The sequence below is a fragment of the Stenella coeruleoalba genome (assembly GCF_951394435.1).
Source record: "Stenella coeruleoalba genome assembly, chromosome: X".
In the NCBI taxonomy this organism is placed as follows: Eukaryota; Metazoa; Chordata; class Mammalia; order Artiodactyla; family Delphinidae; genus Stenella; species Stenella coeruleoalba.
The window spans coordinates 57859809-58003987 of NC_137152.1; the positions used below are offsets into that span (position 1 = coordinate 57859809).

At 37.3% G+C, this 144179-nt stretch overlaps 1 pseudogene across 1 annotated transcript; it reads left to right on the forward strand.

The window, feature by feature from the left end:
* Positions 1–19373: 19373 nt before the first annotated feature.
* On the forward strand, positions 19374–112345 carry LOC307180290 (dnaJ homolog subfamily B member 6-like; annotated as a pseudogene). The gene is made up of 4 exons (XR_013831749.1): positions 19374–19510; positions 51899–51955; positions 80997–84248; positions 103022–112345. The product of XR_013831749.1 is annotated as a dnaJ homolog subfamily B member 6-like (transcript).
* Positions 112346–144179: the final 31834 nt, after the last annotated feature.

Below are 144179 nucleotides of genomic sequence, written 5' to 3' on the forward strand. Positions count from 1 at the left end.
TCTTCTGATGACAGGAGGTGGTTCCATAGCAGGTCATCCTTGTTGGCTACCAGCAGCATGGGGATGTTGAGACTCATGTCAATCAAGGAACAGGAGGTACGTGAGGTGGTAGCTTTTATAGTCAGTGACAGAGTAGACACAAACAAAGCCACCAGCCTATGAGAAGGAACAATTGATTTGCTCCAGGAAGATGACACCGTTACTGTTCTCCTGCATAAATAGAAGGAGGTGAGAGTGAGAAGTAGAATGAAATATGGTTGAGCTCCAGATAATTTGGTTTGTACGGGGAAACCCGAGGGCAGCACAATACTGGCCTGGAGCTCTTATAGGCAAAAGTGTCCAAATACCTGAGTTGGAAAAATTCAGCTGAAGGTAGGGGCAACCTGGGTGGCAATAGTGAGGGGAATAAAATCTGTTGATAGGACAAAGCTGAGTTTACCCTTACCACATTGAAGAAGAAAAACATCTTACAGGTCCATATTCATGTTCCTGCTTACTCTCCACTTCCAAATTCCTTGGCTGAGGAAGATTAGAGGTTGCTGCTCTGAACAAACACTGAACAACTTCTCTGAAAAGTCCTTAAGGCTACATTTGCTAATGGAGTATTTTCCACCACTAATACTCTGATCAGCTGTGCATCGTTTGGAATTTCTTGGGGCCAATGTGAAATGTAAATCTCTATTCAAAAACTGCAAATATCCGTCTAACTCATTTTCTTTTGTTTGGTTCTTGGGAAAACAGGTGAATAGAGATTTATTTTTTTTAATTTTTATTTTATTTATTTTTTATACAGAAGGGAGATTCATTTTTGAGTGTGCCATCAAGCACAGAATTCTGAGATGCCAGCTCTTAAGCACACACACACACACGCACACACGAACACACATACTTCTGAGCTGCAGTAGCTCAAATCTGCAGTGCTTGGGACTAAAACCTTAGGGCTTCTCCTTCAACACTTATCTCTCCTTGCTCCCCACCTCCCTTCCTACTCCTTGACACTCACCTCAGCACTTGCTTCTATCATTCTACCCTGATACTTGGATCCTGCTCACTCTCCACACTTGCACCCACACTCACCTACCCCTTATGTTCACTCACTCCTCTTTTCTTTCCTATCTTTTTTCTCTCATCCCTTACTTTCCCCCACTGCATAATCCCAAATCTCTAGCCTTATGTGGGAGCTGAACTGAGTAGCAATTTTCTTCTTCATCAGAAAAAGATCAATCCAAGAAGAAGGATAAACACAATTCAAACTCAGTCTCCTTTCCTTTTATCTTCTCTCCTCTGCATTCCTTCTCCAGGTCTCATTTACAAGTGGCGTTATTTGTTAAAATCAAGGTTGTGGCATTAAAGACTAAGGAACAAGGAATTCCCTGGCGGTCCGGTGGTTAGAACTCCGTGCTTTCACTGCCAAGGGTGCAGGTTCGATCCCTGCTTGGGAAACTAAATCCCACAAGCCCACAAGCCGTAGGGTGCAGCCAAAAAAAAAGACTAAGGAACACTCAAAGGTCGTTTGATGAAAATTATGACCCATCCACTCAAGCCAAGTGAAGAAATAGCTGGAGAAATAGAAGTTAACGGTAGTAGAACAAACACTCAGACATGCATCTCAGCCTTTTTTTTTTTTTTGCGGTACGCGGGCCTCTCACCGTTGTGGCCTCTCCCGTTGCGGAGCACAGGCTCCGGATGCGCAGGCTCAGCAGCCATGGCTCACGGGCCCAGCCGCTCCGAGGCATGTGGGATCTTCCCGGACCGGGGCACGAACCCGCGTCCCCTGCATCGGCAGGCGGACTCTCAACCACTGCACCACCAGGGAAGCCCTTCAGACTTTTTTTTTTTTTTTTTTTTGGTTAATGAGTAATAAATAAATTTTTTAACGAGTAAATTAGTAAGTAAGCCTGGAGGGAAGTGTGATGTGAATTGCGATTCAGTAGGAATTGCAATCTCATCCTGTATCTATAGACAATATACTGAAACTTTCTGGGAGGTTATTTTGTCTTTCATAAAATGAGGTGTACCATTTTAAAAAATAGATTTCAGATATTTAATGACTAAAGGCTTTCAGAGCAGCCTCAGAACTAATTATAAAATGAACAAGCTATTATTCATTTTCCTAGATGTTTCTGAAATATCTTTGAATATTTAGCATTGTTTTGAGCAGGATGCTGTGTATTAGTTTTATACATTTGACAAGAAATTACATTTATTAATCAAATATATTTACATTCATTTTTTCCACTAAATCTTACCTACAGTGATTCAACTCTAGAAGAATTATCTAAAGGAATTTTCTCAAGATGACTGAGACATTATGAGTCTCTGAAATACGATGTCTTGAAAGTCTTAGTGTTAAATATAATACCATTCTCATAGCAAATGCCCGAGAAATAGATGCTTTAATTATTATATAACATTGGTGGGACAACTGGCCATGAGTTTAATTGGATGGTGTAAACAGAATTTGTTTTCATAGGCAGTTGGTTGATCAATGTGGAGATAAACACTAAAATACTTGAATGAAAAGAACCCATCTGATTTTCTTGGCATTACATGGATTCTATGTGGTTTTGGAGGTCTCTCAAAGTTTTCTGATTTTGTTTTATTTTTCCAAGTAATGGAGAAACTGACTTCTTGGAGTGAAAATACACACACAAATCTGAAGGCCTTATTCAGAAATGTGGGAGGTGTACCATTTTTACACTTTGTGAGATAGGCATAATGAATAAACAATGCCAAGGAAGTTTCAAACAGGAAATATCTCCTGTTCTCCATCTAGAATCTCTGGACTTCCTGCTCAGTACTCAGCCTTAATATTGAGGTATCTGGCCCTATATATGTGGCTTTCGACTCACTATCTCTCTTTTAGTAGTTTCAGAAACAATTGTTCTTTCAGGGACCAGTCCATTAAATACCTAGGGAATCAAACCATGGCAGAGTCCTCCTCCCAGGTTGCCACTGGGAAGCGCTTCTCTTTCATTGTATCGGGCACTTGGGACGTTGACAGGGAAATGACTCTATCTTCTCTCTTTCATTTAAAACATCAGATTGGACCCATTTCTGAAAGTTACTATGATAGCAGCACAAGTTTTAAATTTCTATTAAAGTTATTTTCTTTCTAGATATAAGCTTTTTAAGATCTAGGTTTCGTCTTTCCTGATGGATGGAAGTGGGGAGTCAAGAAATGACATGGCCTTAAGCAAGTATAGCCTCCTCAGGACAGCCTGTACAAATGTACTATAGAGACAGGCTTATTCTTCTGAGAGAAAAATTTGATCCTGCTGTGGTTTTTCTATCTAAAGTAGCTACCTAGACTGAGTATTTCATGAGCAGTGGGTATATTCTTCTCTAAGAGGCCTCAGGGTCCTTTAGAAAGTCATTTCTGGGACTTCCCTGTGGTCCAGTGGTAAAGAATCTGCCTTCCAATGCAGGGGACATGGGTTCCATCCCTGGTGGGGGAACTAAGATCCCACATGCCGCGGGGCAACTAAGCACACATGCCACAATTACTGAGCTTGTGTGCCTCAACAAGAGAGCCCGCGTGCCGCAAACTACAGAGTCCATGCACTCTGGAGCCTGCGCACCACAACTAGAGAAGAGAAAATCCACAAGCTACAGCTAGAGAGAAGCCTGTGCACTGCAATGAAGAGCCTGCGTGTCGCAGTGAAATATCCCACATGCCTCAGCATAGATCCCGCATGTCGCAACTAAGACCCAATGCAGCCAAAAAAAATAATAAAACAAAATAAAATAAAAAAGTCATTTCCCACCACTCTCACTCCCTCTCCTGACTCTGATCAGTAGATTAACCAAGTTTTAACTGAGTACTGAGCCAGGCTACGTTATGAGAAATACAGAGATTTAAAAATTTAGGCTCAATCCCCTTAGGATCTTATGGGGAGAAAAGACTAAAGCGAATATAAAAAAAGAGGTTCCATGAAAAGCAGTTGTATTCCAAGGGTGAAATGAGTGGTACTGATCATCAATGCTACAGTTCAGAGAAGGGAAAGACTGCTGTGGTCACAAACGTTTTCAAGATGCAAGTCTTGAAGGATGGGTAAAATTTAGAGTGGTGAAGAATGAGTGGGAGGCAAGGACAGCCCAGGCAAAAGTAAGATACATAGAATAGGTATGACAGGATACTGTGTAAACTGGTTTTGGTGAAGTGGAGAGAGAGTAAAAAGAGATGAGACTGGAACACACATAGGTACACAGAGGTGGTTTGACCTCTAGGCTAAAGAGCTTAGACTTTATGCCGGGAAGCAATGGCAGCTGTTTGGTATTTACAGCCTAGATTGCACTATTGCTTCTATTGATATATGTTCTGGCTCCTCTACTGAACTCTAAGCTACTTTAAAGTGAGAATGGTATCCTATCTAACTCCAGAGTGCTTAGCAGTGTAAATAAAAGTACGAGAAATATGAAGGAGGAGTTGGTAGTTGGTTTATGAGTTGAATTCCTGATTTTGCTTGTGCCATATGTTAAATTAGGTATGTGAAACAGAAATACATCCTACTATCTGCTCAAAAATTCAGGGTAAGTGAAAAACAACTGAAAAATTGAGTTGAACTTTGAGTGAGAGCAAGAGCAAGAGCAAGAGAGAGACAGAGAGAGAGATCCTTTGCCTTCGTATGAAATCAAAGCCTCTTCAGGGAATGACAAGTATCCTTAAGGAATTCAAACTTTGCTCTCAAGGCCCTAACTAAAGGTCTTATGACTTGTTATTCTTGGGCATTTGTGAACTGTTATGTGAAGCCATTGTAGGGCAAGGAGCCTTCCTGCAACCTCTGAAATCATATTTTGTACAGTCTCTAACTTACAAATGCTTGATTCACAAGTGACACTTTCATGAAGTCATCTACTGCCATCTCTGCCCTTCCTTTCTTTTATCTCTCTCCCTTTTCTCCAAGGCTCCTGATGCCACTGGCAGTTGAGCCATAAAGAAGAAAATAAAGTGAATTTACAGAAAATCTGTGGGAGGAGGGAACAAAGCTGTGATAAATAAGAACAACTTAGGGGACATGAAGAGGGTAGGAGTAAGTTCCCAAATAGGTCTTACCTGACTTCATGATGGCCCTCTGCCCCAAAATACCTTTCACCAAATGGCCTGAATTTTTCTCATAAATTTGTTATACTGCCTGAAAATAAACTATATGGGAATGTGTTTAGATTAATAAGCACCTTCTTTCTATGTATACAAATGTCTCTAGGAGGATTAGGACAGCCACTTGACCTTTACTTATTAGTATTGCTATGACAAATAAAGGCCCATTGCATACAAGCTAATAATCAGCTTACTTTTCCCCATGACATGTAAATATTAGGATCTAAGGGACTGGGACTTTGGCTTCTGGTAGAGAGGGTAGGTCACTCTGTGAGGCCTAGCTGACTTCAGTGGCATGATAGAGAGAATTCTAAGATGGCCTCCTAAGATTCCTGGTTTCCTGGTGTACACACACCTTCTGCCAGTTATTCAATCAAATACTAATCTAGGTACTGCTGTGAATGGATTTTGTAGATGAAATTAAGGTCCTAAATCACTTGACCATAAAATAGAGAGATTATCTAGTTGGGCCTGATTTAATCAATGGGTTCTTTAAAAGTAGAATATCTTTTCCACCTAGTGGCAGAACAAGAAGTCAGAGAACTGAAGTACTAGTGGGATTTGATGCATTGAGAAGTTTTCTGCTGTTGGTTTGCAAATGGAAGAGGATATGTGGAAAGGATTGTGAACAGTCTCTTGGAGCCGAGAGTGGCCCCTGCTTGATGGCTTGCAAGAAAACAGGGACCTCAGTCTTACATATGCAAGGCATTGAATTTTGTCAACAATCTGAGTAAGTTTGCAAGAAGACCCTGAGCTCCCCGTGAGAACTGCAGCCCTGGGCAATAACTTAATTTTTTTTTTTTTTTTTTTAGCGGTACGCGGGCCTCTCACTGTTGTGGCCTCTCCCGTTGCCGAGCACAGGCTCCGGACGCGCAGTCTCAGCGGCCATGGCTCACGGGTCCAGCCGCTCCGTGGCATGTGGGATCTTCCCAGACCAGGGCACAAACCCGTGTCCCCTGCATCGGCAGGCAGACTCTCAAAATAACTTCATTTTAACCTTGTGAGCCCTGAGTAGAGGATCCAGCTAAGCTATAACAGACTCCTGACCCACAGGAACTGTGAGCTAATAAATGGCTGTAATTAATATTTTAAGCCACTATGTTTGTGTTATTTTGTTGTGTGGTAAAAGTACATATGTGATCTCCTAGGATGAGCCTGAGGGTTTTGGCACTCAAGAATCTGGAGGGAGGGGCTCTATAAAGCAAGGGGCTACAAAAAGCAACCTATTTGAATATTTTGCCAATGGACTGGCTCTCTGCTCAAGAAAGGGAAGGTAACTCTCTTCCTTTCCTCCCCCTACACTCCATCCCATGAACAACAGGACCTTCTTCTTCTAATACCTAAGGCTCAGATTGGTTATATTATTTTTCAGTTTTCCAAAAGTTAAATAGATTTCTACAGTCTGGCCTGAGAACTTAACTATTATGTATAACGTTGTTTCTATGGGAAAATGCATTCTGAGTTCCCAAGAACTTAAAAGCAAGCCTTTGAAGCAAAACCCATTCATTCTGAAAACAGACTGTACTCCTTTTAATAGAATATAAAGCCTTAAGCTAAAAGAAGATATCTATATCTATATCTATCTGTAGAGTTCCAGGTACCTGAGAGCTGGTATTTGGGAGGGTGAGGGGACCAGTTTCTTAGCAAAGCCATATATATCATAGCATATCATGCATCTAGATCCTAGTTGCCTGTGTTTAAACCCTATCTCTGTCACTTGTTAGTCGTGTGACCTTGGGGCAAGTTGCTTAACCTCTGGTTTCCATCTATAAAATGTGATTATAGTACTAATCTCATAGGATTGCTGCACAAATAAAAGAGCAGATATATGTAAAGCTCTTAAACTAATACCTGGCGTACTACATAAGCGTTAGTTATTACTGTTATAAATCCTCAGAAACTTTTTTTATAGTCTCTTTTGCCCCTCAGCTTCCTTAGCCTTACCAGCTAATGTAATTCAGTTAATCTCTAAAACTTTAGCTATTTTAGCATCAGTCTTGGAATATAAGGGGCATCCTTATACCATACCAGCCAAAGTTTCTCTAGTCTAAGGCCAAATTCTATCTAACTCAATAGAAGCTCAACATCTTTTTGTGTGGTCACCGAGGAAGAACAATTCTTGTGTGTTTGTTTGTTTTAAGTAGAAGAGTGTGAAGTTGAGGAGAGTGAACCTGGAGGTGAGTTTTAAAATCTCAGTCTCGAGGGTATGCCTAGAATCTAAGTTCAAAATATGAAGGTGATCTGATTGGGAAGCCTGAGATCTGAGTGAGGTTATTATGACTAAACTTCGAATTTTGCTTTTCAATCTTTGGTCAAAGCTTTTGAAACTAAAATTCAAATTGCATAGCCTATTTGAGTCATACTGCAGCATTCTGGCGTATCAAAAACAAATAGCCATCCTTGGCACAGAAGGGTCCAGTTTTAAGAATAGCAAAAGATAACTTAGGCTTATTAAGAAGCCAAAAAAAGCCATTGGGGCAGCACATAGCTATTTATTTATTTATTTATTTATTTATTTATTTATTTATGGATGCATTGGGTCTTCATTGTTGCACGTGGCCTTTCTCTAGTTGCTGAGAGTTGGGGCCACTTTTCGTTGCAGTGCATGTGCTTCTCATTGCGGTGGCTTCTCTTGTTGTGGAGCATGGGCTCTAGGTGCATGGGCTTCAGTAGTTGTGGCATGTGGGCTCAGTAGTTGTGGCTCGAGGGCTCTAGAGCACAGGCTTAGTAGTTGTGGTGTATGGGCTTAGTTGCTCTGTGACATGTGGGATCTTCCCAAATCAGGGATTGAACCTGTGTCCTCTGCACTGGCAGGCGGATCCTTAACCACTACGCCACCAGGGAAGTCCAGCACATAGCTCTTTCTATAAACATTTTTATGAGGTAAATGCAAATAAACCAGAAACATGTTTTGGATTTCCTTGAAATTACATAGAGTGTAACAGGCAGAGAGATTCAGTTCACATTTGCATAGAGATGATCAATTATGCCATTTATTAGTCTACTTGGTAAAGAGCAAGAGGCTGGCACAAAATTCATGAAGGGGAGCTCTAGTATATCCAAGTACGATGTGTATGTATCTTTTGGCTAGGGACCTCTTCATTCCTGCCTCCCTCATCCTTTTCTAGTGTTGGGTAAGGCTTTGGGAATATCTGTGAGAGCAGATTTTGAGGGTGTGAAGGAAGATAGAAAATTAAACTCATTCAGTCACTCCTCTTATAGCTCCAGTACAATGACCTGAGGAGAGTAGACAGGCCTCTGTGTGCAAGAATTGCAGGATATAGTGAAAAGATCATGAAACCTGGATCCTAGTCTTGACTACCATTCAGCTTAACCTCATTTTTTTCATGTGTAAAATGAGAATACCAATCTCTGTTCTGAAAAACTCAGAGGGTTGTTGTGAAGATCAAGCAAGATCATGGGTGAGAAGGTGCTTTGTAAACTATAAAGCACTGTGCAAACCCTAATACTTTCCTTCCTCTGTGCACTATCTCATGCCTTTATCACAGTACTTGGCACTATACAAAATCAAGTCTTTACTGGTCTATCTCACCTACCAGACTGTGAAGTCATTGAAAGCATGGAACCTATCTGTTTTGTTCACTGCTGTACTCCTGTACCTACCCCAGAGCCTGACACAGAGTAGGTATTCAATAAATACTAGGTAAGTTAATCATAGGAAATTTATATTAAAAAGGCACAATTTGCTTCTGTTGCCCTCAATTTTTTTTTCTGGACTTCTCTCATCCCCAGTTCCCTCTTTGTTTCAGAGCCCTAATGTCTCACATTTTCCAATTAAAAAATGTTCTGTGGAAAAGAACCAATAACTTCACTTACAAGATGCGAATGGTGAACACTACTTACTGGCATATTCTCTGCTCCTCTTTCTCTTGGGAAATTAACATTCTAATAGGAATGAAAGCCTCAGGGTAAAGTAACAATTTCTAATGGTTGGAACTTCAGGGATCAGTAGCTTGTGGCAATGCATGATTTAATGCAAGAATGTCAGAGCCAGCAACATCATTAATCATTAGGGAAATGCAAATCAAAACTACAATGAGATATCATCTCACACCAGTCAGAATGGCCATCATCAAAAACTCTAGAAACAATAAATGCTGGAGGGGGTGTGGAGAAAAGGGAACACTCCTGCACTGCTGGTGGGAATGTGAATTGGTACAGCCAATTCACATTTTAAGGAGGTTCCTTAAAAAACTACAAATAGAACTACCATATGACCCAGCAATACCACTACTGGGCATATACCCTGAGAAAACCATAATTCAAAGAGTCGTGTACCAAAATGTTCATTGCAGCTCTATTTATAATAGCCTGGAGATGGAAACAACCTAAGTGCCCATCATCGGATGAATGGATAAAGAAGATGTGGCACATATATACAATGGAATATTACTCAGCCATAAAAAGAAACGAAATTGAGCTATTTGTAATGAGGTGGATAGAGCTAGAGTCTGTCGTACAGAGTGAAGTAAGTCAGAAAGAGAAAGACAAACACCATATGCTAACACATATATATGGAATTTAAGAAAAAAAAATGTCATGAAGAACCTAGGGGTAAGACAGGAATAAAGACACAGACCTACTGGAGAACAGATTTGAGGATATGGGGAGGGGGAAGGGTGAGCTGTGACAAAGCGAGAGAGTGGCATGGACATATATATACACTACCAAACGTAAGGTAGATAGCTAGTGGGAAGCAGCCGCATAGCACAGGGAGATCAGCTCAGTGCTTTGTGACTGCCTGGAGGGGTGGGATAGGGAGGGTGGGAGGGAGGGAGATGCAAGAGGGAAGACATATGGGAACATATGTATATGTATAACTGATTCACTTTGTTATAAAGCAGAAACTAACACACCATTGTAAAGCAATTATACCCCAATAAAGATGTTAAATAAAATAAAATAAAATAAAATGACCAAAAAAAAAAAAAAAGAATGTCAGAGCCAGGATTAGGATAAGGTATGGCACTTGCCTTGGATGCAAAATTTAAGAAAGCATCAAAAACTGAGTAATAAAGATAAATAATATTTTAATGTATTTGTTTACTTTTTTACAGCTTTTTAAATTTAAAATTTAAAGTGCACAATAAAATGGTTTTTAATATATTTACAGAGTTGTGCAACCACCACCATAATATATATTTACGACATTTTCATCACCCCAAAAAGAAACCTTGTACCCATTAGGAGTCAGTCCCCACTCCCCTCAACTTCAACCCCTTTCCTCCCAGTTTTAGGCAACCACAAAGTTATTTTCTGTCGCTATGGATTTGTCTATTCTAGACACCTCATGTGAGTAAAATTATACAATATGTGTATTTTTGTGATTGGCTTCTTTAGTATAATGTTTTCAAGGTTCATCCATTCTATTGATATACTACATTCCATTTATCCATTCATGAGTTGATGGACATTTGAGTTATTTCTACTTTTTGGCTGTTATGAATAATGCAGTTATGAACAAGTTTTTGTGTGGACATGTGTTTTGTCTTGGGCATATACTTAGGAGTGGAACTGTTGAGTTATATGGTAACCCTAGGTTTAACTTTTTGAGGAACTGCCAAACTATCCCTCACTGTACATTCCCACCAACAATATATGAGAGTTCCAATTTTTCTACAATCTTACAAATGCTTGTCTTTTTTATTACAGTCATCCTTAGTGGACATGAAGTTGTAAATGCAATATTTAAAAAAAATTAAAGTTAGTGCAGTAGATCCATGATGAACAGAATACTGAAATTTTAAGTAAAGACAGAAACTGGCAGTGCTGTGCTGAGCCATATTAGAGTCTGAAGCAAAAGAAAATATGTGTGATCACATATACATATTTCTATATATTTTTAATGCTAATGAAAGAAATCAACTTTGAAAGTATGTTTTATGAATGTAAAACTTTATCAACAGATATGAATATTCTTCCTGAATTTGAAAATAAATGTAAAAAAAGGAAATAAATTGTAAATGTTCATATCACCAGATGAGAGCATCAATTATTGTGGAGAAAATGCATATCAAATAGAAATTGAGGAAATTATAAATGCCCTAATTTCACATTTGAAGTGGAAATATGAAAAATTAAGTGAAGTACCCTCACAATTTTCATTTTTAAGAAGAGAAAAATTATTTTCTATGAATACTTCTGACTTACAAAAAGCATCCAATGACTTGGCTCATAACTATTCTGATGACTTAAATCCTGTAGAAATTTCATCTGAAATAGTTAAGTAGCATGAAAAAGGAGAAAAACTGTCAACAACTGACTCAATAAGAAATAAAAAATCTGAATAGACCTTTAAAAGTGAAGAGAGAGAATTAGTAATCAAAGAAAAGCCCATAAAGAGAAGCCCAGGCCCAGGTGGCTTCACTGGTCAACTGTATTAAATGTTTAAAGAATTAACAGTCCTTCACAAACTCTTCCAAAAAACAGGAGAGGAAAGAACAATTTTCAGCTCATTCTCTGAGACCAGAATTACCCTGATACCAAAACCAGGTAAAAACATGTGAAATGGAAACTACTGACCAATATCTCTTAAGAATATAGACACAAAAGTCTCCAACAAAATACTACCAAACTGAACCTGGAAATATAAAAAGAATTATACGTCATGATCAAGTGGGATTTATTGCAGGAATGCTAAGTTGGTTCAACATAGGAAAATCAATCACCCTATTAATAGAAAAAGCACAAAAAACACATGATCATCTCAATAAATGTAGAAAAAAACCTTTAACAAAATCCAAACTCTTTTATGAAAGAAAACACCTAACTAGGAATAGAAGGGAACTTACCCAAACTGAAAAAGGGCATCTTTGGTAGGCTGAATAATGGTCCTTGTCCTAATTCCCAGAACCTGTAAACATGCTATCTCACATGGTAAAAGAGACTTTGCAGATGTGATTAAGATCTTGAGATGGGGAGATTATGCTGGATTATTCAGATGAGCCCAGTGTAATCATAAGGTTCCTTATAAGAGGAAGGCAGGGGATCAGAGTCAAAGAGAGAAGGTGAGAGGCAGAAAGCAGAGGTGAGAGATTAGAGATGATGTTACACTGTTGGATTTGAAGATGGAGGAAGAGACCCATAAGCCAAGGGATGCATGCAGTCTCTAGAAGCAAGAAAATGTAAGGAAACTGATTGTCCCCTATAGCCTCCAGAAGGAACACAGGCCTGCTAACACCTTGATTTTAACTAAGTGAAACTGATTTCAGATTTCTGGCCTCCAGAAGTGTAAAGAGAATAAATCTGTGTTATTTTCAGTCACTAACTTTGCGATAATTTGTTATAGTGGCAATAGGAAGCTAATACAGCACCTATGAAATCCCTTTCTTCCTTAGATCAGGAACAAGCCAAGGATGTATATTCTCAGCCTTGTAGTGGAGGTTCAGGGCAATTAGGCAAGAAAAAGAAATAAAAACCATCCATATTAAGAAAGAAATAAAACTATATCTATTTTTAAATGACATAATCTTGTATATAGAAAATCCTAAGAAATCCATAAGAACTACTAGAACTAGAACTAATAAACCATTTTAACAAAGTCATAAAATACAATACCAATATACAACAATGAGTTGTAGCTTTATACACTTGCAATGAAAACTCTGAAAGTGAAATTAAGAAAGTTCCATTTAAAATAGCATAAAGCCAGGACTTCCCTGGTGGTCCCGTGCTAAGACTCTGCACTCCCAATGCAGGGGGCCCCAGTTTGACCCCTGGTCAGGGAACTAGATCCTACATACTGCAACTAAGAGTTCGAATGCCACAACTGAAAATCCCGCGTGGTGCAACTAAAGACCCCACATGCCACAATGAAGATCCTGCATGCCTCAACTAAGACCCAACGCGGCCAAACAAATATTTTAAAAACCAATATTTAAAAAAATAAATAAAATAGCATAAAACCACTTAGGAATAAATTTAACAAAAAAGTGCAAAGCTTGTACATAGAAAGGTTCAAAATGTCATTGAAAAAATTAAGAAGACCTATGGATCAATATACGGGGAGACATCCATTCCCTGTTCATTGGTTGGAAGACAATGCCAATATGTCCCCCAATTTTCTACACATCCAACACAATCCCTATCAAAATCCCAAAACTCCAACTTGATTATTTCAAAACTTACCAAGCTAATCCTAAAATTCATAAGGAACTGCAAGAGAGCAGAATAGCTAAAACATTTTGGGGAAAAAGAAATTTGTAGCACTCATACTTCTTAATTCTAAAACTTACTTCAAAGCTACAGCAATTAAGACTTATGGTACTGGGCTTCCCTGGTGGCGCAGTGGTTGAGAGTCCACCTGCCGATGCAGGGGACACGGGTTCATGCCCCAGTCCAGGAAGATCCCACATGCTGCGGAGCGGCTGGGCCCGTGAGCCATGGCCGCTGAGCCTGTGCGTCCGGAGCCTGTGCTCCGCAAAGGGAGAGGCCACAACAGTGAGAGGCCCGCGTACCGCAAAAAAAAAAAAAAAAAAAAAAAAGACTTATGGTACTGATGTAAGGTTAGACATGTATTTACATCAATGGAATAGAATTGAAAGTTCAGAAATAAGCTCTCACATTTATGTTCAACTAATTTTCAACAAAGAAAGACTAGTCTTGGGACTTCCCTGGTGGCACAGTGGTTAAGAATCCATCTGCCAATGCAGGGGACATGGGTTTGAGCCCTGGTCGGGAAGATCCCATATGCTGCAGAGCAACTAAGCCCATGTGCCACAACTACTGAGCCTGCGCTCTAGAGTCTGTGAGCCACAACTACTGAGCCTGTGCCCTATAAGGCCCGCGCTCTGCAACAAGAGAAACCGCCACAATGAGAAGCCTGTGCACTGCAACGAAGAGTAGCCCTCACTCGCCACAACTAGAGAAAGCCTGCACACAGCAACGAAGAACCAATGCAGCCCAAAAATAAATAAATAAATTTAAAAATTGCTTTAAAACAAAAGGAAAGAAGTTGGATCCTTATTTCCCACGATATACAAAAATTAACTCAAAATAGATCAAAGATCTAAGTGTAAGTGCTAAAACTGTAAAGCTCTTAGAAGAAAACTTAGGTGTAAATCTTCATGCCCTCAGGTTAGAAAATGGTTTCTTTTTGTGGGGGGGGGGGGGTACGCGGGCCTCTCACTGTTGTGGCCTCTCCCATTGCGGAGCACAGGTTCCGGACGCGCAGGCTCAGCGGCCGTGGCTCACGGGCCTAGTTGCTCCGCGGCATGTGGGATCTGCCTGGACCGGGGCACAAACCCACGTCCCCTGCATCAGCAGGGGGACTCTCAACCACTGCGCCACCAGGGAAGCCCCAACAATGGTTTCTTAAATATGTCATCAAAAGCCCAAGGATCAATAACACATACCAAAAAAACCAGATAAATTATACTTAATCAAAATTAAAATTTTTTGTCCTCTAGAGGACATATCAAGAAATTGAAAAACCCATGGAATCAGATTAAGTATTTGCAAACCATATATCTGATAATGGACATGTATCCAGAATATATATAAAACTCTTATGACTCAATGGTAAAAGATCAATAACCTGATCGAAAAACGGGCAATGTATTTGAATAGACATTTCTCAGAAAAAGATATACAAATGACCAATAAGCACATAAAAAGATGTTCTACATTATTAGCCATCAGGGAAATGCAAATCAAAACTACAATGAGATGCTACTTCACACCTACTAGGCTGGCTATAATTAAAATGAAAAATGTTAGCGAGGATATGGAAAAACTGGAACCCGGTTCCATTGCTGGTGGGAATGTAAAATGATGCAGTACCTTGGAAAACAGTTTGGCAATTCTTCAAAGGGTTCAACATAGTGTTTCCATATTACCCAGCAGTTCCACTCCTAGGTATATTCCCTAGAGAATTGAAAATATATATCCACACAAAAACTCATACGTGAATGTTCATAGCAGCATTATTCATAATAGCTAAGAAGTAGAAACAACTCAAATATACATATTACTATGCTAAGTAAAAGAAGTCAGGCACAAAATGTCACCTATTGTATGATTTAATTTATATGAAATATTTGGCAGGGGTAAATCCATAGAGACAGAAAAAAAATTAGTATTTGCCAGGGACTTGTTTTGGGAAAGAGGGAATAATTGATAATGGTTACGGAATTTCCTTTTGGGGTGATGAAAGTGTTTTGAAATTAGATAGTGGTAAGGATTACACAAGTCTGAGTATACTAACAACCGCTGAATCATACTCTTTGAAATGTGAATTTTATGGTGTCTGAATTATATCTCAATAAAAAAGGAGTTTCAAATCATTAATCATCAGGGAAATGCAAATCAAAATCACAGTGAGATATCCCCTCACACCTGTCAGATGGCTTTTGTCAAAAAGATAACAAATAACAAGTGCTGGCAAGGATGTGGAGAAAAGGGAACTCTAGTACACTGTTGGTGGGAATGTAAATTGGTACAACTGCCATGGAAAACAGTATGGAGATTACTCAAAAAATTAATAATAGAACTACCATACCATCCAGCAATTCCACTCCTGGTTATTTAGCCAAAGAAAATGAAAACACTAATTCAAAAAGATACATGCACCTCTAAGTTCATAGCAGCATTATTTACAATAGCCAAGATACGGAAGCAACCAAAGTGTCCATCAACAGATGAATGGATAAAGAAGATGTGGTATATATTTACAATGGACTATCACTCAGCCATAAAAAAGAAATGAAATCTTACCATTTGTGACAACATGGATGAACTTGGAGGATATTATGATTAGTGAAATAAGTCAGACAGGGAAAGATAAATACTGTGTGTTTTCACTTATATGTGGAATCTAAAAAATAAAACAAATGAACAAAAGTAGCAAAACAGAAACAGACTCACAGATACAGAGAACAGACTGGTGGTTGCCACAAGGGAGAGAGGTGGGGGGAGGGGCAAAATGGGTGAGAGGGATTAAGAGGTACAAACTACTAGATATAAAATAGATATGTTACAAGGATGTAAAGCATAGCACAGGGAATGTAGCCAATATTTTATAATAACTTTTATGGAGTACAATCTATAAAAATATCGATTACTATGTTGTACACCTGAAACTAATATAATATTGTAAGTCAACTATATTTCAATTAAAAAAAATTTTAAAGCGCTTCAGGATAGGTCGACTTTACACATAACGTAAATAGTGTGATTTTTAGATGTCTCATGATATATTTTCCTTCTAATATATTGCCCTCATTGGTTTGCAGTATAGTCATAGATTTCTTTTTGTTGTTGTTCTTCCCATTTGCTACATCACTTAGTACAGCCTTGCGAAATGTATGACTTTATAAATCATCTTAGGTGTTGAAATGTGTGTATTAAATACTTTTCATCTCCTTGAGTCCCCTAATAAAAATATTACCCAACCTTCAGGTTTTATTTTTCCCCACGAGTCTGTATATTCCCTGAGGCTAACACACTCAAGCCTCACTTTTATTCCCACCTTGTACCTAGTACGGTTCCTGATACAAAGATACTGCTTATAATTCTTTAGAACTCCTCTTAGTTTCCCCTCCCCAACTTGAATCTAATCTCCTTGAGGACCAATACTTGGTTTCATTCATATTTGTACTCTCTACTATCCTCTTGTGTAGCCCAATTCTTTACATGTAAGTTCTTAATGAATGAACTGTTATATCTGCTCTCCCATTTGCCACAACAAATTGTACTTTTTCCCAACTCATGTTTCAAATGAATGTATTCAAATCAAATGCAGAGTCTAACTTTGCATGCATCAATTATTTTGTCATTTATAGATCCATTATTCATTTATTTGCCTTAGATTATGAATGCAAAGGTAACAGAAACTATTGTCCCAGAGGTCTGTGCAATTATCTTTGTAAATTCTCCAGCTTAGAGCCCTTTATAAGTAAGTGCCTGCTAAATGTGGCTGGATGATGGTGAAACCCCAACCTTCTTTTGCCTATTTGGATTTTATATCCTTGCAGGAGACAGTTTTATTACTTTTGGAACAATTACTTATGAAAGAGGAAAATTGGCCTCTCATAGAGAATGGAACAGGTACTGACTGCACCAGTAGAGTCCAGGAAGCTAAGAGGACCAGCCTTGAGGAGCAAACGAATCTCTGTCTCTGGTGTTTTCTGGAGGAATTTTTCTTGGGTTGGAATCAAGGCAGGCAGACTAGGGGAAATGTGAGTGGGTGGAGGCAGGGGTATGAAGCTTCCACTTTGGCTGTAAATTAATAGGGCTTTTCTGCTCCTAGGTCTCTGGGTCCAGCACCTTTCAATTTGAAACACCACTAAACAAAACCAGTGCATCAGGGTTTTTTCCCTCTAAAATTGACTAGCAGTTTTACAAGCCTATTGTTCTACTAATGCTTCCTGCTGATTATTTATTTATACACATATTTCTTTAAATCCAGTCATTTTTCCAGACAGAAAACATCCTGAGAGTCATCAGAGCAAAACTGTAATAGGTTTCACTTATTTTTCTCCACCTTTCTACTTACCATTAAATCACTGCAGAGAGATGTTGTATATCTAGCTTAAAATAAATATATTTTGTAGTACAACCAAGAGATATGCCACTTGATAGGAAAAGATAGTTGAAGTCACAGATCTCCTGCAATACCCAGAATTGTCCCTCCATTTACCCTAGGTTGTCTGCCTGACTCCATCCTCTCTTAAAATGAATTCTTTCTCAAGAGTTCAGCAGTTCTTCTTGCAATTGATTTCTGGTGTCTGCCCTACCACCCAGTTTCCAAACTGTGCTCAAACATGTCTAAACCCCAGGAAATGACATACTTTAAGCTAAGCTAAGTCCTTTTCACCTCACTACACAGATTACTGACAACACAGGTCGGCTCTATGCAGTATTTTACATAAAAATGGCCACACATCAAGGCCCAGATGTTTATACAGTTCTCTACCATTACCTCCTATTTGAGGGTGACAATATCAACATAAAGAAAGAGAAAGTAATGATGTAAATGAATAGAATAAGAGATGTTCTATGCTGGGTTCTTGTAGAAAACTAATGATAACTTTAGAATGTAGAAACTATTCCTTTGGAAAGGAATTAAGACCTCTAAATTGTCTTTTCCTTAACTGTGCAGCACGAACCTTCCCCCACTAACCTTCCACACCATTCACATGTAATTTTGCACAAACAAGTTTGAGTCTCAGTTTAAAAAAATGTTTTGGGGGCTGGCATCCAGCTAGTGTATTTTTCCTTACGGAGAGGGACCAAAAAAGATACACGTTTTGATTAATATAGAGGCTTCTTAGAGGAGTCAGAAGTTGAGCGAAGTCTAAAAGAAGGAATTTTGGGGCTGGAGAACAGCATCCCAACCACTTTTTTTTGCGGTACACGGGCCTCTCACTGTTGTGGCCTCTCCCGCTGCGGAGCACAGGCTCCGGACGCGCAGAGTCAGCGGCCATGGCCCACGAGCCCACGAGCCCACGAGCCCAGCCGCTCCGCGGCATGTGGGATCTTCCCGGACCGGGGCACGAACCCGTGTCTCCTGCGTTAGCAAGCAGACGCTCAACCACTGCGCCACGAGGGAAGTCCCCCCCCCAGCCACTTTTTAAAGACGCTTTCTGTTACAGAATTAAACAAGGAAGCATTTTGTTTTGAATCCAGTTTTGTCATTGACTTATTGTATGAATTTAGGCCTAAACCCTTCCCATCTCTGTACAGTTTTCTCATCTTTTCAATTAGCTGGTTGAAGTAGACCATGATCTATAGGAGCACGGAGCTCAGTGGAATGAAAAGAATTAGGTTTTGTACACTCTAACACTCACTAGCTGTTGCAGCTTTTGGAAAATTGGTTCATCTCTCTAAGCCTTAGTTTCCTCATCTATAAAACAGGGAACATCAGTTCCCAGCTTACCTTATAATGTTGTGATAATTTGGTAAAATAACAGAAAGATAGGTTTGTCTATTAAAAAATGCTATACACATGTGAGGTAAATGAAAGTTGACTAGAACGAGAGATGTGGAAATGTGGAAAGGAGTCGGGGCAAAGATAAAAGCAATTTGGTATGGAAAAAGAAGAAAGAAATGAAGGGAAAGAAAATGGGAAATAACGAGGGAATTTCAGCGGAGGTAAATGCTGTAACAGGAAGCGCAATTGGGCAGGAACACTGCGGGGGGGCCGCAGGGCGCCTGGGTCACGTTGCTGGGGGAGCCATTTGGGCAGTGCACGGCGGTTGGGCGCCGGCGCTATTTGGCTGTGACGCTCAACTCAGGTTTCTATCGCCCTATCCCTTAGGGCTTATCTAAGACCTAAGATGGCGGCGTTTCCATGGCGTGTAAGCGCTGCAGGCGTACCAGATATGGAAAGGCGGCCAAAGGACGAATCTACTAAGGAGTGTCCAAGAACTCGCCGATATTTGTGTTGTGGTGAGTGCTGAACCTCACATCGGGTAGAAGAGTGACCGTTAGCAAGGTTACACACTTCGGGATCGCGTGGCCTGCCTGAGTGGGGGAGGAGCCGGCCTGCATTTCATCTTTCTCTCTCTCCTCTCTTCAAAATATCGGAGAATTTCTCTCTCCGTAATCACCTTACTGTCACGGATGAGGATAGGTGGTTGCACAAACTAGGTCCTAGGAGCGATCCTGGGTCGTTTTCCTCTTTGTTTTACTTTTTAAAATGGGTTTTTATTGACACCATGACGCCCTAAAATGAAAGATTCTGTCTCCCTCGAGCGCTTTCAGGAACTGCCTAACCTGTTGGGCCTACCCGTCCTTAATTCCTTCGGGCTGCCTTTCATGTGCAAACTTAGTAGCTTTGATAAACCAGTCAGTTTGTAACATATGGGCTAGATTAAAATTTTTTTTTCTATGCCCTTTATATATACCCCAAATAAGGACTTTTGGGCATATAATACTTAACATTTGTTCTGGAAGCATGTCAGAGGTAGAGGTGTGTGTGTGTGTGTGTGTTTGTGTGTGTGTGTATAGATAATATTTGTGGGAGTTGCTACGTTATTTTGTGGATTGTTAGTTTGATTACTCACTGAGTAAGAAAAGAGCTAAATTTCCTGTGTTCAGATCTCTTGGTGAAAATAAATTTATGTTAAGCATAATATCATAACATGTTTACTATATGGGGAAGACAGTAAAACTGAATTTAATCTATTAAATGCTTATGTGGTTAAAAGAAATTTCACTCAAGAAATGCCCATATCTCACTCATACGTTGCTGGAGAGTATGAATTGCTGTAACCTTTTGAAAAAATAATCTGCCAGTGTTTAGGGAAATAAAAAATACAGGTACCACTTGACTAAATACTGGAACCTAATAGTCTGACTTTTAAGAATACATCCTACAGAAATAAATGTACCATTGTATAAGGACATATGAACAAGGATGCCTTTGTAGCTTTGTTTTTGTGACAGGTAACTGGAAACAGCCTGTATATCCATCAATAGGAGGATGTTTGAATAAATTGTGGGACATTTGTATTATGAAATATTTTGAAGCTGTGGAAACAGATTTACCTCTTTACACTCTTTTGATTTAGAGAATGCTATAATGTATTGTTATGTGAGGAAAGTAAGTTGTAGAATACTATGTCTAGTATGATTTAGTGTTTTTGTTTTTGGTGGTGGTAGTGAGTGGTGAAGGAATTGTTAGATTAACTTTCTTTGTCTTTTTTGGGGGGCTTTCTATATATGTTATGAAATACTTAAGGCATATACAAACATATAAAGAATAATACAGTGAATCTCTTTTCTCACCAACCAAACATAAAAAATTAAACATTACCATTATAGTTGAAGTCCTCTGTGTACCCATCCCTGATTGCATCTCTCACCTCTTCCCCAGAGGTAACCATTATTTTAAAGTGATTCTTTTTCCCATGCATTTCTGAAACTTTTGTGACATAATGAACTTTTTCTAGCATGGGTTATTTTTTATACATTTTGAAGAGAAAATTTTAAAAGTCAATAAAAAAGATGAATTTTTAAGTGCCTGTTATCTGGGTAACAGTAACAGGGGCCAAGTGAAATTTCTTCTAAATTGAGGACAGAGTCTAATTTATTAAAAAACCAAAACCAGGAAACAAGTGTTGGCAAGGAAATAGAGAAATTGGAACTCTCATACATTGTTGCTAGGATATAAAATGGTGCAGCCACTGTGGAAAACAGTTTGACAATTTCTCTGTAAGTTAAACATAGAATTACCGTACCTCCTTGCCAACACTTGTTATCTCCTGTTTTTGTTTGTTTGTTTGCTTAATTTTAAAATTACAACCATTCTAGTGTGTTTGAGGTTATATGTCATTGTGGTTTAGATTTGCATTTTCCTAATCACTAATGATTTTGGGCATCTTCACGTACTTGTTGGCCATTTGTATATTTTCTTTGCAGAGATGTCTATTCAAGCCCTTTGCCCATTTTTTAAATTTGGGTGTTTGTTGTTGAGTTATACTTTATATATTATGGATAGTAGACTGATCATATATATAATTTGCAAATTTTTCCCCATTCTGTATACGTTTTTTACACGTTCTTGGTAATGTCCTTTGGTGTACAGATTTTTAAAGTCTGAAGTCCACTTAGTCTATTTTTTTTTCTTTTGTTGCTTGTACTTTTGGTGTCAAATCTAAGAATTCTTTGCCAAATTCAAGGTCATGAAGATTTATCCCTATTTATTCTTCTAAGTGTTCTATGGTTTTAGCTCTTATATTTATGTCATAGATCCATTTTAAGTTAATTTTTATATGTGATGTGAGGTCCAACTTCGTTCTTTTACATGTGCATAGCCAATTGTCCCAGCACCATATGTTGAAGAGACTGTTCATTCCCCCATTGAATGGTCTTGGCACCCTTGTTGAAATCAGTTGGCCATAGATGTATGGGTTTGTTTTTGGTCTTTCAGACCCCACCTGTTTCTATCCTTATTCCAGTGCCACTTTTTTTTTTTTTTTTTTTTTTGTGGTACACGGGCCCCTCACCGCTGTGGCCTCTCCCGCCGCGGAGCACAGGCTCCGGATGTGCAGGCCCAGTGGCCATGGCCCACGGGCCCAGCCGCCCCGCGGCATGTGGGATCCTCCTGGACCAGGGCATGAACCCACGGACCCTCAACCACTGCGCCACCAGGGATGCCCTCAGTGCCACTGTTTTGATTGATGTAGATTGTGCTAATTTTTAAAATTGAGAAGTGTCAGTCCTCCAACTTTGTTCTTTTTTAATATTGTTTTGGCTATTCAGGGCCTCTTGCAATTCCATATGAATTTTAGAATCAGCCTGTCCATTTGTTTTTAAATCATATAGAAAAAAATAAGAGTTACAAACCAAAAGTACAATAATACTGGCTTTTATATTTACCTATGTAGTTACCTTTACCCATGTGCTTTATTTTTTCATATACTTTTGAGTTACTGTCTATTATCCTTTCATTTTAGCCTGAAGAACTCCCTTTGGCAATTCTTGTAGGGTAAGTCTGTTAGCAGTGAACTCCCTAAGCTTTTGTTTATCTGGGAATGTCTTAATTTTTCCTTCAGTTCTCTTTTGACAGATTTATTGAAGTATAATTCATAGCATACAATCACCCATAGCATACAATCACCCATTTAAAGTATACAATTCAATAGTTTTTAGTATATGTGCAACCATCACCACAGTCAATTTTAGAACATTTTCATCACTCCAAGAGGAAGTCCATATGCTTTAGCCATAAACCCATATCCCCTTCAACCCCACCTGCCCATCCCTAGGTAACCACCAATCTACTTTTTATCTCTATAAATTTCCCAGTTTTGAGCATTTCATATGAATAGAATCATATAATAAATGGCCTTTTGTGATTGGCTTTTTTCACTTAGCATAATGCTTCAAAGTTCATCCATGTTGTAGCATGTATCAGTACTTCATCCCATTTATGGCTGAATAATGTTCCATTCATAGTATGGATATACTACATTTTGTTTATCTGTTCATCCATCTGTGGACATTTGGGTTGTTTCCACCTTTAGGCTATCAAGAATAATTCTGCTAAAACATTTGTGTACAAGTTTCTGTGTAGATACATGTTTTCATTTTTCTAGGTGTATACTTAAGAGTGTTATTGCTGGATCATATGTTAACTCTGTGTTTAATAGTTTGAGACACTGTCAGACTTTTTTCCAAAGTGGCTGCATCATTTTACACTCATACCGGCAGTACGAGGGCTCTAACTTGTCCACATTCTCACCAACACCTGTCATTATCTGACTTTATCCAATTCTGGCCATCCTAGAGGGTGTGAAGTGGTATCTCATTGTAGTCTCCTTTCCCACAAGGTTAGTTCCCTGATGTTGCTCCTTGGGGAGGTGCAATTTGAATATACCCACCACCACCCTAGGATGATGGGTTTTGTTAGAGCTGACTGTCTCTGACCACACCCAGCAGCCATCCTCCACTTACTGTGAACTGATTGTTTAACTGTTTTCCATAATGCCCTAGGGCATAAACTATTCTGAAAACTAAGTCAGTCAAATAGTGGGTCATTTGAAGAAATAGTTGCTGAAGTTAGTGCTTGATATTTGTTCTGGCTGTAGGAGGGTTCCTCCCATTTGCCTTATTGCCCAGTTCTCACCTGCAAACTAGCTGACCTACAGTTTAGCCTATATTTTGAATCTTCTCCCAATTGCCTTTCTTTACAACCTCACTGTTTTTTCAGGGCTCCTCTAGGCTTGACTTTCTCCATGGTCTTGCAAATGAAGTCAGTTCAGTTCCTTTGAGAAGAGAATAGGTGCTCCGTTTTAATGTCTGCTTCTTCCCTCAAGCTAAAGCTCTGAGTCTGGTCTCTGGAGGTGGGGGTAGGGACAATGGCAAGTTTCTCTCTGAGAGACAATTCTGCTCGGTTAGCTGAGCGCTTAGTGGAGGGGAGGGTGCCACCAGAGGTCCTCTCAGTTTGCCTTTCTCTCACAGCCCAGGGCAAGGATGTTCAGGGTCCAGTATTCTCCACGTACCACACCCAATTAGAGTCTACATTCCACCACCTGGGGTTAGGTGGCAGAAGGGAACCCGTTCCTCTAAACCACACTTGCTCAGGACTCAGCCCTAGCAACAGGCAGCTGGTGGCTGGATGGGAAACTCTGATGTCCTGTTCTTCCAGGGAAGAAAGCTCTCTAAATGGGACTGGGGGAGGGTGGAGAGGGAGCCCTGTGTTCTTGGCTTCAGGAGTCTTGAGTAGAGTCTCCCGTTCCTTGAGCTGGGATGGGAGAAGAAGGGTGGGAGGGAGAAAGTAGGCTTGGTTCAAATACCGTAGGCTTACCTTTCTTAGTGAATTTTAAAAGATGTTCTTGAATAGATGTTTCTTCATTTGTTGTTTGTCCTTAGAACCATTTCCAGAGGCTTTAAATGGTTGGGTTTCTTTTTTTAACAGGTTTCGTCAGTTTCAGTGGGGAGCAGGACAGTCGAGCTCCTCACGCTGTCATGCCATAAGTTGATTTCTTGCCCTTCTTTGTGAAAGATTGTTTTGTCAGAAATAGATTTGTTGATTCAGAGCTTTTTTTTTTTTCTTTCTGGCTTCTTTTTTACTTTATTTATTATTATTATTTTTTTTTATTGGGGTTCAGCTGTTTTACAATGTTGTGTTGGTTTCTACTGTACAGCGAAGTGGAGTTCCCTGTGTTATACGGCAGGTTCTCATTAGTTATCTGTTTTATACATACTAGTGTATATATGTCAATCCCAATCTCCCAATTCATCCCACCGCCCCCCTCCCCTCCTTGGTGTTTGGTGTCCATACATTTGTTCTCTACATCTGTGTCTCTTATTTCTGCCTTGAAAACTGGTTCATCTGTACCATTCAGAACTTTTTTTTTTGTTCCAGCATTTAAAATATGTCATTCCACTGCCTCTGGCCTTCATGGTTTCTGATGATGAGTTACTTCTATTTTCTTGCTTTTTTTTTGGCTGCATCAGGTCTTAGTTGCGGCATGCGGGGTCTTTGTTGAGGCGTGCGGGATCTTTCGTTGTGGCGCGCGGGCTTCTTTCTAGTTGTGGTGTGCGGGTTTTCTCTCTCTAGTTGTGGCGCATGGGCTCCAGGGCACATGGGCTCTATAGTTGTGGCGCGCAGGCTCCAGAGTGTGTGGGCTCTGTAGTTGTGGCACACGGGCTCTCTTGTTGAGGCACGTGAGCTCAGTAGTTGTGGTGTGTGGACTTAGTTGCCCCATGGCATGTGGGATCTTAGTTCCCCGACCAGGGATCGAACCCATGTCCCCTGCGTTGGAAGGCGGATTCTTTCCCACTGGGCCACCAGGAAAGTCCAAAAAGAGAATCTTAAAAGCAAGAAAAGAGGGACTTCCAATGCAGGGGACATGTGTTCGATCCCTGGTCCGGGAAGATCCCACATGCCACGGAGCAACTAAGCCCGTGCGCCACAACTACTGAGCCTGTGCTCTAGAGCCCACGAGCCACAACTACTGAGCCCACGCACCACAACTACAGAAGCCTGCATGCCTAGAGCCTGTGCTCCAGAACAAGAGAAGCAACCACAATGAGAAGCCTGTGCACCACAGTGAAGAGTAGCTTCCGCTCGCCACAACTAGAGAAAGCCGGCATGCAGCAATGAAGACCCAGTGCAGCCAAAAATAAATAAATAAATGCATAAATTAAGAAAAAATGGGGGCTTCGCTGGTGGCGCAGTGGTTGAGAATCCACCTGCCAATGCAGGGGACACGGATTTGAGCCCTGGTCTGGGAAGATCCCACATGTAGCAGAGCAACTAAGCCTGTGTGCCACAACTACTGAGCCTGCGTTCTAGAGCCTGTGAGCCACAACTACGGAAGCCTGTGTGCCTAGAGCCTGTGCTCCGCAACAAGAGAAGCCACCGCAGTGAGAAGCCCGCGCACCACAGTGAAGAGTAGCCCCTGCTTTCAGTAACGAGAGAAAGCCTGCACACAGCCGCGAAGACCCAACGCAGCCAAAAATAAATTAAAAAAAGATTCTCTCTTTTTCTTGGGTTTCAACATTTTGATTATACTACAGCTCAGTGTGGATCTTTTTTGAGTTTCTTCTATTTGGGATTCATTGAATTTCTTATGCTATGTAGATTGGGCATTCTTTCATCAAATATTCTTTTTTTGTAATTACCCTGTATTCATATTTGAAATCTGAATGGAAGGCATAGGGAATATTGCTTCCTTAGTTTTGGTCTGCATTATGGATAACAAAATAGTATACAAAATATAATTTGGGGACCTGTGAAGAATATTGAAGGATTGGAGAGAACAGCTTTCATTAGACTAAATAAAGAGATTTCTGTTACCTTTTCACAGATTGATAGGTTGAAGACAAAGCAGACAAAGATAACTGATATTTGGAGATCACTGAGAAAATTGAGAGGGGTCAGGCTGGGCCCGTCTTTCAATAAAGAAGTCTCATGGCCCTCTGGCTTGTGCTTCTGAATTGTATTAATATGTCTTATACCTTATAATGAACACCTGAGTTGTACAGAGATGAGAGAGGTTACAACTGCAGATCCCAAGTTATATATGAAGCCTGTTTAGTCCTGCAGGATTCTGAACATTGCTTCAAGGTTCTCTGTCATTTTAATAAAAATAGATTTATCACTTCTATTTATTTAGTATTTGCTACATAGGACGTACTTTACTCATCAACTCATTGGAACTTAAAAGTTCTAAATAAGTGTTGCTTAAAAGTTCTGAATAATTGTTAAACCATTTCACAGATGAGGAACTTGAGGTTTATATGGGGACTGATCCACCCATAGTCATGGTTGAATATTGACAGCTCAAGGATATTGTTTGCTTTATGATGTATCTGTAGGTGTATTTGAAATGGATGGGGAAGACAGTTTTGTTAATATGTTCTCAAAATTTATAACCTGTCTGGAAGTGAGAATTATGACTTGATTTGAACATTTCCAGGTTATTTTACACCATACCTCATGTGATATTTCTTTTCAGTAAATGTTGTTGTTCAGAATGTGTATATATCCCTGATTATGTCTAAAGGGCACTTGGAAAGTCAGCAGAGAGAGACAGATGCCTGAAACACCAAACTCTATACATATAGTCCCCTTCTCCAGCGCTATCATGTCAACTACCCTCCCTGGAACTTATCCGGGAAGCTCTCTTGGAAGCAGAGTATCCATGATGTTTTAGAAAGCAGTGACCGGGGCTTCCCTGGTGGCGCGGTGGTTGAGAGTCGCCTGCCGATGCAGGGGACACGGGTTCGTGCCCCGGTCCGGGAAGATCCCACATGCCGTGGAGTGACTAGGCCCATGAGCCATGGCTGCTGAGCCTGTGCGTCCGGAGCCTGTGCTCCGCGACGGGAGAGGCCACAGCAGTGAGAGGCCCGCGTACCGCAAAAAAAAAAAAAAAAAAAAAAGGAAAATTTAAATTTAAAAATAAAAGTTCTATATGCATATAGTAGAGTTGTGTAGTTTTATGTTTGTTTTTAAAAACCCCGTGTCTTATTTCCCTTACTCCTTAATTTTCCATTCTCAAAGGTAACTAAATCACTTTGAACTTTGATTTTTCTGTTACTTAGATCCATATATTTAAATAATATGCTAGTATACCTTTTGTTTTCTTTTCTTTTTTTTTTTTTTTGCGGTACGCGGGCCTCTCACTGTTGTGGCCTCTCCCGTTGCGGAGCACAGGCTCTGGACGCGCAGGCTCTGGACGCGCAGGCTCTGGACGCGCAGCTCAGTGGCCATGGCTCACGGGCCTAGCCGCTCCGCGGCATGTGGGATCTTCCTGGACCGGGGCACAAACCCGCGTCCCCTGCATCGGCAGGCAGACTCCCAACCACTGCGCCAACAGGGAAGCCCTAGTATAGCTTTTTTATTTTTAAGTTTTAGCCATTATCTATTGATTGTTCACCCTAGATGATGAGAATTTAACTCTCCTTCGTATATATACCTTTCTCACCCCCACCCTGAATTCAGGTATGTTATATACATACTCACTGCTGGTCCTTTCCGTTATCTTAATATATCATGATTTTGATCTTCTCACTATGTAGTGTCTGGTTTTTAAAATTTTCATTTAGGTTTTTTGAAGTGTAATTTAAATAATGTAAAATTCACTTTCTTTAGTTTAAAGTTCTATGAGTTTTCACATTCCATAGTATAGACATCACTACAGTCAAAATATGGAATTGTTTCATAACCTAAAACGTTTGCCTTATGCTCTTTTGAAGTCAGCCCATTCCTTCATCCTCTAATAATTCCAATACTGTTTTGTTGAATATATGTATGGGTTTATTTCTACATACCCTGTTCTGTTCCACTGAGCCACGTGTCAGTCATTTTGCTGATACTGCATAATAAGTCTTGAAGTAAACCTTGAAAACAGGTGGTATGAGTGCTCCAGCTTTAACCTTTTTTTTTTCCTCAAATATTCTTGTTTCTTGGTTTTTCTACAACTGCCCTAAAAATCCTCTCTGCTCTGCCAGTTCATACTTCTCTCCCCTTTAGCCTCTGGCAACCATTGATCTTTTTACTGTCTCCATGGTTTTGTCTATTCCAGAATCTTAGATGTTGGAATCATACAATATGTAGCCTCTTCATATTAGCTTCTTTCACTTAATAATATGCATTTAAGGTTCCTGCTTATCTTTTCATGTATTGATAGCTCATTTCTTTTTAGCACTGAATAAGATTCCATTGTCTTATTCATTCATTCACTTACAAAGGGGCATCTTGGTTGCTTCCAAGTTTTGGCAATTAATGAATAAAACTGCTACAAACATCTGTGTGCAGGTTTTTGTGAGTATAAGTTTTCAACTCCTTTGGGTAAATACCAAGAAATGTGATTGCTGGATCATATTGTAAGAGTATGCTTAGTTTTGTAAAAGTCTACCAAACTGTTTTGCAAAGTGGCTGTATCATTTTGCATTCCCACTAGCAGTGAATGAAAGTTGCTGTTGCTCTGCATCCTTGCTAGCATTTGGTGTTATCAGTGTTCTGGATTTTGATCATTCTAATAGGTATATAGTGGTTTTTCATCATTAATTTAATTTGCATTTCCCTAATGACAAATGATGTGGAATGTCTTTTTATATGCTTGTTTGCCATCTGTATATCTTTGGTGAGGTGTGTCTGTTCGGGCATTTTGCCCATTTTTTAAATTGGGTTGTTTCCTTATTGTTGAGTTTTAAGCATATTTGTATATTTTGGATGACAATCTTTTATCATATATGTCTTTTATAAATATTTTCCTTCAGTCTGTATCTTCTTTTTGTGACAGTGTCTTTTGCAGAGCAGAAGTTTTTAATTTTAATGATGTCCAACTTACCAATTATTTTTGCATGAATCTTACCTGTGGTATTGTATCTAGGAGGTCATCACCATACCCAAGATCATCTAGATTCTCTCGTATGTTATCTTCTAAGAATTTCATAGTTTTGTATTTTACATTTATGTCTGTGATCCATTTTGAGTTAATTTTTGTAAAGGATGTAAAGTCTGTGTCTAGATTCATTTTATTGCATGTGGGTGTCCAATTGTTCCATCACCATTTGTTGATTAAGACTGCCTTTTTTTTCCCCTATTATATTCTTTGCTCCTTTGTCAAAGATCAGTTGACTGTATTTATGTGGGTCTGTTTCTGGGCTTATGCTCTGTATTCTGTTCTATTGACCTGTTTGTCTATTTTTTCATCAATAGTACAGTGTCTTGATTACTATAGCTTTATAGTAAGTCTTGAAGTCAGAGAGTATCAGTCCCATGATGTTGTTCTTCAGTATTGTGCTGGCTGTTCTGGATTTTTGCCTCTCCATATAAAACTTAGAATCGGTTTTTTGATATCCACAAAATAATTTGCTGGGATTTTGATTAGGATTGCATTGAGTCTATTGATTGAGTTTGGAAGAACTGACATGTTGACAGTATTTACTCTTCCTCTCCGTAAACATGGAATATATCTCTGCTTATTTAGTTATTTGATTTCTGTCATCAGAGTTTTGTAGTTTTCCTCATATAGATCTTGTACATATTTAGATTTATATCCTCATTTTGGGAGGTGCAAATGTAAATAGTATTATGTTTTTAACTTCAAATTCCACTTGTTTATTGCTGGTATATAGGAAAGCAGTTGACTTTTGTATATTTACCTTGTATCCTGCAACCTTGGTATAATTATTAGTTCCAAGTTTTTTTTGTTTTTGTTTTTGTTTTGGGGGGTCAATTCTTTAGGATTTTCTATAACGGATGGACATGTTATCTCTGAACAGAGACAGTTATATTTCTTCCTTCCCAATCTCTATTCCGTTTACTTCCTTTTCTTTATCTTTTCTTGCATTAACTAGGACTGTCAGTGCATTGTTGAAAAGGAATGGTGAGAGGAGCCATCTTTGCCGCCTTCTTGATCATTGTGTGAATTCTTCTAGTTTCTGACATTAACTATGTTAGTTGTATTCTTTTTGGTAGATGCTCTTTATCAAGTTGAGGAAGTTCCCCTATGTTCCTAGTTTGCTGAGAGTTTTTAGCATGAATGGGTTATTGGATTTTGTCAGATGCTTTTTCTGCATCTATTGATATGATCATGTGATTTTTCTTCTTTAGTTATTGATGCAGTGGTTAACATTTATTGATTTTCTAATGTTGAACTAGCCTTGCATACTTGGAATAAACCCCACTTTGTCATGGTGTATAATTTGTTTCTTATATTGTTGGATTCAGATTGCTAATTTGTTGAGGATTTGTCTATCTACGTTAATGAGAGGTATTGGTGTATAGTTTTCTTGTAATGTCTTTGGTTTTGGTATCAGGGTAATGTTGGCCTCATAGAATTGAGGAAGTACTCCCTCTGCGTCTGTCTTCTGGAAAATATTGTAGAGAATTGTTAAAATATCTTAAATATTTGCTAGAATTCACTAGTGAACCCATCTGTGCTTGGTGCTTTCTGTTTTGGAAGATTATTAATTATTGATTCCATTTCTTTAATAGCTATAGTTCTAATGAGATTGTCTGTTTCTCCTTGTATGAGTTTTGGTAAATTGTTTCTTTCAAGAAATTGATCTATTTCATCTAGATTATCAAGTTTGTAGGCATAGTTACTCATAGTATTCCTTTATTATCCTTTTAATGTCCATGGAATCTATAGTGCCCCCTCATTCATTTCTGATATTAGTAATTTGTGTCTTCTCTTTGTTTAATTCATAGTTATCCTTGCTAGAGGCTTATTGATTTTATTGCTATTTTGAAAGAATCTGCTTTAGATTTTACTGATTTTGTGTATTTGCTGTTTTTAATTTGACTTCTGCTGTGGTCTTATTATTTACTTTTTTCAGCTTAATTTGGATTTAATTTGCTCTTCTTTTCTAGTTTCCTAAGGTGGAAGCTTACGTTTTTGATTTTAGACTTTTATACTCTTCTAATATATGCGTTCAATGTATAAATTTCCCTTTAAGCACTGCTTTCATTGTGTCCTGCAACTTTTGGCAAGTTGTATTTTCATTTAGCTCAAAATTTATTTTAAATTCTCTTGAGATTTCGTCTTTGATCCATGTGCTAGTTAGAAGTGTGTTATTTAAAATGCAAGTATTTCAGAATTTCCCAGTTATCTTTTTGTTGTTGATCTAGTTTAATTCCACTGTAATCTGAGAACATACAGACCTCAGGAGGGCTCTTCTATCTGTCTCTTTCTCTGGTCTCTGGTAAACTTCTAACTGGTGTTCCTTTAGTTTGTTGCTCTCCTGTAGTTACCAGTGTCCTCTTAATTGTTTACCACCAAAATTTCTGTTCTTTTTGGGAGTAGTTTTAGGATTGAACTTTCCCCAGTGTGTTCCAAATTAAGTTGGTTCCCTTGGGGATACCTCTGAGCTCTCTGTTATTACAGCCTACCTCTGCCCCTTGGCAAAACCTCTGCACTGCTGATCTGGAGCTGAGGGTAGAGGAAGTGGCTTGCGTTTCTCAGAGTGACACCACTTCTTAGTGAGCAGGGTTGCTGACCTAGGGTAGTAGCCTCTGGTTTTCCTAAATGACTATGTCACCCTCAGGTTAAGTCTTCCCTTTGTGCTGTATCTCTGGAGAAGCTCTCTTCCCATTTTATTGTCCCACTCTTATTTGCAAAAGTATCTTCTAAAAATCCACAAAAAGAGGTTGCTGAGATTTTGATTGGGATGACTTTGAATCTATAGATGAGATTGGGGAGATTTAATATCTTACTGAATCTTCTGATTCATAGACATGGTATTTTTCCTATTTAGATCTTCTTTGGTTATTTCATTAATATTTTGTTGTTTCTAGCATATAGATGCTGCTTTGTTAGATTTATATATAAGAGCTTAATTTTGGGGGATGTTATTATAAATTGAATTATTTTTATTGTTTAATTTCAAGCTCCAATTATTTGTAACTCTGTATAAGAATATGGTTGACTTTTGTTTATTGACCTTATATTCTGCAACCTTGCTAAACTCACTTTTTAGTTATAAGGGTTTTTTTTTTTTTTTTGGTAGATTGAGATTTTCCAGATGGACAATTATGTTTTCTGCAAATAAAGGCCTTTAAAATTTATTTCTTCCCAACATGTGTGCCTTATAATTTTTTTCTTGCTTTATTGAACTGGTAGGCCTTCCAATACAGTGTTGAGTAGGGTAGAGAGGGAGGGCATACTTTCCTTCTTTCCAGTATCTGTTACCTATAGGTCTTATATAGATGCTCTGTATTAGGTTAAGCACTTCCCATTCTGTTTATAGTTTTGTGAGAGTTTTTACCATGAAAGTATGAATTTTTCAAGTTCCTTTTTCTAAATCTATTGAGATGACTGTGTGGTCTTTCTTATTTAAATTGTTGATATGGAATTTCATTGATTTTTGAATGTGGAACTAACCTTATATTCCTTAGATGAACTTGACTGTAATACAGTTTTTTAAATATTACTGGATTTGATTTGCTAACATTTTGTGACAATTTTTACATCTATTATATTCATTAGATGTATTGATTTGTAATGTTCTGGTAGTGTTTCTCTCTGGATTTGTGAGCAGGATAATACTGGTTTCATATTTGGACCATGTTCACTACTTTTCTTTTTAATGGAATTGATTGTATAGAATTGGTATTATTTCTTCCTTGATTGTTTGGTAGAATTTACCAGTGGAACCATCTAGGCTTGAAGTTTTCAGCTTTAGTAGGTTAGTAACATCCCAATCCAATTTATTTAAAAGATATAGGGCTATTTGGGTTTTCTTGAGCAAGTTTTGGTAGTTAGTCTACGTCTTTTAAATAATTATTCCATTTCATGTAATTTATCAAGTTCATAAGCATAAAGTTGTTTGTAGTATTCCTTCATTTTCCTCTTAAAGTCTTTGGCATTATTTGTGATACTGATGATTTATAGTTTCTTTCTCTTCTGTGGGTTTTTGTTGTTGTTTGTTTGCTTTGGTCAGCCAACTCTAGGCACAGTTGAAAATCCATGTATAACTAACTTATAGACGGGCTGTCTATATCCACAGGTCCTCCGTACCTGTGGATTCAACCAACCGTGGATCATGTAGTATTGTAGTATTTACTATTGAGAAAAAAAAAAAAAAAACTTTGTATAAGTGGAGCCATGCAGTTCAAAACTGTGTTGTTCAGTGTTTTCAATGAACCAAGTTTTGGTTTTATTGATTTTCTTGGTATTTTTTTTTGTTTTGATCTCTGTTCTAGATCTTCTTATTTCCTTCCTTTTGCTTGCTTTATTTGCTCTTCTTTCTCTAGTTTCTTTAATGCAAGCTTTGGTTACTGATTTTAGGTCTTTATTATTTTCCAGTATAGTTATTTTAGTGCTATAAACTTCCCCATTAGCACTGCTTTAGCTGTATCCCACAGATTTTGATGTATTATATTTTCTTTGTCTTTTAGTTCAGTGTCTTTAATTTTAATTTCCCTTTAGACTTTCTCTTTGATCTCTGTTATTTAGACATTTGTTGTTTAATTTTCAGTTATTTGGGAATTTTCCAGATATCTCTGTTATTGATTTCTAGTTTAATTTTATATTTTAGAGTGCACTTTATATTATTATTAATTAAACTCAGTGAGATTTGTTTTATAGACCAGAACATGATCTATCTTGGTAGTGTTACACATGTGTATTTTAGAAGAATATGTATTTTATTGTTATTGTTTGGTGTGTTCTATAATTATATCAAGTTGGTTGATAGTGTTGTTCATGCCTTCCATATTTGTTCTGGTTTTCTGACTGTATTATTAACTTTTTAGAGAGCAGTGTTGAAATCTCGAACTACTTTTGAATTTGCCTATATATCCTTTCACATCTATGATTTATTTATTTCACATCTATATATCCTTTCACACCTATGATTTATTATTAACTTTTTAGAGAGCAGTGTTGAAATCTCGAACTATTTTTTAATTTGCCTATATGTCTTTTCACATCTATGATTTATTGTCTTCTGTATTTTGAGAATCTGTTGTTAGGTGCATATGCATATGGGATTATTATATCTTTTGGGGGCTGTCACCCCTTTATCTTTTCATAATGTTCCTCTTTATTCTCTGATAATACTTCTTGTTCTGTTGTTTGATTCAAATTAGTATAGATTCTCATCTTTTTTCTTTGGTTAGTATTTCATGCTATGTCTTTCTTCATGTTTTACTTTTAATCTTTTTGTATATGTAAAGTTTGTGTGGGTGTGTGTTTCACAGTAAGTAGGTTGGTGGTTGGGTTTTTAGGTCAGATAATTAGAGTAAATAGATAGGTGGGTTGGCTTGTGTTTTATCCCATATGACAATGTCTGTCTGTCTTCTTTTGGTGGTGTTTAGACCATTCCAATTTTAAAAATCAACTGTTTTTCAGATAAAACTTACATACCATTTAATTTGCTCATTTAAAGTATACAATTAAATAATTTTTAGTAAATTTAATGAGCTCTGCAACCATTACCATAATCACGTTTTATAACATTTTCACCATTCCAGTAACATCCCTCATAGTAGTTTACATTTAATCTCCGTTTCCACCTTTAACCCCAGGCAAACACTAATCTACTTTTGCTTCTACAGATTTGCCTTTTCTGGGTCTTTCATACAATTGGAATCATATAACTTGTAGTCTTTGTGTTTGATTTCTTTTACATAGGTTAATTATTTTGAAGTATTTCATTCAGTATCTCATTTGTTTGCACATAATGTTCAGTTGTACGAGTATACCAGTTTTTGTTTCTGTATTAAACACTTGAGAGTTTGGGTTGTTTCTGTTTTGTTGGCTATTATAAATTATGCTTCTGTGAACATTCACATGGAAATCTTTGTGTGAGTATCTTTTCATTTCTCTTATGTGTAAATTGTAGGATCATTTGGTAATTTATGTTTAACTTTCTAAGAAATTTCCAAATTCTCTTTCAAAGTAACTTTAGCATACTATATTCCCACCAGCAATGTAGGAGGGTTAATGATTTTTACATTTCTGTCTACATGTTACTGCATTCTATTGGAGTAAAATTGCATCTCATTGTGGTTTCAATTTGCATTTCCTTAATGACTAATGAATTAGGGAATTTTTCCTGTTTTTTTTTTTTTTTTTTTGGCTGCGCCCTGTGGCTTGCAGGATATTAGTTCCCGGATCAGGGATTGAACCCACACACTCAGCAGTGAAAGCGTGGAGTCCTAACCACTGCACCGCCAGGAAATTCCCTCCATGTTTTTTTATTAGCTTTTCATATATCTGTTTTGATGAAATGTCTATTTAAATATTTTGTCTGATTTTTAAGTGGATGTTTGCCTTCTCATTATTGAGTTATAACAGCTCTTGGTGTATTCTGGACACTAGTCTCTTACCAGATACATGATTGGCAAGTACAGTTGACCCTTAAACAGTGCAAGAGTTAGGAGCACCAATCCTCCAGGCAGTCAAAAATCCACATATTAAATTTTTGACTCCTCAAGAACTTAACCAGAAGATTTACCAATAAAATAAATAGTTGATTAATACATGTCTTATGTGATATATGTATTATATACTGTATTTTTATAATAAAGTAAGCTAGAGAAAAGAAAATGTTACTAGGAAAATCATAAGAAAAATACATTTACAGTACTCTACTGTATTTATCGAGATCATAAGCTTATGTCATCTGTTTACTAGATGTCTATCAGTACCTCCATCAGTATTATATGATACAAAGCATGTAGATGTTATACATATTACTAACACTAGATACCAAAAATGAAAAGATAATGTGAAAAAAGAAATTAACATATAGTTACAGGTGTAATCATTTATGCATTGACAATGAAGAAGCAGCAATATGATTGCTTTATGGTAGCCTAGTGTAATCAATATGATAGCCTATACAATACTGAATGAAGTGTTATAAAAATTTTATGGCATACAGTCATATTCATTATACAGTATTTTTTTCATAATACAGTATTGGAAACATCGTTCCATTAAAAAAAACACCTGTGATGACAAACTGATGCACAGTTTCTTTAATTACGAGAGAGAGGTATTCTGTACGGTGATGTAGTTCTTTAAAAGCAGAGTTAGAAAACAGTAAGAAAAGTAACCCCAAAATCTAGAACTAATAAGCAAGGATAAGAAGGATGCAGGATACATTTAGACTATACAAAAGTCAATTATTTTCTTTTTCCTCTTTATTCCTTTAAATCTTTTTTTTTTTTTTTTTTTTTTTTCGGTACACGGGCCTCTCACTGTTGTGGCCTCTCCCGTTGCAGAGCACAGGCTCCGGATGCGCAGGCTCAGCAGCCATGGCTCACAGGCCCAGCCACTCCGCAGCATGTGGGATCTTCCCGGACCGGGGCACGAACCCGCGTCCCCTGCATCGGCAGGCGGACTCTCAACCACTGCGCCACCAGGGAAGGCCCTGTTTTGTTTTTTTAATTCTATTTTTTTAATATATAGCATGTTCTTATTAGTTATTTTATATATATTAGTGTGTATGTGTCAATCCCAAGCTCCCAATTCATCCCACCACCACCATCACCACCCCTGCTTTTCCCCCTTGGTGTCCATACATTTGTTCTCTACATCTGTGTCTCTAGCCTTGTAAACCAGTTGATCTGTACCATTTTTCTAGATTCCATATACATGCATTAATATACGATATTTGTTTTACTCTTTCTGACTTACTTCACTCTGTATGGCAGTCTCTAGGTCCATCCACTTCTCTACAAATGACCCAATTTTGTTCTTTTTTATGGCTGAGTAATATTCCATTGTATATATATACCACATCTTCTTTATCCATTCATCTGTCAATGGGCATTTAGGTTGCTTCCATGACCTGGCTATTGTAAATAGTGCTGCAGTGAACATTGGGGTGCATGTGTCTTTTTGAATTATGGCTTTCTCTGGGTATATGCCCAGGAGTGGGATTGCTGGGTCATATAGTAATTCTATTTTTAGTTTTTTAAGAAACCTCCATACTGTTCTCCATAGTGGCTGTATCAATTTACATTCCCCCCAACAGTGCAAGAGGGTTCCCTATTCTCCACATGCTCTCCAGCATTTGTTGTTTGTAGATTTTCTGATGATGCCCATTCTAACTGGTGTGAGGTGATACCTCATTGTAGTTTTGATTTGCATTTCTCTAATAATTAGTTATGTTGAGCAGCTTTTCATGTGCCTCTTACAATTATTTTCTTATATGCCAGCAATGAACAATTGGAATTTGTAATAAAAAAAAAATAACATTTCCAGTTGCACCAAAGGAAAATGAAGTACTTAGGTGTAAATTTAACAAAATAAGTACAGGGTCTGTTGATGAAAAATATGTACAGGGTCTGTTGAGGTCAAAGAAGATCTAAATAAATGGAGAGATACTTTCTGTTCATGGATTGGAAAGCTCAAGATTGTTAAAATGTCAGATTTTCCTACCTTGAGCTGTAGATTCAATTCAATTTACATAAAAATTCCACCAGAATATTTTGTTGATATTCATAAGCTGATTCTAAACCTTTTATGGAAAGGCAAATTATCTATAACAAGTAACATAGTGCAGAAGAAGCACAGAGTTGGAGGGCTTATACCACTTGGTTTCAAGACTTACTGTAAAGCTATAGTTATGACAACAGCATGCTACTGGTAAAAGGATAGGCATATAGATCAATGGAACAGAATAGAGTTGAGAAACAACCCATACAAATATAGCAAACTAACCTTTGACAAAGGCAGAAAGGCTGTACAATGGTAAAAGGATAGTCTTTTCAACAAATGGTGCTGGAACAATTGTATGTCCACAGGTTAAAAAGTGAACCTATTTTGAGGCCCTCACCCTTCACAAAAATGAACTGAAAGTGGAACACAGACCTAAGTAGAAAATGGAAAACTGTAAGACTTCTAAAAGAAAATACAGGAGAATATGTGAATTCGGGTTTGGTGATGAGTTTTAGATACGACATCAAAAAAGAAATTGATAAGTAGGACTTTATTAAAATTAAAAATGTTTGCTCTGGAATTCCCTGGTGGTCCAGTGGTTAGGATTTGCACTTCCACTGCAGGGGGCCTGGGTTCGATCCCTGGTCAGGGAACTAAGATCCCATAAGCCGCGCAGCGTGTCCCAAAAATTTAAAAAAATGTTTGCGCTCATAAAACACTGTCAAGAGAATGAAAAGACAAAAACCATAGACTAGGAGAAAATTTTGCAAACCCCATATCTAATAAAGGACTTTAATATACAAAGAGCTCTTAAAACTCAACAATAAGGAAACAAAAAAACCAATTAAAAATTGGCCAGAAGATCTGGACAAACACCTCACCAAAGAAAATACAGATACGGCAAATGAGCAAATGAAAAGATGCTCATTTGCAATTACAGAAATTCAATGAAAAAAAAAGATATCCCTATACCCATAATAGAATGATTAAAAAAATTTTAAACCTATAAATACCAATTGCTGGCAAGAGGAAACTCATTTGTAGTGTATTTTTTAGTTTATTTTAAAATTGTTGCTCAAGAGATTATAATATGCATATTAACTTGAAATCATCTACTTTAGATTAATACTAAGTTATGTCCAACATTGTATGGAATCTTCCAATAATTCTTTTTTTGCACCCTCTCTCCTTTGTGCTGTAGCCATACAAATGAGGCCTTTACATGTTGTAACCCAACAATGCTGTTTTATACTTGTTTTGTATTTGTATCTTTTATGCACTTCTCATTTTTTTTTAGCATCTTTATTGGAGTATAGTTGCTCCACAATGGTGTGTTAGTTTCTGCTTTATAACAAAGTGAATCAGTTATACATATACATATGTTCCTGTATCTCTTCCCTCTTGTGTCTCCCTCCCTCCCACCCTCCCTATCCCACCCCTCTGGGTGGTCACAAAGCACTGAGCTGATCTCCTTGTATGCATTTCTCTTTTAAATCATTTTAGAAGAAAAGGGTAAAAAATATATTCTATCATTTATATTTACCCATGTAATAAGTTTTCCTGGCCCTGTTTATTTCTTTGTATGGATTTGAGTTAGTCATTTTTTTAAACAGACTTTACCTTTTTAGTGGAGTTTTAGGTTCATAACAAAATTGAAAACAAGGTACAGAGATTTCCCATATACCCCTTCCCCTACACATGCAATGTTGCCCCCATTATCAACATTTCCCACCAAAGTGGTACTTTTGCTACAACTGATAAACCTACATTAACACATCATCATCCAGGGACTTCCCTGGTCACACAGTGGTTAAGAATCTGCCTGCCAACGCAGGAGACACAGGTTCAGGCCCTGGTCTGGGAAGATCCCACGTGCCATGGAGCAACTAAGCCCGTGCACACAACTACTGAGCCTGTGCTCTGGAGTCTGTGAGCCACAACTATTGAGCTTACATGCCACAAGTACTGAAGCCTGCGCACCTAGGGCCCATGCTCCACAACAAGAGAAACCTCCGCCATGAGAAGCCCGTGCACTGCAATGAAGAGTAGTAGCCCTCACTCGCCACAACTAGAGAAAGCCCGTGTGCAGCAACGAAGACTGGATGCAGCCAAAAATAAATAAATAATAAATTTATTAGGGAAAAAAACCACATCATCATCCAAATCCATAGTTTACATTGGGGTTCAGTGTACTGTTGTACATTATATGGGTTTGCACAAACTTATAATGACAATACATCCAAGATTAAACTGCTATACAGAATCTCTGCCCTAAAAATCCACTGTACTTTCCCTGTTTATCTCTCCCTCCATCCCCTAACCTCTGGCCACCACTGATCTTTTTACTGTCTCTATAGTTTTGTCTTGAATGATGGTTTTTTTCCCTTAGTTTTTCACCTTACTTTGGAGTTTCTGTCAACCTATGTTCGAGTTTCCTGATTAGTCATTTGTGTTGAGTCTACTTATGAGCCCATTAAAGGCATTCTTTGGGCTTCCCTGGTGGCTCAGTGGTTGAGAGTCCGCCTGCTGATGCAGGGGACATGGGTTCGTGCCCTGGTCCGGGAAGATCCCACATGCCACGGAGTGGCTGGGCCCGTGAGCCATGGCCGCTGAGCCTGCGTGTCCGGAGCCTGTGCGCCACAACGGAAGAGGCCACAACAGTGAGAGGCCCGTGTACCGCAAAAACAAACAAACAAAAACAAATAAGCAAAAGGCATTCTTCATTTCTGCGTTTTAAATTTCTACCATTTTCTGGGCTTCCCTGGTGGCGCAGTGGTTGAGAGTCCGCCTGCCGATGCAGGGGACACGGGTTCGTGCCCCGGTCTGGGAAGATCCCACATGCCGCGGAGCGGTTGGGCCGGTGAGCTATGGCCGCTGAGCCTGCGCGTCCGGAGCCTGTGCTCCGCAACGGGAGAGGCCACAACAGTGAGAGGCCCGCGTACCGCAAAAAAAAAAAAAAAAAAAAAAAAAATTTCTACCATTTTTATATGATTCCTTCTTATAGTTTCTACCTGTCTTCTGATATTACCTACGTGATCTCGTCTGTTGCCTACGTTTCAAACGTATTATCCTAGTTATTTAAAATTCTCTGTTAGTTCCCACATCTCATATCCGAGTCTGGTTTTGAAGATTGCACTTTTTCAGACTGTTTTTTATCACATTATTTTTGTTTACATTATAATTTTTGTTGATAGACGTTATATAAGATAGTAGATACTGAAGTATATATTTTTTATTCTTTGAGAAAAACATACCTTTCTTTTGTCTAGGCTATTAATGTGGAATTTTGTATCCAATTAGTGAGAATTGGGTTGGTTTTGAAGCTTGTTGCTATGGTTTCCCTCAGTGCACCAGAGATTTTGAACCATGTAATGATACTTTGTTTTCATGTCCCTGCTTGGCTTTGGGTTTCTTTCTTTGCAATGCTTCCCAGAGAGGGTCTGTCTCCTTCAGTTTTCCCCTGTGTATTATTTTAATTTTAAGCCGGCACTGTGATTCTGGGTCTTAGAGTATGGCCTTCACAAGTCTTCTTGTACCTTCATATTTAATGCTGTTCCCAGCTTGTATTCCTGTTCCTCCTCCAGGGCTAAAGCTTTGTTTTTTCTCCCTTACCCAGATGTAGTTGGTTTCCACCACTGGGTTTCCCCACGTTGTGCATTTAGGCTTTTGTTCCTTAGGGGAGATAGGCCTGGTATTAATTTTTGTCTGCCCTCTATTCCTCTACCCAGTTCTTCAGGCCACAAGTTTTAGTGATCTTACTTTGAGATTAAGTACTTTTTCTTTGGTAAGAGAGATAGGAGAGATGCTTCTGGGCAGGATTTCAGCCATAGTTGCTGCTCCCCTTCCCCCGATAGCACAGAGGGAATCTTTCTCTCTGATCTTCCTTGTGGCCATCTGTTGATAAAACTGCAGGCCAGTACAGCCTGACCCTTGTTTTTGAAACCTTGAGGGGCTTCTCCTTCTTGTGGAATCCCATACTTGGCCATTAGCAGTTTATTATAATTTTTAGTTTAATATTCCTACCTGCTTTTATATGACTTTCTGTGGCATTCGTTCCAGTAATCAATTGCTCATTCTATCTTTCCCTGTAGGCACCTTCCTTTCTCTAAATTTCTTTATAATTCTTTGCCACAATGGCTTAACTTCTGAGGTCAAGAAAATCAAGTTGTCAAGCTTTTGTCTTCTCTTAAGGAACATAGTGATGCTTTTTCTAACTTCCTACATGTCTGACCTTTGTTGTCTTTGTTAATTTTGTTTGTTGATGTTTTTCATTTTTTTCTTTTGCATTATTTGACCATTTTTTTTAGTATTGCATTTTAAAGTTCTTTTTTAAACTTTTGGTTGCATCTCTTAAATTTGCTTTGCTGTTGTGGTTGCTGTAGGGATTACACTATACATACCTAGCAATCACCTAACAGTTTGTATAGATTTTATGTTTTACCACTTCAAGTGAAACACAGAAGCCTTAACATTCATATAGATCTCTTTATACCCCCAGTGGTTTTTTTAATAGTTGCCATGTGTCTTACATTTATATATTTTGAAGGCCCACCAGACTGTGTTATGATTCCTTTCATATTTTAGAGTCTTACATATTTTAAAGAATTTAGGAGGAGAAAAATAATCTGTTAGTTATTTACCAGTTCCATTGTTCTTCCTTCATTCCTAAAGATCCTAGCTCCCTCTGGACATTATTTACCTTCAAGAGTAAATAGCTCTCTATCATTTCATCTCAGTGCTGCTTGAGATGAATTCTCTTCATTTTCCTGCATCTAAGAATGTGTTCATTTCACCTTCATTCCTAAAGGACGTTTTCACTGGATAAAGAGGTGTTAGATAATGAAACCATTATTTACTTCTTCTTTCAGCACTTTAAATAAAGATGTTTTTCTACTATGTCCTCCATCGTTTCTGAAGAGAAATTTGCAGTTGTTTGAATCATTGTTTCCCCTTAAGGAATGTGTTGTTTTTTGTAGCTGCTTGCAAATTTTTTCTTTATTTTTTAGCAGTTTGACTAATATTTTTGGGTGTGTTTTTCTTTCGGTTTATCTTGTTTGGGTTTGCTGAGGTGGTTGAATATGTGGATTTATCTTTCATCAAATTTGGGAAGTTTTTGGCTGATATTCCTATGAACATTATTTGCCTGCGCAATATTTATCTCTTTCTGGCATTCTGAAGACTTGTATGCTAGGCATTTTTATAGTGCCCTATAGGTCCTGAGTGTATGTTTTGTTTCAACCTTTTTTGTTGTTGTTCTGTTGCTCAGAACAGTAATTTCTGTTGATCTGTCTTCAAATTCAAATTCAGTGACTTTTTCTTCCTGTCTCTATTCTGCTATTGAGATCTCAAGTGAATTTTTTTTATTGTAGATGATGTATTTTTTAGTTAAAAATTTTCAATTTGGTTCTTTTTAAGCATTATTGAGGTATAATATCATACCATAAAAATTAGTCATTGCATTTACTTATTTTCAGTAAATTTGTATAGTGTGCAGCTGTCACCACAGTCCAGCTTTAGGACATTTCACTATTTCAAAAAATTCCCTCAAGCCTGTTTATATTCAGTCCTGTTCCTGTCCTCAGCCCCAGGCTACCACTGATCTGTCTAAAATTAACCTTTTCTGGATATTTCATATAAGTGAAATCGTATAATATTTATTATACTGAGTTTGATCCCCCTTCACTTATTAAAATCTCTCTTCTTTTTTTTTGGCCGCCCTGCACAGCTTGCAAGATCTTAGTTCCCCAACACCAGGGATTGAACCTGGGACCATGACAGTGAAAGTGCCGAGTCCTAACCACTGGACCACCAGGGAGTTCCCAAAATCTTTCTGAGGTTTATCCTTGTGGTAGCATATATCAGTATTTTAGTTCTTTTTTAGAGCTGAATATTATTCAATTTTATAAATATACTACATTTTTGTTTTTCCATTTAGCACTTGACAGAAAGTTAAATTGTTTCCCCTTTTTGTTTTTCTTTTGACTATTAATAAATGCTGCTGTGAACATTGATGTACATATTCTTGTATGTTTTCATTTCTCTTGTGTAGATTTTTTGGAGTGGATTTACCTGGGTCATAGGGTAAGTATTTATTTAGCTTTTAAAGAAGCTGCCAAATTGTTTTCCACAGTGGCTGTGCTATTTTACATTCCCACCTATAATATATGAGAGTTCACATTTCTCCACATCCTCATCGTCACTTGTTGCTCCCCGTCTTTTTGGTTATAGCCATTTTAGTTTGTGTGAAGTGGTATTTTGTTGTGGTTTTATTTTGCATTTCCTTAAACTCTAATGAGCTTGAGCATCTTTTCATTTGCTTATTGCTCATTCATATGTATTTGAAGGAATAACATTTAAATCTTTTCCATTTCTAATGTTTTTCTTATTGCATTGTAAGAGTTCTTTATATCTACAGAGTTTGGACACAAAGTTATCAAAAATATGATTTTCAAATATTTTCTCCCACTGGGTGGCTTGTCTTTTCATTTCCTATAGTGTCTATCTGAAGCACTAAAATTTTTAATTTTGATGAAGTCCAATATATCAGTTATTTTCTGTATCTAACCTTTTATCAGTGTTGTATTGTCTTGATTACTGTAAATTTAAAGTAAGTTTTAAAATCTGGTAATGAAAGACCTAATACTTTTGTTTTTCAAAATTGTTTCTGGTATTCTGCATTTTTTGCCTTTAGGATCATGTGCCATTTTCCACACACACACACACACACACACACACACACACACACACACAAAAGCCTGTTGGGATTTTGATATAGATTGCATTGACTTTATAGAGCAGTGTGGTGAGTGTTGTCTTCATAATAATATTGCATGTTCTAATCCATGAATGTAGATTTCCATAAATTTCTTTCCATTTATATATCTCAATTTCTCCAAGAAGTGTTTTGTAGTTTTTAATGTATAAATCTTTTCTTTTGTTAAATGTATTCCTAAATGTTTTATTCTTTTTGATGCTATTCAGAATGGAGGTCTCTTAATTTCATTTTTGGATGGTTTATTGTAGTGTAGAAATACAATTGATTTTGGGGTTTAAATCCTGTATCCTATTGCTTCCTAAATTTCTTTGTTAGTTGTGTAGTTTTATTATGGATTCCTTAGGATTTTCTACATATAGGATTATTTCACCTGCAAATAAGGGCAGTTTTACTTCTTTCTTTCTAATCTCATCTTCTTTAATTTTTTCCCCTTATTTACTGCCTAGAACTTCCAATACCGTGTTGAATAGAAGTGGTAGGAATGGGCATTCAGTCTTTCACCATTAAGCATGGTAGTAACTATAGGTTTTTGTTTTGTAGATTTCCTTTATTAGGTTAAATCAGTTTCTTTTCATTCTTAGTTTTTTGAGTTTTAAAGTCTTGAATGAGCTTGGAATTTAGTCAAGTGCTATTTTTGTGTTCATTGAGATGATTATGTGGTTTTTCTTTTGGAATTCAATGTATTTAACTACATTTATTTTTGAATTATGAAACAGGCTTGTATTTCTGGGATAAACCTTACTTTGTCAAGATACATTACTCTGTTTATATGTTGTTAGATTAGATTTGCTAAAATTTTGTTAATTGTTGCATTTACTTTCATGAGGGATATTAGTTTGTAGTTTTCTTATGTCTTTGTGAGGTTTTAGTATCAGCCTGATTGTGGCCTAATTCATTAAACTGAGTTGGAGTGTAATACTTCTTCAGTTTTCTGAAATAATGTTTGAAGAATCCATATTATTTCATCCTTACATGTTTAGTAGAATTCACCAGTGAATTCATCTTAGCCTGATGTTTTCTTTTGGGGAAGATTTTTAACATTTATTGTAATATCTTTAGGTTATATACATATATTTGAGTGAGCTTTGATAGTGTGCATCTTTTAAAGAATATGCCCATTTCACTTCAGTCATTGAATTTATTGACATGAAATTCATAAAATTCACTTATCATTTTTTTATATCTATGTAACCGGGTGATGTCACCTTTCTCATTTGTGGTAATGCTGTCCTGCCTTCTCTTTTTCTCTCTGTTTTCTCATCAGCCTGGCTAGAGGTTTATCAATTTTATTAATCTTCTCAAAGATCTACATTTTGGTTTCATTTATTTTCTTTATTTTATGTTATCAGTTCATTGATTTTTTTTTTTTTAGGCTGATTTTTTTTTTCCTGCTTATTACCTCTAGTTTAATTTGCTCTTTTTCTAGTTTCTTAAGGTCAGGTCACTGAGTCAAGACTTTTCTCTCTCACATAGGGATTTTATGCTGTTTTCTCCTATGTACATCTTTGGTGACTTCCCACAAATTTTGATATAGTTTTAATTTTATGTTCAAAATACTTTCTAATTTCCATATTGATTTCTTCTTTGATCCATGAGTGTGCTATTTAGTTTGCATACATTTGGGGGATATTCCAGAGATCTTTCTGGATTATTATCTATTTTAATTCTCTTATAGTCAAAGAATATGCTTTATATGATTTGCATTATTTTAAATTTACTTAAGATTGTTTTATGGCCCTGGTTATGATTTATCTTAAAAATGCTCAGTGTGTGCTTAAAAAAGAATGTGTGTCCGCTGTTGGCTGAAGTGTTATATAAACATCAGCCAGGTCAAGTTAGTTGATTGAGTTGTTCAGTCTCTATCTTTACTGATTTTCTGTCCACTTTTTCTACCAATTATGGTGAGAAATATATTGAAATCTTTAAATATAATTGCAGTCAATCTGTTTCTCCTTGAAGTTCTATTAATTTTTGCTGAATTTATTTTGAGGCTCTGCATAGACTTTTGGCATTATGTCTTTCTTAACCCTTTTATCATTACGAGATGAACTTCATCTGTGGTAATATTCTTTGGTCAGAAATCTGCTTTGTCTGCCCCAAAAGGCCTTGGTTTCTAGCAAATTAAGCCATGAAGAAAAAAAAAACTTGGAGAAAATGAGAATATGATCCAAATGATTGTTGACACTAAACTTGTTCAGGCGAGGTTAAGAGTGCAAGAAGTAGGAGAGTTGATGAAAATGTGAGGACTTTAAATTTTTTAATATCTCTGAAAATTCACTTTTTTTTCACTTGAGAAAATTACAGCCTCCAACTAAGGCAGAAACTTTTGAATTCTTTTTAAAGATAAATTTAAGTTTTAAAATAACTTTTATGGTAAAATACACCACAAACAGAATTTGAAAGAAAACTAATTTGTATTGCACGCAAAAGGTAAAGGGTTTCTATCTCTGCTATTCCAAAGAGTTAGTAAGAAAAATAGTAGATTAATGGATAAAAGATACGAATGGAAATGCCTATCCAAATCAATAATAAGCATAGAAAATATACTGAAGGAAATGCAAGTTATAAGTGCAATATCCTTTCTTATCTGCTAGATTGGTATAAAACTAAATAGACAACTACTATTGGCAGTGATGGGCAAAGGATACTTTTGTGTGTTGGTTGTGGAACTGGAGCTGTGAATTGTCACTCTCTTTTTTTGGATCTGTAGGACCTTCCATACAGGAAGCCAAGCTCTTCTACTTTCTGGAGAGCACATTTCTTGCCTAGATATCACAGCAGTGGCTTTGAGTTCTGTCTTTGTTTCTGGTATCTGAGGAATTTCTTCTCTTCTCTTTGATCTTTCTTATGTACTTTTGTCAGTGTGTTCTATTTTATCCAGCATTTCTACTTTGAGTTGGGTGAGGGGAGGTTTCCCATAGCATTCTTAAGTTCACCATAGTGACTGGAATTCATCTAAAAATTTGTCACCAAATTTGTTACCATATCACTCAAAGAGAGAGGTTGTCTTTCAAGTATTAAGGAGACAGGCAGAAATAATTAAATATAAAATTACTCATGGAATTAGCATTCATGAACCTTTCTTGAAATAGGTATTTAACAGTGAAATATAGTCAACCACGAAGTAAATAAAAATTCATATAAGGCAAGTCAAGGAAAATTTAAAACTAAAGCTTTTTCTCTGCCCTTTGGCCTCTTGTCTCCCCTCTATTGTGCATTGTGTATTTGCATTATGCATCGACCAAACCTCCCTGTCAGCAGAAATACCTGCTCAACCATAAAGAGCAACATTCTCCTAGCACCACCAAGACAACTCCTTAAAAGATAGCATTCCTTCTTAATCTTGTAAGGAGTCACAATGACCCACCATTTTGTACTTGCAGATCTGAATTGTGCAATCTATCTGTGGCATTTAATGTACAGCTTTCTGTCTCAAAAAAACTGCTTTGACCTCTAATGGGTGGAACAGTTCTCAGATCTTTCTGAGAGGCTGTTCCTCGGTTATAATCCTCAATTTGGCTCGAATAAAATTTTCCTTTTCTTTCAATAGATTGACTGTTGATTAATTTTTTGTCAATTACAGGAACAGAATTAACTGTTATAAAAGGGCTGGTGGTAAACATTGAATCCATGGTAAATGTTGAACTAGAGGAAAAACTGAGGGAGTAAGGTTACACAACAAAATGTGTTATAAGCCCTGAAAGTAGAAATACACCAGCCACAGAAATTTGTCATTTTATGAGTTGTAGAAGTAATTATCCTCATTCTTTTATTCTCATTCTTCATTGTATGGTGTCAATACTTTAAAATTAACATGTGGTAAGAATATATATAATGTTTTACATGCTAATGATTTTTCATCCAAAAAAAACATTAGGGTGTCATTTTGTAAGTTATATTTCTTGTGAAATAGCATGTGCAATTCAGCAAGTCCTTCACTGTCATTTTTCTTTCTCTCCTCTTTAAAACAAGTAAAATAAAATTGAACTATTTAAAATAAAAGCTCATATAATCCCATTTTAAAACTTTGAGGTATAGTTCACATATATTAAAATGCATTATCGGGAAGAAAGAAATTTTCCTCTATCCTTACAGGAAGCCTTTCCTCTATCCTTACTAGACCTCTGGCTGGTCTAGTAATTAGATTGACATGATTTACAGGAGATTAACAGAAGAAAAATCAAACAAAAGTTTAATAACATGTATACATGGGGCAGACCCAGGAATGTTGAGTAACTTGCCAAAATGGCTGAAGCCTTCACCTTAAATACCATCTTTAGCTAAAGACAAAAGAGGGTGTTGGGGGTAGTGGTTTGGGACTTCAAAGGGAAGGAAGGCAATTCACATGGAGATGGAAAAGCAAGGGTCTGGTATATAAATGCAGAGACAACCTGACACAGAGTGGACTCTTGATCTCTAGGCCCTGCTAAGTTTCCTCCCACCACAGCTAGTTCATATTATTTGCAGATATCTTTGGTGATAGCTCTATTCCAGGAACAGGCCCTTGATCTAAATTCTTTAGATAGTTTCAGGGTAAGTATAATGACAGTCTTCCAGAGTCTTCTGTTATTTAAAAATAATCAGCCTAAATTAATCCTCATGCCAAAGAGAAACATTTTGGGGTGGCAAATTTTGCACCCCTAAAGCATTGTAACCCTTCCATTTCCATCACCTGTGAAAGTTTCCTTGTGCCCCTTTCCAGTCAGTTCTGTAAGCAACGGCACCAAAAACGGAGGAGAGCTTAAACAAGCTTTATTTAGGAACGCTCCCGGGCGAGGTTCACTGGTCCGAGAGAAAGGGGCCAGAGAAGTCGCGCGCGGGTGCAGGCACGAACAAAATTTATAGGGGTGGACGCAGGGGAGGCGCTTGCTGTGTGAGGCAGCCCTTTTTTGGTAATCTCTCGGGTGTTGTGGCAATGTCAGGTGTCGGTTGCATCAGCCTCAGAGCCGTTGGTTCTGCCCCTTGGGGAGCGGGAAGACCGGGGCCGAGTGGGAAGTCCTGGGCCTGCAATGTCAGGTGTCGTCGGTTGTATCAACCACTTTGGCGGGGGTTCCGTCTGGCTCCCTGGGCCCTTCCCTGGACCTGCTGGCCTTACAAGTTCACCACTCCTTAGCAGCCACTTTGTGATTTAATCCTAGGTTAATGAAATTGTTGGTAACTATGTTTTTAATCTACTTATATTTTTCTTTTTAATTTTATTTTTTGTACATTTTTATTTTAGTTTTATTGAGATATAATGGACATATAGCACTGTATAAGTTTAAGGCATACAACATAATGATTAGACTTAACATGCATCATTAAATGATTACCACAATAAGTTTAGTGAATATCCATATTTCATATAGATGTAAAATTAAAGAAATAGAAAAACAATTTTTTCTTGTGATGAGGACTCTTAGGATTTACTCTTAACAACTTCTATCCATAACATACATCACTGTTAATTTATCATGTTGTACATTACATCCCTAGTACTTATTTATCTTATAACGAGAAGTTTGTAACTTTTGACTGTCTTCATCCAAACCCCACCCCCTCCACCCATCTCTCGTAACCACAAATCTGATGCATTTTTCTATGAGTTACTTTGTTTTTGAAGTATAATTGACCCACAGTACTATGTTAGTTCCTGTTGTACAACATACTGATTTGATATTTCTGTATATTTCAAAATGATCTTCACGATAAATCTAGTTACCATCTATCACCATTCAAAGGTATTACATAATTATTGGCTATATTTCCCACACTGTACATTTTATAGCAGTGACTCATTTATCGTGCAACTCTTAATCCCCCTCACTGATTTCTCTCCTCTCACTCCCTCCCCTCTGGCAACCATCTGTTCTCTGTATTTATGTTTCTGTATTATGTTTGTTCATTTGTTTTGGTTTTTAGATTTCACTTAGAATAATATTCTCTAGGTCAAGATTTCATTCTTTTTTATGGCTAAGTAATATTCCACTGTGTGTGTGTGTGTGTGTGTGTGTGTGTGTGTGTGTGTGTGTGTGTGTGTGTATCCCACATCTTCTTTATCCATTCATCTATTGAAGAGCCCAGGGTGTCCCAAACCTGGTGTCAGCCAGCTGGTGAGCAGGCTGGATCCTAGGGCAGCTGACTGAGGGGTCCACAGTGTCTCAGAGCTGGTGTTGGCCTGCTGGTGGGCGGGGCCAGGTCCCAGGAATCCTGGGACTAGTGCCAGTCCATTGGTGGGCAGAGCTGGGTCCCAAGGTTTTTGACTGCAGGGCCCTGGGGAATCCTGGAGCTGATGTCAGCCCCTCTGGTGGATGGGGCTGGGACCTAGGGGGTCCCTGGGTTGACACCAGCCTCCTGGTAGGTGTGGTGGGTCTTGACATTGGTAGACCATGGGTCTGTGGTGGTCCTAGCGCTGGTGTCTGCCCACTGGTGGGCACCACCAGGGTCAAGGGGGTTCCGGGGTTGGTGCCCACCCACTGGTATGTGCAGCCAGGGCCCAGGGTGTCCTGGGGCTAATGCCAGCCTGCTGGTAGGCAGAGCCAGGTCCTGATGTCTCTGGCTGCAGGGCCCTGGGGGTCCCAGAGTTGGTGTCTGCCCACTGGTAGGCGGACTGGGTCTTAATGGCTGGCTGTAGGCCCTCAGAGGTCCCTGGGCTAGTGCTGGTGCATTGGTGGTAGCCCATGTCTGAGGGTGGCTGGTGCTCAAGGGGTCCTAAGGCAGCTGGTCTGCTGGTGGGTGGGTCTGTGTTCCCATGTGAGTAGCTGCTTGACCTAAAGCATCCCAGAACTGATGCCGACAGGCTGGTGGGTGGGGCCAGTTCCATCCCTAATAAGCTAGAGGGGAGATTCCAAAATGGCGTTTTCCAGCACCAGTATCCTCCTGATAGAATGAGCTCCCCAAAATGGCTGCTGCCAGCATCTGTGTCCTCAGGGTGAGCTCCAGTTGCCTCCTGCCTCTCGTAGAGCCTCTCCAAGATCAGCAGGAGGGTCTGATCCAGGCTTCTTTCAAATTACTGCTTCTTCCCAGGGTCTCAGAGTGTGTGAGATTTGGGGTGTGCCCTTTAAGAGTGGAGTCTCTTTTCTATCCTCTGGTTCTCCTGAAAGTAAGTCATCTAAATTTTTTAAATGAAATATTTCAAACGGAATATATTGGCAATGAGAAACTGAGTGCTTGTTACTACTACCCTGCTTTAACAGATCTTAAATGTTATATTTGTTTCAGATTTTTAAAAACTTTAAACAGTACAGTTGAAGCCCCCCTCTTCATCACATGCCACAAGTAAGTCCTATTCTGAAGTTGTATATCCTTACCATGTGTTTTTTTAAATACTTTTACTGCTTAGTTATATAGTAATGGTTTTTCCATGCTATTAAACTTTATTAAAATTCTATCATATTTTATGTATTCTACAACTTTGGTTTTTTTCACTCATTTTTGAGATACGGGATATTCAGCCACTATGGAGTGGTATAGCCATAGTAGTTATTTACAATGTCTTTTCTGGTTGGTGCCATACTAGTTGTTAAGTATTTTTAATATCTTACCCTGGGATTTATCTATATTGATAAATATATTAATCTAGCCAATTCATTTCAATTACTGTACCATAGTCCACTTGGTGAAAATATAATGGATCTGTTAGCCTATTGATGGATGTTTAGGTTGTTTCCAGTTATTTACTATTAAATACAAAGCTGCAGTAAAATCTTTAGAGGACTTCTTACGCACATATGAGAATTTCTTTAGTGTTTTTATTAAAGTGAAATTATGTGTATGTAAAGTGAAATATGTGTTACTCTCCAGAGTGATTGTTCCAATTTACGCTCTCACCAGAGTATGAGAATATTTGTTTCTCAGTAACATTTTCTTTCCTCTCCTTATCCCTTTTCCCCCCTGCTTATGCTTTTCAGCACTTTTGTTATTATTTCTTTAAAAAATTTGCCAACATGATGGATATGAAATTATATCTTGTGCTTTAATTTGCGTTTCACTAATTATTGGTAATGTTGAAGATCGTTTCATAGGCTTATTAATGATTCTGGTTTCCTTTTCTTAAGTTTCTTTTCACATCATTTACTGTTATCTATTGGGTTGTTTTGTCTTTTAATTTTGTTAATTGATTTGCGACAGTATTGTTTTTAATATTCTGGATAAAAATTTACAGTAGTTTTTAAGAAATGTTATGGATGTCATTCCTTTTTTAAAAATTTTTCATTCAAAAATATTTTTAAACTTATGGAAACTTACCAAAATAATATAAGGAACACATGTATTCTCTTATCAAGATTTGTCTATTGTTTACATTTTCCACTACTAGTTTTACCTTTTGTGCTCCTGCCTCTTCACTCTGTATAAATAGTTTTTTTTTCTAGAACATTTGGCCCTTTACCCCTAAATACTTCAGTGGATACTTTCTAAGAATAGGGTTGTTTTTGTTTTTTTTTTATAACCATAATACATTTGTCTACCTCATTTGTCTAAACTATCCTTCATATTTCATAACAATGTTCTTTATAGCATTTTTACCCCATGTAGTCCTGGATCCAGCCTAGAGATAAATATTATACTTAGGTGTGCCAGTTTATTTTCCTAGGAAGGGCTTATCCCACGTCACACATCATTTATTAAGATTCCTCCAACGTTGCTGCCACTCATTGATCCCTACCTTGCCTGAACTCTTACAACAGTCAGACTAAAAACTTTGTTTTAGCGTTTAACTATACAAGGTAGTGCCATGAAGAAAGCATAGACTTTGCTGACAGCCAAGAGAATGCTGGAGTTCTCTCAGAGTAAATTGACCAGCTGAAGAAATCAGACCAGTATTTACAGTTGGGAATCTCCATTGAAATGACCCAACCATGTCATTCTACCACGAAGAACAAAGATTAACAAGCCCCACCTATATACCTAAAACTTCCAATCAGCTTTTCATTCCAGTCCCTTAGATATGAACAGACAACCATGGATCACTCCACATTTGAAGAAAATCTTTAAGCAGAAAGGCAGAGACCAAAATGAACAAACCAACAGCAAGGAATTAAAGACAAACAAACAATGCAGAGAACAGAAAATGTTTTAATTATAATAAATTCCTTTAGAGAGATGAGAGAAAACTTTGCATCCATGAAACAATAAAATGCCAGGACTTCCCAGGTGGCGCAGTGGTTAAGAATCCACTTTCCCATGCAGGGGACACAGGTTTGATCCCTGGTCCGGGAAAATCCCACATGCCACAGAGCAACTAAGCCCGTGTGCCGCAACTACTGAAGCCCACGCACTCTAGGGCCCTTGCTCCGCAACAAGCATAGCCACCGCAATGAGAAGCCTGTGCACTGCAACGAAGAGTAGCCCCCGCTCGCTGCAACTAGAGAAAGCGCGCACGCAGCAACAAAGACCCAGCTCAGCCAAAAAAAAAAAGCCATGTAAAGGAATATTTAAAGGACCAAAATGAGCTCTTAGAAATTAAAAACATGATAACATAAATGAAAAAGTCCATAAGTGGATTGAAAGATAAACCAAGGAAATGTCCCAGATAGTAGAACAAAAAGACAAAGCTATGAAAATAAGAGAGAAAAGTTAAGAAAATTAGTGGATTAGAACAGGATATCTAACATCCAAATAAAGGAGAGAGAGCAGAGAATATGGAGGAAAGGAAAATATTAAAATAATTTTTAAAATTTTCTCAGAAATGTCAGATGTGCATTTTCAAACTGTATCAGCGCACTAAGTGCCCAGCATAGTGGAAAAGAAAGACCAACAGCAAGGGACATAATTGTGACATTTCAGAACAATGAGAATCAAAAGAAGATCATAATAACTTGCATGGGGGGTGCAGGGGGGAACCATGTTGCATGAAAAGAACAAGAATAAATATATCTTTGAACTTGCCAGTAAAAACACTGGAAGCTGAAGGATAATGAAGTAAACAATTTGAAAATATTTTTAACCTAGAATGTTATACTCAACCAAATAATCAAGTGTGAGAGCAAAACAGCTCATTTTCAGACACACAAGTTCAAAAAAATTGTATCTCTTACACACCCTTTCTCAGAAAGCAAATGGAGGCTGTGTCACACCAAAACAAGGCAGTTAATTACAAGAGAGCAACGTGGAATCTCGAAAACAGGAAACAAACATGGGGGTATAATGCAAAACAGGACATTTCTGTTGGGAATGTGAAATGGTACAGCTACTGTAGAAAACTATATGGCAGTTCCTTAAAAAATTAAGCAGAATTGCCATATGATCCAGCAATTTCACTTCTAGATATAGTTTCAGAATAAGTGAAAGCAGAGACAGGTATTTGCACACCAATATTCATAGCAGCATTATTCACAATAGCCAAAAGGTTGAAACAACCTAAAAATTCATCAACAGGTGAATGGATAAAACAAAATATCATGTATACATACAATGGAATATTAGTCTTAAAAAGGAATGAAATTCTGATACATACTACAACATGGATAAACCTTGAAAATATTATGCTAAGTGAAACGAGCCAGCCACAAAATGGCAAATACTGTATGATTCTACTTATTTGTGGTACGTAGAATAGTCAGATTTATAGATACAGAAGGTAGCATAGTGGTCTGGGGGTGGGGGGCTGGTGAGGGAGAGTAAGAATCATTGTTTAATTGGTGCAGTGTTTCAGTTTGGGATGATGAGATGGATGGTGGTGATGGTTGGCCAAAAATGTGAATGTACTTAATGTCACTGAATTGTACATTTTTAAATGGCTGAAATAATAAATTTTATGTTATGTTTTTTATACCAAAAAATATATTATACTTAGTCGTCATGTCTTTGTAGCCTTCTTTAATCTGCAGCATTTCCACAACCTTGTAAAACTGTAGTACAGTATGGCAACCAGAATATTCACATTGTTGATGATTCCATCACAGTGTAGTGAGATATTTTGAGATCATGAAAATATCTTGCACCCTATCAAAATATCCCCCTGGACTTAGCCTTTATCCTTGCCCATTCTTTACTGTGAATGTTTTGCAACTCTAGTACTTCCTCCAGATTTACCAGTCAAGCCTCAGCATAATACTATAAGCACAAGACCTACCTTCTCTCTGATTTATTTATTATTATGAGGGATTGAAATTCTTAGCTTTTTTCAATGGTTAATAATTCATTTTGTTTCTTAATTATTTTTTTGCTCAAAATGTTCTAGACATGGCCCATGGGAGCCCCTTAAAACTGTTTCTTATGTGCTTGTAATATGTCCCCAACATTTATTTGAACATTTCCTTACTTTTGTCATCATAAGACTCATACCTATCCTGCCTCATCCTGCAATTGTCTCTTTCTTCTAGGAGCCTTGGCTCCTTTTAGTGGAGGAATAGTATTTACAAACCAAGATCTCGGTGCTTGGTTGCTCATTGCTCCTGAGCTCTTTTCTTGTTAGCCCTTCCTACAGAGCTAGGAAGTACATACATATATATACACAGATACACAGATATATATATATACTAAACATATACATATTTTATTTCTGTGTGGGTTCATACTATACCTTTAGTTCTAATCCATCCCTATAGTGTTCTTTCTTGATTTTCCCCATTCTATAATTATCTCTTCCTTCTATGCACAGTGGGAAAACTGGCTCCCAGTAACATCAAAAATATTTACGCAATTGTGCGGTCTTACAATGTATCTAAAGTATTTTCAAAATTGCTTCACCCAAAAGCCAATAAACAAACCCACTAAGAATAGTTAAGGGTTTATTTTCACTACTGCTCCTCGCCCCCTGACACCCCCACATCCCCCAAGACTGAGGGTATACTGTCAGATATTGTGTTTATAAGATACTTGAATGCATCCTTTCTTCTTCCCTCCCTCCCTTCTTTCCATTCTTCCCCTTTCCTTGCCTATTTCCCTGCCCCTTCCTCTTTCTCTTTTTCCCATCCCATTTGCTTCCTTTTCTTCTCTCCATATGGTTATGGTGTAAACACAGAATGTAACTATGTTCATTTGTTTAGTTTTAGTTTTTCTTCCATCACGTTCTTACTGATATAATTTTATTTTTTGAATATTTAGAGTAGTAATATGCTTTAATAAGTTAAAAAGTGTACAAAAGATTACACTCAGAGAAGTGTCATTCTCTCCTATATCCATTCTACCTCATTTGCTTCCCCATCCCTTATTGATGACTCAGTTCATTGTTTTCTGGTTTATTCTGCTGACACAGATATATGTTTTCTTATTTTCCCTTCTCACACAATAGGTAGCATGATATATTTGTTCTTTAACATATTGTATTTTGAGTTTTCCTTTTAATACTACTTTTTGGAACCTACTCCATATCAATTCATAATATTCCTTTTTTATTTTTTGAATGTATGAAGCATCTGTAGTGATGTTCCTTATTTAATTCCTGATATTAGAAATTAGTTTTATTCCTTTCTTTATCAATCTATCTAATTTATCAGTTTTGAGATTTTTTTGTTTTCTCTATTTTTCAGTTTTTTATTTCAGTGATTTCTGCTCTTACCTTTATAATTTCCTTTTGCTTGCTTTGAGTTTAACTTGTCTTCCTTTCCTGCTTTCATAAGGTAGAAGTTTAGGTCAGGTGTAGGCAAAGTTTTTGTTAAAGGGCAGCATAGTATTTTAGCTTTATGGACCGTATGGCCTCTCACAATTGCTCAGTGCTGCTGTTGTGGCAGAAGTCGGCCATAGATAATTTAAGTGAATGGATGTGGCTGTGTTCTGGTAAAACATTATTTACAAAGACAACACAGGCCTGGGGGCTGTAAATCAGTGAACCCCCCCCCCCCCCACTGGCTTAGATCATTGATTTGAGACCTTCCTTCTTTTTTTTGGCTGCGTTGGGTCTTCATTGGTACACGTGGGCTTTCTCTAGTTGCAGCGAGTGGGGGTTACTCTTCGTTGCAGTACGCTGGCTTCTCTTGTTGCAGAGCACAGGCTCTAGGCATGCAGGCTTTAGTAGTTGCCACATGCGGGCTCAGTAGTTGCCGCACATGGGCTCTAGGGTACACGGGCATCAGCAGTATGGCACGCAGGCTCAGTAGTGGTGGCTCGTGGGCTTTAGAGCGCAGGCTCAGTAGTTGTGGTGCAATGGCTTAGTTGCTCTGCAGCATGTGGGATATCTTCCCAGACGAGGGATCAAACCCATGTCCCCTGCATTGGCAGGCAGATTCTTTTTTTTTTTTTTAACATCTTTATTGGAGTATAATTGCTTTACAATGGGGTGTTAGTTTCTGCTTTATAACAAAGTGAATCAGTTATACATATACATATATCCCCATATCTCTTCCCTCTTGCGTTTCTCTCCCTCTCACCCTCCCTATCCCACCCCTCTAGGTGATCACAAAACACTGAGCTGATCTCCCTGTGCTATGCACCTGCTTCCCACTAGCTATTTTACGTTTGGTAGTGTATATATGTGCGTGCCACCCTCTCACTTTGTCACAGCTTACCCTTCCCCTCTCACCGTATCCTCAAGTCCATTCTCTAGTAGGTCTGCGTCTTTATTGCCATCTTGCCCCTAGGCTTTTCATGACCATTTTTTGTTTGTTTTTTAGATTCCATATATATGTGTTAGTATACGGTATTTGTTTTTCTCTTTCTGACTTACTTCACTCTGTATGACAGACTCTAGGTCCATCCACCTCACTACAAATAACTCAATTTCGTTTCTTTTTATGGCTGAGTAATATTCCATTGTATATATGTGCCACATCTTCTTTATCCATTCACCAGTTTATGGACACTTAGGTTGCTTCCATGTCCTGGCTATTGTAAATAGAACTGCAGTGAACATTGTGGTACATGACTCTTTTTGAATTATGGTTTTCTCAGGGTATATGGCAGGCAGATTCTTAACCACTGCACCACCAGAGAAGTCCCAAGACCTTCCTTCTTTTCTAACATAGACATTTAAAGTCATAAATTTCTCTATTTAGCTGCATCTCACAGATTTAAAACATATTTTCATTATTATTCAGTACAAAATGTCATCTGATCTTTCTTTTTTTGTTAGTTTTTTGACTGAGTCAATGTTCATTTAAAGGAATGTTTAATTTCTAAGTATTTGGGGGCTTCCTAGTTACCTTATGGTTTGTGTTTAATTCTGTTGTGGTTAAAGAACATATTCTTTACAATCTTAATGTTTTAACTTGTTTTTTTTTAATTTAATTAATTTATTTTTGGCTGCATTAGGTCTTTGTTGCTGCACACGCAGGCTTCCTCTTGTTGCAGCGAGTGGGGGATTACTCTTCGTTGTGGTGCGTGGGCTTCTCATTGTGGTGGCTTCTCTTTGTTGCAGAGCATGGGCTCTAGGCCTGTGGGCTTCAGTAGTTGTGGCTTGCGGGCTCCAGAGCACAGGCTCAGTAGCTGTGGTGCATGGGCTTAGTTGCTCCATGGCATTTGGGATCTTCCCAGACCGGGGCTCAAACCCATGTCCCCAGCATTAGCAGGTGGATTCTTAACCACTGTGTCACCAGGGAAGCCAATCTTAATGTTTTTATTTATACTTGTACTGTATTATGGTCCAGCATATTGTCCCTCTTGGTAAACCTACCTTGTGCAATTGAAAATAATGTGTGTTATGTCATTTTTGTTGTATTATCTAACAGTATCAATTGAATCTAGGTGATTGATAACGTTGTTCATATCTTTTATGCATGTATGCATTCCTGAATTTTTTTTTTATGTCTGTGAATTGCTGACAGAGGTTTAAAATTAGCAACCATGAGTGTAGAATTACCTTTTATTTTGTCAGTCTTTAGTTCATGTATTTTGATGTAGTTCATGTATTCTGTTACTGAGTGCAAATACGTTTATGATTATTGTGTATTGTTGAATCAGTACTTTTTTTAGTCTTAGTCCTTCTTGATTTCCAGTAATAAGTTTTGTTTTTAAATCTGTTTTATCTACTATTAATGCAACTATTTTAGTGAACTTATGCTTATCATTTCCTTCTGATATTGTTTTTCCACCCATTTCAGTCTATTTGTGTTTTATATTTAAAGTTCACCTCTGTATTTCATATTTAGTTTATGTTAGTTTTTAAATTGATTTTTAACAGTCTCTGCCTTTTAAGTGGAGCATTTATTCCATTAACATTTATTGGAATTATTGCCGAGTCTCTGCTGGGGTCTGCCATTTTATTTTTTGGCTTTCTATTTGTTTCCTCCATTATTAGTTTCTTTGTTCCTCCTTTCTTGCTTTTCTGGGAGCAGTTGAATTGTTTTAGAATTTCATTTTAGTTTTCCTATTTACTATTTAGCTTATGTTCTGTACATTATTTTTATAGTGGTCTTCCTATGAATTACAATGTTCATTCTTATGAAGAACCGAATTCCAACTCTAAGGTAAACCAAAATTGTAAACTAGCATTTGAGAATTTTAAAGTGGGCATTTTTATTCTCAATGAAGTGAAACAACATATTTTCTTTTTTAAATATTTATTTATTTTTATTGGTGTATAGTTGCTTTACAATGTTGTGCTAGCTCCTGATGCACAGCGAAGTGAACCAGCCATATGTATACACATATCCCCCCCCCTTTTGGATTTCCCTCCCATCCAGATTGCTACAGAGCACTGAGTAGATTTCCCTGTGCTATACAGCAGGTCCTTACTAGTTATCTGTTTCATACCTAGCAGCATATGTATGTCAATCCCAGTCTCCCAATTCATCCCAGCCCTCCTTCCCCCTGCCGTGTCCACACGTTGAAACAACATATTTTCAATGCATGAAAATCTCAGTAGAAAAATGGAAACTCTCCACAAGGAGCTCATGAAAAGGAAATAAATGGAAATGCTGGAAAACAACAATGTAATTTCTGAAGTGCAGAGTTCATTGAGGAGATTTAACTTCTGTATGTGTATAGACGTGACAGAAGAAAGAGTAAGTGAGCTTGGAGCCAGATCAATAAAAATTATCTTAGGTGAGGAAACGAGTAAAAAAAAGAATGAGAAAAACTGAACAGAGCCACGGAAACCTGTTAGATCACATCAGTCAAACATATGTGTAATTGGGATATCAGAAGAGATGAAAGAGACAAATAGGGAAAAACATTTTTTAAATGAAAAATTCTCAAACTCCATTAAATGTAAAAATTTGCAGACAGAAAATGCTAAATATGAAGCATGATAAAGGTAAAGAAGGCCACCTTAGGCACATCATAATTAAAGTGTCTGAAGCCAAACAAAAAGTGTAAGCTTAGCAACACAAAAATGACATATACATGGGCATAATGATCATATTACTTTCTGACTTCTCATCAGAAACCATTTCAGCCAAACTGCATGGAACAGCACCTTTAAAGTTGTGAGCGAAAAAAAAAAAAAGAAACAAACCTGTCAATCCTTAAGGTATATCCAGTGAAAATACTCAAAAATGAAGATGGAATAAAGGCATTTTCAATAAAAGAAAACTAAGAGTATTTGTTACAAATGGATCTGTATTACACCACAAGATAAAGAAGTACTTAAGACAGAAGTAAATGAAACTTCTTGAAAACTTGGATCCTCAGAAAAGAATGAAGGGCATTAGAACTGCTAAATATCAGGGTAAATGCAAAGTTTGTTTTTTTTTTTTTTGGCCTTGTCTGTCTTCATAGCTTTATAAAGCAAATACCTTATTAAAAATTAAAATTGTAACATCGTTGTATTAGGTCTATAACATACATGTATGTATTATATATAAAAAAGTAAAATAAAGAACGGGACTATGAGCTTATAACATTGCAAGATATTGTGAAGCAATACATTATTAACTGCAAAAGGACTGTGATGTAGTAAGCTTTTACATATAGTTGGGTCTGTTTTCTGGACTTTTCTGTTCCTTTCCATTGACCTCTCTATTCAGGGGCTAGTACCACACTCCTGATTATATAGGCTTTATAGTATATTATAATAACTTGTCAGGTTAGTTCACTCATGGAGCTTTTTTTTTCTTCAGTGTTTTCCTAGAAATTTATGTGGGTTTATTTTTCCAGTTGAACTTCAGGATCAATTTGTGTAGCTCTGTAAAACTAATTTTTGGGGATTTTGGGGGGAGGATTTTATTAAATTTATAAAATTATGTTTATAAAATTTATAAACTTATAAGTGTTGTCTTGAAGATCTTGGGACATCCTAATCCAAAAACAAGGGATGTCTTTTTATTTATTTAAGGCTCTTTTTGAATTTTTAATGTGTATTTTATGGTTATCTTTATATATATTTTAAACAGTTTTTGACCTGCTTATTCATAATATTTTATCCTTTTTGTTGCTGTTGTATTTGGGGCTTTACCATAATGCCCTCTAACACAGGAGTCAGAAAGTTTAAGGACCAAATCGAAGGTGTTTTATGCTTTTCAAGTCCTGGTCTTTCACACTACTTAACTCTGCCATTGTAGCACAGAAGTCACCTTAGACAATTAATAAATGAATGAGTGTGACTGTTTTCCAGTAAAACTTTATTTATAAAAACAGGCACCAGGACTTCTGTTTCAGAAAGTGTGACATAGATACATTTCTCCCTGTTCCTCCACTCTTAAGTACACTGTAATCCCTGGAAATAACTTAAGAGGCAACCCAAGGAGAACTCTGAAAAGTGGAAAGAGGAGCTCTGTTAATATGTTGGTAAGGTATGTGGGGAGAGGAGTAGCATTTATATCCCTGTGATTAAGTCTCAGTCTTCTAGTGAGCCTGTGCCCCTTGTCTGTGACCCTACCAAGTGATTCTTGGGTTTTTCCCACTTGAGGTGAGACAGGAAGGCTAGAAAGGGCTGGATTTGGGTACTTCCCTTTTTTCTGTCAGAGGCTCAAAGGGACTGGAGTTGGGTATTTTCTTTCCTCTATGTCAAAGGCTGTAGGGAACAGAAGTTGGGATTTCCCTTACCCGAGGTCTGTTTGACTGTGATAAAATGTTTCCCTTGACAGTGTGCCTTTTTTAAGGAGAACAGAATGCTCTGGGTGTATTTGAAAATGGTCCGGTTCAGAACTGAAAGAGTAATTCAACATTTGGAAGTCAATCATGTAACTAAAAAAGAAAACATGTTATCTCAATATGTACAAAAAGAAAAAGCATTTGACATAATTTAAAACCTTTTCATAACAAAAAAATGCTTAGCAAATTTGGAATAGAAGGCAACCTCATTAATGTGATAAATTGAATCTCCTAAACATTGATAGTAACATCAGTATCAACCATTAAAGACTTAATGGTTTCCCCTTCTATGAACAGGAAGTAGGCAAGTATGTTAGATTTCACCATGATTATTCAGTTTTGCACTGGAAGTTCAACCCAATACCATAAGGCAATAAAAAACAATAAAGGGCATGCATTTCAGTATACTAGCTGTGAATATTTGGAAATCAAAATTTAATTAACAGTACCATTTACAGTGGCACCCCACCCCCCAAAAAATCCCATGAAATATAGGCAAATCTTGCTTTACATAGTATTGTGGGACTGTAAAAATGACTGCTACCTGAAAGCAGTATTAATTAATGGAAAAATTACTGTTGCTCCATTACCTAAAAAGTTTTTTGTCAAAACATTAAAAATTCTTACTGTCAATCACAAATGTATAGGAAATTTAAAGCATTAGTTAAGCTAACAGTTATTTACTATATTTTAATATGAAATGTTAGAAACATTTAAAATTAGAGTGTTTTATTTCATTATAAAAATTATCAATAGTAGATTTAACAGTGCTTACTTTCTTCTCGTATAATTTGTATATTAGGAATGAACATCTTTTCTATAGTTTGCTGAATTGTCATTCTTCTTTCTAAATATGGATTTCCATCCAGCATTTCATCTTTCATGCTTTCAATGTCATGAAATATTTCTGAAAGTTTCTTTAATATAAAATTTTTTGCTGGTATGTCATTCCCTATTGGACATCTTCATCCTTTTCAGCACAGTCACTGTTCTCATTTGTACTGGTAAGTTACTACAGGTGCATATCTAAACATCTCAAATGATATTGTCAACATTTCCATGGTCAGCCAATTATGTTATAACTATGTTTACATTAATTTCAAATTTCCCGTCAGTATTAACACTTTTCTTACTGCACTTCTATTTTTTTTTCTTGGCCATTTCCTTTTTTGATTATGTATTTTCGAAGATGTTGTATGGGTTCATCCCTGGAAGACAAGGAGGCAACATAACTACATTTTTGCATGTAAACTGAATACCTGATATGCAGTGACTGATCACTAGTAGACTTCAAAAGAAGTGAGGTTTCTAGTTCCACATGTAAGGAGCTTGGAGCCACTCCATCCAAAAGATAAGTAAAAAACTAAACAGACTGAAAAATCACCAGTGCTTCTTGTATCTGTAAAAGAGGAGAGGACACAGGGCAAACTATTGCCCACAAGATTGGAGAGAAGAGACAGGTGAATACAGGGAATCATGGCTTACTGTAGTAGAGGAGCAGAAACCACTGCAGGAACCAGTGCCAGGATAGGAAAACCTGAACTGTAAGTTAAATTGCTGGAGCCTCAGTGTGGACAAGTCTGAGAGGTAAAAACTCCTTGGGAACCCAGTCATAGAGGGATCTCCGCAATATTGTGAGATTTACCTCCAGGAGTACATACAGGAGAAAAATACCCTTGTACTTCTGTCAGGGGGAGAGACAGGGGAATCATTTTGAAATAAGCCAGAGTACTCTGTTCTTAAGAAGACCTGACCTCAGAGGCAACTATTTAACCAGAGCCTAACCTGCTGGGGTATTATCATAGCCTAACTTAACCTGGGGAAGGGGAATACCCAACTCCAGCTTACTGTAGCCATCCTGTCCCACCCAAGGCAAGAAGAATAAAACTGAGAAGCTGTTGTGAAGTTACATAGTCCAGAGACTACGGTCACTGAGAGATCGAAATCTAATTATAGGACTGTAGAATGTTTCTCCTTCCCTCACGCTTCACCATCCCATTACTAAAGCCTTGTTATAGCAGTTCCTTTTACATTGTATGTCGTGTCCAGCTATCAAGAAAAAACGACAAGGCATACCTACAGGCAAAAAAACCCAATTTGAAGATGCAGACCAAGGACCAGAACCAGAGATGGCAGGTATATTGGAGTTATCAGACCTGGAATTTAAAACAACTATGATTAATATTCTAGGGGCTCTAAATGGGTGAAGTAGACAGCATGCCAGAAGAGACGGACAGTGTAAGTAGAGAGATGAAAATCCTAAGAAAGAACCAAAAGAAGTGATAAATATAAAAAACACTGTAACAGAAATGAAGAATGGTTTTGATGGGCCCCTTAGTAGACTAAACAAGGCTGAGGAAAGAATCTCTGAGCTCAAGGATATAGTAATAGAATTCTTGAAAACCAAAAGCAAAGGGAACAAAAGACTGAAGAAAAAAGTAGAATATTGAAGAACTGTGGCACAACCACGAAGTGTAACATACATGTAATGGGAATACAAGAAGAAGAAGTAAAGGAACAGAAGTTATATTTGAAGTAATAGTGACTGAAATTTTCCCCCAAATTAATGTTAGACACCACAGCACAGATCCAGGAAGCTCAGAGAGCACCAAGATAAATGGGCCAAAAACTATACCTAGGAATATCATTTTAAAAAACTACAGAAAATTAAAGCTAAAAAAAAATCCTGAAAGAAGTGAGAGGACTATGTTAAGGACTCTAGTGGGTGACGTAGACAGCATGTAGGAACAGATGGGCAATGTAAGCAGAGAGATGGAAATCCTAAGAACCAAAAGAAATGTTAAATATCAAAAACACTGTAAAAGAAATGAGGACACCTTTATAGAGGAATAAAAATAAGAATCACATCTGACTTCTCAGAAATGATAGCAAGAAAAGCATGGAGTGAAATATTTAAAGTGGTTAGAGAAAAAAACCTGGAAACTAGAGTTCTGTACTTTGCAAAGTTATCCTTCATAAGCGAAGAAGAAATAAAGACCTTCTCAGACAAACAAAAATTGAAGGTCCATTTTTTGCCAGTAGACCTTTCAGGAAACGTTAAAAGAAGTGCTTAGAGAGGAGGAAAGTGATAAAGATTAGAAACTCGGATCTACATAAAGTATCGAAGCGCCTTGAAGAAGGAATGAGTGAAGGTGAATAAAAACTTTTTTTCTTATTATTAATTGATCTAACAGGTAATAGTTTGTTAATAATAACACTGTATTCAATCATGTGTACTTTTATATATCATATGCATATATGTTTGTGCTTATGTTTACTTACATATAAGTGAAATTAGTGAAAGCAATGATATAAGGTACAGGAGGGAGGAATTAGGAGTATTTTGTTATTAAAAGGTACTCACACTACCGGGAAGTGATATAATGTTGTTTGAAAGCAGACCTGAATTAATTGTAAATGTATATTGCATTGTGGCAAGCACTAAAAAAAAGTTACAAAAGAAGTATTAGCTGATATGCTAATAAAGGGGAGAAAATGGAATCATATAAAATGCTCAGTTAAAACCACAAAAGGCCAAAAAAATTAAAAGACAAAAATAGGAACAGAGAAAAAGTGCAACAAATAGAAAACAGGAACAAATATAGTAGATATTAATCCAGCTATATCAATAATCACTTTCAACATCAGTGTTCTAATTGCACAAATTTGGGAGTGTTCAGAGTAGGTCAGATAACAAAAGCCAACTATATGCTTCCTAAAAGAAGTGAATTATAAAGACACATACAGATAAAAGTAAATGAGTGGGCTTCCCTTGTGGCACAGTGGTTGAGAGTCCGCCTGCTGATGCAGGGGACATGGCTTCGTGCCACAGTCCGGGAAGATCCCACATGCCGCGGAGCGGCTGGTCCCGTGAGCCATGGCTGCTGAGCCTGTGCATCCAGAGCCTGTGCTCCACAGCAGGAGAGGCCACAGCAGTGAGAGTCCCGTGTACCGCAAAAAAAAAAAAAAAAAAAAAAAAGTAAATGGGTGGAAAAGATATATCATGTTAACACTAGTGAAAAGAGAGTAGGAGTACCTCTATTAATTTCAGATGGAGGAGATTTCAAAGAAATTAAAGGTGTCAGGGATAAAGAAGGTCATTACATAACGATAAAGGGGTCAGTTCTCCAAAAAGATACAACAGTCCTTCACGTGTATACACTTACCAACAGAACATCAAACTATTTGAGGCAAAACCTATGCAAACTACAAAGAGAAATAGATGAAACCATCTATTAGTTAGAGACTTCAACACCTCTCTTTCAGAAATGGACAAATCCAGCAGGCAGAAAATCAGTAAGGACATAGTTGAACTCAACACCACCATCAATCAGCTGGGTCTAATGAATATCTATAGACTACTTCATTGAACAACACTAAGATTACACATTCTTCTCAAGCTGACATGGAACATTCAGCAAAATGGAAAACATTTTGGGCCATAAAACACACCTTAACAAATTTAAAAGAATAAAATCAATATATGCTCTCAGACTGCAATGGAATGAGATTACAAATCAATAATTTTCCTGATTAGAAATATCTGGAAAATCTCAAATGTGTTGAGATTAAAAACACTTCTAAATAACACATGTGTTAAAGAAGCAGTATCAAGTGAAATTTTTAAATATTTTTAATTAAATGAAAATGAAAACTCTACTTACCAAAATTTGTAGCATGTAATGAAAGCAGTGCTCAGAGAATAATTTATAGCACCGGATATGTATTTATAGAAAACAAGAAACAACTAAACTCAATCTAAATTTCTACCTTAGGAAACTAGAAAAAAGCAAATTAATCTAAAGAAGAAAAATAACAGAGCAGAAATTAATAAAACTGAAAACAAGAAATACAAAAAGTAAATGAATCCAAAAGTTGGTTCTTTCAAAAGATCCATGAAATTCATAAGCCTCTAGACAGACTAAGAAAAATAAAACAGAGGACACAAATTACTCATATCAGAAATGAAAGATGGGACATCACTACAGATCCTGTGGTCACTGAAATGATAATAAAGGAATACTATAAACAATTCTGTGCCCACATATTTGATAATCTAAATGAAATGGACCAATTCCTCAAAAGACACAGTTTACCAAAACTTACACAATAAAAATAGACAATCTCAGGAATTCCCTGGTGGTCCAGTGGTTGGGACTTGGTTCTCTCACTGCCAGGGGCCCAGGATCAATCCCTTGTCAGGGAACTAAGAACCTGCAAGGTGTATGGTGCAGCCAAAAAAAGAAAAAAGATGAGTATAGAAAAAGTTACATTTAAAAAAGTAGACAAGCTCCTTAGTCCTATATCTATGAAGGAAATTGAATCAATATTTAATAACCTTTCAAAACAGAAAGCACCAGGCCCAGATGGGTTCACTAGTAAATTCTGTAAGACATTTAAGGAAGGAATCATCCCAATACTCTACAATCGTTTTCAGAGGATAGAGGCAGAGAAAATGTTTCCTAACTTATTCTGTGAGGCCAACATTACCCTAATAGGAAAATCAGACAAAGGCATTACAAGAAAACTGCAGACCAGTATCTTTCATGAACATAGATAAAAGTTCTCAACAAAATATTAGCAAATCAAATACAACAATGTATAAAGAATTATGCATCATGAATAAATGGAATATATAATTGGTATGCAAGGTTGTTTCAGCATTTGAAAATTAATTAATGGTCAGATGCCAGTCCCTGCCCCTGCTGTCCTGGGAGTGTGCACAGGCCACCAGACCTGCACACCCCATATCAAGGGGATAATGGCTAGCACACACTGAGGAAAGAGGCAGCAATCATCCAAACTAAAAGCAGCCCCTCCATTCTGGACAAGATGGCAGAGTAGAAGGATTTGTGCTCACCTCCTGTCATGAAAACACCAAAATCACGACTAACTGCTGAACAGCCATCAATAAAAAAGGCTGGAACCTATGAAAAAATATATTTTACATCCAGAGACAAAGAAGAATCCACAATGAGATGGTAGGAGGGGCACTTTCATGATATAATCAAATCCCATACCTGCCAGGTGGGCAACCCACAAACTGGAAAATATATCAGGTTCTCCCACAGGAGTGAGAGTTCTGAGCCCTACGTCAGGCTCCCCCAGCCTGAGGGTTTGACATTGGGAGGAGAAGCCCCCAGAGCATTTGGCTTTGAAGGCTAGCAGGGCATGAGTGCAGGAGCTGCATAGCAGTGGGGGAAACAGACTCCACTCTTAGAGGGCGCACACAAGGCTTCATGTGCACTGGGACTCAGCACAAAGCAGTGACTCCATAGGAACCTGGGCTAGACCTACTGGCGGGTCTTGGAGGATCTCCTGGGGAGGCAGGTGTCGGCTGTGGCTCACTGTGGGGGCAAGGACATTGGTGGCAGAAGCCCCAGGAAATATTAATTGGTGTGAGCTCTCATGGAGGTCACCATTTTGGCACTGAGACATGGCCCCACCCAACGGCCTGCAGGCTCCAGTGCTGGGATGCCTCAGGCCAATCAACCAGCAGGCTGGGAACACAGCTCCACCCATCAGCAGACAGGCTGCCTAAAGTTGTACTGAGCTCACAGCCACCTCTAAACCCACCCCTTGAAATGGCAGGTACCAGTCCCTTCCACCAGGAAGACTGCACAAGCCCCTGGACCAACTTTACCCACCCGGGTGGCAGACACCAGAAGCAAGAGGAACTATGACCCTGCAGCCTGTGGAAGGGACATCACAAACACAGAAGGTTAGGACTTCCCTGGTGGTGCAGTGGTTAAGAATCTCCTGCCAAGGCAGGGGACACAGGTTTGATCCCTGGTCTGGGAAGATCCCACATGCCACAGAACAGCTAAGTCTGTGTGCCACAACTACTGAGCCTGCACTCTAGAGCCCATGAGCCACAACTACTGAGCCCAAGTGCCACAATCACTGAAGCTGTGCACCTAAAGCCTGTGCTCCGCAGCAAGAGAAGCCATTGCAATGAGAAGCCCGCTCACAGTAGTGAAGAGTAGCCCCAGCTTGCCACAACTAGAGAAAACCTGCACACAGCAACGAAGACCCAATGCAGCCCCAAATAAAATTTTAAATAAATTTATATAAAAACACATGAGAAAAACCCACAGAAGGTTGGACAAAATGAGACGGTAGAGAAATGTAGTCCAGATGAAGGAACAAGATAAAACCCCAGAAGAACAGCTAAGTGAAGTGGAGATAGGCAATCTACCTGAAAAATAATTCATACTAATGATAGTAAAGGTGATCCAGGATCTTGGAAAAAGAATGGAGGCACAGACCGAGAAGATGTAAGAAATGTTTAACAAAGATTTTTGTTTTGTTTTCAAATTTGCTTTATTATTATTTTTTTAACATCTTTATTGGAATACAATTGCTTTACAATATTGTGTTAGTTTCTGCTATACAGCAAAGTGAATCAGCTTTATGTATATTTACATCCCCATATCCCCTCCCTCTAGAGCCTCCCTCCCACCCTCCCTATCCCACTCCTCTAGGTCATCACAAAGCATCGAGCTGATCTCCCTGGAGGTAGAGATTTAAAGAACAAACTGTTAAACAGAGATGAACAATACAGTAGCTGAAATGAAAAACACACTAGAAGGAATTAATGGCAGAATAAATGAGGCAGAACAGATAAGTGAGCTGGAAGACAGTGGTGGGAATCAGTGCCACAGGACAGAATAAAGAAAATGGAATGAAAAGAAATGAGGACAGTGTAAGAGACCTCTGGGACAACATTAAATGCACCAATATTCACATTGTAGGGGTCCCAGAAGGAGAAGGGAGAGAGAAAGGGCATGAGAACATATTTGAAGAGAAAATTAATTAATGTAAACTCTTACATCAACAGGCTAAAAAAAGAAAAATCACATGATCATAGCAATAGATGCAGGAAAAGCATTTGACAAAATCCAACACCCATTTGTGATTTAAAAAAACAAAAACCTTGCAATAAACTAGGAATGCAGGGGGAACTAACTCAGCCTGATAAAGATGATCTATCTACATAAAACCTACAGCTTGATACCTAATGGTGAGAAGCTAGCAGCTTTCACACCAAGATCAGATAAAAGGCAAAGATGTCCCCTGTCACCACTCCTTTTTTTTTTTTTAACATCTTTATTGGGGTATAATTGCTTTACAATGGTGTGTTAGTTTCTGCTTTATAACAAAGTGAATCAGTCATACATAAACATATGTTCCCATATGTCTTCCCTCTTGTGTCTCCCTCCCTCCCACCCTCCCTATCCCACCCCTCCAGGCTGTCACAAAGCATCGAGCCAATATCCCTGTGCCATGCGGCTGCTTCCCACTAGCTATCTACCTTACTACGTTTGTTAGTGTGTATATGTCCATGACTCTCTCTCGCCCTGTCACAGCTCACCCTTCCCCCTCCCCATAACCTCAAGTCCATTCTCTAGGAGGTCTGCGTCTTTATTCCTGCCTTATCCCTAGGTTCTTCATGACATTTTTTTCCCTTAAATTCCATATATATGTGTTAGCATACGGGATTTGTCTTTTTCTTTCTGACTTACTTCACTCTGTATGACGGACTCTAAGTCTATCCATCTCATTACAAATAGCTCAGTTTCGTTTCTTTTTATGGCTGAGTAATATTCCATTGTATATATATGTGCCACCACTCCTTTTTAACATTGTACTGGATTCTAGCTAAAGCAAAGACAAGGAAATTAAAGGAATACATTTTGGATAGGAAAAAATATAACTGACTTTGGTTGGAAATGACATGTTTGTCTATGTAGAAAATATGAATTGACAAAACTAAAACCAAAAATACCTTCCCAGAACTGAAAAAATTATAGAAAGGATTCAGGATACAAGGTTTTTCAGTCACTTTCTTAGACAGCAGCAACAAGCAAGTGGAATTTGAAGTTAAAAACACAGGTCTGTTCACATTCATACTTTCCGAAATGAAACTGGTATAAATCTAACAAAATATGTACAAGATATATATGAGGAAAACTGTAAAATTCTGATAATAGAAATTACCTGATTTAATGGAGATAGTATCAGTACATGTTCATGGATAAAGAAGACTCAATATATTCAAGATGTATGTTTTTCCCAATTTGATGAATAGCTTCAAGGTAGTCCTAATAAAAATTCCAGTAAGTTATTTTGTGGATATCAACAAACTGATTATAAAGTTTATATGGAGAGACAAAATACCCTGCATTACCAACATGTTATTTGAGAAGAGCAAAGTTGAAAGATTCACACTACTCTACTTCAAGACTTATTTTAAAGCTACAGACAGTAATCAAGATAGTGTTGTATTATTCCCCCAATAGACAAATAGATTAATGAAACAGAATAGGTAGCCCAGAAATAGACCCAAGTGAAAATTGATATATATGACAAAAGAGCATATATATGATATATATGCCAGTATGGTACTGGCACAAAAACAGAAATATAGATCAATGGAACAGGATAGAAAGCCCAGAGATAAACCCACGCACATATGGTCACTTTATCTTTGACAAAGGAGGCAAGAAGATACAATGGAGAAAAGACAGCCTCTTCAGTAAGTGTGCTGGGAAAACTGGACAGCTAAATGTAAAAGAAGGAAATTAGCACACTCTCTAACATCATACACAAAAATAAACTCAGTGTTGATTAAAGACCTAAATGTAAGGCTGAATACTATAAAACTCTTAGAGAAATATATAGCAGAACACTCTTTGACATAAGTCACAGCAACATCTTTTTTGACCCACTGCCTAGAGTAATGAAAATAAAAACAAAAATAATGGGACCTAATTAAACTTAAAAGCTTTAGCGCAGCAAAGGAAACCATAAACAAAATGAAAAGACAACCCTCAGAATGGGAGAAAATATTTGCAAATGAAGCGACCCACAAGGGATTAATTTCCAAAATATGCAAACAGCTCATGCAGCTCAATATCAAAATAAAAAACAACAAACCCAATCATAAATGGGCAGATGATCTAAATAGACATATCTCCAAAGAAGACATACCGATGGCCATGAGACACATGAAAAGATGCTCAACATCACTAATTATTAGAGAAATGCTATCAAAATTACAATGAGGTATCACCTCACACCAGTCAGAATGGCCATCATCAAAAAATCTACAAACAGCAAATGCTGGAGAGAGTGTGGAGAAAAGGGAACCCTCTTGCACTGTTGGTGGGGATGTAAATTGGTACAGGCACTATGGAGAACAGTATGGAGGTTCCTTAAAAAACTAAAAATAGAGCTGCCATTTGATCTAGCAATCGCACTCCTGGGCGTATATCTGGAGAATACCATAATTTGAAAAGATACATGCACCCAATGTTCATTGCAGCACTATTTACAATAGCCAAGACATGGAAGCAACCTAAATGTCCATTGATGGATGAATGGATAAAGGTGTGGCACATGTATACAATGGAATATTACTCAGCCATAAAAAAGTACAAAATAATGCCATTTGCAGCAACATGGATGGACCTAGAGATTGTCATACTGAGTGAAGTAAGTGAAACAGACAAGTATCACATGATATTGCTTATATGTGGAATCTGTAAAAAAGGTTACAGATGAACTCATTTACAAAACAGAAGTAGAATCACCGATGTAGAAAACAAACTTACAGTTACCAGGGGATAAAGGGGGGGAGGGATAAATTGGGAGATACACACTACTATATATAAAATAGATAACTAATTAGAACCTGCTGTATAGCACAGGGAACTCTGTACTCTGTAGTGGCCTATATGGGAAAAGAATATAAGAAAAAAAGGAGTGGATATATGCATATGTATAACTCATTCACTTTGCTGTATACCTGAAACTAACACAACATTGTATTAATAAAAATAATTTTTAAATAATAAATAATAAAAAATTTTAAAAAACAACCCAATTTAAATAAATGGGTCAAAGATGTTAATAGACCCCTCACCAAAGAAAATATACAGATCAAAATAAACATATGATAAGACTTAATGTAAAAAATAAATGGAAATTTAACCATCACTGTGATACCTCTGCACACCTATTAGAATGGCCAACTTCTGAAACACTGACCATACCATATTTTGGCAAGGATGTGGGGCAACAGTAACTCTCCTTCATCGCTGGTGGGGATTCAAAATGTTGTAGCCACTTTAGAAGACAGTTGGCAATTTCTTAAAAAGTAAACATACTCTTACCATAAAATCCAGCAGTTGTGCACTTTGACATTTACCAGAAGAGTTGAAAACTTAAGTTCACACAGAAATCTGCACATGGATGTTTATAGCAGCTTTATTCATAATTGACCAAATGTGGAAGAATTAGGATGTCTTTCAGTAGGTGAAGGAATAAATAAGCTGTGGTACATTCAGAGAATGGAATATTTAATTCTAAAATGAAATGATATATGAAGCCATGAAAAGACATGAATGATTCCTTCATATGTGCATATTATAAAGTGAAAGAAGCCAGTCTGAAAAGGCTATATAATGTATGATTCCAACTATATGACATTGTAGAAAAGAGAATACTATGGAGAACGTGAAAGGATCAGTGGTTCTCAGAGGTTGGGGTGGGGTGGAATGAAAAGTACAGCACAAAAGATTTTTAGGGCAATGAAAATACTCTGTATGATATGTTAACGATGAATATATGTCATTATACATTCTATGTACCCATAGAATATACAACACTGAGAGTGAACCGTAATGTAATCTGTGGATTTGGGTGATTAAGATATCTCTGTGTAGATTTGTCACTTGTAACAAATGTGCCATTCTGTTGGGGGACATTGATAATGAGGGAGGATATGCATGTGGTGCAGCTTGTATATGGGAAATCTCTACTCCTAAATTTTGCTGTGATCCTGAAACAGCTCAAAAAAATAAAATCAACCATAGGGGAAGAAACAAAAAGAAGAACAGAGAACTACAAAAACAAAAAGGAAACAAGTAATAAAATGACAATAAGTACATACCTATCAATAATTACTTTAAATGTCAACAGACTAAATGCCCCAATCAAAACACATAGGGTGGGACTTCCTTGGTGGTCCAGTGGTTAAGACTCTGTGCTTCCACTGCAGGGGATGTGGGTTTGATCCCTTGTTGGGGAACTAAGATCCCCCATGCCACGTGGCACGGCCAAGAATAAAAACACACATAGGGTGGCTGATTAGATATAAAAGCAGGACCTATCTACATTGCTGCCTACAAAAGACTCACTTCAGAGCTAAAGACAGACACAGACTGAAAGTGAGGGGATGGAAAAAAGATATTTCATGCAAATAGAAACAAGAAAGTGAGGGTAATAATACTCATATCAGACCGAACTTTAAAGGGTATAACAAAAGACAAGGGCATGATAATATGATAAAGGGATCAGTACAAGAAATTATACTTGTTAACTATATGCACCCAATACAGGAGCATCTAAATATATAAAGCAAATATTAACAAACAAAAGGAGGAATTGGCAATAATATAAGGCAAAAGAAATAAAGCAAAAATAAACAAATGGGACCTAATTAAACTTAAACGCTTTTGCACAGGAAAGGAAACCATCAACAAAACAAAACGATGAAAAAAAAAAAAAAACAAAAAAACAAAACGATGACCTACCGAGTGGGAGAAAATATTTGCAAATGATATGACCAACAAGGGGTTAGTATCCAAATTATATAAACAGGTCATACAACTCCATATCTAAAAAGCAACCCAATTTAAAAATGGGCAGAAGACCTGAACAGACATTTTTCCAGAGAAGATCTACAGATAGTTAATAGGCAGATGAAAAGATGCTCAACATTGTTAATTATTAGACAAAGGCGAATCAAAACAACGAGATACCACGTCACATCTATCAGAATGGCTAACCTCAAAATGTCTGCAAATAACAAACGTTGGCATGGATGTAGAGAAAAGGGAATACTAGTACACTGTTGGTGGGAATGTAAATTGGTGCAGCCACTGTGGAAAACAGTATGGAGGTTCCTCAAGAAACTAAAAATAGAACCACCATATGATTCAGCAATTCCAGTCTTGGGTGTATGTCCAAAGAAAATGAAAACACTAATTCAAAAAGATACATGCACCCTAGTGTTCATAGCAGTACCATATACAATAGCCAAGATATGGAAGCAACCCAAGTGTCCATCAATAGATGAATGGATAAAGAAGAGGTATATATACATGTGTGTGTGTATATTATACACACACACATATGCATACCCACAATGGAATATTAGCCATAAAAAAGAATGAAATTCTACCATTTGCAGCAATGTGGATGGACATTATGCTTACTGAAATAAGTCAGACTGAGAAAGACAAATACTGTATGGAATCACTTATATGTGGAATCTAAAGATCAAAACAAATGTACATAGCAGAACAGAAACAAACTCATAGATGTCGAAAACAAACCAGTGGTTATCGGTGCGGAAATGGAAGTGAGGAGGTGCAAGGTAGGGGTATGGGATTAAGAGATATGAACTCCTATGTATAAAATATAGAAGCAACAAGACATATTGTATAACAGTGTATATGGCCATTATTTGGTAATAACTTTTAATGGAATATAATTCATAAAAATACTGAATCACTTTGAAAATTTGAAGAGATCTATATAAATAAAGGGACTGAACAAGTAACCAAAATATAAAACCTCTCAGTAAAGACCTCTGTCATATGCCTGCACTGGTACATTCTACCAAATATTGGGTTGATAGTAATCACTCAGATTCTTTAAAAAAAAATGGAGGGGCTTCCCTGGTGGCACAGTGGTTGAGAGTCTGCCTGCCGATGCAGGGGGCACGGGTTCGTGCCCCAGTCCGGGAAGATCCCACATGCCGCAGAGTGGCTGGGCCCATGAGCCATGGCCGCTGAGCCTGTGCGTCCAGAGCCTGTGCTCTGCAACAGGAGAGGCCACAACAGTGAGAGGCCCACGTACTGCAAAAAAAAAAAAAAAAAAAAAAAAAAAAGGAAAGGAGGGAATACTTAGTTATTCTCTGTGTCCACATTACTCTGACACCAAAGCCAAGTAAAACCATCACAAGAAGAGAAAATTAATTACCAGTATGTCTTAGAATATAGATTCCAAATTTTTCCAAAAACTCTACAAGAAAGAAACCAACATTATGTTATCAGAATTATACACCAAAAATAAGTAGAATTATTGCCAGTAATACAAGGATAATACATCACATTAATGTAATGAGGGAAAGAAACCAAAGGATCATCTCAGTTGATACAGAGCAAGAATTTGATAAAAACCAACAAACCTTTCATGATTTCAGAAAAGAAAAAAAAATGTGAATTAGGAAATTTCTGAACATGATAAATAGCATTTATGTAAAACACATAGCTAATATCAGTGTCAAATGACTGAATGCTTTTCTGCTAAGATCATCAGCAAGACGAATGTACCTGATTTCATCATTGCTGTTATATATTGTACTGGATATTGTAGCCACCGCAACTAGGCTGGAAGAAGGAATGGAAGGCATAGTAATTGGAAAGTAAGAATTAAAACTCTTTTTATACTCCTATTATGTAGAAAATTCCAAGGAATTCACAGAAAGTTTCTAGAGATAATAAGATCAGCAAAATTAAACCATCAGCACTCAAAATTATTTGTATTTCTGTAGCTAATTACAATCTGAAAAGGAAATTTTAAAATTATTTTTAGAATCCATGAACCGGGCTTCCCTGGTGGCGCAGTGGTTGAGAGTCCACCTGCCGATGCAGGGGACATGGGTTTGTGCCGCGGTTGGGGAGGATCCCACATGCCGCGGAACAACTGGGCCCGTGAGCCATGGCTGCTGAGCCTGCACGTCCGGAGCCTTGCTCTGCAACAGAAGAGGCCACAACAGTGAGAGGCCCACATACCACAAAAAAAAAAAAAAAAAAAAAAAAAATCCATGTACCATAGTATTCAATAGAATAAAATGCCTAGGAATAAATTTAGCCTGGAGTTGAAGTATTTGTTCAGTGAAAACTGCAAAACTTTGCTGGAATAAATTAAGGAACATGTAAATAGATGGAAAGACATCCTGTGTAAATGTATTGTAATACAGTATTCTTAAGATGTCGTACAACCCATAGTGATCAACAGATTCAGTGCAATTCCTTTCAAAATATGTATAGCCTTTTATGCAGAAATGGAAAAGCTGGTCCTCAAATTCATACGTAATTGCTAAGGTTTGTGAGTAACCAAATCAGTCTTGAAAAAGAGCGAAGTCCAAAGACTTGAATTCTGATTTCAAAACTTACTGCATAGCTTCATTAATCAAAAAAGATACAGTCCTGGCATAAGTATATACATATTGACCAATGAAATAGAATCGAGTTTCTAGAAATAAACCCGTATACCTATACCCAGTTGCTTATTGATAGGTTTCCAAGATCATTTAGAGGAATGAGTAGTCCCTTCAACAAATGGTGCTTGACAGCTGGATTTCCACATGCAGAGGAATGAAGGTGAACCCCTACCAACAAATGGAGCTTGGACAAATGGACTCAGCAATGAAGATGTACCATATACAAAATTAACTCAATGTGCATCAACATCCCAAATGTAAGAGCTAATCTCTGTAACTTTTAGTAGAAAACATAGAAATAAATCTTCATGACCTTGGATTTGGCAATGGAATATTAGATGTGATATCTAAAGTCTAAGTAAATAAATAATAAATATATTAGATGCTATCAAAAATCAACACTTTTGTGCATGATAGAACATTACCAAGGAGGAAAAAGGCAACATGCAGAAGATGAGAAAATAGAAAGCATATGCCCAATACGGGTCGAGTATCAAGGATGTGTTATGTATTAAAAACAAAAAAACAAAACTCTTACATCTCCACAAGTAGACAACCCAATTAAAGAATGGGCAAAAACTTGAAAAGACATTTCTTCAAAGAAAATGTATAAATGGACAAAAAGCACATGAAAGATGCTTCATAGTATTTGACATAAGTGAGGTAAAAGCAGAGCCATGAGATAATTTCATATCCACTAATGTGTTTGTAATTTTAAAAGCATGAAAAAGAAAAGTGTTGGCAAGAATATACATTATTGAATCTTATCCACATAGCTGGTATTTAAAATGGTTCAACTGCTGTGGAATACAGTGCAAATGTCCACAGAGACAATGAAATTTTGGTATATGCCTACAGTGGAGTATTATTAAGCCACAGAAGTCATGAGGCACTGACAAAATGATAAATTTGGATGAACCTACAAAGCATTATGCTAAGTGAGTGAAACCAGACACAAAAAGTCACATGTTATATGATTTTATACATATAGACATTACTTTGAGAAAGAATTTTGATTATTTGGTGCCAGGAACTAGGAATAGAGGGAATGTGGAGAAACCGCTTAATGACTATAGGGCTTTACTTTGTAGTGATGAAAATGTTTCCTACTAAACCATGTGAATGTGCTAAATGCCACTAATGTGTTCACTTTAAATTGTTATTTTTAAGTTATGTGAACGTCACCTCAGGAAATTATATTTTTTAAAATCTGCCAATAAAGAAGCCCAGTACTAAGTGGTTTCACTGGTGAATTCTTCCAGATGTTAAGGAAGAATTAATACCACTTTTCAGCCTCTCTCCAAAAATACAATTGAGGGAACGTTTTAAAATTCATTTTATGAGATAACATTTCAATGATACCAGTGTCAGACAAACACAAAGACAAATCTATGGGTCATTATACCTTATGAATATAAATGCCAAAACCCTTAAAGTACTAGTTAAAAATTGTGACAACATGCTGAAAGGGATTATACACCATGAGCAAAATGGGATTTTTTTTCCAGAATTGCAAAGATGACTCACCATACATAAATCAATGTTACATACCATATTAATAGTAGAAAGGAAAAAAATAACACGTGATAATTCATTTCAAAGAAAGCATTAGACAAAGTACATACCCGTTCGTGATATACAAAGCTCTACAAACTAGGAATAGAATTGAATTTCCTCAACATGATGAAAGGCATTTATGAATACCATGTAACATAGTTAAAGGGGAAAGATGGCTGTCTCCTTATGACCAGAAATAAAACTAGGATGCCTCTTGTATTCAACTTTGTACTAGAAGTTTCAGCCAGAACAATTAGCCAAGAAAAAGAATAAAATATATCAAAATTGGAAATGAAGATGTAAAATTGTCTCTATTCTCATGATATTGTCATACATACAGAAAATCTTAAAGAATACATGCAAAAAACTATTAGATCTTATAAGAAATTCAGCAGTTTCAGAGTATACAGGAAAATGGGTTATATTTTTGTGTACTAGCAATGGACAATAAATAAAGGCAAATAAGCAATTCCATTTACAATATCATAAATAATAAAATATGTAGGGTACATTTATTCAAATAGATGTGAGACTTGTAAATTGAAATCTACACAACATTGCTGAAAGAAATTAAACAAATGGAAAGACATCCTGTGTTCATTTATTGGAAAGCATATTTAACATGCCATCAGCCCATAAAGCAATATACAGATTTAATGTGATCCTTATCAAAATCTCAACTGCCTTTTTTACAGAAATGGAAAAGTTGAACCTAAAATAGGTATGAAATTGCAAACAACCTGAATAGCCTAAACAATCTTGAAAACTATAAATTTGGATGATTTACACTTTTCTCAAACCATAACAAAGCAATAGTAATCTTGAACAGTATGGTATTTGTGTAAGGATAGACATATAAGCCAATGTCATAGAAATGAGATTTCAGAAATACAACTTATGGCTAATTGATTGTCCAGAAGATTGCCAAGACCATTCAATTATGAAGGAGTAGCGTTAGCAGATGGTCCTTTGACAAATGGAGATCAACATATAAAAGAATGTAATTGGACTTTTAACTCATAACCTTTACAGAAGTTAACTCAAAATCTATCAAAAGCTAAATATACAAGCTAATACTGCAAAAATCCATAACTGAAAATGTATAGTAAAATTTTCTTGATCTTTAATTTGGTGATCAATTCTTAGATACGACACTGAAAGTAAAATCATCAAAAGAAATAATAAATTACAGTATACCTCATTGCAGTTGGTTTTACAGTATACCTCATTGCACTTTGAGTACATTGTGTTTCTTACAAATTTAAAGTTTGTAGCAACCCAACATTGAGCAAGTGTATTGATACCATTTTTCCAACAGCATTTCCTCACTTTATATCTCTGTGTCATATTTTGGTAATTCTTGCAATATTTCAAAAATTTTCATCATTATATTTGTTATGGTGATCTGTGATCAGTGATCTTTGATGTTACTATTGTAATTGTTTTAGAAAATCACATACCACATCCATATAAGATGGTGAGCTTAATCAATGTTGTATGTGTTCTGAATGCTCCACTGACATGCCATTTTCCTGTTTCTTTCCCTCTCCTCAGGCCTGTCTATTCCCTGAGAAACAACAACAATGAAGTTAGGCCAGTGGATATCCCTACAGTGGCCTCTAAGTGTTCAAGTGAAAGGAAGACTCGCACATCTCTCACTTTAAATCAAAAGCTAGAAATGATTAAGCTTAGTGGGGAAGGCATGTTGAATGCCTACACAGGCCAAAAACTAGGCCTTTTGTGCCAGTTAGCCAAATTGTGAATACAAAGGAAAAATTCTTGAAGGAAATGAAAAGTGCTTCTCCATTGAACACGTAAATGATAAGAAAGCAAGACAGCCTTATTGCTGATACTGAGACAGTTTTAGCAGTCTGGGTAGACGAACAGACCAGCCTCAACATTCCCTTAAGCCAAAGCCTAATCCAGGGCAAGGCCCTAGCTCTCTTCAATTCTATGAAGGTTGACAGAGATGAGGAAGCTGCAGAAGAAAAGTTTGAAGCTAGCAGAGGTTCGTTCATGAAGTTTAAGGAAAGAAGCCATCTCCATAACATAAAAATGCAAGGTGAAGCAATAAGTGCTGATGTAGAAGCTGCAGCAAATTATTCAGAAGATCTGACTAAGATAATTAATGAAGGTGGCCACACTAAACAACAGGTCTTCAATGTAGACAAAACAGCCTTCTATTGGAAGAAGTACATCTAGGATATTCATAGCTACAGAGGAGAAGCCAATTCCTGGCTTCAGAGGACAGGATGACTCTCTTGTCAGGCTAATGCAACTGGTAACTTTGAGTTCAAGCCGGTTGTCATTTACCATTCTGAAAATCCTAGGGTTCTTAATAATTATGCTAAATCTACTCTGCCTGTGCTCCGCAAATGGAACAACAAAGCCTGGATGAGAGCACAGCTGTTTACAACATGGTTTACTGAATATTTTCAGCCTACTGTTGATACCCACTGCTCAGCAAAAAGAGATTCCTTTCAAAATATTGCTGCTCATTGACAATGAACCTGGTCACTCAAGAGCCCTGGTGGAGATGTACAATGAAATTAATGTTTTTTTAATGCCTGCTAACATATCATCCATTCTGCATCCTGTCAGTTAAGGAGCAATTTCGACTTTCAATTTTTATTATTTAACAAGTACATTTTGTAAGACAATACCTGCCATAGATAGTGTTTTCTTTGATGTTTTGGGCAAAGTAAATTGAAAACCTTCTGGAATGGATTCACCATTCCAGATGTCATTAAGAACATTCGTGATTCATGGGAAGAGGTCAGAGTATCAACATTAACAGGAGTTTGGAGGACATTGATTCCAGCCCTCATGGATGACTTTGAGAGGTTCAAGACGTCAGTGGAGGAGGTAACTCCAAATGTGGAAATTGGAAGAGAACCAAAAATTAGGAGTGGAGCCCGAAGATGTGACTGAATTGCTGCAATCTCATCACAGAACTTTAATGGGTGAGGAGATGCTTCTTATGGATGAACTAAGAAAGTGATTTCTTGATATGGAGTCTACACCCATTAAAGATGCTTTTGAATATTGTCCAAATGACAAGAAAGGATTTAGAGTATTACACAAACTTAGTTGATAAAGTAGTGGAAGAGTTCGAGAGGACTGACTCCAATTTTAAAGTTCCACTGTGGGTAAAATGCTACCAAACAGCATTGCATGTTACAGCGAAGTTGTTCGTGAAAGGAAGAGTCAATTGATGTGGCAGACTTCACTGCTGTCTTATTTTAAGAAATTGCCATAGCCATCTCAATCTTTAGCAACCACCACCCTCATCAGTCAGCAGCCATCAACATCAAGGCAATATCCTCTACAAGCAGAGAGATAACTACTCACTGAAGGCTCAGGTGACAGTATTTTTTAGTTAAGGTATGTACATTGTTTTTTAGGCATAATGCCACTGCATACTTAATAGACTACTATGTAGAGTAAATATAACTTATTTCCACTGGGGAACCTAAAAATTCATTTGACTCAACTCACTTTACTGTGATATTTGCTGGAACAATACACTCACTATCTCAGAGGTATGCCCGTAGTTGGACTTTATCCAACTTACAAACGTGCACCATAGCACACTCTGAGGGAAGTGAAAAGACAGCTCACAGAATGGGAGAAAATACTTGGAAATTATGTATTTGAGAACTTACTAGCATGGAGAATATATAAAGAGCACTTCCAACTAAAAAACGGAAGAAAAGTACAATTTAGAAATGCACTAAGGATGTAAATATTTCTCAAAAGTTAATATACCAGGAGCCGTAGTACATGAAAAGAATTTTAATATTTTTACTTGAGAAATTCAATTCAAAATAATCATGAGATATCACTTCACATTTTGGGTATAAAATGAAAAATGAGAAATAATAAATGTTGCTAAGGATGTGGAGAAGTTGGGATTTTTGTTCTTTGCTATGGGGGGATGTCAAATAGTGAGGCTACTGTGCAAAACACTATGGTGGTCCCCCAACAATTTATAGAATCTCTGTGACCCACCAATTCCACACAAAGGTATATTTCTCAGTTAAAGGAATATTAATGTTCAAGTAGAAATTTTGTATGGAAATATGTAAAGGAATATTAATGTTCAAGTAGAAATTTTGTATAGAAATATGTATAGCCACACTACTTGCCATAGTCAAAGGGTGTGTAAATGGAATAAGACCCTTATGTGTCTGGTTTCTTTTACTTAGCACAATGATTAAGAAGAACATACATGTCATACTGTGTATCCATAATTCATTCCTGTTTATAGATGAATAATATTGCAGTATATGGACATACTACTTTCTTTACCCATCTGTCACCTCATGGTGATTGGCACAGAACATTTGAAGAAATAATAATATTGTTTGGTGAAAGACATATATGTGCAGATTTAATAAGCATTGTGACCTTGAAGAGAATAAACCCAAATGCATACTGATAACACAATGTAATCAAACTGATGAAAGCCAATGATGAAGAAAAAATTTTGAAAGTTCCTACCAAAAATCAGTTTATTATATATAGGGTAATGGTAATTTGAATAAATAATTGTATTTCTTACCAGATACTACAGAGTCCAGAAAATAGAACATCTTTAAAGTGCTGAAGGTAAAATTAACCCAGAAGTCTATAACTAGGAAAAATGTCCTTTTAAATGAATTGAAGATTATTCTCAAATGAAGGTAAACGTAGATAATTTTTTATCACAGAAATGCTCTAAAAGAAATGATAATGGTTTTCTTCAGGTAGTGACACCAGAGAGAAACTTGGTACTTCAAAGGGATAAAGTTTGAGCAAGTAATGGTAAGTATCTGGGGATATACGATAACTGTTTTTCTCCTAAACTCTTTAAAAAGTACATAACTCTTGGAAACAAGATTATAGCATTGTCTGAGAGGAATTTCAATATATTTAGATGTTAAATTATGGTAACAACATGAAGTAGGTGTTGGTAGGTAATTTTAGCACAGGGCAGGTTTTTTGTTTTCTTTTTAGGTATTTTAAATTTGTTTTATTTTTATTTATTTTTGGCTGTGTTGGGTCTTTGTTGCTGCGTGTGGGCTTTCTCTAGTTGCGGCAAGTGGGGGCTGCTTTTCATTGTGGTGCATGGGCTTCTCATTGTGGTGGCTTCTCTTGTTGCAGAGCACGGGCTCTAGGCACGTGGGCTTCAGTAATTGCAGCGCGTGGGCTTAGTTGTGGCACACGGGCTCAGTATTGGTGGTTCGCAGGCTCTAGGGTGCAGACTCAGTAGTTGTGGTGCACGGACTTAGTTGCTCTGCGGCATGTGGGATCTTCCTGGGCCAGGGCTCGAATCTGTGTCCCCTGCATTGGCAGGTGGATTCTTAACTGCTGTGCCACCAGGGAATCCCACAGGGCTGGTTTTTAAATTTATTGTTTTGCTCTATCCAAATGATAATGTTTCCTTCTGTCATGCCAGAGGTTGGCATGACACTTTGCAATCTCTTAAAACATTTGGAATATCCATTTTGAGAAAAAAGGCCCAACAAGCCTATTTGTCAGATGAAATTAGTATTTTTTAATAATACAGAAACATTAGCCCCAGGGTAATCTCATCTTCACTTTGAAATGTTGCAGCTTTCCCTCTCTGGGAATCTTTATCTCCTGCTCCACAACCTGAAGCAAAGCTTCAGTGAAAGCTGACTCCATAGGGTGCTTAATTCATTAAGGTTCCTCTACCTATTCCTTGAATGCAGTCAAGTCAGCTTCATCTCATTGGCCAGAGTTTGTTTTAGATTATAGAATTGCCCTAGAGTTACAACTTGCAAGCAAAGACAGAGCCTCTGCAATCACTAATACATCCTGTGGTACTTGGATTGATCCTTTGGGCCTATTGGAAAAGTTAATATACAGAGAATCCAAAATATTCAGGTTTCCTAAACTTGGGATTCCTTACCTCTGATGCAAACCCATTACCTGGGCAGAATCCACCTAGACCATTTTTCATTGCCTCCTTGAAATAAGGTGGAAGGCTTGAAGAACCAGTGTGAACTCATGAAATCAATGTGAAGATGCTCATGCTGCTTACCATGTCATGAGTTATAAAATCTTCTGTCATTGAGGCATGATTTTCATGTCTTCTGCCAGAATTCATAAAGCTAACAGGCTTACTTTGAGCTTGTACGTATGACAAAATCACAGGACTATAGTTCATGACAAAGCAGATGGTAATGGGACCTATATGGTCCTAAGATTTATAGATTTTATTTAAAGTAGTAATATTTTAATGTTTAATAGATGGGAAAATATCACCCATGTACATTTTAATCCTTAGGGAAACCTCTGAAATATATGAAAACCTACTAAAAATTATTAAATAAATTAAAATGGAATACTATAAAATATTCAAATCAAATGGAATAGAGGAAAGAAGGAAAAGTAGAATTTTATAAAGAGAGGAGAGACATAATAAAAAGATAGACATAAATGCACATAAATAAATATCTTAATTTTATATGGCCTAGGATTTTGGGCTCAAGATCAGGGGAATAGATGCACTTTCATATTTGCCAAAAACCCTGGATATTATATATAAAAGAAATATAAGAAGAATGAAAAGGGATGGAGATCAGCAAGAGACACTGGCACCCAAGAAAAGACATTACATTGAGGTTTTTTTCTTTTGCCTAATATATCTCAGGTTAAGTGCTGAAGTATCTGGCAAATAGAAAGACCTGTGAGCACAGACCAAAAATCAAAACAGAACAAATCCCTAGGAAAAGGATTCTCTAGCCAGTAGCAACCCATCAAATAAGACAACTTTTAGAAAGTATTGCCCTACTACTTCCAAACCTAAGGGTAAAAATCACTGCTCCATCCACACCTTCATCAGCAAAGGCTGAGTGGCATCATAGCCTTCTCTGTTGCCAATCTACAATGAGACTCTTCAACCACCCTCAACCAATGTGAGGGTAGTATGAGAGAAAGCCTGTTGGGCAGCAAAGCCTTTACTGCACAGTGGCAGCACTAATCCCCATGGCATAAATAGAGGCCTTGTGGGCATCTTGGATTCATATCCACATCCCGCAGTAACAAAGAGCACTTCCCTCTCTACATGGGGCTTGTCAGATGAGGCCATGTGGTAAGCTAGTACTTCAATCACTCTCCAGCCCTATTGAGTGCTGTCCCAACCACCCATTCTGATATCTGTGGAGGACATGTGGTGAGGAGCATTGATATAATATGCTGTTCCCTCACACCTACATATGATCAGCAGTAATGAGCTTCCTCTCCCTCCTGGAGTTTAAAGAATGTCAAGGGGAGAACCTGTACAATTCACTGTTACCTAGTACTTAGATGGCAGAATCTCCATCCCTCACCAGAGCTGACTCATAGGAGGTCTGTAAAAAGAAGATTCAAATGAATTCCAGAATCATATGCCCAAAATGTCTAGCATAAAAAAAAATCATAATCATGGGCCAGGAAATTTTCAACTTTAATGAGAAAAGACAATAAATAGCTGCCAACATAGAGATGACACAGATGTTGGAATTACCTATTGAAGACTATAAAGCAGCCCCCACAGGAATGTTTTAACAAGCAATTAAAAACACATTTGAAATAGAATATCAAAAAATCTCAGTAAGGAAAGAAGATATGAAGGACCAAGTGTTTAATTTCAGAACTGAAAAACATAAATGAAGTAACTAAACAGATGGTTTTAACAGCACAATGGAGATGACAGAGAAAAGACCCAGTGAACTGAAAGATAGAACAATTAAAATCATTCACAGCAAATAGACTAAACATTTTTTTAAGCCTCAAGGGTCTTTGGGACAATAACAGAAGTTCCACACGATTCCTGTCACTGGGGTCCCAGAAGAAGGTAAGAAAGAAGGTAAGTCCAAAATGTGTTTGACAATGACTGAAGACTCCTCCAATTTTTTAAAACACATAGATTTACAAAGCTTAATGAACCCCAAATAGTAGAAACCCAAAGAAATCCATTCTGAGGCACACAGTAGTCAAACTATTAAAAACAAAAGATACTCATGAAAGCAGCCAGAGGGGGCCAAAAAGAAACAAACAAAAACTATTGTAGAAAAAAACACAAACGATAGTAGACTTGTCCTCAGAAAATGTGGAGGCCAGAAAGAGGTGACTTTACATTTTTCAAGTCATAAAGGAACTGTCACCTAGATTTTTATAGTGGGCAAAGTTATCCTTTAGGAATGAAGAAGAAATAAACACATTTTCAAACAAATTAAACACAGGATAAATTGATGTTCCCAGACCTATTCTATAAGAATGGTTAAAGAACATTCTCCAAACAAGTGAAATGATAAATATTGGAACACTAGGAGGGACGAAAGAACAGTAGAAGGTGAAGACTGTTTAACACTGAGCATGGTTCTCAAAGCATGTGGTGAAAATATTTAAAACTATTATAAATAGGAGAGGGAAAAGAGACAGAAGTTCTCTACACTTATTACCAAGAGCAACTAAAAATCTCTAAGAAGAGATATACTCAAAAACACTAGATAAATCAATATGATATCCTAATACGCACTCAAGTAAAAATTAGTAAGGTAGGAAAGATAAACATAAATGAAAAACAGAAGGAGCAAGCAAACAGCAATATAAATTGTGGAGTTAACCCTACCATGTCAAAAGTTATAATGTAAATTTCTAATTATGGAACAATTATAATGTATATAATATACAATAATATATATAACATAAATTATAATATGGGTACAATTATAAGACAGTGGCATAGAGGACAAATTTACATGGCCAGTTATACATGCTATATATCAGTAAATCACTCAAAATATGGTGATATATATGCTTGGAAGTAGAAACATGGAAAAAGCTAACCATGCAAATATGGACCTGAAGAAATTAGGAGTTCCTGTAAATTTCACCACAAAAAATCACAAGGACCAGGAAGAGACAAAACATAATAAGAGTCAACTAAGAATATATAACAATCCTAAATTTTATGCATCAAACAGCAGAGGTTGAAAATACAAAAAGTGGTAATGGATACAAAAATAATAAATAGAGTTGGCAAACACTCCTCTCAATAGTGGATAGAATTAGACAGAAAATTAGTAAGGGTAGAGAATTGATCAAAACTATGAATTACCCAGACTTAATTGACAGAAGAAACAGGCCATCCATATAATACCAAAGTAAATGTTCTCTCCAAATGAACATTTGAAATAAACAAATGTAGAAATGATACCATATTTTGTGCCACAAAGCAAATCTGAATGTGTTTAAAAGCATTTCAACCATAGAGTGTTTTCTGACCACAATAGTATTAAAGTAGAAATGCATAAGTGAAAGGTAACAGGAAATTTTATGAACACTTGGAAACTAAAAAACATACTTTTTTTGGGGGGGGGGCGGGTACGCAGGCCTCTCACTGTTGTGGCCTCTCCCATTGCGGAGCACAGGCTCTGGACGCACAGGCCCAGCGGCCATGGCTCACGGGCCTAGCTGCTCCATGGCATGTGGGATCTTCCCGGACCGGGGCATGAACCCACATCCCCTGCATCAGCAGGCGGACTCCCAACCACTGCACCACCAGGGAAGCCCAAAACATACTTTTAAATAACCCACTGATGAAAGAAAATGTCTTTCAAGAAATACAAATACCTAAAAATGACAAAAAATATTAAATATGTAAGGTACAGCTCAATCAGTGCTGCAAGAAACATATCATTGAATACACACATCAGAAAACACAAAAACCACAAAATCAGTAAACACCTTAAGAAACTAGGAAAAGAATGGCAAATTAAATACAAAACAAGAAGAAGGAAGAGAATAAGACCAGAAACTGATGAAACGATGCACAAAACAATAGAGAAAATGAAACATAAGCTGTTTCATTGAAAGGCTTGTTGAAATTAACAAACCTCTACCAAGACTGGGAAAAAAGTGAAGCCACAAATAGTTCAATAACACAAGAGAAACAAGATATAACAATAAACTATGAAGACCTTAAAGAAATGAGAAAATACGAATAACTTGCCATGCTTGAGTTAGACACATTAAATGAAATGGACCAATACCTTAACACAAATTACTGTTACTCGCTAAAAGAAGTAAAATGAATAGTCCAATAACAACTTATTTACATTTATAATTTTAAAACTCCTGGAAAAAAGATCTCCAGGCCCACTTTGTTTTACTGCAAAAACGAACTAAATATTTTCAGATTTATCACCAATTTGCATGTGATCTCTTTCAGAAAATAAAAAAGAAAAGCACTTCTTAACTCATTCTGTAAGACTAGGTTGTTGCCTTTATATCAAAGGCAAATGAACTTAAAAAATAAATAAAATACATAAATAAACTACAGACTAATATCAGTTTAATATAGATATACAATTCCTTAACAAATAGACAATTTTTTTTTTTTTGGTAGTACGCGGACCTCTCACTGTTGTGGCTTCTCCCGCTGCAGAGCACAGGCTCAGCGGCCATGGCTCACGGGCCCAGCCGCTCCGCAACATGTGGGATCCTCCCGGACCGGGGCACGAACCCGTGTCCCCTGCATCAGCAGGTGGACTCTCAACCACTGCGCCACCAGGGAAGCCCAACAAATAGACAATTTGAATAAGCCCTTATGTATTACAGAAATTAAATCGATAAATAACAGCCTTCAATAAGGGAAAGCATAAGGCCTAGATGGATTCACTGGGGAATTCTATCAACAATTTATGGAAGAAACTATGTCAATACTCTGCAAAGTCTTCCAGAAGATAGAAGCAGTAGGAATATTTCCTAACTCATACAATTGGACCACAGTTACCATATATCAAAATCACAGACATTAAAAGAATACTACAAACCTGTATTTCATGAACACAGATGTAAAAATCCTTAACAAAATATTATATCAAATCCAAATATGAATTAAAATTTTTAAGCCGTGAACTTATGGAATTTACCCCATGTAAGCAACATGGTTTCAACATTCAAAAATCAGTTTCTGTAATCCATCACATCAACAGGCTAAAAAAAGAAAAATCATATGGTCATATAAATAGATGCAGTAAAAATCATTTGACAAAATCCAAAACCCATGCATGATTTGTAAAAAAGAAGAAAGAGTAACATCCTTAACCTGATAAAAACTTATTCAAAAAACCTACAGCTAATATCATTTTTTAAAATTGTATTTTAAAAATGTTTTATTGAAATATAGTTGATTTAAATGTGTGAGTTTCAGTTGTACAGCAAAGTGAGATATATATATATATATTTTTTTTAAGATTATTTTCCATTATAGGTTATTAAAAGATATTGACTATAGTTCCCTGTGCTATACAGTAGGTCCTTGTTGGTTATCTATTTTATATAGAGTACTGTGTATATTTTAATCCCAAACCGCTAATTTATTCCTCCCTCCCTCTTTCCCCTTTGATAGCCATAAGGTTCTGTTCCGTGAGTCTATTTCTGTTTTGCAAATAAGTTCATTTGTATCATTTTTTAGATTCCACAAATAAGTGATATATATTTGTCTTCCTCTGCCTGGTATGACTCTGGTATGACTGCTTGGATTGCATGAGCCCCATTAGCACCAAATGCGCAGGGAAGCAGGCAGCCACGGGCACAAGAGATATGGCCCTCTCTGGATTATTCTTAACTTAGGATGCAACTAACTATAGTTTTCAACATAAGTGAAACAAAAAGTGAAAAGAGATATAGAAAGATCCACAATTATTCTTGGAGAGTTTAACTTTCCTCTCTCGTTATTCATCAATTATTATTATTAATTCATTATTTTATTCATATATGAAATCACGTAGACAGAAAATATCATGGATGTAGAAGTCTAAACACTATAAATCAACTTTACTTAGATGACATTTATGGAACACTCCACCTAACAACTGTAGATTGCAAGTTCACTTGAAACATTCAGCAGTATTCACCATATGCTCAGCCAAAAGGAAATTTGATCAAATGTACTATGATCATAATCATAGAAAGTGTTATTTGTCGCAATAATGGAATTAAACCAGAAATCAGTAACAGAAACATCTGATACGTCCTCTACTCTTTGGAAATTAAGCAACAACCTCTCCAAATCTAATTGGTATAAGAAATTAGATTTGTATAAGAATTAGATTAGAAAATATTTTGAACTGAATAAAACATACAGCATATCAAAACTGGGATGTTTCTACACAGAACTTGAAATTTTTAACGTTAAATTCTTACATTGGTATTCAAGAAAGGCTTTAAATCATTAAAAATTTCCCCTTGAAGCAGGGAGAAAAAGAACAAATTAAACTGAAAGCAAGCGGTAGTAATGAATAATAAATATGGGAGCTAAAATCAGTGAAATTGAAAAAAGAAAGTAAAATTAGCAAAAGCAAACCTTTCTAAAATCAATAAATATGATAAGCTACCTGCTGTAACCTCCAAGAAAAAAAGAGACATAACAAAATTATCATTATCATGAATAAAAGATGATATTATTACAAACCCTAAAGGCATTAAAAGATATTAAAACACCAACTACTATAATTACACCAAGAACAGATAATTTGAATAGGCCCATATTTATTAAAGAATTATATAATTTGTATTTAAATAACCTTTCAACTTCAAAGTTTTGGTGGAAGAAATCAATGACCTAAATTAATTGAGAGACATACTGTGTTCATGGGTTTGAAGACTCATCATAGTAAGGATGCCAATTCTCCTCAAATTTATCTGTAGAATTAACAATTTTCCAAACATGATCATAGCAGTTAGTAGTATACTGTCTACCTACTAAATAAATATTTTCAATAAATATTTTTGTATGATCGAGTGATGAAATAAGTGACCAAAAAATACATTACAAATAAACTTTTTGTAGAACTTATTTTTCAGCTTGAGACTCTTCTGTATATCAGTTTTCCATTTGTCAAATTAATGTAACAATTGTGGGATCTTAGTTTTTTAAAATGATTCAGTGCAAGGTGTATGGATAGAAAATATATTTAATTGAACTCAGTATGATGAATTACATCATGATATTTCCTATATTTTAAAACATTTCATATATGATATTCTGTTATACATTTTCTTATTTGGTTCCCCAGAACTTTTGTATTTCTCCATATTCCTACTTTTTGCATATTTTTTATTTATTTATTTTTTTATTATTTTTTTAAATTTTTTATTTTTTAACATCTTTATTGGGGTATAATTGCTTTACAATGGTGTGTTAGTTTCTGCTTTATAACAAAGTGAATCAGTTATACATATACATATGTTCCCATATCTCTTCCCTCTTGCGTCTCCCTCCCTCCCACCCTCCCTATCCCACCCCTCCAGGCTGTCACAAAGCACCAAGCCAATATCCCTGTGCCATGCAGCTGCTTCCAACTAGCTATCTACCTTACTACGTTTGTTAGTGTGTATATGTCCATGACTCTCTCTAGCCCTGTCACAGCTCACCCTTCCCCCTCCCCATAACCTCAAGTCCGTTCTCTAGGAGGTCTGCGTCTTTATTCCTGCCTTACCCCTAGGTTTTTCATGACATTTTTTTTTCTTAAATTCCATATATATGTGTTAGCATACGGGATTTGTCTTTTTCTTTCTGACTTACTTCACTCTGTATGACAGACTCTAGGTCTATCCACCTCATTACAAATAGCTCAGTTTCGTTTCTTTTTATGGCTGAGTAATATTCCATTGTATATATGTGCCACATCTTCTTTATCCATTCATCCGATGATGGGCACTTAGGTTGTTTCCATCTCCGGGCTATTGTAAATAGAGCTGCAGTGAACATTTTGGTACATGACTCTTTTTGAATTTCGGTTTTCTCAGGGTATATGCCCAGTAGTGGGATTGCTGGGTCATATGGTAGTTCTATTTGTAGCTTTTTAAGGAACCTCCATACTGTTCTCCATAGTGGCTGAACCAATTCACATTCCCACCAGCAGTGCAAGAGTGTTCCCTTTTCTCCACACCCTCTCCAGCATTTATTGTTTCTAGATTTTTTGATGATGGCCATTCTGACTGGTGTGAGATGATATCTCATTGTAGTTTTGATTTGCATTTCTCTAATGATTAATGATGTTGAGCATTCTTTCATGTGTTTGTTGGCAGTCTGTATATCTTCTTTGGAGAAATGTCTGTTTAGGTCTTCTGCCCATTTTTGGATTGGGTTGTTTGTTTTTTTGTTATTGAGCTGCATGAGCTGCTTGTAAATTTTGGAGATTAATGGAAAATGGATGAGAAGTAGTATTATGTAGTTGACTACTGTGAGGATTAATTTTATGTGTTGTTGAGAATTTAAACTCCATAATATTGCTGCCTTGGCATCCATTTTGTATGTTTAAGTACCCTGCAGGGGCCTTAAGTTGACACTAGCCCCTTCAAAGAATGCATGCCCTATATAACAGCAGGGGCACAAATGTAAATGTAGGGTCCTGATATGACTCCCCAAACTGCCCTTGTAGTAAGCATTCTCATCCAAAGCCTCCCCCTTGTGCACCTTTTATATTAGACTCAAGAAGCTTTCCAAAGTCCGATTCTTTTTGGTTTGAATTGACCAATTCAGCCCTAGCCTGGGATCTCTTGCGGTCTTTTGTTGAACTGTGACTCACCATCTGACATCCTGAGGCTCTACTTGACAAATGATAATTTAACAAGTCACAACATGTGTCAGTTTGACTGCACTAAGTGATGCCCCAGATAGCCGGTAAAGAATTATTTCTGGGTGTATCTGTGAGAGTCTATCCAGAAGATTTGTATTTGAATCAGTAGACTGAGTAAAGAATATCCACCCTCACCAATGTGCCAGAATAGAACAAAAAGGCAAAGGAAGAGTAAATTCTTTCCTGCTGTCAGACATTGGAGCTCCTGGTTCTCAGGCTTTCAGACTCCAGGATTTACACCACCACCTCTCCTCTCCCCTAGAGTTTCAGTCTTGGAATGGGAGTTACATCATTGGTTCCCCTGTCTCCCAGGACTTCAGACTTGGACTGAATTATACCACCAGCTTTCCTGAGCCTCCAGCTTGCTGACAGCAGATCATGGGACTTCTCATCCTGTGTTGCCACATGGGCCAATTCCTATAATAAATCTCTTCATATATTTGTTTTATATCCTTCTGGTTCTGTTTCTAAGGGGAACCCTGACTAATATAACTAGTTTATATGAATGTGTAAAGTGAAGGAGTAGAAAAAACACTTTGAAATTTAAATCTCAGAATTAGGATGCTCAAATTAATTTTTAAAGACATACTTTCAAGTATTAGATTTAAAATTCTCATGTCTATTTCATAATATCTTCAAAAGTTAACCTTAGGGGCTTCCTTGGTGGCGCAGTGGTTGAGAATCCGCCTGCCGATGCAGGGGACATGGGTTCGTGCCCCGGTCCGGGAAGATCCCACATGCCGCAGAGCGGCTAGGCCCGTGAGCCATGGCCGCTTAGCCTGAGCGTCCGGAGCCTGTGCTCCGCAGTGGGAGAGGCCACAACAGTGAGAGGCCCACGTACTGCAAAAAAAAAAAAAAAAAAGTTAACCTTAAAATGTTAGAGCAATTATAATTAGAAAAATATACCAGTTAGAGCAATTATACCTCAGTATGGGAAATTTATTTGAGAACCATTATAACCACTTGTCAGCGTTTTTAAGCTGAGCCATATTCATGATAACTTATTCCAAAAATAATATATTTTCAAATGTATTTACAAGTGTCTGTCATCAAGATTTTTGTAGACTATTAGAACTAAAGTTAATGTTTTGGTTTTTACTGTAACAGTGTTAAACATGCCAATTATAGAAGAGTAAATTGCAGGCATTAATAAAAATATTGAAAAGTAAGTAAAGATAAACTATTATACATATATATGTAGTAGTTGGGTATCTTCTTAGGTCTGGGAAATATCAATTCTAAATAACAACTCTTGGTCCTGTTTTTAAAATAGGTTTGTGGCAGACAAACCATAAGGTAACCCCCAATATTTTCTTGTCTACTAGTGTTTACACCTTTGTCTATTCCCCTCCCCTTCTGTGCACAAAGTACCTGTGACTTCCAACCAATAGCAAACTCTAAACAATGGCAGAGGTGATGGAATGTCATTCACTTGATTAGGTTATGTTATGTGACCAAAAGTCACTTCTATGATTATATCATGTTATATAAGACTCTATCCTATATCAGACTGGAGGAAGAAACTCATTGCTGGTTTCACAATGTAAGCAGTTATGTTGGGGAGACACATGGGAAACAGGAACTGTGTGCATCATTTAGGACCTGAGGGCAGTCTCCTGCTGGCAGGCAGCAAAATGTCTGAAAATTTGGTTATATAGCCACAAGAACATGAATTATGCCAACAACCTGAATGAACTTGGAAGTATATTCTTTTCCTAACTATTCCTACAGATGAGAACCCAGCCCAGCCAACACCTTGATTATAGTCTTGTGAGACCCTAAGCAGAGGAGGCAGCTAAGCTGTCCCAGATCCTTGGCCAACACATAACACGATATAAAAAATGTGTGTTATTTAAAGCTGTTAACTTCATGGTAATTTTTAGCCAGGAATAGAAAATGAATATAAAGTTTAATGTGAAGTTGTCTATGTCTACAATCTATTTGAATAGTCTTTAACCTGTTCTTCTACAAATATATTTTTTGATTAGCTTTGGAAAGGATTATCATCTAGTATATTTTTCAGGATTGCTCCTAAAATTTTAAAACTTTTGTTTTCTTTACAAGTAGGTTTATGAGCTATCTACTGTTGTGTAAAAAATTGGCCCATAATATGAAGGCTTAAAACTACAAACATTAATTACCTCACAGTTTGTAGGAATTAGAAATTCAGGTATAGCTTAGCTAATAGTTCTGGCACAGCATTTCTCAGAATATTGGAGCCAGGGAGTCTGTTGAGACTGGAACCATCTGAAGGTTTGACTGGGTTGTGGGATTCACTTATAAGATTGCTCAGTCACATTGCTTTTGGTAGGAATATTTCATTCCTTCTATGCGGGCCTCAGCATATAGCAGTTGGCTTTTCCCAGAGTGAACAATCCAAGAGAGAGAGCAAGGAAGAAGCCTCCAATGCCTTTTGTGATATAGTCCTCCTGAGTCGTGTACCATCACTTGTATTTTGTAGCCACCTCCTATTGCTATTGTGGTGAGAGCAAGTGTTGGGAGGATCTGCTTGAAACACTGTGTGATGTTAATCATCTTTGTGTGAGTGGTTTGTCCCCAGTAAATTGCATAACAGTAAAAAGTGATTTCTGCTTGTTTTTGTGTTTGTTTGCGGTACACGGGCCTCTCCTGCTGAGGAGCACAGGCTCCGGACGCACAGGCTTAGCGGCCATGGCTCATGGGCCCAGCCGCTCCACGGCATGTGGGGTCCTCCCAGACCAGGGCACGAACCCATGTCCCCTGCATTGACAGGTGGCCTCTCAACCACTGCGCCACCAGGGAAGCCCTGTTTTTGTGTATTTTTCATGTTTAGTGCAATACAGTAAACCTTGTATAACATCATGGGACCCATTCAAAGTGCCACTAGTGATGCTGGAAGTGCTCCCAAGAAGCAGAAAAAAGTTGTGACATTACAAGAAAAAGTTGAATTGCTTGACATGCACCTGCCATTTCAAGATAAATCCAGTATAAGGATTATTGTAAGAAAAGGAAAGAAAATGAAATTCATAACGTCCTTGCTGTGGCTAGCAACAGACCTAAAAACCTTGCACTTTTTGTGAAATAACTTTTTATCTCCTATTGAAAATGCAGCTTCTATGTGGGTGCAGGATTGGTATAAGAAAGTCATGCCTATAGACTCTAATATGATTCAAGATAAAGCTATGTCAGTATATGGCAAAGCAAAAGGAAGGTGAAGGATCTAAAGCTGGAGAATTTAATGCCAGAAAAGGATGGTTTGATCATTTTAGAAAGAGGTTTGGCTTAAAAAATGTCACGATAACAAGAGAACCAACTTCTGCTAATGAAGAGGCAGCAGACAAGTTCCCAGATACCATTAAGAAAATCACTGAGGAGAAAGGATGTCTTTTTTAAAAATATGTATTTTATTGATTTTTAACTAATTTTATTGGAGTATAGTTGCTTTACAATGTTGTGTTAGTTCCTGCTGTACAGCAAAGTGAATCAGTTATACGTATACATATATCCCCTCTTTTTTAGATTTCATTCCCACTTAGGTCACCACACAGCACTGAGTACTACTGTGCTATACAGTAGGTTCTCATTAGTTATCTGTTTTATTCACAATAGTGTATATATGTCAGTCCCAATCTCCCAATTCATCCCACCCCCATTCCCCCCTTGGTATCCATAAGTTCTTTACATCTGTGTCTCTATTTCTGCTTTGCAAGTAAGTTCATCTGTACCATTTTCTTTTTTTTTTTTTTTTCATCTGTACCATTTTCTAGATTTCCACATATAAGTGATATTATATGATATTTGTTTTTCTCTTTCTGACTTCATTCTGTATGACAGTCTCTAGGTCCATCCACGTCTCTGCAAATGATCCAATTTCGTTCCTTTTAATGGCTGAGTAATATTACATTGTATATATGTACCACATCTTTATCCATTCCTCGGTTGATGGATGTTTAGATTGCTTCCACGTCCTGTCTATTGTAAATAGTGCTGCAATGAACATCTGGGTGCATGCATCATTTCAAATTATGGTTTTCTCTGGGTATATGCCCGGTAATGAGATTGCTGTGTCATATGGTAGTTCTATTTTTAGTTTTTTTAGGAACCTCCATACTGTTCTCCATAGTGGCTGTACCAATTTACATTCCCACCAACAGAGTAGGAGGGTTCCCTTTTCTCCACATCCTTTCCAGCATTTATGGTTTGTAGATTTTTTTGATGATGGCCGTTCTGACTGGTGTGAGGTGATATTTCATTGTAGTTTTGATTTACATCTCTCTAGTACTTAGTGATGTTGATCTTCTTTTCATGGGTTTGTTGGTCATTGCGACAGTCAGGTATGGGCCCAACTCTCCAGCGTCATCCATTTTCAGGGCTAGTTAATTTGGCAGGTGAGTTGTTACACACTCCTTAGCAGATTCCAACATCCATGGCCACTGTCCTAATGAAAGGGTATCTTCTTGAACAGGTTTTTAACGCAGACAAAAGTGCCTTATTCTGGGCGGAAAATGCCACAAAGGACTTCTATTAGTAAGGAAGAGAAGCAACCATCAGAATTTAAGGCAGGAAGGGGTAGGATAACTCTACTGTTTTGTGCAAATGGAGTCGGGTTTATGAACAGGACTGCCTTTACCTATAGAGCAGCTAACCCCCGAGCCTTGAAGGGAAAAGGTAAACACCAACTGCCAGTCTTTTGGTTGTACAACAAGAAGGACTGGACGACAACCCTTTTTTCTGGATTGGTTCCATTAATGCTTTGTCCCTGAAGTCAGGAAATACTTTGCCAGTAAGGGATGGCCTTCTGAGGTTCTTTTGATATTGGACAATGCCCCTGGCCATCCAGAACCCCATGAGTCCAATACTGAGGGCGTCAAAGTGGTTTATGCCCCCAAATACACGTCTGTAATTCAGCCTCTAGGTCAGAGAGAGGGTCATAAGGATCTTTAAGGCTCATTACACACAGTACTGTATGGGAAAGATTGTCAATGCTATAGAAGAGAACCACGATAGAGAGAACATCATGAAAGTCTGGAAGGAGTACACCATTGAAGATCCCATCATTGTTATAGAAAAAGCCATGAAAGGCATCAAGCCCAAAACAATAAATTCCTGCTGGAAAAAAACTGTCCAGATGTTGTGCATGACTTCACAGGATTTAGGACAGAGCCATCAAAGAAATCATGAAATAGATTGTGGATATGGCCAAAAAGATGGGGAGAGTGAGTGATTCAAGATATGGATCTATTGAGAAATTCAAGAGTTAACAGACACCATACCAGAGGAATTAACAGATGACAACTTGATGGAGATGAGTGCTTCTGAACCAGTGCCAGACGACAAGTAAGAAGACTTAGAAGCAGCACCAGAAAACAAATTGACGCTAGACAATCTAGCAGTGAGACTGCAAGACCAAACCCTCCTCATCCTCCTCAGTCTAGTCAATATGAAGATGATGAAGATGAAGAATTTACGATGATCCACTTCCACTTAACGGTAGCAAATAATCATCATGCCCTACAGTTTAGAAACTTATCTATTGTGTATGTCTGTGAATGTCTTCATATGAAAATCTAATAAACTTACAGCAAAAACTCTATGGGACCTTTTTTGTCACCATTGTCATCATCATCCCCTAAGTATTCATTGTATATCACATCCTGTACAAGACTTGTATTGAGCTGGGTAACCTATCCTTACATAGGCATAATGTGAATGACATTTAATATAAAATTAGTAGTGGGTTAGTTTTCTTACTGTTTTATAACTTTACTTTCAAAGAATTACATTACAGTATGCCTCTCGTTATTAGAGAAACTGTGCATCAGCCTTATCATCACAGGTAAGTGGTTTTTTAAAAGTGTAATAACATTTCCAATACTGTATTAAGAATGTGACTGTAATATTGCATACCATAAAATTTTTATAACATTTCATTCATTAGTGTATAGGCTATCATATTGATTACACTAGGCTACCATAAAGCAATCTTTCTTATCAATGCATGAATCATTATACCTGTAAATAAATATTAATTTCTTTTTTCACATTGTTTCATTTTTGATGTCTAGTGTTAATAATATGTATAACATCTAAAGTGTTTTGTATCATATAAGACTGTTGTGGGTACTCACAGATGATTCATCTTGTAAAACAGATGATGTAAACTTATGGTATCAATTAATATATTACAGTACTGTAAATGTATTTTCTCTTATGATTTTCTTAACATTTTCTTTTCTCTAGCTTACTTTATGGTAAGAATGTAATATATAATACATATAGCATACAAATATGTGTTAATTGACTGTTTATGTTATCAGTAAGACTTCTGGTCAACAGTTGGCTATTAGTAAAGTTTTTAGGGAGTCAAAAGTTATATGCAGGTATTTGACTGAATGAGGGTTTGGTGCCCCTAGCCCCCACATTGTTCAAGAGTCAACTGCATTTATGTAATAATGAGACCTCTATAAAAAGAAATGTGTAAAATGAAAGGAATATTGAAATAATTATGCAGCTATGCAAGTAACTACTCTGTCTCTTTTCCCTTTCTCACACACACACACACACACACACACACACACACACACACACTCATGCCCTTATTCAGTTTTGCTAGTATATTTTTAGTGGTTATTTATATTATTATTTTAAACTCAACAAACTGTGGGATAATAGTTTTAATTGATGAGAAAGAATAGCATGCTTGGTGTAAATTTAAAAAACATCTCATTATTTATTTAAGTGGTATGCAAGGTTATAGCTTAGTTAGGTAATTGAGTAACTTGGTCATTCTAATGTTTTTTCCATTCCAGCTTCAGTTAAAAAGTTTGGAGATTAATAGCAGACTTGTTATAAGTAACAGCTTACCACATACATTAGTAATGTGGTTTGTAAACTCATTAAAAGATTGTGGTAGCTGAAGTAAAACAGTCATGTTGCTATACAGAGTGGTGTTTTATCTTCTTTCTCTAAGCATCTCAGCTTTGAGTCATTCCTGAAGAAGGGTTTAATCACGTTCCAGCAAGTCTCTTCATCTTTGACATCCATCTGCACTGCTGAGCTCTGTGGACCTGGTCTTATACTTGGTTTGGTTTCTGTAGCATCTTTATTAAGCTATAAAAAAGGAGAATGAATATTAACAAATCCATTAAAATATTATAGAGGGTTGATAAAAATACAAGTAGACTAAAATGCAAGGACAGAATCCTTCAGGAAAGAACCATGCATGTTAATATCTATGAAGTAAAAGAACCACAAGTAGATAGATTCAAATGACTGTTGAGAGGAACTGGGGGAAATACAACAATAATGCAGAAAATGGCTTAAGGACAGTGATCTAAAAACATATTCACTTTCATGTGATTTAGTAAGAAGAAACAACATTATTAAGAAAGCTTAAATTAACTAAGTGAAGTAATTTAGGAAGAGAAAGACAAATACCATATGATATCACTTATATTTGGAATCTAAAATATGACACAAATGAACATATCTATGAAACAGAAACAGACTCACAGACATAGAGAACAGACTTGTGATTGCCAATGAGGAGGGGAGTAGGGGAGGGAAGTATTGGGAGTTTGGGATTAGCAGATGTAAACTATTATGTATAGGATGGATAAACAACAAGGTCCTACTGTATAGCACAGGGAACTATATTCAGTATATTGTGATAAACCATAATGGAAAAGAATATGAAAAAGAACATATATATATGTATAACTGAGTCACTTTGCTGTACAGCAGAAATTAACACAACATTGTAAATTAACTATACTTCAATAAAATTTCAGAGAAAAAGAATGCTTGTATTAAAAGGCTACCATTTAAAATGAATTTCAGGATTTTTTTTCAAAAGAAAAAGTCACCAAAATATCAGTAGGCAGCATTAATAAAAAAATCCTGGGGAGAGGTGAGAATCTAATTTCTATAGCTGCCATATTATAATATGGACATCCTCAAAATGTCCACTTTTCAAGAAAAATCTAACAGACATTTTAATAAAAGAAAATATGGGACTTCCCTGGTGGCACAGTGGTTAAGAATCTGCCTGCCAATGCAGGGGACACGGGTTTGAGCCCTAGTCCAGGAAGATCCCACATGCCATGCAGCAACTAAGCCCATGTGCCACAACTACTGAGCCTGTGCTTTAGAGCCTGCAGGCCACAACTACTGAGCCTGTGTGCCACAGCTACTGAAACCTGCACACCTACAGCCCATGCTCCACAACAAAGAGAAGCCACCTCAATGAGAAGCCCACACACCGCAATGAAGAGTAGCCCCTGCTCACCACAACTAGAGAAAGCCTGCCTGCAGCAATGAAGACCCAATGCAGCCAAAGATAAATTTATATAAAAAAAGAAAATATGGCATATTAACAAGAGAAAAATCAATGCAAACATGCTTGAGGAAGCACAAATGATGTATTTCTAGACAAAGACTTTAAGTTGGTTGTTTTAAATGAGTTTAATAGAATGAGTTTTGAAGTGTTCAAAGAGCTAAAGGAAACTATTATCTAACAAACTAAAGAAAAGTATGAGAAAATGTCTCACCAAAGTGAGAATATCAATAAAAAAATGGAAATTATATAAAGAGCAACTAAATAGAATATTTAAACTTGAAAAGTATAGTAACTTGAATTCCTTTTATTTCTTTTTCTTGTCTGATTGCTATGACTAGGACTTCTGATACTATGGTGAATAAAAGTGGTGAGAGTGGGTGTCCTTGTCTTGTTCCCAGTCTTAGAGGAAATGCTTTCAAATTTTCACTGTTGAGTATGATGTCTGCTGTGGGTTTCTCATAAATGGCCTTTATTATGTTGAGGTATGTTCCTTGTATGCCCACATTCTGGATAATTTTTATCCTAAATGGATGTTGAATTTTGTTAAAAGCTTTTTTTGCATCAATTGATATAATCATATGGATTTTTTGTTTTGTTTTGTTTTCTGTTTTTTCTTGCAGTATGCGGGCTTCTCACTGCTCTGGCCTCTCCCGTTGTGGAGCACAGGCTCTGGACACGCAGGCTCAGCAGCCATGGCTCATGGGCCCAGCCGCTCCACAGCATGTGGGATCCTCCCAGACCGGGGCACGAACCCGTGTCCCCTGCATCGGCAGGCAGACTCTCAACCACTGCGCCACCAGGGAAGCCCAATCATATGGTTTTTATTCTTCAATTTGTTAATGTGGTGTATCACATTGATTGATTTGTGGATGTTGAAAAATCCTTGCATCCCTGGGATAAATCCCACTTGGTCATGGTGTGTGATCCTTGTAATGTATTGTTGGATTCGGTTTGCTAATATTTTGTTGAGGATTTTTACATCTATGTCTGTTAGTTATATTTGTCTGTAATTTTCTTTTTCTTGTGATACCTTTGTCTCGTTTTGGTATCAGGGTGATGCTGGCTTCATAGAATGAGTTTTGAAGTGTTCCTTCATCTGCAGTTTTTTGGAATACTTTAAGAAGTGTAGGTGTTAACACTTAGTTAACTGTTTGGTAGAATTCACCTGTGCAGCCATCTGGTCCTGGACTTTTGTTTGTTGTGAGTTTTTAAATTACTGATTCAGTTTCATTACTGCTAACTGGTCTGTTCATATTTTGTATTTCTTACTGGTTCAGTCTTGGAAGATTGTATATTTCTAAGAATTTGTCCATTTCTTCTTGGTTGTTCATTTTATTGGCATATAGTTGTTTGTAGTAGTCTCTTTTGATCCTTGGTGTTTCTGTGGTGTCGGTTGTAACTTCTCCTTTTTCATTTCTTACTTTATTGATTTGGACCCTCTTCCTTTTTTTCTTGATGAGTCTGGCTAAAGGTTTATCAATTTTGTTTATCTTAAAAAAAAAACAGCTTTTAGTTTCATTGATCTTTTCTATTTTTTTAGTCTCTATTTCATTTATTTCTGCTCTGATCTTTATGATTTCTTTACTTTTTTTTTTAAACATCTTTACTGGAGTATAATTGCTTTACAATGGTATGTTAGTTTCTCCTTTATAACAAAGTGAATCAGCTATACATATACATATATCCCCATATCTCCTCCATCTTGCGTCTCCCTCCCAACCCCCCATCCCACCCCTCTAGGTGGTCACAAAGCACCAAGCTGATCTCCCTGTGCTATGCAGCTGCTTCCCACTAGCTATCTATTTTATATTTGGTAGTATATATTAGTCCATGCCACTCTCTCACTTCGTCCCAGCTTACCCTTCCCCCTCCCAGTGTCCTCAAGTCCATTGTCTTCATCTGCGTCTTTATTCCTGTCCTGCTCCTAGGTTCTTCATAACCTTTTTTTTTGGTTTGTTTTTAGACTCCATATATATGTGTTAGCATATGATATTTGTTTTTCTCTTTCTGACTTCACTCTGTACGACAGACTCTAGGTCCATCCACCTCACTACAAATAACTCAATTTCGTTTCTTTTTCTGACTGAGTAATATTCCATTGTATATGTGTGCCACATCTTCTTTATCCATTCATCTGTCAGTGGACACTTAGGTTGCTTCCATGTCCTGGCTATTGTAAATAGAGCTGCAATGAACATTGTGGTACATGGCTCTTTTTGAATTATGGTTTTCTCAGGGTATATGCCCAGTAGTGGGATTGCTGGGTCACATGGTAGTTCTATTTTTATTTTTTTAAGGAACCTCCATACTGTTCTCCGTAGTGGCTGTATCAATTTACATTCCTACCAACAGTGCAAGAGGGTTCACTGTTCTCCACACCCTCTCCAGAATTTATTGTTTCTAGTTTTTTTGATGATGGCCACTCTGACTGGTGTGAGGTGATACCTCATACTTCTTTTTTTTAATTAGTTAATTTTTGGCTGCATTGGTTCTTTGTTGCTGCATGTGGGCTTTCTCTAGGTTCAGTGAGTGCGGGCTACTCTTCATTGTGGTGTGCAGGCTTCTCATTGCAGTGGCTTCTCTTGTTGTGGAGCTTGGGTTCTAGGCACGTGGGCTACAGTAGTTGTGGCATGCGGGCTCAGTAGTTGTGGCTCACAGGCTCTAGAATGCAGGCTCAGTAGTTGTGGCACATGGGCTTAGTTGCTGCATGGCATGTGGGATCTTCCCTGACCAGTGATCAAGCCCATGTCCCCTGCATTGGCAGGTAGATTCCCAGCCACTGCTCCACCAGGGAAGTCCCGATTTCTTTACTTCTAATTTTGGGTTTTATTTGTTTTTCTTTCTCTAGTTCCTTTAGGTATAATTTTATGTTGTTTGATATTTTTCTTGTTTCCTGAGGTAAGCTTGTGTCACTATAAACTTCTCTCTTAAAACTGCTTTTGTTGTATCCCATAGGTTTTGGACTGTTGTCTTTTCATTTTCATTTTTCTGTAGGTAGTTTTTTAAATTTCCATTTTGATTTCTTCAGTGATCCATTGGTTGTTTAGTCCATATAGTTTTGCCTTCTCATGTTTGTGCTTTTTGCAGTTTTTTTCTTGTAGTTGATGTCTAGTCTCATAGCATTGTGGTCAGAAAAGACGCTTGATATGATTCCAATTTTCTTAAATTTACTGAGGCTTGTTTTGTGGCCTATCATGTGATCTATCCTGGAGAATGTTCCATGCACACTTGAAAAGAATGTGTATTCTGCTGCTTTCGGATGGAATGCTTTATATATATATCAATTAAGTACAACTTGTCTAATATGTCATTTAAGCCCAGTATTTTATTGTTTATTTTTTGTCTGGATTATCTATCCATTTATGTAAGGGGGTTGTTAAAGTCCCCCACTTTTATTCTGTTACTGTCAATAAGAAAAATGAACACAAGCATACTACTAAAGGAAATCATCAAACGAAATGGAGAGAAACTAAAAGAAGAAGAAAAGAACAGGGAAAACTGACAAAAATAATCAGAAAACAGGTATAAGTACATACCTATCAATAATTACTTTAAATGTTAGTGGACTAAATGCTCCAATCAAAAGATATAGGGTGGCTGGATAAAAAAAACAAGACCCATCTATATGACGCTTACAAGAGACTCACTTCAGAACTAAACACACATGCATACTGAAAATGAAGGGATGGAAAAAGATATTTTATGCAGATGGAAATGTTAAGAAAGGGGTGGTACCAATAATATCAGGAAAAATCTTTAAAGCAAAGTCTCAACAACAGACAAAGAAGGGCATTATATTATGATAAAGGGATGAATACAAGAAGTGTATATTTTACTTTTTAACATTTATGGATCCAATGTAGGAGTACCTAAGTATATAAAGCAAATACAGATATAAAGGGGAAATTTGACAATACAATAATGGCAGGGTACTTTAGCACCCCAATTTCATCAAAGGACAGATCATCAAGCTCTAAAAACTTTACCAAAAAACTATTATAAATAAGAGATGGATTCAGTAAAGTTGCAGAACAGAAAATTAATACACAGAAATCTGTTAAATTTCTATACAGTAATAATGAGCTGTCAGAAAGAGAAGTGAAGAAAACTATCCCATTTACAGTTGTATCAAAAAGAATAATACACCCAGGAACAAATTTAACGAGGTGAAATACCTGGACTCTGAAGAGTAGAAGATATTGTTGAAGAAGACACAAATAAATGGAAAGATATTTCCTGCTCATTGATTGGAAGAATTCACATTGTTTAAATGTCCATATTATTTAAAAGAATCTATGCATTCAGTGCAATTCCTGTCTGAATCTTAAGGACATTTTTCATAGAAATAGAACAAAAAAATTCTAAAATTTATGTGGAACCACAAAATACCCCAAATAGTCAAAGCAACCCTGAGAAAAAAGATCAAATCTGGAGGTGTAACACTCTTTAGTTTCAAAGTATATTACAAAGGTATAGTAATCAAAACAGCATGGTATTGGCAGAAACTCAGACATATGTGGGCAATTAATTTATGATAAAGTAGCAAAGAACATACAATGGAGAAACAATACTCTTTTCAGTAAATGATGTTGGGGAAACTTGACAGTCACATGCAAAGCAAAAAGAAAAATGAAACTAGATCGATCACCTTGTTTCACCATAAAGAAAAATCACCTGAAAATGGATTGTATGTAAGCTTTGAATGTAAGAACTGGAACCATAAAACTAGAATAAAACATAGGCAGTATGCTCTTTGAAATCAGTCTCAGCATTATCTTTCTGGATATGTCTCCTCAGGCATGGGGACCAAAACAAAAACAAATGAGACTACATTAAACTAAATAGTTTCTGCCTATCAAAGGAAATCATCAACAAAACAAAAAGAGAACCTACTGAATGGGAGAAGATATTTGCAAATCATATATCCAATAAGGGGTTAATATCCAAAATATATAAAGAATTCATAGAACTCAAAAACAAAAGCAAACAACCTGATTAAAAAGGGGGGCAGAGGAAATGAATAGACATTTTCCAAAGAAGACATACAGATAGCCAACAGGCACATGAAAAAATATTCAACATCGGTAATTATTAGTGAAATAAATATCTGGTAAAGATAAATACATGGGAAATTGTGTAATGCCAATTTTTATTTTCTACATGATTGAAAAGATAAATGCATTAGAATTATTCTATTTATTGGGCACACAATTTATAACTATGTAGTCTATGTCATCAATGATAGAAAGAGGGAAGGACAGAGCTCTACTGGAGCAGGGGTTTTGTATGATATTGAAGTTAAGGTGGTATACATTCTTTTTTGTTTTTTAATTGAAGTGTAACTGATTTACAGTGTTGCGCCAATCTCTGCTGTACAGCAAAGTGACTCAGTTATACACATATAGACATTCTTTTTTTAAATATTTTTTTCCATTTTGTTTTATCCTAGGACATTGGATATAGTACCCCTTGCTATACAGTAGGACCGTTTTGTTTATCCATTCTAAATGTAATAGTTTGCATCTACCAACCCCAAACTTCCAGTCCATCCCTCTCCCTCCCCCCATCCCCCTTGGCAACCACAAGTCTGATCTCTAGGTCTGTGAGTGTGTTTCTGTTTTGTAGATAGGTTCATTTGTGCTGTATTTCAGATTCCACATATAAGTGATATCATATGGTATTTTTCTATTTCTGACTTGCTTCACTTAGTATGATAATATCTGTTTGCATCCAGGTTGCCATAAATGGCATTACTTTGTTCTTTTTTATGGCTGAGTAGTTTATATGTTGTTTATATGTACCTCATCTTCTTTATCCATTTTCTGTCAATAAACATTTAGGTTGTTTTGATATTTTGGCTATTGTTAATAGTGCTGCTGTGAACATTGGGGTGCATGTATCTTTTTGAATTATAGTTTTGTCCGGTTATATGCCCAGGAGTGGGATTGCTGGATCATATGGTAATTCTATTTTTAGTTTTCTGAGGAACCGCCATACTGTTTTCCATAGTGGCTGCACCAACTTACATTCAAGGGTGGTATACATTCTAATTAGACTGTTATAACTTTAAGGTGCTAAATGTAATGATCAGTGTACCCACAAAGTACCTATGTATAGAATATACACTAAAAGTAATAAGAAGGGAATCAAAATGTTTCACTAGAAAAAAAATCATCCAAACACAAAAGATGTCAGTAAAATGGTAGGAAATGAGTTACAAAAATGCCATAAGGCATATAGTAAACAAATAGCAAAATGGCAGAAGAAGTACCTCCTGATTGATAACTACTTGGAATGTAAAAAATCTTTAATCAAAAGACATAGCTTGGCAGAATAGATAAAACATGATCAAACTATATTGTATCTAAAAGAGACTCATGGGGACTTCCCTGGTGGCACAATGGTTAAGAATCCACCTGCCAATGCAGGGGACACGGTTCGATCCCTGGTCCAGGAAGATCCCACATGCTGCAGAGCAACTGGGCCCATGCGCCACAACTACTGAGCCCGCGCTCTAGAGCCCGCGCGCCACAACTGCTGAAGCCCACATGCCTAGAGCCTGCGCTCTGCAGCAAGAGAAGCCACCGCAATAAGAAACACACACACCGCAGGGAAGAGTAGCCCCCATTCGCCGCAACTAGAGAAAGCCCATGCACAGCAATGAAGACCCAATGCAGCCAAAAATAAATAAATAAATTTGTTAAAAAAATTTTTTAAAACAGACATATTTTAGATCTAACACACAAATATATTGACAGTGAAGAAGACTCCATGCAAATAGTAACTGAAAGAGATCAGGCGTGTCTATACTAATATGAAATAAAGTAGATTTTAAATCAAGAAGTTTATAGTAGGTGGAGGAATTATATATTAATAAAATATTCAATTCAACAAGAAGACATAACAATTGTAAACATTTACAAACCTAATAACAGATCCTCAAAATATATGAAGGAAACTGGACAGAATTGAAGGAAGAAATAGGTAGTTCTTCATAAGAGTGAGAGGCTTCAATACTTCTCTTTCTATAATGGAAATAGCAACCAAACAGAAAATAAGTAAGGAATTAGAGGACTTGAACAACTCTGAACCAAATACACTTAACAGACATATATAAAGTACATTCTACACAACAACAGCAGATTACACATTCTCTCACATGCACATGGAACTTTCTCCAGGACAGAGTATATTTTAAGCTACAAAACAAGTCTCAATAGATGTAAAAAGATGGTTATCGCACAAAGTATCTTCACTGACCACAACAGGATGAAGTTAGATATCAACAACAGAAGGAACTAATAAAATCACAAATATATTAAAATTAAACAACACACTCAAACAGCCAATTGGTCAAAGAAGAAATTGTAATGGAAATTAGAAAATACTTAGAGACAAGTGCAAATAAAAACACATTAAAATTATACTATGCAGTGAAAACAGTTGTTAGAGGAAAATGTATATCTGTAATTATGTAGATCTAAAAAGAATAAAGGTCTCAGATCAGTAACCTAACTTCACACCTGAAGGAACCAGAAAAAGAAGAAGAAACTATCCCAAAGGTAACAGAAAGAAGGAAATAATAAAGATCAAAGTAGTGATAAAATAGAGACTAAGCAAACAATAGAGAAAATTAATTAAATCAGAAGACGGTTCCTTGGAAAGATAAACAAAATCACCAAATGTTTAGTAAGACTAAGAAAAAACAGGGAGAGAGAGTACATACAAATAACTAAGATGAGAAATGTAAGTGGTGACACAACAACTGACCTTAACAAAATTAAATTAATTGTAAGAAAATAGTATGAAAAATTGTACAGCAAATTAGATAACTTAGAAGAAATGGATAAATTCCTTGAAATACACAGTTCACCTAAACTGACTCAAGAAGAAATAGAAAATCTCAACAGACCTAACAAGTAAAGAGAATGAATCACTAACATAACACCTGACAACAAAATTAAGTCCTGAATTAATTTTGGTGATTTCCGCCAAACATTTAAACAAGAGATAAAAACAATACTTTTAGTACTCTTTCAAAAAATTAAAGTACTTCCTAACTCATTCGATGAGAACAGCATTGCTCTGATACAAAACCAAATAAAGACATAACAAGGAAGAAAATTATAGATCAATATCCCTTATTAATATAGATGCAAAAGTCCTCAACAAAATATTAGAAAACCAAATCCAGTTGCATATTAAATGGATTACTCACCATGTCCAAGTCAAATTTATTCCAGGAATGCAAGGGTGGTTCAACATAAGGAAAGCAATCAATGTAATACATGATGTGAATAGAGCAAAGGGAAAAAACCCTCATGATCATCTCAATTTATGCAGGAAAGGCATTTGACAAAATCCAACATCCTTTCTTGATAAATACTCTGAAAACTGGGAATATAGGGAAAATTCTGCGACATGATACAGGACATTTATGAAAAACCCACAGTTAACATCATACTCATTGATGAAAGACTGCAAATTTTACCCCTAAGATCACTAACAAGGCAAGGATACCCACTTTCATCATTTGCCATTCATGTCTTACTGGAAGTACTAGCAATAGCTATTATACAAAAAAAGGGGCATCCTCATTGGAAATGAAGGGGTAAAGCTACCTCTATTCACAGATTATGTGATCTAATCTTTAGAAAATCCAAAGGAATCTGCAAGAAAGCTAGTAGAACTAAAAAGCGAGTTCTTCATAATTGCAGGGTACAAATGAAAACAAAAATCAGATGTATTTCTGTACACCACCAACAATCTAAAAATGAAATTAAGAATGGAATTCCATTTATAATAATATCTAAGAGTTTAAATCCAAGGAGAAAAAGGAAATCTTGGGAAGCTGCCGTCTGCACCTCCATGATCAGCACAGCCATGCCAGAGTCAACAGGAGACCCAGGCCATCACCCCATCACTGCTGCTTCTATCCACCCGCTTCCACGTCCTTGGATTCCTTCCAACAGCTTGCTAAAACATGATGGATTACTATGAAGTCCTATGCATGCAGAGACATGCTTCAGCCAAGGTTATTAAAAAGGCTTATTGGAAACTGGCATCAGCATAGCAACCAGATAAAAATCTTGACAAGAAAAAGGGAGAGAAAATTCAAATAGCCAAGGTATATGAGGTGTTTGAGGTGTTATCACATATTAAAAAAATGGGACATCTATGACAGATACGCTAAAAAACAATTAAATGATGGAGGTGGAAGTCATTTTGACAGGCCATTTGAGTTTGGCTTCAGATTCCTTAATCCAGATGTCTTCAGGGAATATTTTGGTGGAAGAGACTTTTTTTATTTGACCTCTTTGAAGACCCACTTGAGAACATATTTGGTCATCGCAGGGGCCCCATGGAAACAAAAGCTGGGGCACAGGGTCATTTTTCTCTGCCTTAAGTGGATTTCCGTCTTTTGGAGGTGGATTTTCTTCTTTTGACCCAAATTTACATTGTTCAGTTCACTACGTCATGGGGGCCTCACTTCATTCTCTTCCATGTCATTTGGTGGTAGTGGGATGGGCAACTTCAAATCTATGTTAACTTCTACTAAATTAATTAATGACAGAAAAATCACTACAAAGAGAATTGTCAAGAATGGTGAAGAAAGATTAGAAGTTGAAAAAGATGGCCAGTTAAAGTCCTTAACAATAAAATGCAAGGAGCAGCAGCTATGCTTGGATAAGGAGTAATTGCATGCATTTAACTGAAATGTTAAACTATAAATATAGGAACATTTGTTGAAGATTTGAAATGAATTCAACTTCTAGTATAACTGTACCTAATGTAAAGTATTTATAAACAGTTCACTGGAGCCCCTATTTGTCATATGCTTTCGAGTTTATTGTTGGGACCACATAACAGTTCCATATTTTTTTGTCTTTAAAATTGTTGTAAATCTGTATATGCACATTGCTTTTCTATTAAATGTAATCTAAGGTGGCTTTGATTCTTTTGTACACTAACAGCTGCAAAGACCTTCTTTTGCATTGTGTTTGAAACATGAGCCAAGTAGTGTCAGTCAGCTGTAAAGTCAGTATTGCCAGGATGAATCTTATACACACACACACACACACACACACACACACACATACACAAATTCAATTTTTTTCAGTATTTAATAGTGAAAGACATTAATGGTAACACACTTTTGATTTAATATAAATTGAGGATGTTTTCTACTTGTGCATGAATGCTGGCAACTTAGTACATTTTGACAATTGTTTAAACATGTAATTATAAGCTTAGGTTTAAAAAAGTAAAGCTGGTAAGCTGGGTCTTTGTCATTTGCTTTAAAAAAAGAATGGAAATGTGAATGTGTTTAATGCATTCCTTCCTGAGTGGGACCTGTAAAAACTTAATTAATTTAATTAATTTGTGAATTAAATTCTCAGTAATAAATTTAGGCAAAAGGCTAGTACACCAAAAATTATAAAACATTTTGCTGAGAGAATCCTTGTGCATTTCTGGTGGGAATGTAAAAAGGTGTAATTGCTATGAAAAACAGTTTGGCAATTTTTCAAAAGGTTCAGTATAGAACTACCAAATGACACAGCAATTCCACTCCTAGGTTTATATCCGAAAGAACTCAAAACAGGAACTCAGATATTTGTAACAAGTTTCATAGCAGCATTATTCACAATAACCAAAAGGTGGAAACAACCGAAGTGTCAATCAACAGGTGAATGGATAAACTATATGTGGTATATTCATACAATGGAATATCATTCTGTCATAAAAAGGAATTACATTTTGATATAGGATATACCATGGGTAAACCTTGAAAACATTATGCTTAGTGAAATAAGCCAGATACAGATGAAAATATAATATTGTATCCTTTCACTTTTATGACATGCCTAGAATAGGCAAATTCATAGAGACAGAAAGTAGAACAGAGATTACCAGAGGCTGGGGGCAAGGGATGGGGTTAGAAGCTCAGGTTTTTGTTTAATGTGTATGGGGGTTTGGTTGGGATGATGAAAACGTTTTGGGTATTGATTTAGTAGTGATGTTTACAAAACATTGTATATTTAATGCTACTTACAAATGATTAAAATGATAAAAATTTATGTATATTTTACCACAATAAAAATGAAAAAGAAATTAAGGCATTTCCAGATCTACAAAAACTGAGGGTTTTTTTTTTTTACTAGCAGACCTGTCCTTCAATGAATGCTAAAGAGAGTCCTTTAGTTTGAAATATATGGATACTAGACAGTAACTCAACTCAACATGAAGAAATAAAGAACAGCAGGAAAGGTAACTAAATAGGTAAATGTAAAAGCCAGTATTATTGTATTTTTGGCTTATAACTCCTTTTTCCCTATATGATTTAAAAGACAGTTGCAAAACGCAGTAATTATAAATCTGCATTAATGGGAACACAGCATGTAAAGATGTATTCTGTGGCAATAGAAGCATACAGATTGGGAGAGGAATGGAGATATATAGAAGCAAAATGTATACTATTGAAATTATGTCAGTGTTACTCTGAACTAGATTGTTATAAATTAAGATGTTAATTGTAATCCTAAGGCAACCAGTAAGATAATGACTAAAAGATATAGTAAAAGAAATGATAAGGGAATGAAAATAATACACTAGAAAATATCTATTTAATACTAAAAAAGGAAATAAAATAAGTATGGAGAAACCAAAAAGACATAAGATATGGAACATTAATATCCAAATGCTACAAATAAGTCCTTCCTTATCCATAATTACATTAGATGTAAGTGGATTAACCTGTCGAATTAAAAGGCAGAGATTGGCAGAATGGATTTTTTAAAAAATGATCCAACTAAATGCTGTCTACAGATACTTTAGTTTTAATGACACAAATTGTTTGAAAGTAAAAATATAGTGTATGGAAACAGTACTCACAAGAGAGCTGAAGTTCATATGCTAATATCAGACAAAATAGACTTTGAAATAAAATTGTCACTAGAGAGAAAGGACATTTTTTTTGGCTGCATTGGGTCTTCATTGCTGCATGCGGGCTTTCTCTAGTTGCGGTGAGCGGGGACTACTCTTCATTGTGGGGCATGGGCTTCTCATTGCGGTGGCTTCTCTTGTTGCAGAGCACGGGCTCTAGGTTCACGGGCTTCAGTAGTTGCAGCACTCAGGCCCTAGAGTGCAAAGGCTTCAGTAGTTGCAGCACGTGGGCTCAGTAGTTGTGGTGCGTGGGCTCTAGGGCACACAGGCTTCAGTAGTTCTGGCGTGCAGGCTCCATAGTTGTGGCTCACAGGCTAGTTGCTCCATGGCATGTGGAATCTTCCGGGACCAGGGATCGAACCTATGTCCCCTGCATTGGTAGACGGATTCTTAAACACCGCACCACCAGGGAATCCTGAGAAAGGACATTGTATAATGATGAAATCATCAATCCCTGGAAAAAATATAATAATTTAAGCACCTCACAACAGAGCACCTCACAACAGAGCTCCAAAATATATAAAGTAAAAATGGAGAGAATGGAAGGGAGAAATAGGTAATTTAATCATAAGAGTTGGATATGTCAATACCCTACTTTCAATAATAGAAAAAGTAGATGGAAGATCAGCAAGGAAATGGAAGACTTGAACATCCCTAATTACCAAGCAGACCTAATAGTTACCTATAGAACACTTCACCCAATTTCATCAGAATATTATTCTCAAGGGAACCTGGAACATTGTGCATGATAGATTGTATCTTAAGCCATTAACATGTGTTAATAAATTTTAAAAGGATTTAAATCATACAAAGTAAGTGTTGTAATTAAAGTAAAATGAAATATGAAATTAGTAACAGAAGGAAATTTAGAAAAACCACAAAATGTGGAAATCAAACAACACACTACCAAATAAGGAATGGGTTAAAAAGGAAATCATAAGGGAATGTAAAATGGTGCATTTGCTGTGGGAAATAAGTTTGGCAGTTGCTCAAAAAGATAAAATAAAGTTACTTTATGACACAGCAATTCCTCTCCTAGGTATATACCCAAGAGAAATGAAAACATATGTCCATACAATACTTGTACATGACTGGTTATAAGAGCATTATTCATAATAGCCAAAAAAATGAAAATAACCCAAATGTATTCAATACATTAAATGTTGGATGGACAAATAAAATGGATGTGGACAAATAAAATGTGGCATAACCATCCAAAGGAATATTATACAGAAATAAAATGAAATGAACTGATATATGCTGCAAGATGGATAAACATTGAAAATATGCTAAGTGAAAGAAGCCATATACAAGAGGCTACATATTCTATGATTCCATTTATATGAAGTAATCAGAATAGACAAATCTGTAGAGACAAATCTATAGAGATAGAAATCTGTAGAGTAGTTATTGCTATCACATGGGAGGAAAGACAAACTAGGACTAACTACTAATAAATATGGCTTGGTTTTGGGGGTGGGGGTATCAATAGAAATAGTCTGGAATTAGATAGTGGAGATGGTTGCAGAACCTAATGAATGTCCCCAAAACCACAGAAGTGTACCCTTTAAAGTGGTGAATTTTACCTCATGTAAAGTACATGTGAATTTTAAAACCCTATAGGTCCCCCATGTGGCCACAAATTATTTACAATCCTCCCACATGCAAAATACACTTACCCACTACAAAGGCCCACAAAAGTCTCATCTCACTATACCATCAGCTCAAAGTCCGTGAAATCATCTAAATCAGATCCATGCACAGATGAAGTTTTCTCAGGTATACTTTCTTAAGTAAATCACCTCAAGTATAGTTCTTGATCTGAGTTATGTGCACTCCATTTGCCCAACATACAGGGTCGAGACTGATAAAACCCCTATGGGTATTCCTATTCAAATAGGGAGAAAATGTGAAGCACAAAGAAGTACATAGAAATTCTGAAATCCAGACAGGAAAATTTTGGAAGTTTCTTCATTAAGGACTCAGCCCCATTCCTGCCGAGGAATGGCTCAGTCCTTACTCATTGTTCTTGGTTCCACACTTTGAGTCATCCTTCCTTTGATTTGCTAGGTAAGCTATATTTTCAACTGCGTAGCTTTTGTGGTTTGCTCCCTGCTAGTAGGTTTCGGAGGTTCAAAGTCCTTTTTTCCTTTTTGTAGTGTTTTTGTCCCTGTCAGTGAAAGTTGGTGGTATGTCTGGAAATGTAATTCTTTTAAAATCATTTTGGTCTCCTATGAATAAACACCACACCCTGAATTTCTTCCAATTAAACCCTTCTTCACCCTGGTCTTATGTCAGGAGGGTTGTATAATAAAGTTTTTATGTTTCTTAGATACTCTTGTTTGATGAAGATACTCTTAGGTACACCCTTAAACTCTAAAGTGCTATTTTTGTCCAACTTAATATTCTAAAGCAGAACACTGTATCTTTTTGATGCCTTAACAAAGGATTTTAGAGCTATAACTTCAGCTTCACCTTGAGAGCATACAGTATTTTTCTGGCAGGACCCTGGGTTTGATTGTTACTTGGAAGCCATTTCTTAACTTCAACATAGTTTGCCTTTAGGAGAGAATGAGAATTTTCCAAACCGTTAGGTCTAAACTTGTTCATGTTTAATACTCCTTCTTTTTTTTTTTTAGTTTTTTAAGGAACCTCCATACGGTTCTCCATAGTGACTGTATCAGTTTACATTCCCACCAACAGTGCAAGAGGGTTCCCTTTTCTCCACACCCTCTCCAGCATTTATTATTTGTAGATTTTTTTGATGATGGCCATTTGGATCGGTGTGAGGTGATATCTCACTGTAGTTTTGATTTGTGTTTCTCTAATGATTAATGATGTTGAGCATTCTTTCATGTGTTTGTTGGCAATCTGTATATCTTCTTTGGAGAAATGACTATTTAGGTCTTCTGCCCAGTTTTGGATTGGGTTGTTTGTTTTTTAGATACTGAGCTGCATGAGCTGCTTGTAAATTTTGGAGATTAATGCTTTGTCAGTTGCTACATTTGCAAATATTTTCTCCCATTCTGAGGGTTGTCTTTTGGTCTTGTTTATGGTTTCCTTTGCTGTGCAAAAGCTTTTAAGTTTCATTAGGTCCCAATTGTTTATTTTTGTTTTTATTTCCATTTCTCTAGGAGCTGGGTCAAAAAGGATCTTGCTGTGATTTATATCATAGAGTGTTTTACCTATGTTTTCCTCTAAGAGTTGGATATTGTCTGGCCTTACACTTAGGTCTTTTATCCATTTTGAGCTTATTTTTGTGTATGGTGTTAGGGAGTGTTCTAATTTCATACTTTTACATGTAGGTGTCCAGTTTTCCCAGCACCACTTATTGAACAGGCTGTCTTTTCTCCACTGTATATTCTTGCCTCTTTTATCAAAGATAAGGTGATCATATGTGCATAGGTTTATCTCAGGGCTTTCTATCCTGTTCCATTGATCTATATTTCTGTTTTTGTACCAGTACCATACTGTCTTGATAACTGTAGCTTTGTAGTATAGTCTGAAGTCAGGGAACCTGATTCCTCCAGCTCTGTTTTTCATTCTCAAGATTGCTTTGGCTATTCGGAGTCTTATGTGTTTCCATACAAATTGTGAAAGTTTTTGTTCTAGTATGACCCAGCAATCCCACTACTGGGCATATACCCTGAGAAAACCATAATTCAAAAAGAGTCATGTACCAAAATGTTCATTGCAGCTCTATTTACAATAGCCAGGACATGGAAGCAACCTAAGTGTCCATCAACAGATGAATGGATAAAGAAGATGTGGCACACATATACAATGGAATATTACTCAGCCATAAAAAGAAACGAAATTGAGTTATTTGTAGTGAGGTGGATGGACCTAGAGTCTGTCATACAGAGTGAAGTAAGTCAGAAAGAGAAAAACAAATATCTTATGCTAACACATATATATGGAATCTAAGGGGGAAAAAAAGGTCATGAAGAACCTATGGGTAAGACGGGAATAAAAACACAGACCTACTAGAGCATGGACTTGAGGATATGGGGAGGGGGAGGGGGAGGCTGTGATGAGGTGAGAGAGTGGTATGGACATATATACACTACCAAGCGTAAAGTGGATAGCTAGTGGGAAGCAGCCGCGTAGCACAGGGAGATCAGCTAGGTGGTTTGTGACTGCCTAGCGGGGTGAGAGAGGGAGGGTGGGAGACGCAGGAGGGAAGAGATATGGGAACATGTGTATATGTATAACTGATTCACTTTGTTATAAAGCAGAAACTAACACACCGTTGTAAAGTAATTATACTCCAATAAAGATGTTAATAAATAAATAAATAAATATATAAAATGCTAAATAGGACCACAAAGCACAGTTTAGACAGAGCAACTAAGATTAACCTTTGCCTCCAATTCTTGAGGTGCCTCTTTCACTATAAATTCTGTAACAGCTATTCTTAAAATTGTTTAAAATTTAAACTAAGCTAAATACAGGTACATGATTTATCTAACTAACCCTATTGCACAAGATTCTAGAAAATTTCTTTAGATCTATTATTTTGAATAATTTATTCCTATTGAATTATAATTTGTTTTAAATAATTGTATGAATTTCTTGTGGGGCTGGAGCTGTGGGGAATGGAAATTGGGTAAAACGGAATTTTTTATAGGAGTTATAAAATTTTAGTTTGTAATACAATCTGACATGATACTTTCTTCTTAGATGAAAGTACTGAGGCTTGGGCTACATTCAAACGGAAATAAAGATTTGAAACAGTCAAAAAAAAAGATGTGGCATATATATACATTGGAATATTACTCAGCCATAAAAAGAAACAAAATTGAGTTATTTGTAGTGAGGTAGATGGACCTAGAGTCTGTCATACAGAGTGAAGTAAGTCAGAAAGAGAAAAATAAATACCGTATGCTAACACATATATATGGAATCTAAGAAAAAATATGGTCATGAAGAACCTAGGGGCAAGACGGGAATAAAGACACAGACCTACTAGAGAATGGATTTGAGCATATGGGGAGGGAGAAGGGTAAGCTGTGACAAAGTGAGAGAGTGGCATCGACATATATACACTACCAGATGTAAAATAGATAATGGGAAGCAGCCGCATAGCACAGGGAGATCAGCTTGGTGCTTTGTGACCACCTAGAGGGGTGGGATAGGGAGGGTGGGAGGGAGGGAGACGCAGGAGGGAAGAGATATGGGAACATATGCATATGTATAACTGATTCACTTTGTTATGAAGCAGAAACTAACAGACCATTGTAAAGCAATTATACTCCAATAAAGGTGTTTTTAAAAATACAAAAAAAAAAGAATGATGTTGGCTGTAGTGGATTTTTAAATTTTTTTTAATCAAATTGAGGAAGTCCTTCTCTATTCCTAGCTTTCTGAGAGTTTCTTTCATGAATGGCTGGTGGATTTTTTCAAGTGTTTTCTTCTGCATCTATTGATATAATCATATGATTTTTCTTCTCTACTCTGTTAATGTGAGAGTTTACATTATTTGACTTACGAATGTTGAACTAGCCTTACATAGATGGAAGAAATCTCACTTGGTCATGGTGTATATCCTTTTTATATATTTTTGAATTCTGTTTACTAATATATTGTTGAATACTTTTGCATATACATTTATGAGGGATGTCATTCTCTGCTTTTTGTTTCTTATCATAGTTTGGGCAATTTTTAATGCTGCATCTTCAGTTCATAAACTTTTTACCTGTTCTCTCCAATCTCTTGAGCCCACCTATTGAGCTTTTAAATTTTTACTGACTCTATGCTTTACTTCTAAAATTTCATTTGGTCTTTTTTATTTCTTCTATTTCCTTGCTGGTGCTTTCTAAATGCTTAATGAGACTTTCTGTTTTTGTTTCAGTTGTGTTTGTAATTCCTCACTGATGCTTTTTTATAAAAGTTGATTGAAAATCATCTTCAAATAATTTTATCATCTGTATCATCTCAGTGTTGACACACTTCGATTTTCTTTTTTCATTCAGTTTAAGATCCTCCTTGTTCTTGGTATAAGTGACTTTCAGTTGAAACCTGAAAATTTTAATATGTTATTAGACTCTGGGTGTTATTTAAATCTTCTGCTTCATCTGGTTTTCTCTGACAGTGCTTTGGCAGGGTAAAGAGTATCACCACCTTGTTATTTCCAGGTGTAAGTAGAATTCTAGATTCCCCACTTGACCTCATTACCACCTAAGGATGGGAGCTTATTTGCTTATTTTTACTGCTGGGCAAGAATCAGAATTCTGGCTTCCCTCACAGTCTCCAGTGATGCTGCAATGGGGGTGCTTTGGTACCATTAGGTGATAGTGAAGTTCCTTACTCTCCACTTCTCCTTTGATATTTCCCCAGTAGGTAAAAAAATGTTGTGCTGCATGGGGCTGAAGTCTACAGTTTCTACGTGGTCTCCACTGATATCGTGGGGATGAATGGTTTCATTGCTGACGAAGGGGGATGAGAGTCCAAGTTATCTACTTGGACCTCTTGAACATCACCCACACATGAATGTTGTGATGCTCTGCTACAACCTCATGGGAATTCTGTGGTACCCACCTGGATTTTTCTGGTATGGTTAGGGGTGAGGAGCCACAGTTCTTTTCTGTAATGTTTGACTAGAGTACAGCCATTATTATGTAAAAGTTTTCTGCCTTGTTAAGATGCTCCTTTCCTGATCTGTTGCTAGGGAAACCAGGATTTATTGGGCCTTTTACAGCAATAATTGGCAATTTGAGGTTTCTACCTTCTTCAGTTCCAAGTCTGGGATATATTAGGCAAAGAGAAACCCCACAGAACTCATAAACATCTCTTCCTTTTGGTCCCAAGGACCCTAGCTGTCTGCCTTCTCTCCACCTTTCATATTCTTATTTTATATATAGTGTCCAGGGTTCTTATTTGCAAGAATGAATAGTAAGAAGAATAGGGAAAAGTATGTCTACTTCATCTTACCAGAAGCTTCTTTTTGGGGAAGGAATCTTCTCTCTACATCAAGTTCTTAAGTATTTATTCGGTTTGTTTTATATGTTTATGTGTGTGCATGTTAAACCAACATGGAGCAAACCATTTAACATACCGAGATTTAGTCTCTTTGAGTAAGTACATAAAGCTTTATTCAACTGCTTTGCTAATAGAGAAGAAAGAGAACACTATTAAATAAACTGATGAGTATAAGCATTATGGTTTTGCTTCCCCTCAACTTCATTTTCAAACTTTCTCAAGGGCAGCTAATAAAGAACAGAATTTGCTTATTTGAATTATACCTTGTTCCTTTAGTTGCCTAATTTCTGTTATTAATACAATGAAATTTCTAAATGATAAGTTGGGAGTGGAAGAAAGGCTCAAATTATATTCCAGGCAGATAATCAGCCCCTTTATACTTGAGACTTAGTTATACTTATAAGCATTATTCATTCTAAAATAAAGGAGTAATATTAAAAATGCTTGTATTAATAAGATACAGATGCATAATTTGAGGGAAAAGTATTTTCCCCTTAATCTTAATATAGTACCAAGTAACTCATATTTTTAAAAAGGTTTTCTCCCTTTCAAAGCCCTTTTCTATATTAATTAGTTTGGCAACATCAGCTATTGAAATGTCATTTTAAAGAGACTTTTTTTCCCTTCATTATTTATTTTAATTTTTTATTTGTTTTTATTTTTTTTTTTGGTTGTGCCACGTGGCATGTGGGATCTTAGTTCCCCAACCAGGGATCAAACCTGCGCCCCCTGCATTGGAAGCGCAGGGTCTTAACCACTGGACCGCCAGGAAAGTCCCAAAGATACTTTATTTTCGTTGTCCATAGTGAGAAAATGTCTTAGCATACATGATCCAACTGTAGAACAAGAGACAAATTTTTATTTGGGTTTGGATATTTTCTTGACAAATCACTTAAAATTTTATTACAGAATAAAATAAAACCCTCTTTGGAAATGGTTATATTACACTCAAACTTGCTGTGAGCTCATCTCCAGACTCCTACAAAGTAACCAGCTACAGCCTTAAAAAATAATGTGTTGATGAAAAATTAATCAATAGTGAATCTATGAAAGAGATGGAAAATTGTATTAGAGCCAACCTGAGGATTATAACCCAGGAGACAGATTATAACCCAGAGAGCCCTGAGAACTGTTCTGCCCATTAGAGGTCAAAGCACAGTTATATACATTTTTGAGACAGAAGGTTATATATCACAGTATGTATTGACAGTGTACACAATCTAGAATTGCACTTACAAAGTAATGGGTCATCCTGACCCCTTGCAGGATTAAGAAGGAATGTTATCTCCTAAGGAATTATCTTGCTAGCACTGGGAGTATATTGCTCTATATGGTGGAGCAGGTATTTCTGCCATGGGGGAGGTCTGGTCAATGCATAATGCAAATACACAATGCACAGCAGAAGGGAGAGAGGAGGCCAAAGGGCAGAGAAACTTTTTATGTTTAAATTTTTAGAGAGTTGCCTTAAATTATGAATTTTTATTTCATCAATCTCCCCCTTCTTATCATAAATCTTTTGATAAAAAGCATAAGGTGATCAATTATTTCATCCCTCCATGCAGGTTGCTTACCTGCCCTGGGTTCATCATGTCCCTTGATGGCTGGGACCTAGTAGCCTGGTTCTCTATTTTTGGGAAGGGGGTTGGTTATACTAATAGGATGTTCGGCAAGGACTGAAGGTCAATTCCAGGTTGTCCAATAAGATTTATGCCAGTTTTGCCTCGCATATGCATTGTGCATGTCCATTATTTTATAAAGAACTATAGATGTAATCAATAATTTCAAGTTGTTTAGACATGATTATCTTAGTAGGAGTAGGTAATATATGGCATGAAAGGCAAGAAACTATCACCTTACAAGTTAGACAAACTGTAATTAAAATTGCCAGGTGGAGTAAACAACATTATTAGTAAAGTTTTAAGCCAAGATCCTCCTAAACCAAACCATTTTCCTAGTATTTCCCCTAAACTGGGAAGAGGATTATTCAGACCAGAAATTTGAGTCTTCATAGGTATTAAGAATGAGTTACATTAGAAGACTTGCCAGGTATAAAGACACAGCATTCAGTATGTATTATAGCACAATTCCCCCTTGAGAAGCAGTTAGAATATCAAGGGCTATGCAATTCTGTAGGACCACTTTTCTCATCATGGAGACTTCTGAATTGAGCAAGCTAATGGCTTAATTACTATCATTCAAAGCTTGCTGAGTAATTTTTAGTAAAGCTTCTATGTGAGTAATGATATCTTCTATTCCATGCGCAGGAACAAATATCACGACCAAATGATCATATCACTGAAAAACTAATCAAACCCAGTGTGCCCACATTAAAGGCAGATTGGCAGGGGCTATTTCCAAGGTTACCGGTAAGTGACCTTGAACCCAAGGGAAAACAATTGTGCATCTCCCTAACCAACCTGAGGAAAACCAAGGCCACAAACTTGTTCCACAAATCCATTGGATCCCATTAGAAGCTACACAGTATATCCCTGGTCCTCTTAACCAATTAGTTCCAAACCAATCACTGGTCCTCAAAGTTATAGTATACTGACAACTTTCAGGTGGCATCCAACATAACTTATAAGTATTGCTAGGTTGATTATCTTTGGTATGATTGGTTTGTCCCCATCAGAGAGGGTCCCTCATATTCAGGTTGCCATAGGCTGGCATCAGATAAATTCATCCCATAACTGGGGAATAATGCCACCAAAAAGACAGGTTGTTACATTTTTAGGTTTAGCCTTAGCATGCTGCTCTGGTTGGGATTGGGTAACATCCAGTGAAAAGGAGTATTTATGGCCAGGTTCAGAACAGGTGTCATTAATTAACCAGGTAAGAGGGTCCCACTTAGTGATATTATTGGTGGCTTGCATGGTACTAGAATTTCTTTCTTCTAAGATAAAATGCCTAAGGTCTAGCCAGTCTGAACCGTGAAGAGGTTAAACCCGCCAGTGTAATCCAGAAGTGCTGGACATGGGTAATTGGCCACAAACCCAGCAATTGGATTGATTTTTCAAATTTTCAAGTGATTGAGCCCAAGAAATAAATACATTTGGTTCATAAGCAAACGTGAGCGATTATCAAGACCTGGTCCAGCATCTTGGGTCATCTGTTTACTTCGGATTTCATCTTCTCCTCCTGGTCTGGTAGTGCTGGTTTTAGTTAGTCAAAGCTGGGTGTCAGAAACAGGAGTTGCAGTCCATTTAGGAGAGGAGGCTTTTTAAGGTGAGCAATGTGAATCCAAGAGCTTACTCCTTTAAGTTTTGCAGCACAGATTTGTTAGTAATATCTGATATGGCCTCTTCCAATTTGGTTGTTAAGAGTCCTTTATTTGATATCTTGTCCAATAGACAAAATCTCCAGGCTGTAACCCGTGGTCCTTAGAGTCTTTGTCTCCCAGGAGCTCGCTGTGAAAGGAATTAGTAACTTTTCATTTTCTTTAAGTGCTTTAATAAGTCCTTGGCAATAATATGATACGGCACCCTTAAGTAATGCTGGTTCTTACATGCCTTCATCTAAGCACATAGGTCACCCAGTGATTATTTCAAAAGGAAACAGTTGATGTTTACCAAAAGGGATAGACCTGAGGTTGAGAAGCACCAATGGGAAAGGTTTTCACCATGAAAGACTAAAAGCCTCTGAGAATTTTGCCAATTGAGTTTTGCTGTTGTTGTTGTTATCTTCATGATCTTATGATTTTTTTTGTTTTTTTGAATTTATGAATTTTATTATGTTTATTTTTTATACAGCAAGCTCTTATTAGTTATACATTTTATATGTCAATCCCAATCTCCCAATTCAACACACCACCACCACCACCACCCCCGCCGCTTTCCCCCCTTGGTGTCCATACGTTTGCTCTCTACATCTGTGTCTCAATTTCTGCCCTGCAAGCCGGTTCATCTGTACGATTTGTCAAGGTCCCACATATATGCGTTAATATATGATAATGTTACTCTCTTTCTGACTTACTTCACTCTGTATGACAGTCTCTAGATTCATCCACATCTCTACAAATGACCCAAATTCGTTCCTTTTTATGGCTGAGTAATATTCCATTGTATATATGTACCACATCTCCTTTATCCATTCATCTGTCGATGAGAATTTAGGTTGCTTCCATGACCTGGCTATTGTAAATAGTGCTGCAATGAACATTGGGGTGCATGTGTCTTTTTGAATTATGGTTTTCTCTGGGTATATGCCCAGTAGTGGGATTGCTGGATCATATGGTAATTCTATTTTTCGTTTTTTAAGGAACCACCATATTGTTCTCCATAGAGGCTGTATCAATTTATGTTCCCACCAAAAGAGCAAGAGGGTTCCCTTTTCTCCACACCCTCTCCAGCATTTGTTATTTGTAGATTTTCTGATGATGTCCCTTGTAACTGGTGTAGGTGATACCTCATTGTAGTTTTGATTTCCATTTCTCTAATAATTAATGATGTTCAGCAGCTTTTCATGTGTTTCTTGGCCATCTGTATTTCTTCTTTGGAGAAATGTCTATTTCGGTCTTCTGCCCATTTTTTGATTGGGTTGTTTGTTTTATAAATATTGAGCTGCATGAGCTGTTTATATATTTTGGAGATTAATTCTTTGTCCATTGATTCATTTGCAAATATTTTCTCCCATTCTGAGGATTGTTTTCTCGTCTTGTTTGTAGTTTCCTTTGCTTTGCAAAAGCTTTTAAGTTTCATTAGGTCCCATTTGTTTATTTTTGTTTTTATTTCCATTACTTGAGGAGGCGGATAAAAAAGATCTTACTGTGATTTATGTCAAAGAGTGTTCTTCCTATGTTTTCCTCTAAGAGTTTTATAGTGTCTCATCTTACATTTAGGTCTCTAATCCATTTTGAGTTTATTTTTGTGTATGGTGTTAGGGAGTGTTCTAATTTCATTCTTTTACATGTAGCTGTCCAGTTTTCCCAGCACCACTTATTGAAGAGACTGTCTTTTCTCCATTGTATATTCTTGCCTCCTTTGTCATAGAATAGTTAACCATAGGTGCATGGGTTTATCTCTGGGCTTTCTATCCTTTTCCATTGATCTATGTTTATGTTTTTGTACCAGTACCATATTATCTTGATTACTGTAGCTTTGTAGTATAGGCTGAAGTCAGGGAGTCTAATTTCTCCAACTCAGTTTTTTTCCCCTCAAGACTGATTTGGCTATTTGGGGTCTTTTGTGTCTCCATACAAATTTTAAGATTTTTTGTCCTAGTTTTGTGAAAAATGCCAGTGGTAGTTTAATAGGGATTGCATTGAATCTGTAGATTGCTTTGTGTAGTATAGTCATTTTCACAATATTGATTCTTCCAATCCAAAAACATGGTATATGTCTCCATCTGTTAGTATCATATTTAATTTCTTTCATCAGTGTCTTATAGTTTTCTGCATACAGGTCTTTTGTTTCCCTAGGTAGGTTTATTCCTAGGTATTTTATTCTTTTTGTTGCAATGGTAAATGGAAGTGTTTCCTTAATTTCTCTTTCAGATTTTTCATCATTAGTGTATAGGAATGCAAGAGATTTCTGTGCATTAATTTTGTATCCTACAAATTTACCAAGTTCATTGATTAGCTCTAGTAGTTTTCTTGTGGCATCTTTAGGATTCTCTATGTGTAGTGTCATGTCATCTGCAAACAGTGACCGTTTTACTTCTCCTTTTCCAATTTGTATTCCTTTTATTTATTTTTCTTTTCTGATCGCCGTGGCTAGGATTTCCATAACTGTGTTGAATAATAGTGGTGAGAGTGGACATCCTTGTCTTGTTACTGGTCTTAGAGGATATGCTTTCAGTTTTTCACCATTGAGAATGATGTTTGCTGTGGATTTGTCGTATATGGCCTTTATTATATTGAGGTAGGTTCCCTCTATGCCCACTTTCTGGAGAGTTTTTTTCATAAATTGGTGTTGAATTTTGTCAAAAGCTTTTTCTGCATCTATTGAGATGATCATATGGTTTTTATTCTTCAGTTTGTTAATATGGTGTATCACATTGATTGACTTGCAAATATTGAAGAATCCTTGCATCCCTGGGATAAATCCCACTTGATCATGGTGTATGATCCTTTTAATGTGTTGTTGGATTCTGTTTGCTAGTGTTTTGTTGAGGATTTTTGCATCTATGTTTATCAGTGATATTGGTCTGTTGTTTTCTTTTTTGTGACATCTTTGTCTGGTTTTGGTATCAGGGTGATGGTGGCCTCATAGAATGAGTTTGGGAGTGTTCCTCCCTCTGCTATATTTTGGAAGAGTTTGAGAAGGATGGGTGTTAGCTCTTCTCTAAATGTTTGATAGAATTCGCCAGTGAAACCATCTGGTCCTGGACTTTGTTTGTTGGAAGACCTTTAATCACAGTTTCTATTTCATTACTTGTGATTGGCCTGTTCATATTTTCTGTTTCTTCCTGGTTCACTCTTGGAAGGTTATACCTTTCTAAGAATTTGTTCATTTCTTCCAGCTTGTCCACTTTATTGGCGTAGAGCTGCTTGTACTAGTCTCTTAGGATGCTTTGTATTTCTGTGAGGTCTGTTGTAACTTCTCCTTTTTTATTTCTAATTTTATTGTTTGAGTCCTATCCCTCTTTTTCTTGATGAGTCTGGCTAATGGTTTATCAATATTGTTTATCTTCTCAAAGAACCAGCTTTTAGTTTTATTGATCTTTGCTATTGTTTTCTTTGTTTCTGTTTCATTTATTTCTGCTCTGATCTTTATGATTTCTTTCCTTCTACTGACTTTGGGTTATTTGTTCTTCTTTTTCTAGTTCCTTTAGGTGTAAGTTTAGATTGTTTATTTGAGATTTTTCTTGTTTCTTGAGGTAGGCTTGTATTGCTATAAACTTCCCTCTTAGAACTGCTTTTGCTGCATCCCACAGGTTTTGGATTGTCGTGTTTTCATTGTAATTTGGCTCTAGGTATTTTTTGATTTCCTATTTGATTTCTTCAGTGATCTCCTGGTTATTTAGTAACATACTGTTTAGCCTCCTTGTGTTTGTGTTTTTTTATGTTTCTTTCCCCTGTAATTGATTTCTAATCTCATAGCATTGTGGACAGAAAAGATGCTTGATATGATTTCAGTTTTCTAAAATTTACTGAGGCTTGATTTGTGACCCAAGATGTGATCTATCCTGGAGAATGTTCCATGCGCACTTCAGAAGAAAGTGTAATCTGCTGTTTTTGGATGGAATGTCCTATAAATATCAATTAAATCTATCTGGTCTACTGTGTCATTTAACGCTTGTGTTTCCTTATTAATTTTCTGTTTGGATGATCTGTCCATTGATGTAAGCGAGGCATTAACGTCCCCCGCTATTATTGTGTTACTGTCGATTTCCTCTTTCATAGCTGTTAGCACTTGACTTCTGTAGTGAGGTGCTCCTTTGTTGGATGCATATATATTTATAATTGTTTTATCTTCTTCTTGGATTGATCCCTTGATCATTATGTAGTGTCCTACTTTGTCTCTTGTAACATTCTTTATTTTAAAGTCTATTTTATCTGATATGAGTATTGCTACTCCAGTTTTCTTTTTTTTTTCTTACATCTTTATTGGAGTATAATGGCTTGACAATGGTGTGTTAGTTTCTGCTTTATAACAAAGTGAATCAGTTATACATATACATATGTTCCCATATCTCTTCCCTCTTGCATCTCTCTCCCTCCCACCCTCCCTACCTTGCCCCTCCAGGTGGTCACAAAGCACCAAGCTGATCTCCCTGTGCTGTGCGGCTGCTTCCCACTAGCTATCTACCTTACATTGGGTAGTGTATCTATGTCCATGCCTCTCTCTCGCTTTGTCACAGCTTACCCTTCCCCCTCCCCATATCCCCAAGTCCATTCTCTAGTACGTCTGTGTCTTTATTCCAATCTTACCCCTAGGTTCTTCATGACATTTTTTCTCTTAACTTCCATATATATGTTTTAGCATACAGTATTTGTCCTTCTCTTTCTGACTTACTTCATTCTGTATGAAAGACTCTAGGTCTATCCACCTCATTACAAATAGCTCAATTTCATTTCTTTTTATGGCTGAGTAATATTCCATTGAATATATGTACCACATCTTCTTTATCCATTCATCCGATGATGGACACTTAGGTTGTTTTCATCTCCGGGCTATTGTAAATAGAGCTGCAATGAACATTTTGGTACATGACTCTTTTTGAATTATGGTTTTCTCGGGGTATATGCCCAGTAGTGAGATTGCTGGGTCATATGGTAGTTCTATTTGTAGTTTTTTAAGGACCCTCCATACTGTTCTCCATAGTGGCTGTACCAATTCACATTCCCACCAGCATTGCAAGAGTGTTCCCTTTTCTCCACACCCTCTCCAGCATTTATTGTTTCTATATTTTTTGATGATGGCCATTCTGACTGGTGTGAGATGATATATCATTGTAGTTTTGATTTGCATTTCTCTAATGATTAATGATGTTGAGCATTCTTTCATGTGTTTGTTGGCAGTCTGTATATCTTCTTTGGAGAAATGTCTATTTAGGTCTTCTGCCCATTTTTGGATTGGGTTGTTTGTTTTTTTGTTATTGAGCTGCATGAGCTGCTTATAAATTTTAGAGATTAATCCTTTGTCAGTTGCTTCATTTTTAAATATCTTCTCCCATTCTGAGGGTTGTCTTTTGGTCTTGTTTATGGTTTCCTTTGCTGTGCAAAAGCTTTGAAGTTTCATTAGGTCCCATTTGTTTATTTTTTTTATTTCCATTTCTCTAGGAGGTGGGTCAAAAAGGATCTTGCTGTGATTTATGTCATAGAGTGTTCTACCTATGTTTTCCTCTAAGAATTTGATAGTTTCTGGCCTTACATTTAGGTCTTTAATCCATTTTGAGCTTATTTTTGTGTATGGTGTTAGGGAGTGTTCTAATCTCATACTTTTACATGTACCTGTCCAGTTTTCCCAGCACCACTTATTGAAGAGGCTGTCCTTTCTCCACTGTACATTCCTCCCTCTTTTATCAATGATAAGGTGACCATATGTGCATGGGTTTATCTCTGGGCTATCTATCCTGTTCCGTTGATCTATATTTCTGGTTTTGTGCCAGTACCATACTGTCTTGATTACTGTCCAGCTTTCTTTTGATTCCCATTTGCATGGAGTATCTTTTTCCATCCCCTCACTTTCAGTCTGTATGTGTCCCTAGGTCTGAAGTGGGTCTCTTGTAGTCAGCATATATATGGGTCCTGTTTGTTTGTCCATTGTGCAAACCCGTTTCTTTTGGTTGGAGCATTTAATCCATTCACGTTTAAGGTAATTATCGATATGTATGTTCCTATTACCATTTTCTTAATTGTTTTGGGTTTGTTTTTGTAGGCCCTTTTCTTCTCATGTGTTTCCTGCCTAGAGAAGTTCCTTTAGCATTTTTTGTAGAACTGGTTCGGTGGGACTGAATTCTCTTTGCTTTTGCTTGTCTGTAAAGTTTTTGATTTTTTTTGAATCTGAATGAGATCCTTGCCAGGTAGAGTAATCTTCATTTTAGGTTCTTCCCTTTCATCACTTTAAATATGTCATGCCACTCCCTTCTGGCTTGTAGAGTTTCTGCTGAGAAATCAGCTCTTAACCTGATGGGAGTTCCCTTGTATGTTATTTGTCATTTTTCCCTTGCTGCTTTCAGTAATTTTTCTTTGTCTTTAATTTTTGCCAATTTGATTACTATGTGTCTTGGCGTGTTTCTCCTTGGGTTTATCCTGTATGGGACTCTCTGCACTTCCTGGACTTGGGTCGCTATTTCCTTTCCCACGTTAGGGACGTTTTCAAGTATAATCTTTTCAAATATTTTCTCGGGTCCTGTCTTTCTCTGTTCTCCTTCTGGGACCCCTGTAATGTGAATGTTTTTGCATTTCTTATTGTTCCCCTGGTCTCTTAGGCTGTCTTCATTTCTTTTCATTCTTTTTTTATTCTGTTCCACAGCAGTGAATTCCACCATTCTGTCTTACATGTCACCTATCCGTTCTTCTGCCTCAGTTATTCTGCTATTGATTCCTTCTAGTGTAGTTTTCATTTCAGTTACTGTATTGTTCATCTCTGTTTGTTTGTTCTTTAATTCTTCTAGATCTTTGTTAAACATTTCTTGCATCTTCTCCATCTTTGCCTCCATTGTTTTTCCTAAGTCCTGGATCATCTTCACTCTCATTATTCTGAATTCTGGAAGGTTGCCTATCTCCACTTCATTTAGGTGTTTTTCTGTTGTTTTATCTTGTTCCTTCATCTGGTACATAGCCCTCTGCCTTTTCATCTTTTCTATCTTTCTGTGAATATGGTTTTTGTTCCACAGGCTGCAGGATTGTAGTTCTTCTTGCTTCTGCTGTCTGCCCTCTGGTAGATGAGGCTATCTGTCAATTGAGTTTTGATAATACTGTTTATTCTTTCTACCAATCCTGAAGATTGGAGGTGGTAAGCGCACTATTGACCAAATATGGATTTTATTATTTTCCCAGTAAAGTGAGTCCCCTGGTCATGGTGCAACTCGAAAGGGATCCTCCAAACAGGAGTTATTCTTTCCAATAGTAATTTACCTACTGTTAAAGCTGTTGCTGTTCTGCACGGAAAAGCTTCAACCCAGTGTGAAATCATACAGATCATTACCAAAATATATTCATATCCTTGAGATTGTGGCATTTGGATGAAGCCCAATTGCCATACCTCAAAGGGTCCCCTAGGAATGGGAAAGTGACCTTGTGACCAATGCAGTGGTTTTCTGGGATTATATTTAAGGCAAATAATACATCCAGTATATGCCTTTTTGGCTACCATTGAGGAGCGCTTTGAAATATACTCTTTTCTCCATAGAGTTATTTTTTCAGGAGCCTATTGGGTCAGGGAATGCATGTGCTGGAGTAAGGGTAACTGAGCCCCCATGGGCACTATAAGCCTCTTATTATTTTCCAAATTGTATTCGTGAGGTGGGATCAAAGAATCTTGTTTTCTTCTTCCATATTTCTTTTTCATCTTTTGGGGCTGATTCTTGAACCTGTAGGGGAAATTTCTTAATAGCTAAATTGGTGTCAAGTTTAAGTAGTGGACATTCTCAGAGCTGGACAGAAATAGAACTTAAAGCAGCTTGTTTAGCTGCCAAGTCTGTGAATTGATTCCGTTTAGCCTCTATTGAATAAGATTTGGAATGTCCAGGTATTTTGATAATGGCCAATTGTTTGGGTAATTATGGAGTCTAGTAATTCTGAGACTAGTTTCCCATTTTTTTATGAGCTTCCCTGAGGAAGTAAGAAATCCTCTTTCAGGGCTTCTCTGGTGGCGCAGTGGTTGAGCGTCCGCCTGCTGATGCAGGGGACACGGGTTCGTGCCCCGGTTCGGGAAGGCCCCACATGCCGCGGAGCGGCTGGGCCCATGAGCCATGGCCGCTGAGCCTGCGCTTCCGGAAGCTGTGCTTCACAACGGGAGAGGCCACAACAGTGAGAGGCCCGTGTACCGCAAAAAAAAAAAAAAGAAGGAAATCGTCTTTCCTTCCAGAGCATTCCAAAATCATGAGCCACTCCAAAATCATAGCGACTATCAGTATAAATATTTGCTATTTGATCCTTGGCTAGCTGAGAAGCCCTGATTAGAGCAATTAATTCAGCTTGTTGTGCCAACTTTGGTTCTGGTAAGTAAGAAGTTTCAATTATGTCCACAGTGGATGTTATTGCATTTTCAGCTCAGTAATGTCCGTGTTCATCTTTTAAGTAAGATCCATCTGTAAACCAACTTAAATCAGCATTATCAATAGGATTTCTTGTAAATCATTCCTAGGAGTAAGAAGATAATCCATTAGTGAAATACGGATGTGGCTGTTTTCTTCCTGTGGTACTGGAAGCAAAATTGTGGGGTTAAGATTATCACATTGAGCCAAAGTATAATAATATTAGACAAAGAAAGCAACAATGCCTTGTAAGAAGTGAGTTTACTCACAGAATAGTGCTGAGTATAATGAGAATTTAAAAGAGATTCCACTGAATGTGAAACATAGACAGTCAAAGGAGACCCCATTATGAGCTCTTCAGTAACTTTGAACAAGAGAGCTGCTGTTGAAACAACCTTCATATAGGGTGGGATTCCTTTTGCCACTGAATCTAGGTGGTGGCTATACTATCCTATGGGTTGATGCTGGTCACCACGCTTCTGAGTTAACACACCCCTAGGGCATTTCCTTTATCTTCATGCACAAAGAGAAAAAATGGTAATTTATAATTAGGATGGCCTAATGCCAGAGCCTGAGTCAATGAAGATTTTTAAGGCATCTGTAGCCTTTTCTCCTTTTATTGTCCATTCAATTGGGCCTGATCAGTCGTACTTAAGTAACACATAGAGGAGTTGGGAAATTAGGGGAAAAGTAGGTACTTAATTCCTACAGTATTCAGTCAAACCTAGGAATCCTCTTAGCTATTTCTTTGTTTTGGGTAGCAAGAAAGCCAGGATTCCCTTAATTCTTTCAGAATCAATTAACAATCCTTCCTTGGATATCAAATGACCCAAATATTTCACAATTGGTAAACAGAATTGCAGTCTGTTTTTAGACACTGTATGTCCCTTAGAGGCTAATTGTTGTTACAGACAGATAGTGTCTGTTTGAAAGTCCTGTTTGGGGACTTCCCTGGTGGTCCAGTGGTTAACACTCCATGCTCCCAATGCAGGGGGCCTGGGTTCAATCCCTGGCCAGGGAACTAGATGCCACATGCATGCCACAACTAAGAGCCCACATGCTGCAACTATAAGATCCTGCATGCCAAAACAAAGGGACCATGTGCCTCAACTAAGACCCAGCACAGCCAAATAAGTAAATAAATATAAAATAAAGAAAGTCTTGTCCAGTTCTTGAACACAAAAGCAAATCAGCTACATATTGAATCAAAACAGAGCCATTAAGGAAGTGAACAGCTAAATCAGCTTTAAGTATTTGAGAAAAATAAGTGAGTCCTTCAGTATAGTCTTGCAGCATAACTCTCCAAGTATACTGATGATCTTCCCACATAAAGGCAAAGAGGTATTGGTTTTCATCTTCCACTGGAATACTAAAAAATGTACTACATAGGTCTATTACTGAGAAATAACAGGTGTCTGCTGGAACGGCTGAGAGCAGGGTGTGAGGATTAGGAACCACAGTGTAGCAAGGGATCACAATGGTATTTATACCTCTCAGGTCCTGAACAAACCTTCAGTCTTCCTCATTTAACTTTCTTACTGGTAAAATAGGGCTATTACAAGGACTGGTACAAGGAATTATAAGTCCTTTATTGAGGAATTCCTGAATAATAGGAATTCCATTTAATACCTCTGATCTAAGTGGATATTGTCAAATATTGGATAGAGGCTTGGAATTATCAATAGTTACTTTAATGGGAGTAGCTGACTTGATTTTCCCAATGTCTGAGGAGGAGGATGACCATAATTCCTCAGGCACCTGTAACAGTAGTTAACTTCCTCTCCATCTGTCCAAACTCTTGTTTTCATTACCATCAATTTCTTGGTAATTATGTTCTTGTCTGCATCTAAGTTTTATAAATCTAAAATAATTTCACCCTTTGGTGGAAAGATAATATGGCTGTTGTATGCCTATGAAAGTCTCATCCTATTAAATGAATTGGAGCACATTTTACCAAAAGGAAAACATGTCTTCCAATGATAGTTCCTAGCTGAAAATTTATTGATGCTGGTTTAAAAACTTGTATAGGTAAATTAGAAACCCCTATCATTTGAATCGACTGTTTACTCTGAGGGAGAGGGCAATGAATAAGGGTAGGGTTAAGAACAGATAATGTAGCCCCTGTGTCTACAAGGGCCTTAGAAGTTTTCCCTCTGATTTTTATTTCAATTTCCCCGAAGGTAGTTAGTGAGAAGGAGGGGGAATGCCTTCTCATAATCCTCAGAGCACCCGTATTCCTTGTTAATCCTACCTTGTTCTAAATCTCATTTAAATTTGTGGCAGTCTCTTTCAAAATGCCCAGGTTTTCTGCAATAAAGGTGTTACTGAAGTCAGGTCTGGCCGCTTGCCACTCAAAAATCAATATCAAGAGGCAATTGTTGGTAGAAAGGAAAGTTGCTTTTAATCAGAATGCTGGCAATCTGGGGAGAAGGTGGACTCATGTCCCTCAAAAACTAACTCCCAAGATTCTGCTTTGCCATGAAAGGTTTTAAAGGGAAAAGGACAAGTAATTTCAGTTAATCATTGAGATAGGGCGTCTGAGTCATTGCCATCTCCCACTGCATGCAGGCTTGTTGACTCCTCGTGGTCTTTCTTTAGATGCTATTTTGTTCACGCAGTTTGTTCACAAAGTTTATTTGAAAGATTACTGAAGGGGAAGCTAGGGAAACAATCTGGTCATCTGTTAATTACTTTTTCTTCATTTCTATTTCTTTGATCTATGGAAAGAACCAACAGGTTAGGCAAGGTACTGTGTAATCAAAAGATATGAAATGTGTGCTACGGCCAGAGATGAGGAGAGCATGGGGGTGCCTGGTTATATTAGTTACAATATAGCTTTCCTAAAGTGACAAAACAAAGAAGCCTCCTGCAGAGAGCTCTTTTCTGCAAAGAGCTCTTTCCTGCCAAAAGCTGCTTACAAATCCCCACTTGTCAGAATATCATTCCATGTTTGTGGGATTATGAGTGAAGGTCCATCTTCTGTAACTTCTTCCTGCTGACATAGGGTGCCATATTCTTAGAGTGGAAGATGTCAACGTAGTTCTGTAGCATCTCTTTGCTGACAGTTTTAGTTGCCTATTTACATACATGGGCAGAACAAGCTACAATTATTTTGATGCCCACATAGATATAGATTATTATGAGCAATAGTGTTTTTTCTTTTGATTTTCCTTACCTATTTTAATTGAAGTACAATTAATTTACTATATATATATATATATTCTTTTTCAGATTGTTTTCCATTATAGATTATTACAAGATATTGAGTATAGTTCCCTGTGCTATATACTAGGTCCTTGCTGTCTACCTATTTTATATATAGTAGTGTGTATATGCTAATCCCAAACTCCTAATTTGTCTTCCCCCCACCTTTCCCCTTTGGTAACCATAAGTTTATTTTCTATGTCTGTGAGTCTGTTTCTGTTTTGTAAATAAGTTCATTTATATCATTTTTTTAGATTCCACATATAATGATATCATATGATATTTGTCTTTGTCTGCCGTACTTCACTTAGAATGATCATCTCTAGATCCATCCATATTGCTGCAAATGGCATTATTTCATTTTGTTTTTATGGCTGAGTAATATGCCATTGTATATATATATCACATCTTCTTTATTCATCTGTTGATGGACATTTAGGTTGCTTCCATGTCTTGGCTATTGTGAATAGTGCTGCTATGAACATTGAGGTTCATGTATCTTTTCGAATTAGAGTTTTCTCTGGATATATGCCCAGCAGTGGGATTGCAGGATCATATGGTAGTTCTACTTTTAGTTTCTAAAGGAACCTCCATACTGTTCTCCATAATGGGTGCACTAGTTTACATTCCCACCAACAGTGTAGGAGGGTTCTTTTTTCTCCACACCCTCTTCAGCATTTATTTGTAGACTTTTTACTGATGGCCATTCTGACTGGTGTGAGGTGATACCTATGAGCAATAGTGTTAATCCCACTCTCTTAAGTATGGTTCTTGGAATTGTGCTAATCATAGATTCAGCACTGCTCAAGATGGAGCAGCTTATGTCATGGCTGCAATCTGGCCATCATGCAGTTAGCTTTCTCCCTCTGGTGGCAGTTATAGTATCTGTAAAACAACTCAGAAATGTGCATCAGATACTGAATCTGTGACTTTATCGTCCTAATCATTAACTGCTTGAGTCTGCTCTTTTGTGACTCACGGAGGGCTGGGAGATTTCAGCTTTTCTACAAACAAGAGGCAGGGAACATGGAGGGGGCCTTTATACTTGGAAGGGGGGCCCACAGGGTTCCAAAGGCAGGTGTGGTTGCTTCAAGACTGATTGAAATTTGGGCCAGGTAGTCTCAATGGACTGCTGAGCAGTTGTAACTGCATATTCATAACCTTGGCAGCTTTTTCCTTTTCTCTTTTCTGTAAGGTTTTGGAGAGTTTGTCAGCAATAGTGAAAAGTGTATTAGTATACATAGTAGCCCAATCAAGTTCATATCTTTTTACCAGTCATGCCAATTCACCTATTCCTTCTAGGAAAATATAATTTAATATTGGATCATTCTGATGGTTCAGGAAACTCTTTGGGTCAGTGCCAGAGTGATATTTGACTATATTTTCAAATATTTTGAAATAATCAAAAAAAGTCTCTTCTGGCTTTTGTTTGCATTGATGGATTTTTGCCCAATCTATTTTCTTTGGAAAGATCTTTGGAATAGCTTAATAAAGGTTGTGGGCAATTTCTCTGCATTTCTGGCAATCTGCAGCCTTGTTTAAGAAAATCTTCCATAGGTGTCTTCTAATCTATCTCCTGGAGCCATTCTTTTGCTTTATTTTCAGAGACTAGTAATTGTACAAGCTGGTACAAGGCTGAATATCCAGGCTTGTGAGTTGTTACTGTAAGGTCAAATTATTTAGCAAAACCCAAAGGATCCTGTAAAGGATCTGGAAAATCCTTAGTTAAGTTCTTAAGTTCTGTCTTAGTCCAAGGGGTATAGGCAAGAGCAAGCTCCCCTCTACTTGTGGGTTTCTCCTTAAAGGGAGCAGCTGTTATTTTAGAGCTGTCTTTATCCTTTCCCTTAGACTCAATAAGTTCTTTCTTTGAAATTGAAAGTAGAAGAGCAGGAAGGTCAGGACAGGGAAGCACAAAAAGAAGAGGATATGAAGAAGCTGAAGGAGGAGGAAAGAGGGGGAGAATAAGCAATGGTTTCTGAGGTCTTTTCTAATTAAGCCACTGTTTCTAATAATTTTCAGTTTGTCTCTTACAATGAAGCCACTTTATCATTCTCTTGCTTTGAGGCTTCCAGGTACCAATTAAAATATGCCTTCCATTCTGGCTGTTTGATCTTATAGCTGGATATTTTTCTAATTGAGCCTGTGAGTAAACCAACTTAGTTTAAAATCAAAAGTGCCCCATTTTGGCCATCTCAGGCACAAATTATATTTCGTCAGACCTTACCATTTAGTTAAATACTTGCAAGTGTCAGTTCCATAGATGTTATATATAAACCCAGATGGGTTTCCCAGAGGTGGCTGTTCATCTGGGAGCTTTTTGGCCTTTGAGGCACAATTTCCCTTTATTAATTTGGTAGCCTAATTCAGATATGAGATATGATCTGAACAACTTTCTGAGGATGGTGTGTTTGATTGGATGGGTGCTGCTTCTGAGTATAGCTCCCCAAAGAATTACCCTTGGGTCAGTTCAACTCTTTTATGTGTCTTGGTTTCTCCCTCTTACAATCTAAAACTTCCATGGGTGCTCTGATCACTAGGTGATCAGCCTCTGTCACATTTCCCAGAAGAGCAATATTTACTTAATGGTTGTAGTGGGGCCCCCTTTGGGACCACTACACATCACAAGGATTAATCCTCAAACACTTCTGCTAGGTTCTTAGCCACCTGAGGATGCCTTGTGGCTGGAAGGAGCAAAAGTCCCTTGCGCCTTGGAGCTGAATAATTCAGTCTCTCATTTCACTAGCAAACGGTTTGTTCAGGCCATATATCAACTTGTTTTTTCTAAAGTTAAGCCAAATTTAACAAAAACCAGCCACCTATGGTTCCCTGGACCTCCTACCCAGATCCCCATACATGCCTGCCTAGGAAAATGCACCAATGCCCCTTAAGACTCCAAGTCCTAAGTAAAAACAGCTCAAATAAAATTTTTAGGATCGTCACTCAAACAATGAGATCCAACTATCAGGAGAACTCGAGGAGTCAAGATGGCAGAATAGGAGGATGTGGAATTCACCTTTCCTCACAAGTACATCAAGAATACAAACAATCTACGAATGGAACAGTTCTCACAGAGCACTTGCTGAACACTAGTAGAAGACCTTGGATACATAAAAGGACAAGAAAAATCCCCACACAACTGGGTAGGATGAAAGAAAGAAAATAAGAAATGGAAAGGGACCAGCACTGCTGGCAGAGAGCTAAAAGTGAGGAGAGGTTCCCACATGCAGAAAGCCCCCTCAAGGTGGGAAGATTAGTTGGGGCAGAAAGAGGCCTTTGGGGGATCAGAGTGGAATGCAACAACCAGTCTGTGGAAGGCAGGACAAAGTAAGAACTGCATGCATGATCCATGCCACAGCCCTGCACACCTGAGTTGTGTGTCTCCTGGTGTGGAGAGGGGCTGGGTGCTGGAAAGTGGGATTTGGAGAGTGGATCCAGGGAGGGGACAGCTGTTGGCTGTGAAGAGACAGCCTGAAGGGACAGGAGTAAAGAGCTCCACAACCAGGAAAGTTTGTGGAAGAAACCCAGGACACTATAGAAGCAAGGCGTCATTGTTGAGTGGTGTGCAAGGGGTGGGACCGCCATTGCAACCCCCTTTCTCACCCATTGGCTCCTGCCTCCATGGGCACTGGGAGGGGCACCCATCTGAGCAGGCTCACCCACCCTTCAAGCCAAAGCTTCCTCCACCCATGCAGGCTCTGGGGTCATGAGCACCACCACCACCAAAGCCTCCTTTGGCTGCACAGGCCCCAGCGGGCCCACACGTGCCACCCATGCCAAAGCCTCCTTGGGAATCAGCCCTGGGTGCCCCAGCCTGAGATGGGAATCCGCCAATGCTGGTGGGGGCTGAGTGCTAAGCATGGGGTTAGGAGAGCGGATTTGGGGAAAGGACCACTCTTGGCTGTGTGGAGACAACCTAACGGGATGGGAGTGAAGGGCTCCAGCAGCTGGGAATGCTCCTAGAGGAAGGGTGGTCTGCCTTGGAAAGGAGGCACCATTGTCGTGTGGTGTGCAAGGGGCAGAGCCACAGTCACAGACTCTCTTCCAACATGCCAGCCCCTGCCTCCACGGGCACTGGGAGGGACTCCTGCCAGAGCAAGCACAGCCCAATCTGTTGCAACTTCCTGCTGGTCTCTGCTGCTGCAGGCACTTCGCACATGCCCCAGTTGCGACCGCCTTATCCCTCCCCAGCCTAAGTAAGTGTGCCCCAATCAGCCGCTGCTTTTGTCCCCTCTTGCCTGGGTGGGAGTCAGAGGCCTGAGGTTGCCCTACACACAGAGGTGGGGCCAAAACCAAAGCTGGGCCCCAGGGGATGTGTGACAAAGGAAGAGGAATGGAAATCTCTCCATGCAGCTGCACAAGCCATGGATTAAATCCCTGCAATCAGCTTGGTAAACCCTGCATGTGTGGACTATCTGAATGAACAAGGAGTGCTCCCACAACTGAGACCAGTCTAGCTTTAGCAGCTGTGGACTTTGGGGGCAAGTACATGTGGGAGTTGGCCCCAGAAAAACTGTTGTTACTATTAAATTTTTTGTTACATTTTGTTCTGTTGCTGTTTTTTTTAAATTTATTTTTTCTTTTCTTTTCAAAAATATTTTAATGTATTTCTTATTTTTCCATTTTTACTTTACTGTTTGTTCTTTTTATTTTTTTTTTCTGTTCTTTTGTTTTGTTTGGAACTTTGATCATTTTTGTGTGTTTGTTTTATGTTTTCTTTGCTTTTTTTCAGTTTGCTTCCTGTTTTTGTTCTGTTTTCTTGTTTTTAGTAGTCTTGTTTTTACTGTTTGTTTTCATTTTCGGGTTCTTTTGTTTGTTTCATTGTTCTCTTGTTTTTTGTTTTCTTTGTATCTTTATTTTTTTCTCTGTTTTTGGTTTTCATTTTATTTTTTTGGTTTTGCTTTTATCGTTTGTCTTCGGTTTTGTTTGTTTTCTTTTATTTTTTTATGTTGTTGATGTTTCTTTCTGTTTCTGTTATTTGTCTTGGGTTTTGTCTCTATCCTTTTTTTAAAATTTTTTAAAATTTTATTTATTTATTTATTTTGGTTTCACCAGGACTTAGTTGCAGCAGGCGGGCTCCTTAGTTGTGGCTCATGGGCTGCTTAGTTGCAGCTCACCTGCTCCTTAGTTGCGGCAGGTAGGCTCCTTAGTTGCAGCTAACAGCCTCCTTTAGTTGCAGCTGGCCAGCTCCTTAGTTGTGGCATGTGAACTCTTAGTTGCAGCATGCATGTGAGGTCTAGTGCCCTGACCAAGGATCGAACTGGGGCCCCCCTGCATTGGGAGCTTGGAGTCTTAACCACTGTGCCGCCAGGGAAGTCCCCTGTCTATTTGCTTTTCCTTTTTTTCCCTTCTTTTTTGGCCATGCTTCACAGCTTGCAGGGTCTTCGATCCCAGGCCAGGGGTCAGGTCCGAGCATCTGGGATGGGCATGCTGAGCCCAGGATGCTGGAACACCAGAGAATTCCCAGCCCCAGGGAATATTAATCAGCGTGAGCTCTCATGGAGGTCTCCATCTCAACACCAAGACCCTGCCCAACCCAACTGCCTACACGCTACAGGCTCCAGTGCTGGACGTCTCATGCCAAACAACCAGCAAGGCAGTAACACAGCCCCACCCATCAGCACACAGGCTGCCAAAAGTCATACTAAGCTCACAGACAACCCAAAACACTCCCCCTGACATGGCACTGCCCATCAGGGGACAAGACTCAGCTCCACCCACCAGAGTACAGGCCCCAGTCCCTTCCACCAGGAAGCTTACACAAGACCCTGGACTAACTTCACTCACCACAGGGCAGACACTAGAAGCAAGAGGAGCTACAACCCTGCAGCCTGCAGAAAGGAGACCACCAACACAGTAAGTTAGACAAAATGAGATGACAAATATCATTTGCAGATGGAGTAAGTTAAAAACCCACAAGACCAAATAAATGAAGAGGAAATAGGAAATCTACCTGAAAAAGAATTCAGAGTAATGATAGAATAGATGATCAAAGATCTTGGAATAGAATGGAGGCACGAAATGAGAGGTTACAAGAAATGTTTAACAAGGAACTAGAAGAACTAAAGAACAAACAGTGATGAAAAACACAATACCAGAAATGGAAATACACTAGAAGGAATCAATAGCAGAATAACTGAGACAGACACACAGATAAGTGAGCTGGAAGACAGAATGGTGGAAATAACTGCCATGGAGCAGAGTAAAGAAAAAAGAATGAAAAGAAATGAGGACAGTCTCACAGAACTCTGGGACAAACATTAAATGCAACAACATTTGAATTATAGGGGTCCCAGAAAAAGAACAGCAAGAGAAAGAGTCTGAGAAAATATTTGAAGAGATTATAGTTGAAAACTTCCCTAACATAGGAAAGGAAATAATCACCCAAGTACAGAAAGTGCAAAGAGTCCCATACAGGATAAACCCAAGGAGAAACATGCCACAACACACATTAATCAAACTAACAAAAATTAAGTACAAAGAAAAAATATTAAAAGCAGCAAGGGAAACAGCAACAAATAACATACAAGGGAATCCCCACAAAGTTATCATGTGATTTTTCAGCAGAAACTCTGCAGGCCAAAAGGGAGTGGCATGATATATTTAAAGTGATGAAAGGGAAAATCCTACAACCAAGATTACTCTACCCAGCAAGGGTCTCATTCAGATTTGACAGAGAAATCAGAAGCTTCACAGAAAAGCAAAACTAAGGGAATTCAGCAGCACCAAACCAGCTTTACAACAAATGCTAAAGGAACTTCTCTACGCAGGAAACACAAGACAAGAAGAAGACCTGCAGAAACAAATCCAAAACAATTAACAAAATGGCAATAGCAACATACATATCGATAATTAACTTAAATGTAAATGGATTAAGTGCTCCAACCAAAAGATACAGACTGGCTGAATGGATAGAAAAACAAGACCCCTATATATACTGTATACAAGAGACACACTTCAGACCTAGGGACACATACAGACTGAAAGTGAGGGGATGGAAAAGATACTCCATGTGAATGGAAATCAAAAGAAAGCTGGAGTAGCAATTCTCATATCAGACAAAATCAACTTTAGAATAAAGACTGTTACAAGAGACAAGAAAGGACACTACATAATGATCAGGGATCAATCCAAGAAGAAGTTATAACAGTTGTAAATATTTATGCACCCAACATAGGAGCACCTCAATACATAAGGCAAATGCTAACAGCCATAAAATGGGAAATCAACAGTAACACAAACACAGTGGGGACTTTAACACTCCACTTACACCAATGGATAGATCACCCAGACAGAAAATTAATAAGGAAACACAAGCCTTAAATGACACATTAGACCAGATAGACTTAATTGATATTTATAGGACATTCCATCCAAAAGTAGCAGAATGCACTTTCTTCTCAAGTGCACACAGAACATTCTCCAGGATAGACCACACCTTCAATCACAAATCAAGCCTTGGTAAATTTAAGAAAATTGAAATCGTATCAAGCTTCTTTTCAAACCACAAAGCTATGAGACTAGAAATCAATTACAGGAAAAAAAACTGTAAAAAAGAAACACAAACACATGGAGGCTAAACAATATGCTATTAAATAACCAATGGATTACTGAAGAAATCAAACAGGAAATCAAAAAATACCTGTAAAAAATGACAGCGAAAACACGAAGACCCAAAACCTATGGGATGCAGCAAAAGCAGTTCTAAGAGGGAAGTTTATAGCAATACAATCTTACATCAAGAAACAAGAAAAATCTCAAATAAACAGCCTAACTTTACACCTAAAGCAACTAGAGAAAGAACAAATAAAACCCAAAGTTAGTAAAAGGAAAGAAATCATAAAGATCAGAGCAGAAATAAATGAAATAGAGATGAAGAAAACAATTCAAAAGATCAATGACACTAAAATTTGGTTCTTTGAGAAGATAAATAAAATTGATATACCTTTAGCCAGACTCAACAAGAAAAAAAGGGAGAGGACTCATCCTTAAAATTAGAAAAGAAAAAGA